This window comes from Canis lupus, chromosome 36 (genome assembly GCF_048164855.1).
Source record: "Canis lupus baileyi chromosome 36, mCanLup2.hap1, whole genome shotgun sequence".
Taxonomy (NCBI): domain Eukaryota; kingdom Metazoa; phylum Chordata; class Mammalia; order Carnivora; family Canidae; genus Canis; species Canis lupus.
The window spans coordinates 20,429,871-20,574,049 of record NC_132873.1 but is presented as its reverse complement, the minus strand read 5'-3'; the positions used below and the strand labels follow the sequence as shown (position 1 = coordinate 20,574,049).

The 144,179-nt window shown below is 41.2% G+C and overlaps 3 protein-coding genes, 1 long non-coding RNA gene and 1 pseudogene across 7 annotated transcripts; 2 read left to right on the top strand and 3 right to left on the bottom strand.

Moving 5' to 3' along the window:
- Positions 1–6,335: 6,335 nt before the first annotated feature.
- Positions 6,336–37,065, top strand: CASP10 (caspase 10). The gene is made up of 8 exons (XM_072812783.1): positions 6,336–6,505; positions 7,939–8,292; positions 10,382–10,475; positions 16,861–16,996; positions 20,506–20,615; positions 29,327–29,435; positions 31,220–31,712; positions 35,131–37,065. The coding sequence occupies exons 2-8, from the start codon at positions 7,946–7,948 to the stop codon at positions 35,282–35,284; spliced, it is 1,443 nt and encodes a 480-aa protein (XP_072668884.1). The 5' UTR covers positions 6,336–6,505; positions 7,939–7,945; the 3' UTR covers positions 35,285–37,065.
- Positions 21,001–22,793, bottom strand: LOC140625502 (c-Myc-binding protein pseudogene; annotated as a pseudogene).
- Positions 37,066–44,785: 7,720 nt separating the features above from the next.
- On the bottom strand, positions 44,786–47,946 carry LOC140625324 (uncharacterized). The gene is made up of 3 exons (XR_012024682.1): positions 47,414–47,946; positions 45,386–45,532; positions 44,786–45,044 (listed from the first exon to the last, which is right to left on the bottom strand). It is a non-coding gene; the product is annotated as an uncharacterized lncRNA (long non-coding RNA).
- Positions 47,947–70,911: 22,965 nt separating this feature from the next.
- Positions 70,912–93,879, top strand: CASP8 (caspase 8). 4 transcript variants are annotated; one of them, XR_012025084.1, is made up of 12 exons: positions 70,912–71,079; positions 72,548–72,594; positions 73,363–73,447; positions 81,147–81,485; positions 84,030–84,135; positions 85,112–85,250; positions 85,353–85,397; positions 85,775–85,860; positions 87,434–87,575; positions 90,132–90,633; positions 91,122–91,289; positions 91,769–91,851. XR_012025084.1 is itself a non-coding variant. In XM_072813315.1 (11 exons), exons 4-11 carry the CDS (start codon positions 81,181–81,183, stop codon positions 91,902–91,904), a joined length of 1,461 nt encoding a protein of 486 aa, XP_072669416.1. In that variant the 5' UTR covers positions 70,914–71,079; positions 72,548–72,594; positions 73,363–73,447; positions 81,147–81,180; the 3' UTR covers positions 91,905–93,879. The 4 variants fall into 4 exon arrangements, 3 of the variants coding, with proteins under 3 accessions (XP_072669416.1, XP_072669417.1, XP_072669418.1); XM_072813315.1 differs by lacking the exon at positions 91,122–91,289 and having other exon boundaries at positions 70,914–71,079; positions 91,769–93,879; XM_072813316.1 differs by lacking the exons at positions 73,363–73,447; positions 91,122–91,289 and having other exon boundaries at positions 70,914–71,079; positions 91,769–93,879.
- Positions 93,880–94,609: 730 nt separating this feature from the next.
- Positions 94,610–128,187, bottom strand: FLACC1 (flagellum associated containing coiled-coil domains 1). The gene is made up of 16 exons (XM_072813318.1): positions 127,814–128,187; positions 122,412–122,497; positions 120,927–121,086; positions 120,339–120,413; positions 114,566–114,614; positions 112,905–113,038; positions 111,420–111,513; positions 109,660–109,721; positions 107,837–107,934; positions 106,746–106,798; positions 104,746–104,845; positions 102,809–102,912; positions 99,562–99,624; positions 96,573–96,662; positions 96,331–96,440; positions 94,610–94,948 (listed from the first exon to the last, which is right to left on the bottom strand). Exons 3-16 carry the CDS (start codon positions 121,037–121,039, stop codon positions 94,837–94,839), a joined length of 1,257 nt encoding a protein of 418 aa, XP_072669419.1. The 5' UTR covers positions 121,040–121,086; positions 122,412–122,497; positions 127,814–128,187; the 3' UTR covers positions 94,610–94,836.
- Between the last annotated feature and the right edge of the window lie 15,992 nt (positions 128,188–144,179).

The window sequence follows — 144,179 nt, the reverse complement described above, 5'->3', positions numbered from 1 at the left end:
AGTAACTTATTTCTTACTGGTGAAGGTTTTTATTTTTATTATTATTATTTTTTTAAAGATTTAGTTGAGAGAGAGAGAAAGAGTGAGCAGGGGGCGGGGCATAGGGAAATGGAGAAGATCTTTAAGCAGACTCCCTACTGAGGGAGGAGAGTCTTGTTTGATCTCATGACCCTGAAATCATGACCTGAACCAAAACCAAGAGTCAGACACTTAACCAACTGAGCTACTCAGACATCCCTCTTACTGGTGAGTTTTAAAGAGTTCTTTGTATATTACAGATGTAAGTCTTTTATCAGATATTTTACAAATATTTTCTTCCAAATGTGGTAGAAGTTTGTAATTTTAATGAAATTCAACTTACAGATGTTTTTTTTTCCCCCTGGATTGTGCTTTTAGTGTGTATCTAAGAAATCATCAGCAAACTGAGGATCACCTACACTTTCTCCTATGTTATTTTCCTTAAATATTTTATTTATTTATTTGTGAGAGAGAGAGAGCCCATCAGGGGCAGAGGCAGAGGGGCAAGCACACTCCCTACTGAGCATGGAGCCCAACATGGGGCCAGATCCCAGGACCCTGAGATTATGACCTGAGCCAAAGGCAGATACATAACCAACTGAACCACCCAGGCGCCCCTCTTGCATGTTATTATACAGAAGTTGTAGAGTTTTGCATTTAAGTCTGTCATCATTTTGAGTTACTTTTTCTGAAAGATGTAGGGTCTATGTATTAGTATACACTCAATATTAGTACCATATTGGGAGTTTTAGATAAATGTAATTGTATTATTTGTTTCCTTGTATACAAAGCACATATTGTAACTTAAAAATAAAATAAAAATTACATATTATAAAAAGGTCCAGTTTGTTTAATATATAAACACACTTAATGATTTATTTTAAACATAAATGGCATAATATTTAACATTGTTCTATCTTTTCCTTCAAGTAGTCATGTCTATATCTATGTTTTGCGCTATATTTAAGTCATTCACAATTTTTCACTGCTTCAATGATGATAAACATCTTTTCTTCCTTATTTGGTAAGGACTTCCTGCGTCAAACCTAGGATTCCCATCCTCTTCTTACTGCCTTTTCTGGCATAGCTCAGTCTTCTGTCAGGACTAAGCATTATTTCAACTGTCTTGCATCTTTAAACTCTCCCTCTGTCTTTGATCCTTCAGTCTAAAACCAAGCTCTGACGCCCCCATCAAATTAAGTCCCTCTCTTTCTTTCTTTCTTTTTTTTTTTTAAAGATTTTATTTATTTATTCTTAGAGAGACAGAGACAGAGACACAGGCAGAGAGAAGCAGGCTCCATGCAGGGAGTCTGACGCAGAACTTGATCCCAGGACTCCAGGATCCCACCCTGGGCTGAAGGTGGCGCTAAACCACTGAGCCACCGGGGCTGCCCGCTTTCAAGTCTTATGATGGTTTAGACTACTCTGTACTCTCTCTTATTCCACCCACTTGCTCCATACTTCCTTGCTATCTGGATTCTACCTTAATCATTCAGCCAAATCTGTAAAATCGAAGGGTGACCAAACTAGTAGTCTTTAGGTTCTTTGGGGGTCACTGTCTCCTCCCTACTTCTCCCTCCCTACTGTATTCCCCCCTAGAAGTTCTGTCAAGGACTTCTTTGACCAAGTCTTCTTAGAATCTTTCGCCTCCATATCTGTGACTGTGTATATTCACAAGGAACACTCCTTTGTTTTCTCTCTTTATATGTTCTTGTTCAACAATCTTGTAGCTTCAATTACTACTCCTATGCTGCTAACAAGTTGGATATTTCTAGTCCAGACTCTTCAAGTTCAAAGCTCACCCTGCAACCTCCTGGCTAATGCTTCCACTTCATTTCCTTTTGGCATCTCCAACTCAATGTAATAATATAATATAATATAATATAATATAATATAACATAACATAATATAATATAATATATATAATATAATATAAAAACCTCCATTACAAATCTGCTTTTCTGCCTGTGTCTCCCAATTTCAGTTAACGGCACCTCATTTTCACTGTGATCTACTCTTTCCTCTATTTCTTTATTCAGCCAGTTTCCAAATTGGTTGGTCCTGTATCTATAATGTCTTCTCCATCTATCTCTATCATTACAATTTCTCTTGCTTTCATTATCTCTCCATTGAACTATGATAACGGCTTTCTCTCTGATCTTGCCACTAGCCTCTTAATTCTTTTTTTAAATTTTATTTATTTATTCATTCATGAGAGACACACACAGAGAAAGGCAGAGACACAGGCAGAGGGAGAAACAGGCTCCATGCAGGGAGCCGACATGGGACTCGATCCCAGGTCTCCAGGATCATGCCCTAGGCGGAAGGTGGCACCAAACCGCTGAGCCACCGGGGCTGCCCTAGCCTCTTAATTCTATGATTACTTCATACGTGGCAAACTGAAGACTCTCCCTAGCTACAACTTTGTCACCTCCCTCCTTTGAAACTTTCAAGATTCTCCAGTGCATACACAATAAGAGTGTGGCTGGGGAGTGGGGTGAGAGATAGAGTGTGGAGTAGGGGCTGCTGGTGTAAGTTCTGGAGTCCAAAGGCCCAGGGAACCAGGAGCTTTAATGTCCAAAGGTAGAAGAAGATGACCAACCAGTTCAAAAAGAGAGAATTTGCCCTTCCTCCTTTCTATTGGACTGTTAATGGATTAGATGTTGCCCACCCACATTGGTTCTGGCAAGGTCTGGAATGTGTGAATAGGTGTGGAGTGAGGGAGGGAGGAGGACCTGGAAGTTGGGGATGGCATGGCTCCTCAAAAGAACCTACCATCTCAGGATCAGGGTTTGGGGCGAAAGTTTCAAGGAGTGGAGCTCTTCGGCAGGTGGCACACTCATCTTCCCATCTTCCCCATCACTTGTGTCCATTTTTTAGTTCATAAGTCTTTACACTTACACAGTTTCCCTTTATAAACTTTGAGGGTGGAGAACTTGGACCAAAGCCTGGACATAAAGGAAAGCCTACTACTGCCACCACTAGCCACTCTGAAGGTGGAACTAAAGAGAAACAATCCGGTATTTCCCCTTTGTCCCCAGGGCAGTAGCAGACTCCCAACACTTTATAAAAGGCTAAATAGGTTTTTTTTTTTAAATTTTTATTTATTTATGATAGTCACAGAGAGAGGCAGAGACACAGGCAGAGGGAGAAGCAGGCTCCATGCACCGGGAGCCTGATGTGGGATTCAATCCCGGGTCTCCAGGATCACACCCTGGGCCAAAGGCAGGTGCCAAACTGCTGTGCCACCCAGGGATCCCCGAGGCTAAATAGGTTTTGACTGGCTTTTCATGTAGACCCACTTGCCTGCAACCAATCAGGAAAGATGCCGTAAGAAATGTTTATTATTTCCACTGCTATCAACTTGCCATCAACATGTCCTCAGTTGCTGTGCCCTAAGTTGGAAGAAGTGTGAAATACTGAATATAAATAAAATGGCACACAATCTCACTGTAACTTGGTTCGAGTGTTTCCACTAAGTACTAAGACAAAAGTTTAAGTTTTACTTCACGTGTCTCTATTCTACTTCTGCTTTCCAAGCTTAGCTCAAATACTTCCTCCTCCAAGTCATCTTCATTAGGACTCATCCGTTGTTCCTGGAGCTCTTATAGTATTTAGGTGAAGCCCCATCACAGCATCAGCACACCCTGCCCAATGGTTACATATAGCATGGCATATGGAGACACAGGCAGCTGTAGCCTTGCGGTCAGGAGCATGGGATTTGGAATCTGAGAGACCTAGAATTCCCATCTGTTCCTGCCTTTGGGATAATGGCAAGATAATTTGCAACCATGAGCTTCAATTTCCTCATCTCCTGAATGTAGCTAATAACATTGATTTTAGACAGTTCATCAGAAAAGAAGGGGCCGGGGATCCCGGGGTGGCTCAGCGGTTTAGTGCCTGCCCCTTCAGCCCAGGGCCTGATCCTGGAGACCCGGGATCGAGTCCCACATCAGGCTCCCTGCATGGAGCCTGCTTCTCCCTCTGCCTGTGTCTCTGCCTCTTTCTCTCTCTCTCTCTCTCTCTCTGTGTGTCTCTCATAAATAAAATCTTAAAAAAAAAAAAAAAAAGGAACTGCTGTTGAGAACAAAAAAGCCTTTTTAAAAAAAAAAAAGAAGGGGCCAAGAAATGGTAGTAGTCATAATTATTATTATTATTATTATTTTTTTTTTTTTAGTAGTCATAATTATTTAAAGGTAAACGTGTTTTATTCACCTTTCCTTTCTAATTGTGCCCAGGTCAGTGCTTTATACATGGGGAGAGCTTGCTAAATATTTAATATTGTTGAATAGAAGTTGAAAAAGCTAGTGTACTTTATAAACAAGGTGAGAAGTGATAGTTTTACTAAACTACTTTCTGAAATGCTGCAAGGAATGAAATAGAAGACTAAGACTTAGGGCTTGTGTATCCTTATCTTTCAAAAAATTGTGGTAAAATGTACATAACATAAAATTTACAATTTTTAAGTGTATGATTCAGTGGCATTAAGTACATTTACACTGTTGTGCAACCATCACCACTAGGACTTATTTTGTTTTTTCTTTTTTTCTCTGAACCATTTATTTATTATTAGTAATAGTAAAGAACATTTCCAAATGGCATACATTCCAATAATAAATGGAACTCCCTATACCAGTGCTCATGCCTGTCTGGCTATGTTTAGGGGTTTTGTAGGAGTCATAAACACACCATCATTTCCTCATCACTCAAAGCCACATTCAGGTTTTTCACACTTGTTTCCAGGACCAAGGGGGTGTATCTTTTGACTGGTTTATTAAACAGATTAAATTGCTTTGCCCATTGCACACTTTAAGTTGTAAGTTTTTGAAAACTGAAGTACAATCGACATACAATATCCTATTAGTTTCAAGTGTACATAATACTGATTTGTTATTTTTGTACATTATGAAATGATCCTCATGTTAAGTCTAGTTACCATCTGTCACCATGCAGTTATTACGAAATTATTGACCCTCTTTGCTATGTTATATGTCACATTCCCCTCATTTATTTTATAATTGGAAGTTTGTACCTCTTTTTTTAAAAAAGTTTGTATCTCTTAATCATCTTCACCTTTTTTTACCTGTGCTCCAAACCCCATCTAGTAACCAACAGTTTCCAATATCCATGAGTCTGTTACCGTTTTGTTTGTTCATTTGTTTTGTTTTTTTTATATTCCACATATAAGTAAAATCACATGGTATTTGCCTTTCTCTGTCTGACTTATTTCACTTAGCATACTACCCTCTAGGTTCATCCATGGTTTTGTAAATGGTGAGATTTCATTCATCTTTATGGCTGAGTAATTGGGCTCGTCTTTCTTAAACATAGAAGTTCTCTGGATGATGCCAAGGATATGAAAATAGCACTTTAATATATTTGCTAGTAAAGCATCATTAATCTTACTTTTTTTCAGAAATAAAATATCTTTTCTAAGAATCTGTACTTCTTCCCAGAGCTCTGCACACCTGAATGTGCTGAATTATAGTGCAGTGACTAAGAGTCAAATTTGCTGATTTAAATTTTGGCTTTCCCACTAGCTTACCATGTGACCTTGGACAAATTAGTTAACCTTTCTGTGTTCTAGTTTTCACATCTAAAGGAGGAGTCATAAAAAAAATAAATAAAGGAGGAGTCATGCTAATAGTATTTATCTTAGAGACTTGGGATGGTTCAATGAAAAAATAGTGCCTCATACAATTACAATTGCCATGTAAGTGTTAGGTATTGTTTTTATCCTTATAAATAATGTCTTCAAAGTCTCTTTCTTGGTGCACTGAATGTGCTGTGAGACCAAAGACTGCATCAATTTTGTCTGCTATTGAGTTTCCTGCAAATACCTCCAAATGGGCTTATAGTCCAGCTCTCCCTCCCTTTTTTTCTACCTTAAACTTTTAAAAAATTTGCACATGCAACTTTTTGAGAAAGAGTTAAGATGGCTGACCTCTATTTCTTGAACTTCTTGGGTTTTATTTTAAAGGTTAAGTGAGTTTGGGGAAGGAGATGGTTAGGAAAAGTCTCCTTTCTTTGTTCTTCCTTGCTTCCTTCTCTCCTCTCTCTCCCTCTCTCTCTCTCTCTCTCCTTCCTTCTCTGATTCATCAACCTTCGTGACCCAAAGGAAAAGTTCATTTGTAAAGAGTCCTTGGTTTAACCAGAGAAAATCCCGGGCGTCCAGTGGAAAAATTGTGACTCTTGCCTTTAGGAGGCGCTGTTTGTTAGCGTTTTCCAAAACCTGGAAAGGGGAGGGGAGAAGGCAGCCAAGGCAGCTATGACGTGGGCAGGAAATTAATTATCAAGTTACCCAAACCAGAAGGTCCAGTTTTTGCTCGCTGAAGCAGAAAAGTCTTGAGTTCTCTTCCCGCGTAAATGGGAGCTTCCCTGGAACTTGGATTACGCAGAGGATTCTAATTTCTTCAAAACTTTGTTTTCAGGTAGTTTCTCCCAGGAACCATTTGCCTCCAGAGGATCAACGGAATTTGATCTGAAGGTACGTGGTTAGCACCTTTCCCCTGCTGAGCTCTTCCACAATAGGCTTCAGTCACAGAGACTTGCAAAAGCCCTTGTTGGCCAAGGCATGTTTCTGCCTGGATTGATTAGCTGTGCCAGGGAAAATGAAGGCCTCAAAAGCCCCAGGAAAGCTCCAACACAGACTTTTAGAGGCGGAAATAAATGCTAGTCCACAAATGGAGCACACAGTCATCAAAGCTACAGATTGGAATCTTCGGGAAGCTGCAAGGCAAATTTAAGATATCTTAGAATTGCAAACTCTCTCCAAGAAGCCATTCATTTGGTTTCTAGTATCACAGGCTACTACTAGAAGGGAAGACCCCATGGATAAGCACAAAAAAATACCCCTTTCTGTTCTCTTTCTCTCTCTCTCTCTCTCTCTCTCTCTCTCTCTCCCCCTCTCCCTCTCTAAGTAAGCTGTACACCCAATGTGGGGCTTGAACACACAACCCTGAGATCAAGAGTTATATGCTCTACCTACCGAGTCAGTCAGACACCCCTCAGTTTTCTTTTTCTAACAGTAAAAGTAATGTGTGTTCGTTGCATAAAATCTGAGAAACTCAGACAGTGGCCCAGAAAAGAATTTATAGTATTTGTAATTATACCAATTAGATACAACCACTCTTTGTTACTGATGTTGTTTTTTGTTATGTTCTCCTTCCTTTAGAAAGTGGTTTCTTGTTTCTAAATAGCCAAATCTGACAAAGAATCTATACCTTGAGGCCTTATGGAATGAATAATATCACACTGAAAATTTTTTATCAGTTCGTTGTTCCTCTAATTAGAATGAAATTTAGTGTAGAAAATACCGTATTAAAAAAAAAAAGAAAATACTGTATGAACTTTATGAACAGATCAGGTGGAAATATAATTTAGGTAATTTGTGACTTCCTTCAGTGATCTAGCAACTCTTGTCCAAAACCTCCCTTTCGTTTGAGGTCTAGGATTATGGCTTCTCTTTTTTGTGAGATATAGACCTGTCCTGTTATGGTTGTTCTTGGATTAGTGGACACTTCTGAAGTATAAACTCCCAGACTGCTGTATTTCCAAAATGAAAGGCATAAATCTAAACTCGATTTCTGCTATTTGATTGGAATGAATTAAGAGCTCTAACACGGAGAGATTGTGCTTTGTCAGCCTCCCTTTTGACCAGCTCTACCCAGGGACACTTTGATTTGGGAGAAATGAAGGTAAATTGGATTCCAAAAAAGCTCCCTCCAGACCTCCAAAACGGTTGCCATGCAAGTGTTGGGCTCATTTTTTGGGGCTACTGGTTTTTGAAGTAAGCTTATAGGAATTTTTATTTTTTAGCACTTTTGGGAAATTCTCATGCCTGAACGGAGGAGGCCTGGGAAGTTGGGGTTCTCCGTATCCTTGCTTTCTCATGTGCTGCCCACCTCTTCTCTCTTTCAGGCTGGCCATGACATCTCAAGCTCAAAGTTTGACTTTCCGTTCTGATGATAATTGTCAGTCGAGCTTCCGTGGGAAGCTTCTGACTATTGATTCAAAACTGGAGATCCAAGATGTGGAGGGCTTGAAGTTTCTCTGCCGAGACTTCGTCTCCCACAAGAAGCTGGAGAAGTCCAACTCAGCCTCAGATATTTTTGATCATCTGTTGGCCGAGGAGCTGCTGAGTGAGGAGGACCCCTTCTTCCTAGCGGAACTCCTCTATATAATCAAGCAAAATTCGCTGCTGCGGTACCTCAATCAAAGCAAAGAGCAAGTGGAGAGTTTGCTGCCAACTCGAAGGAGGGTCTCTCTGTTCAGGTGGGGAGGAGTCTGTGATCAGGAGAGGGGGTTTCCATCTATTTGGTGTTCATTCAGGCCACTGGGCTCTGAAAGGAGGCGAGGATTAGGATTTTCTTCTTACCCACCTCCTTTGATGACATAGTGCTTCAAAACCAGGAGATCTCTTCCCTTCAGGTACTAATGAGATGAGAGGTTGGGAGGTCAGCAAGGCTTCAGAGCCCAGCTCGGGGGCCTGGCAGTGCCTTCTTTTGGTTTGCCTCTCCCTGCCAATGGAAGTTGGCTTCAGCATAGCGGGACTTGCACTTTCCTTTTACCCTCTGCATTCCGAGATAGCCCTTCCTCCTGTGACTCACTGTGAGGATTTGAGAAGAGGGAATGCCTACTTGGGGCCAAATCAGCAAATGAAAAAGGAGATGTATCTCTGGGGTAGAGAAAGACATCATTTGTGCCATGTCCAATTTCAAATTTTCACACATTTTTGGGTGAAACCCAGAGAGGTAAAATACAGATGTTTTACCCATGGGGTGAAATACAGCCATCAGGTTATCACAGGTCAGACCTTAGATAACGCTATTTTATTTATTTAAAATTTTTTATTTTTACTTGCGATACAGTTGATCCATAACATTGTACAGTTTTAGGTGTATACCATAGTGGTTTGATACATGAGTGTATTGTGAAATGATCGCCACAATACGTTTGACATCCATCACTATGTATAGTTACCAATTTTTCTTTTCTTGTGATGAGAACTTTTAAAATCCACTCTTTGACAGCTTTCAAATATATAACACAGTATAGTTGATCCTTGAACAATGTGGGGGTTAAAGTGCCAGTTCCCACACAGTCAAAAATCCATGCATAACCTTTGGCTCCCCCAGAACTTAACTACTAATAGCCTACTGTTGACCATAAAGTTGATTAATACATATTTTGCATGTTACATGTATGATATAGTGTATTCTTGGGATAGAGTAAGTCAGAGTAAAGGAAATGTTAATAAGAAAGTCCTAAGGAAGAGAAAATACATTCACTATCCTGTACTCTTGTTTATTGAAAAAAATCAGAACTCAGGAAGACCTTCACAGGTCAAACCCATGTTGTTCAAGGGTCAACGGTATTGCTAACTACAGTCACCAAGTTGTACAGCACATCACCAGGACTTAACTTGATCAACACAGTTTTAAATTGTCCACTGACATAGCTTCATCAGAGAATCCCATGAGAAAGAACCTTTTATGGCCTAGGTGACTAGAATCCTTCAGGTCTTAGTGCTTGAAGTGGCTGAGAATCTGAGCTACACTTGAGTCAGTGGGGGAGTTCTGCAAGTCATTATTTCCACAACGCTGGTTCAATGACCCAGGGTGGGTCTCTGGCATACAGAGGTGTTAGTATGTGAATGAAATGTTCAGCTTTTCTGGTTGTCAATTACACGATTCTCCAGAAGCTGGGATATTTCCTTCTTTGTTCAACAGTTGACCTCATACAGACTGGCATCAAGTCCTCTTTGATGAGGGCCTGTAAAGTAAGTCTGAATTCCTGGAATGGAGTCAGGAGGTGGGAGGGTGTGCCAACATGGAGTTTTACATCTTCCTAGTGGGATGGAAAATGGTATTGGACTTGGAATCAGAAGGCCTGCCTCACCTGCTTATTGTGTTATCTTTTAAAATTTTATTTTATTTTTAATCTTATTTTGTTTTTTTCAGAGAGAGAGAGAGAGCGAGAGTGTGGGCATGAGGGGGGGAGCGAGAGGGACAGAGGGAGAAGGAGACAGAGTCTCAAGCAGACTCCCCAACCAGTGCAGAGCCCGACACAGGGCTTGATCTCACAGCCCTGAGGTCATGACCTGAGCTGAAATCAAGAGTCGGGCACTCAACTTAGCCACTAAGGTGCACCCCCTTATTGTATTATTTTAATATAATAGGCCTCTTAAAGCTCCGAGTTTTAGTTTTGAATCTGTACAGTGGGATTCAGAATTCAGTAGAGATTTATCTACTCACAGGGTTGGGATCATCCACATGAGAATGTTTGTAAAAAGTGCACTTGATTTATTGTGCTGTCCTCCACACATGTGAGGTTTTATTTGTCTCTCTGATATATGTCTTAGAAACCTGCTCTACGAACTGTCAGAAAGCATTGGCTCAGAGAACTTAAAGGACATGATCTTCCTTCAGAGGGATTCAATGCCCAAAACCCAACTGGTAAGTGGGTCCGTACAGAGTGGGGTATTTGTGAGCACTGACTTCATCAGTGTTGGGAATATGCTGGACAGGGTTTTCAGGAAGGGTTTGTATTTGTAGGAATTGATGCCCATACAGTGCTTAAGACTCTGGTGTTGGATGAGCCTGGAGCCTAGTCCTGGTTCTGTGACTAACCCCGGGATGTGGGGCGAGTGATTGAAGCTTTCTGAGTCTTCATTTTCTCATGTGTCATATTGTGGACAATCACACTACTTGTTTCCCAGACTGTTGGGAGAATTAGACAACATGACGTGGGTAAATGTTAGGGGCCTATATTTGGCGTCTAGTAGTCAGGTTACTAGTAAGTGGTTAACTGCTATTGGCACCCAGTGTGTTTTACCAGAGAGAAGTGTGTGGAAATGAGGAGGTGGGAAATAGTGGCAGAGTGGGAATGAGTCGTTCATCATCTACATTAGATGTGCTTTCTGAAGGATGCTGCGTGCCCTTTTGAGGAACTTTGCATTATCTCTTAGGTAGGGTTTTCGTGAAAATCAAATAAGACATACATTTGAGGATGTGCTTTGTAGAGGGATGTATAGGTGTTTCGAACTAATGGTAGTATTTTAAATAATAATATAATTGCTGTATATTAATAGTATTGCCATATGGGTCGCATTTAAGAGTAGGAAAGAAAGTGGCAGCAGGTCTCTCTTCCAGGCCTCAAAACTTTATATGTTTTCCTTTGATTCTAATGTCAACTTATAACAAGCAAGTTAGTTAATTTTAGAAGGGGCCACTTTCATATTTTACCCTATAACATTACTTTATAATTATGCTAGTCAATTGCTGTTTTTATTAGATTTTAACTTAATGGAACATCTGATAACAAAAAAATACATGTAACATGTATGGAAGTTATGAAATTTAGTACTAAATGAACAGCCGTGGACCACCCCCTTCCATGCAACTTAGAAATGTGAATATCCCCCATGCTCTCGAGCCTTCATTCCATATGTAGCCCTCCCACATCACATTCTCCTGAGATCAGCTGATATTATTGACAAATAACTTTTGTTTTTAGAAAAATCATTGAGGAGTGGGAGGCTGTTTTACATGGGGTAGATCAAACGAGGACTCTGACTCTGACTCCGTAAGTCATTCATTAAATGTTTCCTTGTGTCAGACCTAAAACCTGAGTAGGTTTATTTTGTTTGCATTGCTGACAATCTTTGAGATCTTTTTTCCTCTTTTAGAGCCCTCAGGGATTTTAGACTGTGTCTTTTGATTAGTCACCTCTTGAGACTCCTTTCTTCCAAAGGTTGGTTGTGGGTTCCTTGGGGTTGAGGACTGAGTGTTAGTTATCATTATAGCTCCAGAACCTTGGAGAATCTGTTACAAAGTGATGCTCTGAATGAAAGCAGGAATGAATGGGATGATACAGTCTTACCCTTTTCATTCTGAGAAAAGAGCCTGAACCCTTTCTGTTTCTGTGCTTTTACGACAAATAACTGGAGAGATTAGCAGGATGAACTAAGTCACCTTGATAGGATGCGCAGAAATATACTGATAACTTTCTTATACTTACTGCCACTTGTTGGAATCTACTAATTTTCTTCCTTAAATAGCCCCTGGAAGTTCTCATGGCTTTCTGCCTTTTTAAAATACTTTTTCCTCTTCTTTTTCTCTTTTTATTCTTACGGAAAAAAAAATACCCAACAAAACACAATTGTAGAAAAAAGACATAAGACAAACATATAGTTTAATGAATGATTATAAGGCTAATCCTCTTGAAACCATCACCTAGGTCAAGAATTTGAATTTTGCCAGCCACTCTAGAAACTGCTCCACTTACCCCCATTCCAATCACAGCCCCTTCCTACCCCCTAGAAGTAACCACTGTCCTGGCTTTTATGGTAACAACATTTTGATGTTTCTTTATGGTTTTATCATTTACCTGTGCATCTCTGGGTGTCAAAGTTAGTCTTGGCCAGTTTTTTTCTTTTGAGTGTTTTTAAACCTACAGGTTAAACTCCTCTCCCTTTAATCCCTCCCTTTCTTTTTCTTAAAATTTATCTGTTGAAAAAAATTTCTGTTGAAGAACCCCGGGATGATTGGCAGATAGAATTTTCCGCAGTTTGACTTTTGCTGATTATGTGTGCTCCGTACATTTCAACACACTCCTCAGGCTCCCAAATTTCCTGCAAACTGGCAGCTCGATTCAGATGCCAAATGACTCAACCTTAGAAGAGATTTCCTGTCATTTGAAAAGCTCTCCAGATTATTCTAATAATATTCTCTCTCAGTGTGAAGCATCCTCTCACAATTTCTCTGGTCTCTGGGTTTATAAATAAAATGAAACTACTCTCTGTGGTTATACCTTTATGCCCCTCCCTATGTCATGAGCAGAAGTTCTCACTCCCCACCATAGGGTGGAGGATGAGGAGATGGCCAGGGGTCCCTGATATGCTCCACACGTCACGATTTTCTACTAGGAAAAACTGGGAAATGTGTTTCTTCCTATACTTTTCCTCCATGGGTCTTAGACCTTAACCTGCAGGCATCCACGGTTTGTGGCCAGAAGCATTGTGGCCAGAAACATTTTGCCCCCTGCTAAATTAGCTTTTAGGTCATCGAAGGCCCATGCTCAGGTAGCCAAACGATTGTATGCTTTTTCTCATTCAGCAATGTAAAGGGAGCTATCGCTATATTTCACTGTGGCATAAAAACTGTGGGATTCAGAAAAAGCACACTACTTCTTGGGTTCCAAATGATCTCAGCTTTTGATTCTGAAGGAGATCTATTTCTTCGTGTGAGAATTGTGGCTGAGTTTATACTTTAGATAATCCAGATAATCTCTACTGGATCTTGTGATCAGGCTAGCCTTCTCGAAATGTGTAAAGGAGCATCTCTAAGCAACGCAGATGAGTTTCCATGCCAGGGCTTAATAAGGCTGCATTATCTGCTATTGTAATTGCAAAAGATTTTGTCGCAGAAATAAATTATATAGCAGCCAGGTGGGGAGGGCCTGAACTTCCCTCAGTCAAAAACAAAAGGTTCTAAATTCACATGGTCTCTCTTGAGTTAAAAAAAAAAAAATGAACTTGGGGGATTCTTCGATGGCTCAGAAGTTTAGCGCCTGCCTTCGGCCCAGGGCGTGGTCCTGGAGTGTCTGGATGCAGTCCCACATCGGGCTCCCTGCATGGAGCCTGCCTCTCTCTCTCTGCCTGTGTCTCTGCCTCTCTGTCTCTGTGTCTCTCATGAATAAATAAATAAAATCTTAAAAAAAAAAAAAGATCTTTGTAGGGTGTTCTAAGATTCCTTTTTGATAACTTTCATACAAGTTCATAGCAATATAGCCGCCTTCACACATCCTGAGAGACCCAACAATAGTCCGGAAATCTGTTCTCAGGGTAGCAAATGAACGTTGAATGTAAAGGAAACCACACCCAGATCTACTAGCTTAGCATAGAAGCAGAACAAGCGCTTTCATACACTTCCTGCTAGTATTGACTGAGTGGCGTTCTTAAAGTACAGACTCCATTTCGAGTGTGTGTGTGTGTGTGTGTGTGTGTGTGTGTGTGTAGAGGTGTTATTTACCAAACATCTCATAAACTTTCTTCAAAGTATGAAGAATTTGCACCATTGCTTCTAGAATTTTCTTCCTCCTGGTAGGATGCTGTCAAAAATAGTGTTTCTGTTTTAAGGTTCAGAGATAGCTCATTTGCTTGTGACCTACAGCAGAACTTTGTGTGGTGGACCCCTTTGCCCAGCTGATCAGCTCTGGATGAATTTTTCTGCACCCCCCCTTCTCTCCTGCCTTTATTCCCTGGCCAAGCTATTGGTGTGCTAGGGCTGCACTTGGAGACACACAGTTTTCTTTGCCTTTTTGGTTCTCCTCCCTGTCTCTGGAATTTCTTAAAAAATTATAATATCTTAAGAGTGCCTGGCTGGCTTAGTTGGTGGAACATGTGACTCTTGATCTTCAGGTTTTGAGTTCAAGCCCCATGTTGGGTGTAGAGGTTACTTAAAAATAAAAATCTTGGGATCCCTGGGTGGCGCAGCGGTTTGGCACCTGCCTTTGGCCCAGGGCACGATCCTGGAGACCCAGGATCGAATCCCACATCGGGCTCCCGGTGCATGGAGCCTGCTTCTCCCTCTGCCTGTGTCTCTGCCTCTCTCTCTCTCTCTCTGTGACTATCATAAATAAATAAAAATAAAAAATAAAAAAATATTAAAAAAAAATCTTTAAAAAAATTATAATTTCTCTTTGACCAGATGAGAACAGAAATCAGGTAAGATTTTGTAACTCTGGCCTTTCCCTTGGTTGCTGCCATCTTGAGAGAGACATAATGAGAGAGCGCACAAACAGAGGGGAGAAGGAGAAGCAGGTTCTCCACTGAGCAGAGAGCCCGACACGGGGCTCCATCCCAGGACCCCAGGATCATGATCTGAGCTGAAGGGAGACACTTAACTGGCTGATCCACCAAGGCACGCCAGTTGTTGCCATCTTTAGTACCTTGTTTGAAAATACACACATGCACATACACTAACCCTTCCTCATCCTAATGTTATTGCTGTCTCCCTCCTCCCTCTACTGCCAAACTTCTTGAAAGAATAGTTTGTGTACAGTCTTTCTCCACTAACTCAAATCTGGGTCACATTTCAATGCATTTCGATATGACTTCAACTTCCATCATTTCAATGAAACTTTTTTTTATATTTTTATATTTTATTTTATATTTTTATATATTTTTTAAATATATTTTTATATTTGTTTATTTGAGAGAAAGAGCGAGCAAGAGAGCACAAGCAGGGGGAGCAGCAGAGGGAGAGGGAGAAGCAGACACCCCACTGAACAGGGAGCCCAATGCCAGGGCTCAATCCCAGGACCCTGGGATCATGACCTGAGCTGAAGGCAGACGCTTAACTGGCTGAGCCATCTAGGCGTCCCCAGTGAAACTTCTTACTGAAGCCAGCATGAACATCCTCATAACCAGATTTTTAGTTTCACATCATTTCTCCATGTGGCTTGTCCTTTTCCATGTTGGCAATGAGACCTAGTCATCCTTCAAGAATCCCCTCCCATGTGCAGCTTGTGTGAAGCCAGCTATGTGCCATAGATGAATGATGAATAATTGAGTGGTATCACCATTGAAAGTCATTTTTGATTCTTCCTTCATTTTTTCATTGCCAGTTGATCTCTCCAAGTCACCAAATTCTATTTCAAAAATGTTTCTCAAATCCAGTGCCACCTCTGTGTTTCCACCACTGGCTTTAGACCAGGTCTTGATCATCTCTTTGCCAGAGTATTTAATCTTACTGCCAATATTTTCTCTCTAATCTGCTTCCTCCCCCAATTTGAAGACTTCTACTCAAAACCGCATGTGTTTATGTTACTGTTCTCCTTAAAAACTTCTGCGGACACTCCTTATGCATGGGAGACATGCTCAAACTCCTCACATACCGTGCGTTCCTGCACATCTGATACCAGCCCACTGTTCTAGCCATGACCTGGCTCTTATTCATGATTTGTACTCAAGCCTCTTTCTCAGTGTTTCTGAACACACTTTCCCTTTTTATCTATCTGTTCAGCCTTTCAATATGTCTGGAGAACTCGCCCCAGGTCCCACCTAGCTGATGCTTATGTGTGCAATGAGATAGTAGTGTTCAGAAGTTCACTATTGATGAGTTACTCTTTTCTGTGGGCTCTGATGTAAGTTTGTTCGTATATATTTTCTCATAACCAGCTTAATACACTGAGAAGTGCTATTCACTGAAAAGATTATGGTGCCTTCCACCCTGCATGTAATTCAATATTAAAATAATACTAGCCAATTTGCTATTTTTCCCAGCAGCATTTAAGAATTTTTTTCTTTAAAAAAAAAAAAAAAGAATTTTTTTCTTTTAAAATACTAAATATTTACCCTTTGTATCTTTGGTGTCTCTGTTTTGCTGCTGCCCTAATCTAATGTCATTTACATATGTGAGTGACAGCGCATATAGCTCAATAATTAATAAGAGAGCCTTTGACATCAGACTGCCAGGGTTCAAATACCAGCTCTGCCACTTATTGGCTCTGTGAGTTTGGACAAGTTGTTGAACTCCAGTAATTTCATCTTTAAAATGGGGGTTATAATAGTATCTAGCTTTATTGGCTTGTTTTTGAGGTAATATATAGCAAGTAATGCCTGGTATATAGTGAGTTATGTATATTTGGTATTTGTTATTAATATAGATAATTTACTTGGCAATGCCTCTTCCCCCATATATTGAACTTCTCAGGGACAAACACTGTACCTTTTTCGTCATTGTGAGACTTGGTGACTAGAGACCATGCAAGTAATGTTTAAAGAATGAATGGATCATCAGAAGGCAAGTAAATGTGACTCCATTGATTCTCTTGCAGACCCCTCTAAGTTTCCTGGCATATTTGGAGAAACAAGCTCTAATAGATGAGGATAATCTGGGGTTACTGGAGGATCTCTGTAGAAAAGTTGTACCTAACCTTATAAGAAAGATTGAAAGATACAAAAGAGAGAAAGGTAAGTAGCTTACACTTATTTGCTTGCACAAGACCATGAAATTCTTAAACTAATTGGTGGTATATGATGTTTACTCATCACTCTGATAATATTCCCTTGGGAAAGCCAGAACTCTCTCCCTGTCTATTCATTCAAGACCTATTTATGAATGCATACTCGGAACTAGGCACAGTTTTAGAAGGTGCCTAGAAGATGTATAGAGCAAAGCTCCTGCTATCTTGGAGCTTATATTCTAGTGAAGAAAAGTAGTTTTAAATAAATGTCTTAAAAAAAAAGATAAATGTCTTTTTTTTTCATTTTTATAGGAGGGGAGAGATAGAAAATTGTTTTGAGTGAAATAATGAAGGAGGTGGGGTAGCATGGGGATTAAGAATGAGGTCTAGCGAGTCAGATTACCAGGACTCCACTTATTAATGGGGCAGTGGTTCTTTTCTTAGCCTTTCTGTTTCACTTTCCTCACCCATAAAATGGAGATAATAATAGTACATAGTACACCCTCGTGGGTGTTTTGAGGGTCAAATGAAGTAATTCCTAAAAAAATACATGTCTAGCATAGAATAAAACATGTTGCTATAAATATGTTTGTCAGAAAGTCATGAAAACTTTCATATTCTTAGAATTAGTATGAGGAAGAAGAATTTTATTTCCTTGTTTGTTTTTTTAATTGTGTTTTGTAAATATAGTAATGCTAGAGGTATAGCAGAGGATGGAAATAACACCTGGATGATTTGCTTACTATTTATCAATAGACTAAGTTTGTGTTTTTCCAGGTTATTTTTCTCCACATTTCTTTTTCTCCAGAAATAGAAATGCATGAGTATATTCATGAAACTTTATGCCACACCCATATTTTAATTCAGGGAGTCAATCTGGTGTGCAAATGTCTTTGGTTAAAAACGAAACTATCTAAAAGGAAACTTCTCTCTAAGAATTCTATAAATACAAAATGTGTTGAGGAACAAAATACACTGTTGTTAAATTGCTAAAATCCCCCAAAATAACTAAAGTAATGAATAAATGCATAATTTAAGTAGAAGTTATGAAGAATAAAATGTTTCTTCTAACCTAAGTTATCAAATGAGAAATAAAAAGCTGGGAGTTGATATCAAAAGTACTTTTGGAATCCTCACTGAGCTCTGAATGCTAAGATTTTTTTTTCTGATTACATTCCCATTTTCCTGTAGTTAGTACCCCACACAAAATAAACAGGCAGGTGGTCAGATTGTTCTGGGTAGTTGAACTCTGGAGAAGATACTCTAATGTTTATGTAGTAAATGGCTCAGTGAGTCTTAAGATGTGAGCTTTATATCAGAAGATTTCTAATTTTGATTTTTCTTTTTTTACAACCTACCTGCTGGTTGATCTCTTTTGGATGTCAAAAGAAAACAAACAAACAAACTTGTCCTCTGCTCCTATCACACCAACACTTCTGGGACATTTCTGACATAGATGGGTAGGATTTTTCCATACCAAGTAATTCTCTAATTCTCTACAGATACCATCGGGGTGTCTAACGATTTAATTCAATTCTGACACTAACCAGAGTTAGCACAGACCTTAACTCAATTAGGTTAAGGGCTCAATGCCCTAAGAGTGCCCCCTACTTCAGACACCAGTTGCAAATTAATGGGTCCCCAGAATACCCATGGCTTCTGTCCCATTTGGCTATAAACTGAGGGTTCCCATGACCCTGTCCTCAGTTCAGTAATTTGCTAGAACTCATAGAACTCAGGAAAACAGTTTACTTACTAGATTACTTTTTTATTATAAAAAGATTTGACTCAGCAACAGCCAAATATAAGAAATGCATAGGGCAAGGTATGAGGGAAGGGGCATAAGGCTTCCAGGCCCTCTCCAGGCAGCTCACCTCCCCAGCACCTTCACATATAGATAATTTACTTGGCAATGCCTCTTCCCCCATATATTGAACTTCTCAGGGACAAACACTGTACCTTTTTCGTCAGTTACCAACCGGGAAGCTCTCCAAGCCCCTTCAGTTAGAGTTCTATATGGAAGCTTCATATATAGGCACGATTGATTTAAATCATTGGCCATCATGATTAATTCAAGCTCTGGCTCTTCTTCCCTTCCCAGAGGTCTGAGTATGGGGTTGAAAGTTCCAACTTTCTGACCACAGGTTTATTCCTCTGGCACACTGCCTCCCTCCAGAGGCTACCCAGGAGCCCCAATTACCAGTCAACTCATTAACATCTTATTAGCAAGAGACAATCTAGCAGTTCAGAGATTCCAAGAGTTTTAGGAGCTCTGTGCCAGGAAAAAGAGGGCAAGACCAAATATATATATATGCATATATATATATTTATCAGATATCAATATTTCAGTATTAACTTTAGTATAGGTTTAAGAGCTTGTGTATATTTCTCCCATTTAGGATGAAGGACTAAAAGACTGAAAAGATAGTAGGTAGGCAGATTTTGGACTTTTCTGCAAGTGAATGTGATGCAAAGTCAAAGTCCATTGTATCTGATTAGGACACAAGCTGTATTTGGGGACCACTAGGATAGCTTTCTGAATTTTCTTGAGCCTTGATGTTTGCTTTACTATTTTAAATTTCTTATTAAAGATAATGTATCTTAATTAAAAATAAATTTTTAAAAATATTTTATTTATTTATTCATGAGAGACACAGAGAAAGATGCAGAGACATAGGCAGAGGGAGAAGCAGGCTCCGTGCAGGAGCCTGATGTGGGACTTGATTCTAGGACCCTGGGATCACACTCTGAGCCAAAGGCAGACGCTCAACCACTGAGCCACCCAGGTGCCCCAAAAATAAAAATTCAAAGAAGGTTTATTTACTGCCAGCCCATTCCCTAGAGATAATCACTGTTTGCACTGTTTGGAGAATATATAAAGAGACAATTTGTATGTATATGTGTGTAGATAGCTAGATAAATATATATTTAACTAAAATCCTGCTAATCATATTCTATAACTTGCTTTAGTCCCACTTAATGCATCTCACATTTCTCCATGTACATAATACAGACATAGCTCTTTTTATTAATGGTTCTATAGAAATGTGTCTTATGTACATAAAATATTTATTTAATCACCACTTTTGAATGTTTTCTTCTTGAATGGTTTTTTCTTTTCTTTCTTCTTTCCTTTATCTTTTTTGCTATAGTCTGAGTTCTGATTTGTTTTTGGAGGTAATGCTTTTGTAATTTCTACTTGGCCGTTACCTGACACGTTTAAATACCATAAGTTCTGAAATAGTATTTAGGAAAGTATATAATAATCTTAAAGAACTAACGAAATGACAAAAATAATAAAAACATAAACAATCAGCAATAACATATAATAATAAAAGGAATGAGAATAGAATGATAAAGAAAAACAATTTATAAGTTCACATTTTTTTTCTTTAAGCAAATGGCACTATAAATCTACAGGTCCTTGTAAAATAATTTCTTTTGATGATTGGTTATCTTGGATTGCTACTAGTTAGAAGATGATTTTTGTTTTACTATCCATGGTTCTATTTGCAGCCTCCGAGGTAGTGACACCTCCTGTAGATACGGAAACAGAGTCATTGCATCAAAAAGAGGAAGAACTATTTTCCCCTTCAGACATTAATCAGTTCCATGGAGCCTTATCGGTAGGTTCATTGATGGGTTGGTAAATGTTTCACCACCAGCTCTTCTCTCCACCCTCAACACTCCACCCCAAAGAAAAAGAGAGAGAGACCCTGATGTGTAGTGTTTGGTATAAATGTTCCCACCATAGCTGATTTCATGTACCAACATGACATCAATTTAATTATAGAATTTCTGGAAATCTGACAAATGGCTCTCACTAGCTGGTTCGAGTTGACTCCAGTACACCACTGGGTTGCTTTGAAGTGGTTCTGTTCTTATGCGATCTGATCAAGGCCAACTTCCTAAGCATAATAGCCTGTGTAGTCCTACCTGACCCATGCTTTTTTTAATGCTTAGCTGTCACTTTTTTTTTTTTTTTTACTTTTTTTTTTTTTTTTAAACAAACAAGAATATAGTGCTTTACCATTGACAGATCTTTCACATACATTCCATTTGACCCTCACAACAACCCTGTGAGGTAGGCAGCACTGATATTATTCTTCTCATTTAACAGATGAGGAAAGTGACTCTCAGAGCAGTTAACTGAAGTGCCCAAGGTTCTATAGTTAGTGAAGAATTTGTATTAATATCAGTCTTTGGCCTAAAAATTCAGCACCCAACCTCCCCTCATACCTGCCCTACCTACTTCACAGGGATAATGAAGATAAAATGAATTCAAGGCTAGAAAAATACTTTGAGGGAAAAAAAACACTATATAATTATACCCGCAAACTATAATTCTCCACGATATATGGCTCATTCCCCTTCTTATCCCAGCTTGTGCGTGAACCCAGAAATTTATATTACCTCAGTTCTCTGCTCAATCAATTAAGGAACTAAGTAAGACAGGGGAACAGTGTGATCCTGTTTGAAGGTATATAAATTACAATCAGGGTAACTGCTAGTATAGCAAATTGAAAAACAACATAGGCCAATGTGCAGCTGGAACCCACTGAAGCACAGAGCAAAGCAAGGCAACATTATCAGATAGGGCATGATTGCATAGAAGGAAATGTGGTGTCAGAGTTCAAACTGGCACACACACGGTTATCTAAGGCAAAGTGGTGGCAAAGAAGAGTTATTTGTTCCACATTATATAAACAAGAGTACAATATTCATGGGAACCCGTGCAAAAGCATCTTCTGTCACACAGATCTCTCCAGCTGCCTACAGAGGATATAAACAACAGTGTCCTCTTCATTTTAAAGAATGACTGTACCTGTGCTCACATCCTGCACTAAACCAAGGAACAGCTCCATGCTGAACTTCTTGGCCTACATACAACCAGTACCATCATTCCTAGTCAGACTAATAAACAATGTCCTTTAAGGTAATGAATTAGATGGCTGTGTTTAGATTTTTTTTCAGGATTCACTTTGGATTCTCCTGCTTTTAAGACCCAAAGAAAGTTATATTGAGTTTTTATTGGTGATTCTAAGTATATGTGTTTATAACAGTTAAAGTGTGATAGGTGAATTCAACATATTAAAAGAGTTCTAGAGCATCTGTTCAGAAAAGATTATACTCTATACAAACTATTCAAGTCATACAAAACCATTTTTTCAGTGTCTTTTCAATAGGAGTGAGAAGACTCCTATTCAGCACGCTTCTCCTCCTGAGGTGGTTCATACTGAGCAAGCTTTGTTTTCAGTTTTTTATTTTCTTCTACAATAGCTTCATATTTTTCTTTCATTTCTGCCAATTCTAGGCGAAGCAGCTCTATTTCTGGATTTTCTGGGGTAGCAGCTCCTAAGTGATGCTTTAAGAAATCCAAAGCACTATTAGGTTTCTCTGGTTCTTCATATAAGGCTACCAATACCTTGGTCAGCGTGTCCAGCACCCCCGACTTCTCCAAGTACCTCCGGAACTGCTCGCGCTTGGAGTCGGCGGCATTGTAATGGGCCATAGTGACAGCGGCAGCGGCGTAGCTGGCGCCCGGGACCGTGGCTGGCGGGCTCCGAGCAGCACTGCTTAGCTGTCACTTTTAAAAAATTCTTAATAATGTTTGAACAGGGGGCCTCACATCTTGTATGTAGCCTGTCCTTTCCAGAGGACAAGATTTGGGTTCCTGTAGTGCCCAGCAGTAGAAGGGTGGGTACAGGGGAAACACTGGGAGATTTGCAATCTGTTTCTTACAACATGATCAGGATCTTTGAGAGATACATGTGACATTCTTCTCTGGGATTTATGTGTCTTCCCAGCAAATTTGGGCAGTTTTAGCCTGCTAACAGCTATCAGTATCAATGAAGTTATCTTGGCCTTGGAATTTTTTGGTTTTTGTTTTTAATTGTGGTAAAAGCCAACATAAAATTTATCATCTTAATTATTTTTAAATGTACATTGTTGTGTAACCAATGTCCAGAACTTTTTATCTTGCAAAACTGAAATGTTATATCTATTAAACAGTAACTACCTATTCCCCCCTCCCACCAGCCCCTGGTGAACACCATTCTACTTTATATCTCTATAAATTTGACTACTCTAGTTACCTCGTATTAGTGGATTCATAGAGTATTTGTATTTTTGTGACTGGCTTATTGTACTTAATATAATGTCCTCAAGGTTTATCTGTGTCAGAATTTTCTATCTTAAGGCTGAATAGTATTTCATTGTGTGTATATACCATATTTTGTTTATACATTTGTCCTTCAGTGGGCATGTGAGTTGCTTCCATCTTTGGCTATTGTGAATAATACTGCTATGAACATGGGCATACAAATATCTCTTTGAGGTAGTGCTTTCAATTCTTGTGGGTATATGTACCCAGAAGTGGAATTGCTGGATCATATGGTAATTCTGTATTTCATTTTTTGAGGAACTTCCATACTGGTTTTCATAGCAGCTGCATCTTTGCATTTCTGCCAGTAATGCATGAGAATTCCAGTTTCTCTACATCCTTGTCAACACTTGCTATTTTCTTGTTTTTTGATAGTAGCCATCCTAATCGGTGTGAGATGGTATTTCATGGTAGTTTTGATATGCCTTTCCTTAATGATTAGTGATATTGAGCATTTTTACATGTGTTTGTTGGCCATTTGTATTATCTTTCTTGGAGAATTGTCTATTCAAGTCCTTTGCCAATTTTTTAATTGGGTTGTTGTGGAAGTTTTATTTTTTATTCTTAAAAAATTCTTTGATAGCTTCTTTACTACTTTCATGATTTCATATTTTTTACATTTACCATTTTTTAATCTTTACATTGGAAATAATTTCAATCTATAGAAAAGTTGAAAGAATGTGAATAATACTAAGAACACTGTATACTATTTTATTAGATTCACCTACCTGTTGTTTACTTTTACCCCATTTGTGTTAACCTTCGTGTGCTTTCTCTATCTTTCTCTATCATCTATTTATGTAAACACAATTTTTTTTTCTGAACTTTTTGAGAGTAGCTTGCACACATCATGGCTCTTTACTGCTGAATACTTTACTGTGTATTTCCTAAGGATTAAGACATTGTTTTACACAACTATATATAGTACAGTTATTGATGCTAGTCAAGTTTACTTAGTACAATACTTTCACCAAGTTGAAGTTCTAACATTTCAATTTTGTCTGTTGATCTAGTAATATTCTGTATAGCTTTTTTCCCCCTCCAATACATAATTCATCTGGGATCATTATTGTATTATCATGTCTCTTTAGTTTCTCCTAATTTTAAACATTTATATAACTTTTCTTTTTGACATTGACATTTTTGAAGAATACAATCACCCTCACTACCATCTTTTATTTTAAAAAACCAGAATTTTCCTCATTTTTGGTATCTGGTGTTGCTTAGGATTTATTTCAAGCAATGTGTTCTCACTAGAATATTACCTAAATTATGTACCCTTCTCAGGGCATCACATCTGGAGGAAGTGGTGTCCATCTGTCCCCCATTTGTGATGCTGATTTTATTTGATGAAGATGTCTCATTTCTTCACTATACAGTTAGTTTTGTATAGTTACTATTTTTCCCTTGCAACTAATAAGCAAGAGGTGGGGAGATATTTTAAGACCATACAAATATCCCACTCTGTGTCAAGAATTTCCCCTAGATCGATGGGTATGCACTGATGATTCTAATGTGATTCAATATTTACTATGTTCGTTGAAAATCAATGATTTTCAAACTCCAGGATTTTCTCCACATTTGTAAGTCAGCACTCAGCATTCCGCTCTATACAAGAGCCCTCCTTCCTCCCCCCAGAGTTTTTTTTTTGTCCACTATTCCTAATTCTTCTCCATACTCACTTTTTAAACTAGTTTTTTATATGCTCAGATACTTATGTGCATGTAGAAAATGCACACACACACACACAGACACACAGAGGACTTTACTCTTTGCCGTAGAAATTCAATAGTTTCTAAGGGGTGTGGCTCAACCTTGGTATCTGAAATGCAGTTGTTTTGCTGACTTTGGACTCTGGCCATGGCCTGATGAAGATGGGGGTAGCTGAGAGTGTAGGAGGCTCTGGGAGGCAGCACCTCAGATTATATACCTTCTCCTAGACTCTCAGGGTTGAAAGGTGTCTTTCTTAATAGTAATCTAAGCAATCCTGTCCCTGAATAAAATGAAACTTGGTAAATCATACCATCTTTCATTTGCACCTGACAAGTTTTCTTATGTAAAAGAGTGCTGCCAACCATTGCATTTATGAGAAGAAACTCTTTTTCAGGTATTATCCCCTAATTATTTGATTTAACATTAAAAACCAAATCAATGTTTCTGAGTGTGGCATAGGATTTTCTTAAGGAGAGGCACGTCTATTGAGGAGATGTAACAACAGCTTCCTTTTAAAGCTTTGTTGGACACTTGGCCTGGGGCAGAGCCTGCATCTGTGTTACCTTTAATACCCTTTAAATTTTGACTACTTTCAGAACTAACTGGACAAACCCAGAAAACAGCTTGCCTGGCCCTTGGATGTTGCCAAAAGAAACTAGCATTTTCCAGGAAGGAAAATGTAGCTTGGGGAAAGAATAGCCGGAAGTGTTCTGGAGAGTGAAACTGAAATTCTTTTGCATTTGTTTCTTCAAAGTTGGGGAATTCGTATATTGTGCAGCCTGGGAGTGAGGCGCTGCAGCTTTGGTCTGGCTTGAAGATAGGTCCCCTCATGCCACCAGAAGCCCGGAGTGCTCTAGCAGGGAGGCATCCCTAGAGACTTGGGAACTTACCAGTCACCTCAAACAGGTCTCCTGGTGCTCTCCACCACGTAGACAGTGGCAGGGTTAGCCCCTGACCAGAACACCTTTGGGGCTTTCTGTTGCAGGCTGAGGGCAAGGGGTGTGGGGGTGGAGTGAATGGCGGGGGGGGGAATCATGCACAAAAGATGAGGCCCTAGGCTAGGTTTTAATTTTTAATGGTATAGAATGTTCATGTAGGACTGAAGTAAAAACTATCAAGAGAGTATACTCAGAGGAGACTACTTTACATTCCTGCCTCTCTTTCCCTCCCCCACCATAGACTGCAGTTTTTATGAGTTTATTTTTTATTTATCCTGTTGTTACTTTTGAAAAAAAAACCCCAACCATGTCCCCCCTTTATTATCAAAGAGGCAGCCCATTAAAATACTATTCTTCACTTTACTTCCTTCATGTAACAGTATAATGCAGAGAAGTGTACAGAAATTGTCCTCTGCATCCTGTGGCCCTGCATGGGTGTACCACAGCTCTTTCATGCACTTCCTATCGGTGGACATCAGGATGATTTCTAGTCTTTAGTTATTCCAAATAATGCAATGAATGGATATCCTTGTGCATGTGTCATATTATATTTTTGTCACTGTGTCTTTGTGAACTTACTCCTTTGAAAGGAGAGAGTTGATTCTCTTTTAGTCACCCACTGTTGGCCTTTTGTGTGGCTGGGGATAAAGTGTCACTCCTTCTCTGCATCAAGTCCACCTTTTTGGGCCTCATCCTAACTCTGTGAATTCCTTGCATTTCATTCATTTCCTGTTTCCTCAACAGAAGGGTGCCTGGCAAGATCAGCCCGTAAGGGGTAGTGGTAGATGCTTCTAATACATACACTTTATTACCTAACTTGGATCAGTATGGCAGGAATAGAAACATCTGACATATACTAAGCAATTTGAGGTGACTTGGGAGAAGGTTAACAAATTAGTGGAGAATTCATCTCTTTTCTCAATTCAGGCTTGGATTATACCAGGCTTTTCTCTGGGAGGATATAGAGGGCTGAGTGGTTTCTACTCAGACGCTGTGCACAACAGCGTCTGGGGAATGCAGGCAACTTCTCTCCCCCCCCTTCAGACTTAGATCCTGCTCTGTAAGGAGTGATGGGAACCCTTGGTAGGGCCAAAATCCATAGGCCAGCATGACAGAGCCGAATGCTGACTCTGTGGGAACATCTGGTGTGGTGTGGCTCCAGATGGTGCTTGTATTTTTCAGAGTGGGGGAGGCCAGAGGGAGGGACTTGGCATTGGTATGTTTAGTGCCCAGAATCCTTGCCCCAAAACCATGACTTGAGGAAAATATTCCAGAGTCTGTTACAGGGCTGAGTGGCTTATGGACAGGTTTTTGGTATAGTCTCTCTGTGAAACATAGTTTAGCAGAGGCCAGTCTTACTGTTTTTTTTCCCCTGGAAATTTATACTTCGGAGTCCAAACACTTTGCTTTCCGGAATCTCTGCTTTCTGCCTAAGTAGGGGATAGCACGATACAACGTTGATGAGAGTTACCGTTACTGAGCAGTTGTGTGCCAGGCACTGTTCTATGAGCTTTCTAGGGCTTATCTCATTGAACCCTTCAGTCACCAGGAGATAGGTGATTAGCCTCACTTAATGATGAGGAAGTGGAGACTCAAGAGGTCAAGTACTTTCCTGAAGGGTCACGTGACTAGAAAGGAGTGAAGCTGTGATCTGAACCCAGCAGTCTGACTCCAAGCTCCCCCCTCCAAAGACCCTTGCTCTACCACTGTATAGCTCCAGGAGCTCAGGCAATGGTTTCACTTCTCTGAACAGTAAGTTTCTTTTAGTTTTGCAATTCTGTGGTTTGGAAGTTTGGAGATGACTTCCCTGGAACATTATCGTCTCCTAAAGAGAGGAGGAATTTACAGGGGCTCTGTAGAACTGCGGTTTGGCTCCCTTTTGGTGTTTTCTGTGGTCTGGGGATACTGGATTCACTCAGCCTGAGCTATGCACCCAGGGCTCACCCTTAACTATAGTTAATAATTGACTCTGGCCTCAGAGACAAGGGCAGAGCTTGTTGGATTCTACTGAAAACTTGCTGGGTGTGGGAGAAGAAAAGCTTCAAGTTTCATTTTCCTGTACTGTCATGTGACAACCCATCAGTGGCTTCATCTCTGTGGTGGATTCTTATTTAGAGGAACCAAGGAGTTCATAAACCGAACATGTCAGAGCAGTGCAACCCTTAGCCAGGGCCAGAGATGTGACTGGGGCTGGGGACTGATTTTTGCCCTGCCCAGATTGGGTCTCTGGGCTTTCCTTTTTTCCCCTCTTTCTGTTTCTTGGTATTCACCCGGCCACTCTATATCCAGTAACAGATAAATGCTGCCAAAGCCCACCCAAGCTCTCTGCCAGAAACACTTGAGCGGTCTCATGGGATCTTGACTTGCAAACCATCCTCTGTAAGGAAATAAGAATTTGGGGGACAGATATTGGAAGAGTCTGAGAACTTCTCTTTCTAAGCGATGGAGCAACCCTGGTCTCTGTGGAGATGCTGGAAGCATCCACTGGCCCTCTAACTTCTGAAACCAGCACAAAAGTTTAGACAGTTTCTTCAGATCTTCTCCAGCTAAGGTCCATCCCTGAATGACTTTGAGGGTTCAGAGCAATTTGTTTCTGTGATTCTTCTTCCTCTCTCTGGGATTATCTCAGTCCTTCCCACCTTTTTCTGAAACAATCAGAAGTATGTTGACCTTTGGCTGTGGAGGCAGTGCTGGCATCATTATAGCCACACAGAGCCTTTAAATTATTTCTGGGTACAGTTTTCTTTTCTATTGACTGAAGCCACTTCTTTTCTACTTGAATCAAAGATATATCGTGTTTTTAAGAGATCATGTAGGGGATCCCTGGGTGGCGCAGCGGTTTGGCGCCTGCCTTTGGCCCAGGGCACGATCCTGGAGACCCGGGATCGAATCCCATGTTGGGCTCCCGGTGCATGGAGCCTGCTTCTCCCTCTGCCTGTGTCTCTGCCTCCCCCTCTCTCTTTCTGTGTGACTATCATAAAAAAAAAAAAAAAAAAAAAGATCATGTAGCCACACAGAAGCCCCACTGAAGCCAACTCAGCTTATTTGTAATCACATGCTGTTTACAGTAGCCTTCAAAAATAATTGCATGTATTTTAATATTCTCACTGTGATTTCTACAAAAGAGATTTCTGTTTTTAGGGGAGTCAGATCACTCCAGGACCTTACCATCTGAAAAGTGATAAGCATTTGATATATTTGTCTCATTAGATCCTTACTTAATGCTTTCTTCACCTTGCTAATCCAAAAAAGATACTTTTGCATAAGCTCTTGATTTGCCAAAGTCAAAATACATACTTTGTTACTTGGCACTGCTAATCGACAGTCTGCAGTCAAACCAAATGAAGTCTGATATTTAATCAGTACCTGGCATTCCACATTAGACTTAATTAATTCCAGGCCAGTACCTGAATCTTAAGAAGTCTCAGCCATTGGTACTGATAAATGGAGTGGTTGGTTACAAACATTAGACCCTTAAAATGAGGATTCCCTAATAAGTGGTTCTATCTTTTCTTCTTTCAAGGAGGCAAATGTGTACAGGATGGATCGGAAACACAGAGGCCATTGTGTTATTGTCAATAACCATACATTTGCCAAAATGCCAGATAGACCGGGGACTGATAAAGATGCTGGTAAGAAAATCTGGAATAGTATATCAAATGCAAGTTGGAGATCTTAAAATCACTTTTTTATTTTTACATTTTCTTTCTATAATTTTAATCTTCCATTTAAATGTAAGAATGATGTCATAAATGCTTCTGGCCTCTTGGGAGTCCCTGGTGTCTTAGTCCACCTGGGCTGCTATAATGAAATACCATAAATTAGATGGCTTATAAATGACAAACACTTATTTCTGATGGTTCTGGAGGCTGGGAAGTCCAAGATCTAGGCTCTGACATTCTGATGCCTGGTGAGAACCTACTTCCTAGATGGCAGCCTTTGTGCTGCAACCTCACTTGGCAGAGGGGGTGAGGGAGGTTTCTGGGGTCTCCCTATAGGCTCTGCCTCACAACTTAATCACCCCACATAGGTCCCACTTCCTCATCCTCTAACCTTGGGTGTTAGGATTTCAACATATGAATTTTGAGGGGACACAGCCTTTTTTTTAATTTAAATTTTAGGTGGTTAACATACAGTGCAATATTGGTTTCTGGAGTAGGATTTAGTGGTTCACCACTTGCATACAACATCCAGTGCTCATCACAAGTGCCCTCTTTAATATGCATCACTCATCTGGCCCATCCCCCACCCATTTTCCTCCATCAACTCGTAGTTTGCTGTCTAGCATTTTTTGTGTGTTTTTTTTTTTTTTTTTTGCTCTCTAGCATTAAAAGTGTCTTATGACTTGTTTCCCTCTCCCCTTTTTTCTTTCTCCCCTTCCCATATGTTCATCTGTTTTCTTAAATTCCACATATGAAAAAAATTCCACATATGAGTAAGATCTTATGGTATTTGTCTTTCTCTGACTTATTTCACTTAGCATAATACACTCCAACTCCATCCATGTTGTTGCAAATGGTAATATTTCATTGTTTTCGTTGGATAAATAATATTCCATTGTGTGTGTGTGTACACACCCCACTCCATCTTCTTTATCTGTTCATTAGTCAGCAGACATTTGGGTCCTCTCCATAGTTGGCTAATATTGATAATGCTGCTATAAACATTGGGTACATGTATCCCTTCGGATCTGTATTTTTGTATCCTTTGGGTAAATACCTGGTAATGCAATTCTTGGACCATTAGGTAGCTCTATTTTTAACATTTTGAGGAACCTCCATACTCTCTCTGTAGAGAGTGGCTGCACTGATTTGCATTCCCACCAACAGTGTAAGAGGGTTCCCCATTTTCCCCATCCCTCTTGTTTTTGTGTTGTTAATTTTAGCCATCCTGACAGGTATGAGGTGGTATCTCATTGTGGTTTTGATTTGTATTTCCCTGATGACAAATGATGTTGAACATCTTTTCATGGGACACAAACATTTAGACCATAGAAGAGGTGTCACCAACCTGTTGAGTGACAAGAGTCCCTGACCATTTACAACTCCATGGTTTTGGGGGAAAGCATAGCACATCAGCTAGAGAAAAACTACATTTGAGCTCTGGTTCTACCGCTGATTACTTTGTGACTGCGGGAGAGTTCTGGGGCTTTGGCTTCCTTATCTGTGAAATAGGATGAAACTCAGGCTTCTGCTGACTCTTCTGCTGACACAATGTAACCATTGTGATAGCACTATAGGTAACTATAAGAAGGCAGGTAAATTGTAAAATTTTGTGGTTTTGAAAGTAAAAAAATCAGCTTCAGGCTCTTTGCTGTGCAAATAGCATTACATGTTTCATCCCTTCATTTTATTTCATTCCACTCAATTTCATTTCATTTTATTGTTTCCCCTTTCTTTCCTTTTTTTTTTTACAGAGTGCTTGAGCCGTGTGTTTCAGTGGCTTGGGTTCAGTGTACATGTATATAAAAATGTGACAAAAGGACATCTGGACGAGGTTCTGCAGGAATTTAAGTGTCATCCAGACCATGTTGATGGAGATTGCTTTGTGTTTTGTGTTTTGACCCATGGGAAATTTGGAGCTGTCTACTCTTCAGATGGGACCCTTGTTCCCATTCGGGAGATCATGTCTCATTTCACAGCTCAGAAATGCCCTGGTCTGGCTCATAAACCCAAACTCTTTTTTATCCAGGCCTGTCAAGGTAAAGGGATACAAACTCCTGTATCCATTGAAGCAGATGCTGTAAATCCTGAGCATGTATCCCCTTCCCTTAAGGATAGTATTCCTGATGCTGCAGATTTCCTTCTTGGCCTGGCCACTGTCCCTGGCTATGTATCCTTTCGGCATGTGGAGAAAGGCAGCTGGTATATTCAGTCTCTGTGTAATCGTCTGAAGAGCTTGGTCCCAAGGTGAGAGTTTTGAGTTGTCCCATCCACCTACCTGTTTATCTGTCCATCTGTCTACCTGTCTGTTTAGTTATTCATGCACCCACTCATGCATTCATGTATCTCCCATCCATCCATTCATCCATCATCCATCCAAACATCTATCCATCCAACAAACCTGTATTGAACACCAGCATATAACTGGAAAGAAAGATACAGAATTTAAAGAAAAACACAGTCCCTGACCTCAAATTGCTCACAATCTAGAGGGATAGAGAAACTAGATGGGGGAAGAACATCCCTTGCGGCAAACACACATGCCAAAGCATAGGTGTATGGGAGCACATAGAACTAGTACCTCCCCCAGATTTGAAGGATCAGGGGAAGCTTCTAGAGATGACAGATAGATGTTGGGTAAATAATTGGGGTGAAAGACATGCTGGACAGAGGGAACAGTATGAATAAAGGTAGGAGGGCCTTTTATTTGTGGCTTTATCGGTGACTCATATTTACTGATTACTTGTGTCGTCTTTGGCATTATAATGTCTTTGATCTGCCATTACTCTGACAACTTTTCCTTCTGTGTCTGCCACATGCTTCTTACCTGGTACTCTGGAAATGGGCCTTCACCATGGTTTAGCCCTGGACCCTATTTTCTGTCCTCTATAGCTCTTGGCAACGGTAGCTATCCCTGGAAGCCACTGGATCTCTGTGAAAATGTCTCCCAAATTGGCATCTCTGGTCCATTAATCTCTGAGTTTTTGGAGAGCAGAGTTGTTTCATTCAGCTTTATATACTCACACCTGACATGGACCTTATCTCTTATTAGCTTGATAAATATTTGTTAGGCCAGTGACTGACTGGGTGTATCTCATTCTTTGGGTCAGTCCTATATGTTTCTTGCAGCTTGTTGGAATCCCACCTTTGTGTTGCCCTTGGAGCCTGGTCCTGAATTCATCTACTTAGTTCTCTCCAGCAGCCTCCTACTCCTGAATCTCCATCTCTAGGAATGGTCCCAGTGCTCTTCTGGGATTTCAGAATTGGAAACTCAGGATTGGAATCTTGAATCAACTTTAGCTTTTCCCTCTTCTTCACTAATCCCTCCATCCCCCCCCGCCCCCCATAGCCATTAAAGACCAATGTCCTGTGACTTCGGGGACAAGGCAGTATTTATCAAGGACTTATTACTATGTGCCTGCTCTACTGGGTACTGAGCTAGGGATTCAGGGTACAGTTGTGAATGAGAGAGAATCTTTTCTCCATAGAGCTTATCATCCAGTGAGAGGAAGAGAGGTAATGAAAATGTAAGTGAGGGGCCTTTGGGTGGCACATTCGGTTAAGTGTCTGACCCTTGGTTTCAGCTCAGGTCATGCATAATCTTAGGGTCATGGGATTGAGCCCCGAGTCGGGCTCTGTACTCAGTGTGGAGTGTACTTAAGACTCCCTCTCCTTTTTCCCCTCACCCCCTTCAAATAAATAAATCTTTAAAAGACATGTAAGTGAATATTTAAATCAGTAAGATACTTTCAGGAAGTGATACCTGCTATGAAGAAAGCAAAGGAAGATAATACAGAGAATGGGGCAGGGAGCTACTTGAGAAGACTTCTTAGGGGATCCCTGGGTGGCGCAGCGGTTTGGCGCCTGCCTTTGGCCCAGGGCGCGATCCTGGAGACCCGGGATCGAGTCCCACATCGGGCTCCCGGTGCATGGAGCCTGCTTCTCCCTCTGCCTGTGTCTCTGCCTCTCTCTCTCTTTGACTGTCATGAATAAATAAATAAAATCTTAAAAAAAAAAAAAAAAAAAAAGAAGACTTCTTAGTAGAGGTGATATTTCAAGTGAGACTGAGGGATAGGAAGGAGTCAGTGTTGGGAAGAGCCAGTGGCAGAGGGAATAGCTGGTATGAGACAGGGTGCAAGGACAAAGAAACAGATAGGGCCTGCATTCCCACCTGAAAATAGCAATCATGATGAGGATAAGTAGTAGTAATACTAAGGAGATTAAAAATGATGGTCAGGGGAATATGATAACCAGTGTTATGTGTTTTCCATAAAGCATCTCATTTACTTCTCATGCAGTCCCTAAAATGGGTACTCTTATAGTCCTTATTTTAGGGCTTAGAAAATTGAGGCACAGTGAATTGTGCCTGTGGCGCACAATCATCAAGGGATGTAGCCAGGCATGATTCACAATTGAGTTCCATCTCCAGAGAGCCTGTGCTTTGCTCTCAAGTATATGAATGGCCTACTCCTGGAACATTTTGATAAATGCTAAATATCACTCAAGCCCAGGCTTCTCATAGAGAAGACTCCTCTATGGAATCATCTCCCAGCAGGAAGTGCTCTTTTTCCTCTGAACTTACAATGGAACTTTGTCCACTTTTTTTTTTTTAAAGATTTTATTTATTTATTAGAGAGAGTGATGAGAGAGAGCATAAATAGGGGGAGGGGTAGAGAAAGGGGGAGAGAGAAACCTAAGTAGACTCCTCACCAGTCAGGGAGCTTCATGTGGGACTCCATCCCAGGACCCTGGGATCATGACTTGAGCCAATGGCAGATGCTTAACTGACTGAGCCTTCTGGGGGCCACAAAAGAAGGGGATTTGTCCACTTTTTATATGGTGTTGATCTTCTGCCTTGTATTAGTGAATTTTGTGTATATGCCATACTTGGTATATGCTTCATATCTGCATTTGAAGTGTTTAAGCTCAGGAACTGTGCCATGTGTATCTTTGTATCCCTCCTCAAACCAAGAATGGAGAGGGAATTATTAATAGTAGTGTCCCTCTCCATCTTCATCACCTACTTATCTATCTATCTATCATCTATCATCTATCCACCAGTTTGGACGAGAAACTTGAAAAAATAATTAAATGCAAACATCCTTTGTGGATCAAGTGCCTTAGAATGTAATATGTGAGGTCAGAAGAGCATGAGACTCTTTTAATTTACTTATTTTTTAGATTATTTATTTATTCATGAGAGACACAGGGAGAAGGGCAGAGACATAGGCAGAGGGAGAAGCAGGCTCCTTGCAGGAAACCTGATGTGGGACTCGATCCCAGGACCCCAGGATCATGACCTGAGCCAAAGGCAGATGCTCAACCATTAAGCCACTCAGGCGCCCCAAGTGTGAAGCTCTTGATCTCAGGATCATGAGTTCAAGCCCCACATTCAGTGTAGATTGCTTAACAAAAAGAAAAAAAAATTAAAATGCAAGATGTGGCTGGTATAGTGTTCTTAAATGCTAAATATAGAACTGAACAGCTTCATTTGATTTTGCATCTCTTGTTTTAATTTTGACATAAGCATTTCTTTATATTTGGCAGAATTCCAGGGGGAATCTTGGCCTATTAAACTGGGAAGAAGCCACATGGTTTAGGGTTCCTTGCTATGATGTGCTTTCTGTCTCCTGATTGAACATGTTTTTTTCTTATCTGCCTGCAGACATGAAGATATCTTATCCATCCTCACTGCCGTCAACAATGATGTGAGTCAACAAGCAGACAAACAAGGAACGATGAAACAAATGCCCCAACCTGCGTACACACTACGGAAGAAACTAGTATTCCCTGTGCCACAGAAAGAACTTTTATTGTAGTAGACAGTTTGACTCTTTGACTTGAAAGGAAGCTTGGTTCATCATTCCATTCTCCCGCCCGTCATAGGAATCAGAGATAGATGGGGAGCTGGCCTCTGTCTGTCCTCCTAACAATAGGAAATTCCCTATTTACTGACACAGGAAATTCTTTTTTTTTCTTCTTTTTGACAAGTCTGAATGTTAGAACACTTTCTTTATTGAAGCCTTGGACTGTCGTCTTAGCTGGAGTTGTGTACCCTGAGAAATGCAACTGGTCTTGGTTTGTGAATCCCTGAAGTAAAGGGTGGAAGCAGGTACACTTTAAGATTAATTTGAGCTCTAAGAACCACTGTTTTTAGCCTCAACTGGGCTTCGACTTCTTTTCTACATGAACACCCCTTGTTGTCATTCTGTGTCTCCTCTGCACGACTTTGTTTTGGACATTGGATGATGATAGAGATCATGCATGGTTCATTGACCTCTGCTCTCCCCTTCCTAAGGCTTCTCTTCTGCACATCTGCTTAGGTGAGAATTTGCTCTATACGACACGCACTTACCACTTGAGTGTAAGGAAGATATTCCTGCAGGAACTGTTTCTCTTGGGCCGAGAACATCCTTGCTCTAGGATGACTGTATGAAAAGAGACGCACTGAGCCACTATGAGAGCAGAGACTTTACCACCTGAGGTTAAATCCTGTGTCGGTCAGAACCTTTCAGATGCCGATGACGGAACACCCACGTCAAACCAACTAAAGCAGAGAAGGGAATATCTTGTTTCCTTCATCTGAAAAGGAAACACAGATGGGTAGTGCTGGCTGCACATGAGGTTCGAATCAGGATTCAGTCTGCACCGTATAGCATGTCTCTCTTGGCCAAGGGTTCTCTTGGTGGTTGCACTGTGCTGACAATGGTCAACAGCCCCTGCCTTGTGGCCCAACACACTTGCTCCTCTGGCCCAAAGGATTGAGGAGAGAGGCAGCCAGAGAGTCTAAAGCTGTTCACAGGGAATGTTGTTCAGTCCTTAATCAGACGGTTGTCGGGCTGTGCCTTAGAGGGTGTGGTTCGATATGGAAGCCTTGATACTTTTTACATTAAGGTTTTGAATATCTTTATTTATGTGAACTTACTATTTTTTTCAATTTCAAGAGGAATTTTTTTCAGTTCCTGAAAGAGGGAGGTTGAAAGCCCTGAACTTAAAGCCTTAATTTATAGATGCAGATTTTTTTTTTTGAAAACAGGGAACTTTAGTATAAATAAGAGGTCCTGGGGGACAAGGAGGGTCCTGAGGGGCTTCCATAATTTAACACTCTTCAAAGGCACAAACAACAGCAGGGGCAGGGTGGGGGCCAGGGCGGGGATGGACCACTCCCACCCTGCCCACAGGATGAGGGGCACATTGCAGAGCTTGTGGGTGGGGAGCTTTTCCCCCAGGAGTGACCAGTCACATGCTGGGGACAGAGAAGAGGTGAACACTGATGTTTCAGAGGAAGGGGTCATTGTATTTGGCAGTGGGTGGGGACAAGGCTGAGGCCACATGGGCCACTACATTCCCCCAAGTGTCTGGGCCAGTCTGGAGGCAAACTGATTTGCTGTAGTCCTCCAGACAGTTATTGTTTACAGGATTTTATTTCCCCACTTGAGTAAACCGGAATGTCAGAGGACATAACAGGGGTTTAGGAACATTTCCTGGTATCTGCTGGTGCTCATGAAAGATCTAGGGAATGAAGAAAAATAACTCTCAGTGATGCCTGATTTTGTAATTATTAATGTGAAAGTTAAATTAATTTATGGTATATTTGCTATGAGAAATATTCAGAAGTTTTTTTTTTTTTTTTTTAAATATAGTAGTTACGTGGAATTGAATGTAGTTTGAGGAGAGGAGTCTAATACATGTCAGGGTGATCTTCCAAAACCATTGTTTATACAATCAAAGCTAATAGCTCATGATTACAGTCTTTGCCCAATTAAATATCACAGATCACCTCTGGCCATTTCATAGTGCTTCTCTGCAAGTGAAGGATGACGTAGTATAAAGCAAAGAGCAAAGAATCTGGAGGTAGAGGCCTAGGGTTTCCTTTTTGCCTGTGACTCACTTACTCTGAGACATTAAATCAAGAAGGTTGTTTCTTGAGCCTATCTATAAAGTAGGAAAATATTACCTATTTAAGGTAAGGATTTAAGGGAATGTAAGATATATATCATAATGTAATACACTTTTAGGTGGCAGATGCCTCTGGCAGTAACCAAAATGGAAATTGTAGAGTTTGAGTTCCTTTGCATCTAATTCCAGCTGAATTTTGGCCACAAATCAATCCTAGAAATTCCCACTGATGTCCTGTGAGTGAAAGGCTGCTGCTTCCCTGACTGATCCAGAGAAGCAGGCTGGCTCTTGGCTCTAAATCCTGCTGGACAAAACATTGCTAAGGAACCCTCCTTCATCAGCAGCATTTGGGGTTTGATGTTTAAGTCCTGGTCCTGTGGTCTGTTTCACACTTCTGTTGTACGGGAATTTGGTGCTTGTGCAAGGGTAAATTCTAGAATCAGGGAACTTGCCACGAGCTTTCTTTTCAGGGTTCTCCGGCAAGCACTTTAAGACTCACTGGACATTGATGACTATAAGTCATGGGCCTGTGCGGACACCAGGAGTACACCCAGCATTCAGTCATTTCTCTTAAATGAAGTGTGTAAATGTGTGTCACTTGTCTCTCTCTCTCTCTCTCTCTCTCTCTCTCTCTCTGTGTGTGTGTGTATGTATGAAAATTTTGAGTGAAACACAGGAGGTGGTTTGATCACAGCTATTTGGCGGGTGGCTACAGCCATTGTCTGTCCAGACATTTATGAAAGAAATGTGTGGGCTGAGTGAGGTTTCTATATATTTTGCCTAGTTTTGCTCAACCTACAAGAACCGTAGTTAATTGTTTCTTTTCTGTTTTTTTTTTTTCCCCTCAAAAGTTTGGTTTCTGCCAAACAAAATGAGGGCATGGAATTTTTTTAAACCATACTATGCAAATGTTAGCAGTTATGATGAAATTACTGGTGGCGATTATTATTAGACATAATAGTTACCACAGATCCTATTGGCCTCTGCCGCAAGGCCTTACCACGCTAGTGGGCAGTTTTGATATTACCAGGGTTCCTCTTAGAGCCAGTGCTCAGGTAATGCAAACATACAAGCAGCTGGCACAATGTGGTTGTTGATCAATCAGAATGGAGTGCTACTGAACTGCAGCCCTTTATCAATGATCACAGGTCTCCACAGAGGTAGACCAAAAGAGAAGTTTACCTCATTTTATAGATAACTTTTGAGCCAGAATTGTGTCATAACATCTTCCAGGTCAGATACTCTGAGTGATTTAGTCAAGTCAACTCAAGTTGATTTAGTCAACTCTTAACCTAGAGTTCTTGGGTCCTTGGATACTTATGGATTTATTCTCAGGATCTGTGAGTCCTCCACCTTTAGTCTGAAATGCTTTAATTCTTTTTTAGTGATAATCTTAAACATTAATAGAGGTGGGTCCTCGCTCGTCTGCATGATCATTTCATATTTGAGTACTGCCAAACAACTTTTGTGCTCCTATCCTGGTGCCCACAAGAAGGGATGAACTTTTTTTTAAAAGATTTTATTTATTTATTCATGAGAGACACACAGAGACATAGGCAGAGGGAGAATCAGGCTCCCTGCAGGGAGCCCAATGTGGGACTCCATCCCAGGATCCTGGGATCATGATCTGAGCTGAAGGCAGACGGTCAACTACTGAGCCACCCAAGTGCTCCAAGAAGTGATGACCTTTATATTGAACTTTTTAATGTAGCATGGATTAGGGTTCATGGCCTGAGGTCCTCAGATCTGTTGTCAGGTACCAGTGGTTAATCTATTTGAAACTTGTTTCAGTCCATCCTCTTAAGCCATGACAGACTTCTAGTCCACCATCACTCAACCCTTGCTTAACTCTCCGTGGAGGGAACTCACACTCGCCAAAGGTCATGGATTTGGAGCTTGGAAGGACCCTAGAGAACCCATGATCCAGCCTTCAGAATGTCAGCTGGCTCACTAAAGTTCAATAGCTGTTAGTGGAGGATTTGCAATCCTGTATATCTCCTGCTTTGCAGCTTGGCCACCTGGTTTCACTGAGACAGCTTTAATTGTCCCTTTCCCTGTTGTGATTTGAACCTGCTTAGCTCTTACTGAAACCCATGGCCCCTCATTCTAAACTCTGGAGCCATACGAAACAATTGTAGCTGTCGTCCAGGGAAGCACCTGTTGCCTGTGACAAGTTATTTAACTTTCTTTCTGGTAGGGTCTGGCTCTCCTCAGAAGCCTGCAGTTTGCTTTTAACTATGTGTTAAGAATATCACATTTGTGGTAGCACAAATTTGTATCTTTAAACAGCAGCTAAATTTCTGAAAATGGAACCCTTTTTAAAAAGTACTAGGGGAGGGCAGCCCAGGTGGCTCATCAGTTTAGTGCTGCCTTCAGCCCAGGGTGTGATCCTGGAGACCCGGGATCGAGTCCCATGTCAGGCTCCCTGCATGGAGCCTGCTTGTGTCTCTGCCTCTCTCTCTCTCTCTCTGTGTCTCTCATGAATAAATAAATAAAATCTTTAAAAAAAGTGCCAGGGAAATTCCTTGTTTAAACACTGATTTGCCTATGTAAACAACGATTTTTTTTAAAAAAAGATTTTATTTATTTATTCATGAGAGAGAGAGGCAGAGAAACAGGCAGAGGGAGAAGCAGACTCCCTGTAGGGAACCCGATGTGGGACTCGATCCCAGGACCCAGTATCACGACCTGAGTCAAAGGCAGACGCTCAACTGCTGAGCCACCCAGGCGTCCGTAAACAACTATTTTGTGATGTAAGTTTTGCATATATGAAGTTTTAAAACAGGATTTTTTTATTACAAATTTTAAATTGTATGAATTTTTACTTTTTAACACTATTTTTGTACAGGTAATCTCTTTACATTGCTCAAAGAGAAGAAAATACAAAAAGGTATTCAGATCTTGCCTGCACTTCTGTCCATCAAATGCTTGGTCTTCCCACCTCCGCACCCCAGAGATAATTTCAGAATTTCTTTTTTTTTTTTTTTTTAAAGATTTTATTTATTTTTTCATGAGAGACAGAGAGAGAGGCAGGGTCATAGGTAGAGGGAGAAGCAGGCTCCCTACAGGGAGCCTGATGTGGGACTCGATCCCAGGACCTGGGATCATGACCTGAGCCAAAGGCAAACCACTCAACCACTGATGCCTTGGGGCATCCCAGGTGCCCCAAGGATTTCTTAATACAAATGCAAATACAGCAAATACAAATATATATGTGTTTTAAAGTAAGTGTTTCTTGAAACAAAGTGTGTGCATGTGAAACTTGTGTGTCTCATTTGGTCTCATTTTAAATGATTCTGGAAGATGCCTGAAAATTCCTGAGAATAACTTTATGAGCTTTGTGGACTGGGTAGTTGTAAATAATAGTAACTGACCAATAAATAAAGGGATTTTTTTTTTTCCTTTTAACCTTTGTGCAAGATCTTGGATCTCTGGTTACATAGTAATATATGCACATTGTGGAATATTTAGGAAACAGAAGAACAAAGAAGAAAGTGAATTAATTTATGATTCCATTTTGGCATACACTTTCCCATTTTTTCACTCTACATTTGCCCCTGAGCTTTTCCCACCACCTTTACATCAGCCTAACCACCACGTCCTCCCCGTGTTGCATCCAGTGACCTCTGTCATTACCAATGTCTGTACCTCCACCCGCATCTCAGTTTCAGACGTGCCTCTCTCTGACAGCTGCCTCCTGCCATTCCATCTCACTTTCTCTAGGACTCTGCCCCCCACAGCCTTCAGTGCCACTGAAGTGTCAATCGTCCATTGACCCAGTCAGCCATCTTTGCAATGTCAACACCACCTCTCACTTCTTCCCTCCCTCTTTATCCAGCTGGAGTCCACCTATCATTAAACTCAACTCACTCTCTGCACCTCCCCTTGACACCCTTGCCTTTCCCTCAGTCCTCCTCTTGGGGCAGAGTCCAAGCTCTGGTTGGACACCCATATGCCTACTTACCCCCACGTTTGTCCTAGAATTCCTGGTGAAGGCTGGTGTACAAATACACAGTGTTGCAGACCGGTCTCATTTAAAACCAATAACCATAAACTTCAAATAGGCTTTCATGGTTCTCGGAATCCTGTAACATTTCCCTAGTTACATCACCTTCTGCTTTCTCAGGCTATTTTACACTTTCTTTTAACTCTGCAGACCTCTATTATCATCCTCCACTCTCCTCACTTTAAGTTGATGGTCTCAGTGGCTTCACTAAGGGAAGAAATCAGGAAAGATTTCCACCTTCCACCACTGAGTCTCCTGAGCCACCTGCACCCTAACCCTATTTACTACTTTCTGTCCTGTCAACAGTCGGTGCACCATCCGGTCTGTGCTTTTCCCAAGAGCCGCCTTTCCTCTTGTGCAGGCCGGTCCCATCCTGCCCTCCTATGAGGACACCACTCTCAGCACACAAAACATGCTGCAATTTCTCCTCCTTCAAAACAAACACTAAAACCGACCTGAAAGCCCTGAATGCAGATCCCCTGTCACCCATCCCGAATCAGACCGGCAGAGGACTCACGTGCAGGTGATCTTGGGGAGCTGCTCTCTGGAGGAGCCTGCAGGTGCTGGGAAGCGGCTGGGGAAGGGGGCCTGGCCTGGAGGGCGCGCGCTAGAGCGGGGAGTTGACCTCTTGAGTTCTCCACTCGACAGGGAATAAGAAAGCTGAGCTTCCATCCTCCCTCACCCCTCCCCTCAGCTAAGAGTGGCCACAGGTGGGAGAACTTAAACTTCCAGGTGCTTCCCCCTCACACACAAGTGTGAATCTTTACAAGCAAAACCCCCTACAATCTGGCAAGCTAGCCAAACTGGCTGGAGGATGGGGATGGAGTCTGGGTGGGCAGAGGGGATTCAGATGGATCAGAAGAGATCTGCCTGGACGCTGACAACAACCCTCCACCCCTCTTAACTCCATATCCTAACTCATCCTCCCATGCTCAGCCTTATCCAACATTTGCAAGGCCTGGGCCACAGTGAAATCTGAGGCCCATAACTTATATGTAGAACTAAAAATCCCAACAAACTCATCTCCTCTCCTACTGTTGCTTTGGAATGACTTGAAAGATAAATGGTTTGGGATTTATCATTTTTATGGTGTGCAGAGTATCTGCCTCTGGGCCACAGCCTGAGACTTTCTCTTCCCGCCCCTCGCTCTTTCTAGATTACCCAAAGCCCTAACATATGCAAAAGAACATGAAAAATGTCACACAGAGTTGGATCAGTGTACCTTAAGCCCAGAATTTTGTGAAAGAATTTTCTATGATCTCAAACTAAGTGGTTAGAGCTATTTCTTGGATAGACTCGCCTTTTTCTTTACTAATCCCCTACAGATGTGTCACTTGTGAATTTAAGTAGAAACACCCCTCCTCCATTAAACAATTTAAAAACATCAAAAACAACATTGAAAAACTAAAGAGCAAGCTACAAACTGGGGAATGGTACGTGCCCACATACCATATAACTGACAAGGGCTATATAAATATATATAAATGTACATAAATATATATACCCTACAATTTATGAAATCATCAAACAGTCCAGTTGGATGGGCAAAAAAAAAAAAAAATACGAACCACTGGTAAAAAGAAAGGGAATACAAATGAGCAGTAAACAAATGGGAACATTATCTGCTGAAGAATCAGAGAATTGCAAAACTAAAGCCACTATGAGTTACCATTTCACACTCATCATACCGACATTTAAAAACCTATCAGTAGCAAGTATGGGTGAGGACATGGAGCAAAGGGACGTCTCTTACGCTGCTCAGAGAAGTGTAAATCAATACAATCATCTTAGAGGGCAACTTGGTGATATCTATAAACATTGAATATGTCCACACAGTATGAACCAGCAATTCCGTTTCTGGGTCTCTGCCCCAAAAGAAACTCTTGTACATGCATCGGGAGATGAGGAGGAGCATTTTCAGAGCAGCAATGTGTGTGTGTGTGGTGGGGGGGGGGGGAGAGAAACAATTAAAGCAACCTAAATATCCATCGATAGGAGGTTAGATGAATTGGGATATAGTCACATAAAGGAATACTACCAAACAGTGAAAGGAAGTGAACTGGGATTGTTAGGTTGAGCCATAGGAAAATGCCATTTTCTAGGTCAGAAACAAATATCAGCAATTTTGTATGGGTGGGTCGTCCACATGCACTGCAAGAGGATGCTTACTAAAACTGGGTAGTGGTGAATGGGAACATTGTTACATTGAATGTACTAAATGCCACTGAACTATTCACTTTAAACTATTACAGTGAAAAAAAAAATAAACTATTACAGTGATAAATGAAAAGTCTTAAAAAAAGGAAAAATTCTGAACAAATAAAAGAGCAAGTGCAATATAACTTACACAATGTTAAAAACCCACATAAAAGTCCTGTAGGTTGCTTGTGCGTTCATATCCATGTTGCACAAATACAACAATATGCACTGGGGGATAGATTTTGGGTGTTACCTGAGATGTGGCTGGGATTTGGGGAAAGAGGGGGAATGATGCAGGAGCTTCAGCTGCACTGGTCATGTTTATTTCTTCAGCAGGGTGCTGGATCTGTGGGTCTTCTTTCTTCTAAAATCTTTTTGTGGTCAGTGCTGATTAATGTAATTTGGCCACCAGACAGGCTGCTCTCTCAGCTTGTCGCACTGTGAATATTTGGCCAGGTACACAGGGTGGCTTTGCCCTCTTGGTTGGGCAAAGTTTTTTCCACCCTGTACCTGTCTGTATTTTTGGTGGTAGTTATTTCTGTGGCGGTGATATAACCATGTTGCCAAGACAGGGATAAGGGGCGTTGGCTCACTTTTTAGAGTTGTTTCTAGTCTGGATCAGGAAGCAAGCCTGCAGATGGGAAACCCAGTTGTGATGCCTCTGAATATCCCAAACCTGTTCTCATGAATCAGGTTGAAACACAGACCCAGCTTCTTCATCTGTGACCCCCATTCCTATCCCAATTGCTGCTGACATTTTTCCATTCCCAGAATGCACAATCAGAAGCTCAGTACTACATCTGATTATCCTACATTTCTGCTTATTTTACCACTTGAAGGCATCCTTGTCCCTCTACTCAAGTCTGCCTGGATCACCAGGCTCCGGCCACCCTGCAAGGAGACAGCGAACCAGTTTGGGCTAGGTGCTTCTTGCTGCTGCCAAATTAGCAACTTCAGCCCTTGGGTCTGGTCGCTTACCAATGCTGAAAATGATGACTCTGTGAGAATGACAGAGAGGTGTAATTGTGCCTATTTTATGGATCAGAAAGTCAAGGCTCAGAAAAGCTGAATAATAAACAAGATCACACTACTAGAAAATGGGAAGAACCAAACTTGAATTCTATTTGGCTGACTGCCACATCCAGGGGCCTGTGCTTCCTGTCTGTACCTCATTGCTCTTGTGAAAACATTTCCTGAGACACAGAAGGCAGGCCTATTTTTTTTTAAAGATTTTATTTATTTATTCATGAGAGACATACAGAGAGAGAGAGGCAGAGACACAGGCAGAGGGAGAAGCGGGCTCCATGCAAGGAGCCCGATGTGGGACTCGATCCTGGGTCTCCAGGATCACAGCTTGGGCTGAAGGCAGGTGCTAAACCGCTGAGCCACCTGGGCAGGCAGGCCTGTCTCAGTAGTTTGCACCCCATTTTGGGTCTTGGAGATGGGAGCCTGCCCACTCTGCTTGAGTTATGACCCTGAAATGTCAGGGGAAGCCAATTTTATCAATAGGTTTTTAATTTAAAAGAATTTTTTTCTAAAGATTTAATTTATTTATTTGAGAGAGAAAAGAGTGAGCAAGAGAGCACGCACATGAGCAGGGGGGAGGGGCAGAGGGCGAAGCAGACACCCCGCTGAGCAGGGAGCCCAGTGTGAGGTTCCATCCCAGGACCCTGGGATCAGGATCTGAGCCGAAGGCAGACGCTTAACTCACTGAGTCACCCAAGTGCCCCTTTATCAATAGTTTCAGGCCTGTAAAAACTGGGCTTGGCCTAAGTTAAATATCCTGATAAAATATTAAAATAGTTCTATGACTTACAAGAAAGATGATTCATTCTGCCAGTAACTGAAAGCAGGTCCAACCTCCTCAGGCTCCTGGCTCTTCACCCATAGGTCTGGGATGTGACAAGTCCATCCAGCCAGGTGCTCCTGTTTTTGCTCTGTGTTCAGTCGGAGGCTGTGATTTCTGGGAAGGACAAGGAAGTGAATTCAGTGGCAGTCAGAGAACACATGCGGGGACCTGAGCAGACAGGTCTCAACAACTCCTCTCCTAGGCCTGCCTTCGCCCAGGTGTCCCGACCCTGCACAAGCAGGGCAGCTTGCTCCTCGGTCCACCTACCAGCGGTGGTCCCCGGGAGCAGACGCCCCCCCAGCATCATCTTTCCATTCTGGAACCATGGAGTTTAGAATTCTGAATTTGTCACCCTTCTTCCCTCTTACTGCTCATGCTTTCATTTCGTGTATACATGTGTCTATCTCATTTCATTTTTTTAAGAATCCCTATTTTCTTTATTTGGGAATATAATCCAAGCATCTAGAAAATCATTTAAATGGTACAAAAAGGTACACAGGGAAAAGTAAATTTCACCCTGATCTCTACCCCCCCAAACCCCCCATTCTTTCCACAGAGGTAATTATTGTTTTTGTTATTAAATTTTATTTATTTAAGTAATCTTATACCTAATGTGGGGCTCCATCTCACAGTGCCAAGATCAGAGTCGCATGCTCTTCCAACTGAGCCAGACGGGTGCTCCCAGAGGTAATTATTGTTTCTAGTATTTTTAGTATCCCCTTTTTTAAAAAAAATATTTTATTTATATATTCATGAGAGACACAGAGAGAGAGATGCATAGACACAGGCAGAGGGAGAAGCAGCCTCCACGCAGGGCGGCCAACGTGGGACTCCATCCCGGGTCTCCAGGATCACACTCCAGGCCACAGGTGGCGCTAAACCGCTGCACCAACGGGGCTGCCCTATTTTGAGTATCCTTCAGAGATACTTTATTCTTATATAAACACATTGGTGTCTGTGTCTTTTTCTCATTTCCTCCTTCCCAAATGCTAGCACACTGTTCCGCATTTGGATTTTTTTTTAAATTTAAGATATCTCAGAGTCTATTCTGTATCCAAACACATAGGTCTCCTTGAGACTTTTCATGGCTGCAGGGCTCCAGTGGAGGGATGTATCAGCAGTGATCTAACTAACCCCCTTGTGACAGGCATTTAGGGATTGCAGACTTCATGAGGGTAGGAACCAGATCTTACCCATCCTTTGCTTCCTACACCCCAAAACAGTGCTCTTCCAGAATTGCTTAGTAAGCAAAACACAAACACATTCATCCATGAAAATTGGGGGCAACATCTCTTCTTTATTCTTAGCCCCAAGTTTTACATCTGCTGCTTTGTTGCACTAGAAATGTGCTAGCTCTCATTCAGCTTTCTCATCAGCGACATCAACCGACAGGTACTTGTTCTGCTGGGTATCAGGTGGCTAGAAAACTTCTGGATGCAAAAAAATGTCCTTGCCCTCCAGGGAATTATGATCTGGTTGGGGAGAGAAGAAAGGTACTTTTTGGCAACACATAGAAGCTAGAAGTCACAAAGGAAAAGATGGACCACCGTCTTGACTACATAAAAATGTAGATCTTGGGACATCTGGGTAGCTCAGCGGTTGAGTGTCTACCTTTGGCTCAGGTTATAATCCTGGAGTCCCAGGATCGAGTCCTGCTTCCGGCTCCCTGTGAGGAGCCTGTCTCTCCCTCTGCCTGTGTCTCTGCCTCTCCCTCTCTGTCTCCCGTGAATAAATAAATAAGATCTTTAAAAAAATGTAAATCTGTGTAATCAAAGACACAAAAACCACATTGAAAGATAAACAAATTATGTTTGGGAAGACGAAAAAGATGCCCAGTGTATCTTGATAACGAAAGGGAAAGCGGACTGTAGGCCATATATATATGTTGATATAGATATTCAGTTAGGATCCAGTCAGAGACGGAAACCACACCTGCAATCTGAAATGGAAAGTTTAATAGGAAGAATTATTAACTAGTCAAAGAAAGTTACTTACTAGAAGTAAAATACCTTTAGGGCTGAGGGAGAGTATCCGTGGAAGGAAGACATTTGGAAGGCTCCTCCCCATCCCTCCAAGGTTGGGAGTCAGAACTGGTCGAAGATGCGGCTGTGCCCACTGATGGTGGAGAAGTTCACTGCAGTGTCACGGGTCAGGGCCCATCTGCAGTCTGCCAACGGCTGGGGGGCAGGAGGCTTCCTGCTGGCACGCTGACAAAGCCCTCTGGGGTGTGAGCACCACTAGGTCTTCTGCAAGCTGCTGGCAGCTGTGCCTTAGAAGCAGGATTAATAGAGCCCTGAACTTGGAAGAGAAGCCCTTCCTCTTCTCTGCCTTGTGCTGTCTCTCCAGTGTCCTCTAGGAACAAAACGTGAAACTGTACCAGCTGGTGAAGGAGCCATTTCCATAGGTGTAGCTACAGTGTCATCCAGCAGGTGGTAGGAGTGGATTTGGAGCTGAGAGCCAGTGCGCAGATCCATCCTGGCATCGTATCCTGACCCTGCTTTTGCAAACAAACTAGCATAGGTGGTGTATGTGCATACTCCCGCTCCTTAGGCATTTACTCTGTACACCAGGAGCTGGTCTAAGTCTTTGCATGTATTAACTCATTTGACTGTCACAAAAACCCTCAAATTCCTCAAAGGAATGATTAATACCTGCACTCAGTGAATAAGGATGCTGAAGCGCCAAGCTGGGAAGTGACTTGCCCAAGGTCACGCAACCAGTAACCGTCGGAGCAAGAATCATGATGGCTTTGTAGGCTTTATAGGCACAAAAATAGATTGAAAGAATTAAGGTAATAGTCTGATCTCTCTCAAGTCAGTATTGGGAGGGGTCATGGAAGAGGCTTTTATTTATTGATTTCATCAGCGCTTTAATGCGTAAACACAAAGATAAATTCTTGCTTCTTATTTTGTTTCTGTAAGTATGGCTGGGCTTTTCCAGGGAGGGGGCTATTTTCCAAAGAAACAAAAATAATTGATAAATGACAATTGTCTGTGTCGGTGGTAAGAACCAGGTGTCCTGTAAGCAGGTGTGAAACCCTGGTGAGGGATTCCTGGAGGGAGGGGCAGGGCCTGGGCACAGGTTTGGAAGAGGGTGAGTCGCACAGTCCCAGGCACATGGTGTCAGGTCTGATCCGTGGCCGGTTATCCGCCCTGTGCTGCCTGCCCTCCTCGGCTGGACAGACAGTTTCGGGGGGGAAAGCGGCTCTGGCCTGAGGGGTGCCAGAGGCCGGAGGGATCAGCGCACCTGGAGCACCTGCTATCTGCGCTGCAATACATGCAAACACCACCCACACCACTCTGCACACCGCCCCCCACGACCCCCCACCTCATCCAGCAGTCCTAATATTCCAGTCCTAATATTCCTATTGCCCCCATGAAAAGATCGAGGCTGAGCGAAGTAAGGAGACGTATGCGGATCCTCAGCAAGAGGCAGAGTCAGGTTTTGAATCCAGATTTTACTAGCTTGTTAATTACCTATTCCTTTGGTTTTCTTTTAGTGATGCTTTCTATCTGCACTGGCTAATATTGTAGCCACTATCCGCATGTTTGGCTTTTTTTTTTTTTTTAAGATTTTATTTATTTGAGAGAGAGAGAGAGAGAGCATGAGCAAGGGAAAGGGGTAGAGCGAGAACAGACTCCCCACTGAGCAGGGAGCCCAACTTGAGGCTTGATCCTGGGATCATGACCTGAACCAAAACCTAAGCTGAGCTACCCAGACACCCCAATTTTTTAAAAAGATTTTATTTATTTGAGAGAGAGAGAGAGAGGGACAGAGAGAGAGGGAGGGGGGAGAGAGAGCAGGGGGAGGGGCAAAGGGAAAAGGAGAGAGAATCTCAAACAGACTCTGCACCAAGGGCTCTATCCATTGACCCTGAGATCATGACCTGAGCTGAAATCAAGAGTCAGGTGCTCAAGCAACTGAGCCATCCAGGTGCCCTCCCTGCCACTTGTCTGTTTAAAACGGTTTTACTTGGGGATCCCTGGGTGGCTCAGTGGGTTAGCACCTGCCTTCGGCCCAGGGCGTGATCCTGGAGTCCCAGGATCGAGTCCCACGTTGGGCTCCCTGCATGGGGCCTCCTTCTCCCTCTGCCTGTGTCTCTACTTCTCTCTCTCTGTGTGTCTCTCATGAATAAATAAATAAAATCTTAAAAAAATAAAACAGTTTTACTAAGATGTAATGATAAACAACAAATAGCACAAACTTGAAGTGTATTATTTGATAAATTTTAACATATCTATGTTTGTGAGATTACCTCAGCCAAGATAGTGAACATATCACCTCCAAGATACTCCATCTGCCCCTTTTCATCCTGCCCTGCTATTTTTCCCCACCCCTGCTTTTTATATGCATTTGGTGCTATAAATTTCTCCCACAGTACTGCTTTAGGTGACCCCACAAATTTTGATACATTTTGTTTTCATTTTAATTCAATTTAGAAATACTACCTAATTTCTTTTTGATTTCTTTATTAACCCATGGATTATTTAGAAATATGTTACTTAAGTTTCCAAATATTGGGGAATTTTCCAGATATTTTTCTGTTGTGCAGGCCAAAAACAAATTTGAAGTCAGAGGTTCTATTCCTTGGAGGGAGAATTATACCCAAAAACCACAGGTATCTCCTGTTAGTGGTCATTGTCAGAGTAAATTTCAGTGTTTGTGAGGAATGCTTTAATAAACTCACCAGAGGGCAGCAAGTTAACACAAGAATTCCATTCAGAAATTGTAATCCAGTCAAGCAGATGGGGACCTAGCATGTGAGAAGGGAAGGATGAAACTTGCAGAATGGACCTGCTCAGGGCAAGCCTTTCAAAGAGAACAGAGGAAAGGGAGATGGAGTGGGGGGGGGGGTGCTGGTGGGGGGGGGGGCGGTGAAATTCAGGAAGGAAGTTGACCAGAAACTCTATACTCGTTATGACCCACTAGATTTCACATCTACACATCTACACAAAGTTGATACCTATGGGTAAAGGGGTGGTTGCTGAACTTTATATTTTTAATTTTTTTAACATTTCAAAATCATCTATGGTGGTGTATATACTTTTATGATCAGAAAAGAAACCTTTACTGATCAGAATTTTGAATGAAGTCCTTAAGATTTAAGTGTCTACTGTGGGTGGGAAAGGGGCAGGAATCTGGACACAGTTCTCAGTCAGGAATAGTGATTGTGTTTGGTTCGACTGGAGCATCAGCCATGGGGTAGGCACATGGATGGGGAGCTGAGGTCCAGGGAAAGTGAGGGAGAACCCCCCTCCGCCTTATTTGGTAAGGGGGCCAGAGAAGATGTAGATACTGTAGCCAAAAGGCCCCAGACACAAATGGCAGATTTTTTTCTGAGTTAGTCAGCCATTTTGAATTTTATTTTGAACTGACATATTTGGTTCATAAATATAAGCAATTTGAAGTAAAATAAAGACACTTGCGACAAAATAACCTCGAGTTTTAATTACTTGACAACATGAAGGAATTCAGTGAGCCCCTGGGTGGAAAGGGAGAAATGCCTGTTTACAATTAGCCTAAATTACACTGATGGGCCCTGGCAACTCCCAAGCTTTTTCACATACCAAAAATACCAAAAACAATTGATGAACTTCTGGGGCACCTGGGTGGCTCAGTGGTTGAGTGTCTGCCTTTGGCTCAGGTTGTGATCCCCGGGTCCTGGGATAGAGTCTTGCATCAGATTCCCTGCAGGGAGCCTGCTTCTCCCTCTGCCTGTGTCTCTGCCTCTCTCTTTGTGTCTCTCATGAATAAATAAATAAAATCTTAAAAAAAAAAACACAAAAAACTAATGAACTACTTTGTAAGACATGTCTATCATGAAGTGAACAGTGACGTTAACTAGACTTATTGTGATCATTTCACAAAATATGCAGATATTGAATCACTATTGTACATCTAAAACTAATGTAATATTATAAGTCAATTATATCTCAGTTGAAAAAAAAAGAAGTGAATGGTGAAATGAGGGAGAATAGAGGTAAGGAAATGAAGAAAACAAATAAAGGCTAAATGGTCACCTACATCTCGTTCAGGGCACATTCTAGCCTCTGAATGGAAACACAAAAACAACATAAACCAAATAAGAAGAATGGTGTGACATGATTTTTTAATGAAAGAATGAATTTAGTTGAAAAAGTGTCAGTTATTTCTAGTCTCCACTTAAATATTGATAGCCTTTGACTTTCAGATTCTTAACTATTTAGAGTCTTTTCAATGCATCTAATTTCTTTTCTTTGTCAGAATCCCCTTCTCTATCTTTATGAAAATAGCTAGCAAGGCCTAGGAGCAAAAACAGAGAATCAGGAGACTAGAAATGAATCATGTTGGCTTTTTAAAATGGAGCTTTTCATTGAAATATTCTTTTTTTTTTTTGGAAATATTCTATAAATACCAAAGATGCACAAAAGTCATCAATGTACAGCTTAAATAATTTTGATTTTTAGGCAGTTTTTTTTTTCACTTACTTTTTTCTTTTCCAAACCTAGAGTCTTACTTTTTCCACCAAGTACATTGTTCCCATGTTTTGTTTTGGGGACAAATTAATGCTCAGAGACTGATGTTGTCTTTGCCAATAGTTCATTTAACACAGGTTCACTGTGGGAGTTTTATAAGCCAATAGAGCATAAAAGATAGTATCTTTTAATAAGCCCATAAAGAAATGACATACTCCAAATTAATGATAGCTTAGTCAACTATTGTTTCAGGCAAGAGGAGTTGAAAAAGAGAAAGTCCAAATTTAGTTGGAGTATACCTTTATGCAAGTTGGTAATGAGGAGAGTTGGGTTAGCCAATTGAAGGCTGACGTCTGCCTGCCAGGGCAAAGGTGAAAGTCCCCTGTTGCTGGAGCACACTGCTCCAGAATGTCGGCCTCAGTACTGACGGGCAAGACTGCTGCATGGTCACCACTGCTGGTAAGAGTTCCCTTTACTACAGCAGAAGCTAATGCCCCAAGGTCTTTAGAGCACTATCTAGATGAGCAGAATTGCCTTGCCCAGACTGAAATGCTCAGTCCCCACAAACTCTAACTGTTTAATTATGTAAGATTTTATTTATTTATTTGAGAGAGAGAGGGAGCATAAGCAGGGGGGAGCAGCAGAGAGAGAGGGAGAAGCAGAGCAGGGAGCCTGATGTGGGGCTCGATCCCAGGACCCCAGGATCATGACCTGAGCCAAAGGTAGATGCTTAACTGGCTGAGCCACCCAGGTGCCCCAACTCTCAGTATTTAAAGTCTAAATGTCCCTTGGCCATAGTTGATTCTTCAACTTTTTTTTTTTTTTTTTTTTCTGAGAGAGAGAGAGCAGAGCAGGGCAGGGAGGGACAGGAGGAGAGGGAGAGGGTGAGAGAGAATCTTAAGCAGGCTCCAAGCTCAGTGCAGAGCCCGACTTGGGGCTCAATCTCACTATGACTATGGAATCATGAGCTGAGCTGAAATCAAGAGTCAGTTGTTTAACCAACTGAGCCACCCGAGTGCACCACCTCTAATGTTTTTATTGATAAGTCCCCAGCAGCACTCCTGAGGAGCTGAGCTATTGAGTGCTTATTAACAACAGATAAGATGAGGATCTCCTGATACAGCTTACTTCTCTGCCATTTTTTTTCAATCTTTGCCATAAACAAGTAGATTTGAAGTCCATGCCACATGTGGGCCAACTTTGTATGATGATGAAGCAACAGCCTTAGACGTCAGGCATGACAAGGGTCAACAGGCTCATCTGGGGAACAAGGAGAAGAGGCATTTTGCGTTCTCTTCAAGCAGCCTGTGGGGTCCTGAATAAACACGGGAGCAGAACTTGGACAAAGAGACATCCTAGGCTGGAGTAGTCAGAGAGGGCTTCCTGGAGGAAGTGAACGGTGTTGTGTAGATTCTCAATTTGAAGTACCAGATGGAGAGTATTCCAAGCTGGGACAACAAATAACGGAGTCAATTGAGAGAAAGGTGAGTGGACTAGGATGATATTATCAAGGAACCAATGCTGAGCTAGAGTTGAAATGCTATAGGAAAGAGCCCTGAGAAGACTTGTGGTATCTTTTGGGACAAGTAGAGAACTTTCTCTCTTTGAAAACTATGCCTTGAATATGTGGGATATCACTGAAAGTTTCCCTGGGTTATTTATGAGGTAATTTCAGGGAATAGTTGTTCCCACTCCCATACAAGGGCACTTAAACTTTTATTCTCTTTTGTCTTCTGAAATGCATTTCTCCTCAACTGTTAGGTAACTGCATCTAATTTCTTTATTTTGTTTTGACTGAATTGCTTTTTACTTTTTGATTAATAACAAACCTTTTTAGAAGTTCGTCAACACCTATCAGCTTACTTTTCTATCATGTTTTCTCCTTAAATTTCAGGTATCTTGGGCTGATTATCTTTGGGCTCATTTGCTTTCCCTTAGTGATCATGTCTTTCTGTTTCACTTCCCTTCTGGGTTGGCAATTTTTGCCCTTTTCAAGCAAGAGACTCCTCCCAGTTCAGATGTCACTGGCCACAGGCAATCATCTCACCATGGTCTCTGAGCTTGGTCTTGAGAAGCTTCCACTGCAGCAGAATTGTGAAGATTTTGACTTGTCCCTAGTGGTTTCAGGGACAATCTGGTAGAGTATTTGCCTGTTGATAAGTGAAAACAAGCTCATGACCGGGCTGTCTTCTGCCTTTCTAATACCAGCAAGCCCCTACTCTCAGAGCATTAGGGAGACTTTTGATCCTTTTTAGTCTGTTTATTTGTCTTTCTTCCTTCCTAAGAGGTGAGTCTGTAAATAAATGATCTCAAATTTTTGCATAGATAATCCTGAAATCACCATGTTACTGAAGCCAGGCCTGTTTCTAGCCTGTGGGAGGTAAGGCCTAGACCTGCAATGTCTCTCTTAGGCCAAACAGACCCAATTCCATGCAGGGATAGAGACTTGAGCCAGAGGTACTCTTTTTTTTCAGGCCCATCGACTTCAAGAACAGAGAAGAATTTTAGGGCCTATTTGCCATCTCACTTTTTCTGCTTCTTCCTTTTCCCCTTTACCCCCAGAGAAACATCAAAGTCATTCTCCCTGAGAAGAAGAGAAAAATGATGATGCCTCCTGTCCTTAGTCTTATTTGACCCCGTGAAACAGCTTCTGTTGGCCATGTAAGAGGAAAAAAAAAAGGACATAGGGAAAAAATTAAACTTTGCTGTCCATTGACTGGATAAAATATAGACTTATAGTAATTAGAAGGCTAGGAGAAGAACTATAGGAACAGAAAAATGGAACAGAGTAGATAGCCCAGAAATAGTCCCTGAAATATGCAAAGGTATCATAAAGGCAAAAGGGTAGCACAAATCAGCAGTGAATATGGGAATATTAAGTAGGTGGTGCTGGACAACTAGTTAACTACTTGGACAAAAAGTCACTTTCCATTGTACATCAAAATCAAATCATTGAATTGGATATTTAAATTTAAAATACAAAAAATCAATGAAAAATTTGAGTGAATTTCTTATCTCTATGTAGGTAAGATCTATCTAGGTTTAAAAGGGAGAACCTGACAAAGGAATATACTGAGGGGAGTGGAATATACCATTCCAAAATGTGCCACTTTGGTATGTGGATTATTTCTAGCTGAAGACAACTGGGGCTCAGCAGACTCAGGAGGAGTTGGTTGTGTGTGTGTGTGTGTGTGTGTGTGTGTGTGTGTCTGTGTGTGTGGTTTTTTAACCTCTCCCTTAACTGCCTAAAAGAAGTTAGATGGGGAGCTTGTACCAGGAAGAAAGATAATACTGGAAATAGCTTTTTATATCAGAAAGACTTATGTGCCTGGCATGGCAAACATTTCTTTACCGAACATTTGCTCTGCTCGCCTTCTTGTGAATTGTCTTCCTCCACTTTGAAGCTTAGCACAGGATGATATATAAACTTCAATTACCTGATTGTGGAGGAGTCTTATATTTTTATGGGGCTCCCATATGTAAGAAGTTTGCTCTTCTACTTTTTATCTGTCTAATGTCAATTTAATTATTAGGCCAACCAAAGAACCTAGAAGGGAAGAAAGGAAAAGTTTTCTGCACCTACAATAGAAAGATATAATTTCATAAACACAAAGCATTTTGGTATACCTAAAAGTCCTCATTAGTGATCAATGAGAGATTAATACCAGAGATAAAATAAATAAGTTTCAATATCCAAAAATTTAGACTCTCCCTCTCCCACAAATAAATCAAAAGAAAACAATAAGATTGGAAAAATATATATGATAAAGAAAAGAACACCTTAAGAAATCTATATTAAGAATTCATATGCTTAGCGAAGCCCAAACCTCACATCTACTTAATAAGTGACAAAATAGAAACAATTTACATACAAGAAAATTTCTGTTATTGAAGCAATTACAGGAGATAGAAAAAGTAAAGTTTTTCAACTCATTTTGTGAGATACACATAGCCCCAATCTATAAACACAATGGAAGCAATGAATTTTTAGGAAACTGAGGATTTTTAGGAAAAATCCTATAATCAACATCAAACCTCCTGAAAAATTTTTTTCTTGATAATTTAACACCCTTTCCTGATTAAAAAAATAAAAATGCTCAGGAGCTTAAGTTGGAAGGAAGAGTCCCTAACTTGAAAAATAACTATCAAATCCAGATGGCCAATAGACACATGAAAAGATGCTCAACATCACTCATCATCAGGGAAATGCATATCCAAACTACGAGATATTGCCTCACACCTGTCAGAATGGCTAAAATCAACAACACAAGAAACAACAGGTGTTGGCGAGGATGTGGAGAAAGGGGAGCCCTTTTGCACTGTTGGTGGGAATGCAAACTGGTGCAACCACTCTGGAGAACAGTATGGAGTTTCCTCAGAAAGTTAAAAATAGAACTACCATATGATCCAGTAATTGCACTACCGAGTACATACCCCAAAGATACAAAAATATTTATTCAAAGGGATACACACACCTCCATTTTTACAGCAGCATTATTTACAATAGCTACCTTATGGAAGCAGCCCAAGTATCCATTGATTGATCAATGGGTAAAGAAGATGTAGTATATATACAATGGAATATTCATAAAAACAATGAAGTCTTGGGGCACCTGGGTGGCTCAGTGGTTGAGCATTTGCCTTTGGCTCAGGTCTGTGATCCCAGGGTCCTGGGATTGAGTCCTGCATCACAGGGAGCCTGCTTCTTCCTCTGCCTATGTCTCTGCCTCTCTCTGTGTCTCTCATGAATAAATAAATAAAATCTTAAAAAAAATGAAACCTTGCCATTTGCAACATGAATCTATTATACTCTAGAGAATATAATCCTAAGTGAAATAAGTCAGTCAGAGAAAGACAAGTACCATGTGATTTTATTCATGTGTGGACTTGAGGAACAAGGAACAAAACAAATGAGCAAAGGAAAAAGAGAGAGAAAGGGAAACCAAGTAATAAACTCTTAACTGTAGAGAACTGATGGTTACCAGGGGAGAGGTGGGGGGATGAATCTTGGAAGAAAATTAAGACACTGAATGAAAAAAAAAACCCCACATACCATCATATACTCATTAAATGTTTGGACTGAAAGTATTCTTAAAGATTGTCTGGTCCCTGACTCCATTATTTGGGAAAGTTAGACATTGCACTCAGAGCTGAATTGTGTCATTTGGGAACCTCACTATCTGACCTGTGCTCTCACCCCTCTGCAACACAGCCTGTCCTGCTGCCATGACATGGAAAAAGGTGTGTCTGACTTCCTTCTTAGATCCTCACTCTCTCACATTGATTTGCTGGGTCTGTTCTGCCTGCAGAAATTCCAGAAGTCGTGCTCACCGGGGACACTAGCCAAATGTTCTTTATTAGGCTTTCATTACATTTTTGGAGGCGTTCCTTGGAACATATCCCAGAAAGAAGCACCTGTCTTTGCCCCCTGGTAAGATTTATTGGGGATTTTATGGAGGAACCAATTTATTCTCAAATTTTCTAGGCTGGGAGCCACTGGGACGTCCAGATGATACTTTCTTTTCAACGGAACATATGTAAATTACGAGTTCCTGTGGCAATCATCCGAGAACCCAGTGAGTCCTGTACTTCTCAGGTTGGAGGTCCTTCCTCCTGGCTACATCCCTTACTCTCAGTTCTACTTTCCTCCAGGGGTTGCTGGATTTCTCAGAATTCCCTTGCACAATCGATTGAGGACTAACAACAGCCTCAATTTTTGAGGCCCAAATAGCCTACTTCCTTAATCATGGTAATTAATTCTCTTTCTTTCCCCACTACTTAAATAATTAAGATAAAGACAGAACAAGTGAATTCAATTAATTTGCTAGGCTGGTGCGCACACTTAGGGAAACAGTTACGTTTACCAGTATATGAAAGGATATGATAAAGGATACAGATGAACAGACAGATAAAGAGATATAGAGTGAGGTCTGGGAGGGTCCCAAGTAAGGAGCTTCTGTCCTCATGGCACTGAGGTATGTCACCCTCCTGGTGTGGATGTGTTTGCCAGCCTGGAAGTTCCCAGAACCCCCTCAAAATTGGGATTTTTGTGGAGGCTTCCTCATGGCTTGATCAATTATTGCTCCATTTCCAGCCCCTCTCCCCTTTCTGGAGGGTGGGGGAGGGGGTTAGGTGGAAAACTCCAAAATTCTAATCACAGTTTGGTCTTTCTGGTCACCAGCCCTCCTCCAGCAGCCCACCTAATATCACTTCATTTGAACAAAAGATGCTCCTGGTGCTCATAGCACTTAGGAATCTCTAGAGGTTGTAGGGGCTCTGTGCCAAGGAAGCGGGGTAGACACCAACATGTATAATTTCTATTATCTCACAGATGGGGACATGGCTGACTGAGGTGGCTGTGACAAGGATCACAAGTGGCAACATGATCAGTTTAGGTTTTTAGCTTGAGTGAATCTGTCAGTTAACCCTCACCTCATGGCAAGATGCAAATTTCCCCTCAGAAAAATCACTTGACGTGTTTTCACCTTAGAACTCTGACATCAAAGGGGCTGGGATGCAGAGGAGATGCCATTCTGTGTTATCTGGCGACCGCCCTGTCTGTAAATATTCATTGTTCCAGTCACTCTGCTCTGCAACACCTTCCTCTCATCAACGCCTCAGGAGATCGCTCCCTGTCTGAACGTTTCCCCCCCTCAGTCTCCCTCCTGCCTTCATGCTTCTGAGCAGAAGCTCTGATAATTCTAAAACACTCTGGCTTATCAGGTTTCCCCTTATGGTGGGGACTTATTGTGTCTTTTATTTAAAAGCTTTCATTTACTTCTTCAATATCATGAAGACCTTCTCTTAGGGTGTCTTATAGAAGATTTATTGCTTTCCCTTTCATATTTAGATTTATGATCCATATGGATGTGAGTTTTCTGTAGGTAGGAGATAAAGGCTCATTTTATTTTTATAAAATAAAAATTGACTTGGTCCAATTGATTTGTCCTTATTTATTACAAAGACTATCCTTTTTTCGCTCCACTGCAGTGTCATCTTTATCCATTAATCAGGGGATCATGAATCTGTGAGACCTTTTTTTTTTAAAGTAATAGACTTAATTTTTTAGCTTTTATTTTTTTTTCAAGTAGGCTCCACACTGGCAGAGCTTGAACTCATGACCCTGAGATTAAGACTTGAGGTAAGATTGAGAGTTGGACGCTTAACTGACTGAGCTACCCAGGCGCCCCAAGACTTTATTTAAAAAATAGTTTTAGGTTTACAGAAGAATTGAGTGAAATATGGAGTTTTTATGGCTCTCCCCCCAGTCTTTCTCTCTCCACACACTTTCCTCTATTACTAATATCGTGTATTAGAGTGGTACATTTGTTATGATTGATAAACCAATACTGACACATTATTATTATTATTATTATTATTATTATTACTATTATCAACTAAATTCCATACTTTACATTAGGGTTCAGTCTTTTCATTAATTGTACACTTCTAGTGAATTGTACACTTCTAGTTTTGTCAAATGCAAAATTTCGTGTATCCACCATCACAATACCATACAGTTTCATTCCCCTAAAAATCCCCTATGGCCTACCTACTTGCCCTCCGCCCCTAAGCTCTAGCAGCCATTGACCTTTTTACACCAGTCCCTGCTTGCCAAAAGTATTGTATTGATTGGCCTGAACTCACTGGCCTACCAAGAGGAACTGCCTTTTTCTCCCATCACTTTATTTGCTTTTAATTGAAGCATAGTTGACACATAGTATCACACCTCCCATCATTACTTCCAGTGATGGTGTAAGATTTCTGTGATAGCCCTGACTAGACATTGGGCAGATCTTACAGCTTTTGGTTCTCTTGTAGTTATAAGAAGGATTATAAGCAGATATTATTTAGCAATCATGACTCATTTTCAGCTATGAAACACTTAGTTCAGATATTTCAAGATTTCCATCTGATCAGAAATCAAAGGATCTCCATTTCCCTCAGTTCAGGGGTGAATCCTAGCTAGGGGAACTTCAGTTGGGTTGGGGACTGTTTTCTTTGTCATTTCACTCTCCACCCACACCATGGTCTCTGGCACCTCCAGAGTGGTGCAGGGAGAAAAGATAAAGAGGCAAAAGTCCCTCTGCTTAGCTAGAGGTCTGTCTTTCAGTCGATGTCTACCGTCACGACAGATATCCAAATTCTGACAACGTCACAGAGAGAGTCCAACTTTCCATAGGTACAATGGAATTTTTGAGAGTTTTAAGGCCCTGGAAAGCAGTTGTTCTGGGTGGGATCCAACCAGAGGTTTTGAACCAGGCTACTTTTGTCCCATAAGAAAATCCTGAATCATACCTCATTTCCTTCCTGGTTTTCTTTTGCTGAGTAATGGTAATGTCAATAATTTCTTACCTTCTTCATGTTCCAAGTGGGATACAGACACCAGTCTGCATGTTCACATTGCCCCAAATACCAGGGATTGTAAGTGAGGGTCTCCCAAGAACCTCCTTAAAGCATTCTATTTCAGTTGACTTACTATAATGGTCCTCTGAGCTTCTGTGATCCATCAAGCCTCCTGCTAGTGAGTGAGGTACAAGTCTTTTCTTCTTTGGAGCATCCTGAACAATTTAAGTATGTACGAAAGAATTGAATTTTGCCCAAGAGAGGGCTGACTTTTGCCTTTGGCGTCTGGGAGGTAATCTCTGTGACTTGGAATGTCCTGCTTGATAAGGTGTCCTTGCTGCCTAGAGGATTTAGACTAAGCCAGAACAATTAAAAATGTGATTTTTGGTAGGGGCTTTGGGTATCAGCTCAACCTCTGAGAGGGACTGGAGACCGAGGTCAGCCATGCAGGCTGATGGCCACAGATCCCCGTAAAGACTCTGGACACTAAGGCTCAGATGAGCTTCCTTTAGTGGCAGTACTCAGTGTAAGTTGTCATACCTCATTGCTGAGAGGAGTTAGTGCTCTCCATGACTCCACAGGGAGGGGACAACAGGAAGCTCAGATTTTATGATCTTTCTGGACTCTGCCCCATCTCTTTCCTTGGCTAATTTTAATCTCTTTCATAAGATACACACAACCACAACCATGAGAATAACAGCTTTCAATGATCAAAACAAAGAGTGTCTTAGGGAACCCTCTGAACTTCAATTGGTGTCAGAAGTGAGGGTAGTTTGTGGACATTTCCTTAACTGTTGGGGGTGTGTGTGTGTGTGTTTTGCCCAAACCATCAAGCCATTAACTCAACTTATTATTTTTTTTTAAAAAGATTTTATTTGCTTGAGAGAGCATGAGCAAGAGAGCGCACAAGCAGGGTCAGGGGCAGAGGGAGAGGGAGAAGCAGGCTCCCCACTGAGTAGGGAGCCAGATATGAGGGCTGTATCCTCATGACCTGAACCAAAAACAGATGCTTAGCTTAACCGATTGAGTTACCCAGGTGCCCCTTAACTCAACTTTCTGTGGATACTGACTGGATGTCCCACAAATTTAACTCAATTCTGACACTATCTGCCTGGAGATAGGGTCAGATCCCACAGGTTAAGGATTCAGTTTAACAAGATTGCTACCTTCACCCCCCACTTCAGATGCCAATAGCAAGTTTAGGTTGTAACCTGTGCTTCTGACTGGTTATAAACTGGTGGTTCCTATAATGCCTTCTTTAGGTTCAGCTGACTTATTAGAGTGGCTTATGAAACTCAAGGAAACACTTTTGCTCACTAGATTGCCAGTTTGTTACAGAGGATATTAAAGGAAATAAATGAACAGCCTGATAATGAGATACACGGGGTCTCCTAAACATCAGAGCTTCTGTTTCTGTGGTGTTTGAGGCCTGGCATATGGATGCATTCTAGTTCATCAGCCTGGCAGCTCTTCAAGCCCTCCTTTTGTTTTTTTTATGGAGGCTCCATTACACAAGTATAAGTGATTAGATCATTGACCATTGGTCATTGATCCAAACTCCAGCCCCTCTCCTCTCCTCAGAGATCAGTGGGTGGGTCTCAAAATTCCAACCCTCTATTCATGGTTGGTTCCCCTGCCAACCAGCTCCCCCACCCTTAGGGGATTTCCAAAAGTCACCTGATTAACATAAACTCAGTTGTGGTTGAAAGGGCTTGTTATGAATGACAAGACACTCATTTCATCTTTATGGCTCTGAAGTAATTTCAGAGCAGATGACAAAAGACCAACTATTATAACAAAATAAGCTCTTATTGCTCTTTTTAGAACTTCCAGGTGTTTCAGGAGCTGTGAGCCAGGAACAGTGACTGAAGACCAAACTATATATTTATTATAAATCATAACATCACATTAACTTTACACTAAGTATTTTTCCCCATCTCTCTCATCACTAGGACACTGTGGACAAGTGCAAGTCCATTCTCTTTCACTGGACTCCTTCTTACCTACACTTCAGTTGTTTTTTGTTAACCTTAAAAACAAAACTGCCAGGTACCTAGGTGGCTCAGTCAGCTAATCATCTGCCTTTGGCAAAGGTCATGAACCTAGAGTCCCAGGATAGAGCCCCACCTTGGGCTCCCTGCTTTGTGAGGAGTCTGCTTCTCCCTCTCCCCTGTTCCTTCTCTCTCTCTCAAATAAATATATAAAATCTTAAAAAAAAAAAAAAAACACAACCCTGCCAGTTATTTTACCAGTAAAAGATGGGTTTATTTGGGATTAGCAGAGAATCAAACCAGAATAACTGCTGTGGAAAAATCATAAGCAAGTCTATAGAACGAAAGAAACACTGTTTTATAGAGAAAGGGGGGGAAGTTGGGAGGGCCATTATGAACAAAAAGTCCATTGGAGTAAATTGGGAGTTTGAAGTATAGTGGCTTCTCATTGGCTGAGTTGTGCCAGTCTCTCATTGGCTGGGCTGTTGCTAGGGGAGGAGGAAAACCTTCCTTCCTCTTGCTGGGATAGTAAAGTAAAATCCAAGTGCAAGATCTTTCTCTTTCTGTTGGATTTGCAATTGACAAGGAGTGGTAAGGCTGAGAGCGTTTCCTTCCAGCCCCCTGCCTCCATTCTAAATGGGGTTTCCTTTGATTAATTTTCACACCTTCTACCATAATTCTCTCTCAAGAAATTTTATTTTATGCTCCTGTAGACTATACAGAATGGGGTTGAAACGTTAAAAAACCAGTGTGGCTGTTTTTTTTTTTTTTTTTTTTAATTTTTATTTATTTATGGTAGTCACGGAGAGAGAGAGAGAGAGAGAGAGAGAGGCAGAGACATAGGCAGAGGGAGAAGCAGGCTCCATGCACTGGGAGCCCGACGTGGGATTCGATCCCAGGTCTCCAGGATCGCACCCTGGGCCAAAGGCAGGTGCTAAACCGCTGTGCCACCCAGGGATCCCCAGTGTGGCTGTTTTAAGGGTGCCTGGGATTTGTTTTAATCAGGTATGGTAAGACATGCAGAAATGGAAATGAGCAGATATGGAAATGACTGTCTTGAGGAAAGAGTTTATAGTCACAGATCCAAAGATGAGGTGCACACCATGCAGGTCCACATGGGAAAGCACCAGCATGGGCAGGAGGCAGAGGCAATGCAGGGAAAATGTGGGCAAGAGCTTTTTTGGTGATTTCTTTGGGAAGAAGGGGGTAAAGCAGGGTAATCAGGCTTAGGATGAATTAGTGTGCATAATTTCAGTGAGCTGAAAGGGGATGCAGATGCTGGATGTAGGGGCTGTTGTGTAGGCTGTCCCTTCAGGATGTAGGGGCCATCCCTAGTCATCTGGTACCTGGCCTGGAGTGAGTAGGGCAGACAAATAGTGGCCTGGAGAAAGAGATCTCATAAAAGAGGTAATTGGGGATATGGACTCCAGATTAGTTGATGTGCAGATGAAAGACATGCTCAGAGGCAAGTTATTTGCTCTCTCTAGGAATAAGCTAACTCTGGGAAGTGTTGTCTCTCCAGGATCATCAAAGCCTCAAAAGTACAAAATAAAAGACATGACTAATACACTGTCTTTTATTGTTATTATGAGGTTGTGTCTAGCATATCCTCTACTATTTGGGGATATAATCGTCCTTACCTGTGGATATTTAGCTGAAAGTCTGAGCCAGGAAAATTTCATTTACTGCCCTTGCACAAAAGAGAGAAACAAGATGGAGAGACAACAGGCCTGGCTATGACACTTTGCCTCTCCTCTGCTCTGCTGTTGGGATGATTCTTGATACTGTAGAGAAAGAAAAACTTTTCCCCTCTACCCTACAAGGTTCTCTATCTGGGGCCCTGAAAACAAGACCAACAAAAGACAGAGGACCAAGAGAAAAACAGTTTATTAATCCATCAGAGCACATCAAGTAGGAGAAACCCCAGTGAGAGATAACTCAAAGGGTGGTTAAAACTTGGGCTTTTATAGCACCTTAACAAAGAACAATATGTACAGAAATGATGAGATAAAGGCAAAGGCTTTTAGGCTTTCAAGAACAGCAAACTATAAGAAGGTAGCTATATGGGACAAGCTAAGTTGGTGCCAACTCCTTTCTTCTTCTTCTCCTCCTCCTCCTCCTCCTCCTCCTCCTCCTTCTCCTCCTCCTCCTCCTCCTCCTCCTCCTCCTCCTCCTCCTCCTCCTCCTCCTCCTCCTCCTCCTTCTTCTTCTTCTTCTTCTTCTTCTTCTTCTTCTTCTTCTTCTTCTTCTTCTTCTTCTTCTCCTTCTTCTTCTTTTTTTGCCATGAAAATGCCCTACAAGAGAGATTTATGGAAGTTATCATTTCTCAGAAGTTTCTACTTTTAGTCAGATTAGGTATGCTCCAGAAGACTTCTTCTTTATCTGTTGATTCTCATTTGCCTCTAGTTCAAAATAATCCTTATGCCAACCTGGCATATGTTGAGGTGGTATATTCTAACCCTCTATATGTTGTGTCAGGTGACAGATGATTCGTTTTGTCATAAATGGGAAGTTTGTAAAACAATATGGTAAATCACAAAAGAGTTAATTTTATAACCTAGCTGCTACATCTAATCACGACCTTTTCTTTCCATTTTGTGAAACAATAAACAATTACTGAGCGTTTAATCAATGTTTGTTTAATAATGAGTGAATATTAATTTTATCAACACCTCTAATATGTTATTTGGAATAACTATCATCAGGACTCTTTCATTTAATCTCCTTCTGAATACCTTTAGAGAAAAGAAAAAGTCTAATTTGGAGAGTTCATAACCTGCCCAACCGCGGTGGCAGAAGGGCCCATTTCTCAAAACTGGCCCTTTTGCCACTAACCACTGTCACTGACTGTGAGTGAATCAAACAGCCAAGGCTCTCAGGGTCAGCCAAAATGGCATTTTTACCAGCACTGTTGTTCTAAGGAGCCCAAGTGGGCTCACAGAGACTCTGACTTAAATGCATGTTATCCCAAAGCAATGTTAAACTCTAGCCCAGAAGCACAGAGTGGTAATAAGGGATTGAAATGTTTCATAAGTACTGGTGTGAGAAGAGCTGCAAGATGGAATTAGATGAAAAAATTGTAGAACACACATCTTTACAAAAATCATTTGCACAGAAATTGAAGTTAATGCAAATATATGTTTACTTTTAGTTTTGTACAGAATATCTCAAGAAAGATAAATAAGAAACTGCATTAACTCTCCTAATACAGCAGGCGAGTCGTCATTTTAGTGGACTTACTGTAAGAGCATGATTTGGTAGGAACAGGATATAGAGTGTGAGCCTGAGAGGACAACTCTGAGAGAAGAAAAATGTTCTGTGTGGTCAAAGACTCCAAATACACATTTTGCCTTCTTGGCAGTCTCACCTGGGGCTTGCCTGTGCCTGCATATGGGCTGCCCTACTCTTTTAAAATAGAGAAAATATCTGTTTTGGAGAATAATCCACCCATCTTTTTTTTAAGAAGCGATCACTAATGCTGTATGTAGATAGAGTAGCTGTGTAGCTCAGTCACTGCACTTTTCTGAGCTTTGGTTTCCTAAATGTCTTTGTAAAAACACCTGCCCTGTCTGCCTTAGACTAAGAAATGTGGTTACTGACAAGGATCAAATGAAATAAAGTAAGAAAAGTGCAGGATCCCTGGGTGGCGCAGCGGTTTGGCGCCTGCTTTAAGCCCACGGCGCGATCCTGGAGACCTGGGATCGAATCCCACTTCAGGCTCCCTGTGCATGGAGCCTGCTTCTCCCTCTGCCTGTGTCCCTGCCTCTCTCTCTCTGTGTGACTTTCATAAATAAATAAGAATTTTTTTAAAAAGTAAGAAAAATGCTTTAAATGAAAAGAATGTAAATGTAAATATAAAAGAAATGACATTGGAGCATATGAGTGGTTCAGTTGATTAAGCATCCAACTTTTGGTTTTGGCTCAGGTCATGATCTTAGGGTCACAAGACTGAACCCTACATTGTGCTATGCGCTTGGCAGGACTCTGCTGGAAGATTCTCTTCCTCTCCCCCTTCTTCCAACTCGTACATGTATTTTTTTTCTCTCTCTCAAATAAATAAGTAAAACTGTTTTAAAAAATAAAGGAAACTGCTTTGTGCCTAATGAATATATTGTTATATTATTATTTTTTAAAGATTTTATTTATTTATTCATGAGAGACACAGAGAAAGAGATGCATAGACACAGGCAGAGGGAGAAGCAGCCTCCACACAGGGCGGCCAACGTGGGACTCGATCCTGGGTCTCCAGGATCATGCCCTGGGCCAAAAACAGGCACTAAACCGCTGAGCCATCCAGGGATACCACGTTGTTATATTATTAAAAGTGGCTCTTAATTATGGTGATGGTTGTATAGCCATGTGAATGTACTTACTGCCACTGAAACATACACTTAAAAATCTTTAGAATGGTAAATTGTATGTTATGCCTATTTTACTATAATAAAACAATTTTTAAAATGACTTTTGGGGCAGCCCGGGTGGCTCAGCTGTTTAGTGTCTCCTTCAGCCCAGGGCCTGATCCTGGAGACCCGGGATCGAGTCCCACGTTGGGCTCCCTGCATGGAGCCTGCTTCTCCCTCTGCCTGTGTCTCTGCCTCTCTCTCTCTCTCTCTATGTGTGTGTGTCTTTCATGAATAAATAAATAAAATCTTAAAAAAGAATAAAATGACTCTTGACGTTTGTCAACAGTAGGGTTTGAGGTGCCCCATTTCTTGGATATGGGCATATAGTGAAACATGAACGTGGAGGACTCTTACCTCGTTTATGTTCAGGTCTCCATGAAAATAGGGAAAAAAATGTTGGTGACATGGATATTGGCAACACAGCCCAACAATTACCTCAGTTTCCTCCTTTCTAGATCAGTGGTATGTGTTCTTGTATGTAGTAGTTTCTTTTAGAAAGCAGAGGGGGGAGGCATTGACAACCAGCAAGTTACAGAATATATGTATTGAAATCAGTGACTCTAAACTCTTCTATCTGCCCCTGATTGTCTGTCTGATTATCTTGATATAAAAAAAATCAAAAGACTTAAAATTTCAACTAGATAAATAATCAAGTCTCTCCTTACAAGGCTCAGGAGGCAATGAAATAGACAGATTGGAATTCAATCTCTTTTCTTTTCCCTTAACACTCCCTAAAAGGAGTCTAGGACCAGAGCCAAGGCCTGCTGCCAGGGTTAATGAAGGACTAAGAAGGGTCCAACTGAATCACAAACCAGACTACCTGGCCCATGGATCAAGTATATACAACTTAAAGAAGCAGCAAACAGAAGAATATGCATGGTCTGGGGATTTTTGTTTCATGGTCAATTTTTGTCTTTGACTAATACCCTCTGGTACAAATCTAGATCAATGGGAAGGGCGTGCCACAGTTGGTTGAAAGGTGTAATCCTTTTGGGCTTTCCTAGGGAGATTTATAGATCCAAATTTTCTTTTAGCAGATTAGTAAACATTCATCTGTGGAACAGGCCTTCAGGTGGGAGCTGAGATTCAGGATGGTGGAAAGCACTTGGCAAACCAGGCTGGCCTTACTCTGCACTGGGCGAGGACCAGTTTGCCCAAGTCCTGCTTCTATGGCAACATCTCCAGGTCTGCTAGCTCCCTTGGCACAGGGGACCATGTACACTATTCATTTTGATATAGATAATCACACACATATATCTCAAGATGGAAGCAAGAAACTAGTTAAAGCAGGTGAATTAATAATGATCCTTGCTCATCTCAGTAAGAGTTTAACCAGCTTGAGGTTCACATTTCACTTGTTAATTATTCGTCTTCTTTTTTATTTATTTTTTATTTTTTTATTTTTTTATTTTTCGTCTTCTTTTTTAGAAAGAGTTAAGACTGGGAGAGCCTAGGGTCAATACCTTACAAATGACACAAATTGAAGGACTTGAGACCCCTCCGTTCATTCTCAGTACAGCCCCCTGGATGCCTCCAGCAGCTCATCCATTTCTGCTAGGCTGGGCCTAGATGTAGACAGGAGAATGAGTATAAACTCTCAAGTGAAACCTTCCTGGGTCTCTGCCATTTATCAGTGGATTGACACTGAACTATTTATCTCCACAGCATGTCTAATAATTTATAATCATCGTACAGATGTTGTGAACATCAGTAACCATGGCAGTGAATGTCTACTGACAACTGTTGAAGGCCTAGGCACTACTCTGAAGTGCTCCATCTATTTCATCTCTTGTAATTCTGCTCTGGTTGGAATTCCCAAGCTGAGGTCTGAAGATTGGTATTTTTTTTTAAACCTCCCCAGTTAATTCTCAGATCAGTCAAGTTGAGAACCATGGATGTGTAATAATGTGTACACAATGATTAATGGCTCGGGATCTAAGAGAGATTGAGAGAGAGAGAGGGAGAGAGAGAGAGAGAGGCTTCATGCTATCATGCACTAGCTGAATGCACTTGGCCAAATCTTTCGACTTGTCCAAGCCTCCCTCTCCTCATTTATAAGATGGGAACAAAAATTAGCATCCACCTCTAAGAGTTGTTCAGAAGGTAAAATGGACCTGTTTAGGTGACTATGCCTGGCATACACAAAATGGTATGTGCTATCTGGTGCCATTGGGCCAAATCCTTTTTCTTTTCTTTTCTTTTCTTTCTTTCTTTCTTTCTTTCTTTCTTTCTTTCTTTCTTTCTTTCTTTCTTTCTTCCTTCCTTCCTTCCTTCCTTCCTTCCTTCCTTCCTTTCTGAAAGACAGAGAGAGAGAGAGAGAGAGAGAAGTAGAGACATAGGCAGAGGGAGAAGCAGGCTCCATGCAGGGACCCCGATGTGGGACTCGATCCCGGATCCCGAGATCACGCCCTGAGCCGAAGGCAGATGCTCAACTGCTGAGCCACCCAGGCGTCCCCCAACTCCTTTTTCTTAAGTGACTAAGAGTCCAAAGACCTGATCTTTGTGCACAGGTCACGTTGTCTTAGTTGAAATTTGTGCTTTTCCAACCACATTGTTCATTTCAAATTCTAAGTGTTAGGGAAGAGAGACTAGTGTGTTACAGTGGAAAAATCCTTGTGTTTGATCCAACAGGATTGAGTTTGAATTTGTATGTCTGCTTGACCCTCAGTTTCCTCATTCATAGCATAGGGGAACAATCCTCCGCACCATGGTGTGAATTGAAGATAATTCAGTAAGGGGTGTGACATACAGGAATTGTATTATTGCCAGTGTTGTGGTTCTAAAATGTGCAAGATGTGAAAGCAAAAGGGTGGAAAGCCCTTAAAAAATTCAAACAGGAAACAGAGGCAGAGGGTCAGAAGGAGTTAGAGGATGAGGAAAAACTGAGGAGGGCTCAGAGTCCTGGGGATAAGTGTCCATGTTACCACCACTCCAGGCTTAGTGATGGAGGAGGCGTTGATTACTACTACACCTAACAGCATGGCCTAGGAGCAAACAGTGTTGTTACCCCCACTTAGGACTGGGCCAGAGCCAACCATTTTCTTTTGCAGGCTCTCCCATTTCAGCTAGAGGCCCACTCTGACCCCAGAAGAGGCCTGCCATATGAACCCATGCATGGCGTGGTCCATGGCTTCAGCACTGAGATCTGAGAACAGAGGGACAATTCCTCTCCCCAGACCTCTTTCAAAGGAGAATGGCATTTTACTAGCTACCCTAAATTATAAGGGTCTGAAAATTACAGGAGTTATTAACACTAAATTTTGTTAATGTAAATGCTTTCCTACAAAGCGTTTTCCTACAGCTTCCAGGTGTAGCAGGGGGGAACTGTTCTCTTCTTCTAGGTTCCTTCTTTGACCGGTTTAATAATTAAATTGACATAAGACAGAGTAACAAGAGAATAATAAATTCCATTTCATACGTATAGGAGCTCGTAGAGTATCAGACTCAAAAAAACGACTAAAGCAGGCAGCTTTATTTTTAAAGATTTATTATTTATTAGAGAATAAGCATGTGTGAATGAGTGGGGGGTGGGTAGAGGGAGAGGGAGAGAATCTCAAGCAGGCTCCTTGATGAGTGCAGAGCTCTGCATGGGCTCCATCTCGTGACCCTGACATCATGACCTGAGCTGAAATCAAGAGTCAGACAGTTCACTGACTGAGCCACCCAGGTGTCCTCAAAGCAGGCAACTTTTATACCTTTTAGAGAAATAGCAAATTTGTGAAAAATTGACAAAAGAAAGATGTTTGGGCTTGAAGTAGTAAATCAGTGAGGCAGTAACAAGCTTTGCTCACGTCTTCTCAGCTCTAACTTCCCTGTCTAGGTCCCTGACACAGGGAGGGTACCTTTCACATCAGAGACTTACTTTCTGCCTTCAAGGAGGAAAAGGAGGTTCAAGCTGTCCTCCTTGCACTGGTTATTTCTTAAGAAACTCAAATTAAAAATAACCCTTAGGTGAAGTGGTGTATTTTAGGGTGCCATATTATGCCCCTTTCAGGAACCAGTTAGTTTACAGGGTGACACACTGCCTACACCCCTCCTCTGATGGTTGGAAATTGGGCAGCTGTTGCTTTAAGAAGCACTCCTTGTTTGAGTGAGTCATCTCTGTCTTCTTGCTTTGGAAATCGAATTTATTTTCTAGATCTTTCAGTCGAGGAATTTTCTTTCTTGCTTGCTTGCTGCTCTTGTCTTTTGTGATTTTCTTTCAAGCCCTGCTGAACTCCCTAATAAATTCTGAACGTGGAGAATAGGAAGTGAGTCCCCTGGGGGAGGAAGAAAGTGCAGTTATCGAAAGTAAAAGAAAACTTCTTCCTGGAGGTGTTTCCATCTGCACCCTTCTCATCCCCGCCCTCTTTCAAGGGATTTTTCTCGTTGTGTGGACAAGCCCTAAGAGTTTGTGGGAAATTAGGCAGTTCAGGGGTGCAGTGGGCACTTGGTGACTGTGATGTGGCTGGGACAAGGTGGAGCAGGTGAGTGCCTGGAGCAGAAGGAGGCTCCTGAACCCCAGGTTCCTGGGACTGGTTCAGGGGGCACAGTGGAGACTCCTCAGGGTCCCGCCAGGGCCCCAGGTCTCTGCTTTCTCTCCTGGCCACAGCCCCGGGCCTTGCTCCTTTTTAACTCCGGGATCTCCACTCCTCTGCTCGGTTTCCCCTAGTGTGTCCTTATACATACAGACACAGTGTCTCTCCTGCTGGATCAGTTTGGAGAGTCCATGAGGCGCTGTTTACCGATTTCATTTGTTTTCTTTTCCATTCAGGCAGAGGGTTGGTGCTTTCTTCCATCTCCCTCTGCCACCCCGCTTCCTATCCCCTCTGCTGCCTCTCAAAATACAGCTCTCTAAATCTTTTGATACTATCCCTGAACAGATCTGTATCTTTGCAAAATGTATCATTGTTTGTGTGTGTGTGTGTGTGTGTGTACACTGTTTTTTAAAAGATTTTATTTATTTATTCATGAGAGACACAGGGAGAGAGAGAGAGGCAGAGACACAGGCAGAAGGAGAAGCAGGCTCCATGCAGGGAGCCTGATGCGGGACTCGATCCCAGGACCCAGGATCACACCCTGAGCTGAAGGCAGGCCCTAAACCGCTGAGCCACCCAGGGATCCCCTATACACTATTTTTTAGCTGTGAACTGGAATGAGTAAGTAATTTCTCTGTGCTTCTGTTTTCTCACCATTAAATGGAATTCATACTACCTCATGAGGTGGTCCTGAGGATTTAATGAGATAATACACGTTAACCACTTCCAACAGTGACTAGTGCTACAGAAGCTCTCAAGTACTAGCAATTATTACTATGTATTGGTATTATTTGGTTTGTATCTTGCTCATTCCGCTTCTTTTTAAAAAAGGAAGCATTCTGGGATTTGAAGTTCCATGTTTTGCCAGGTCCCACTTTCTAACCCCGGGACAGTCTTTACAGTCCTATATAAAGAACTTGCCCAACAATCCTTAGTCTGATCCAACTTGACCAATCTGATAGGTATAAAATGGGTATTGTGTTGCTTTATTTTGCATTTCTGAGGTTGTTAAAATGTTTGAGCATCACTTTGAACATTTTGGCTTTTTAAAGCATCCCTGTGAAGGAACTCCATGTTCAAACCCATTGTCCCTCTACAGGGTTTCTTCTTCTCACTGATTGGCAGGAAATGTTTGTAGGTTATAGATATTGCTACTCCCGTGGCAGGTTCTGGGAACACAGACATGAAAGATATGATTCCTGCCCTTGTGAAGCTCACAGCTTGTCATAAAACAGTGGAATAAACGCTGGGGTGGATGCTTAGGAAGCATCAAGAATCAGGGAATCCCTCCTGGGCTAGGATTGAACTCCTAACAGGATTTCCTTCTGTTGCTGTGTCCTTACTCAATGGACAGATCAAGTGGTAGTGAAGGGCATTGGTAGTACTTACCCTGGCACCTTTATCCCGCCCTCTACAGGTGAAGAGGCACCTTCAGACACCTCATTTAATCGTCTCAGCTCTAAGGTGAGTCTCTGCCCTCAGAAAGCTAATATTCTATTTGGGGAAAGAAAAAGGACAGTTTCAAAGAAGAGAGGTGTTCAATTGTTTTTCTTTCTACTTTTAACATCGGAACACATCTCAGCTGATTCACAGCAAAGAGGCTAGGCTGATGTGTGTTTTGTTCAGTTATATCTCCAGGGTCCAGACTACACTGAGGACCCTAGGATTTGTCTGTCCCTTTGGTGAGGTCATCTGGGCCTTTCAGGAGAAAGGGCCTTGACTCTAGAGTTGTCTAGGCTGCTGAGGCTGGGATCTGGTGGGCTCAGGGCCCATGGAGGTGATCCTGGGAAACCATGAGAGTTAGCTGTGGGGGTTAGCAGATCCTCCTAGAACCATGCTGAGGGCCTCACACTTTTCAGATCTCTCGGAAGTGCTCAATGAATATTTGCTGAATGAAAACATTTAAGTCTTCATAACGAACCCAGAAAAATCTGTAAATTCCTGAAATATGAAAAGAAGGGGTTCTTAGTTACCATCCAGACCACCTTTCTTATTTTGGAATGTGGTAATGAGGCCCTAAAGGCAGAACGACCGTCCAAACACACAGCCAAAGCCAAAAGCTCAGGTGGCCCAGCTCCCCACCTGTAACCTGTCCCCTGTTTCTCTCACACTCTTGAATTCTGGGAGGAGATACAGCTCTGGGGCAAGCTAGCCTTACTCAGCCTAAATGAGTCACTATTTCACAAACAGGAAGTAGAGCGGAGCTAGCTTAGTTCTGTACTCTTGTTTTAGTCGTGTGTCGTGTGCCCGGGAGAAAACAGGCCTCTGGAGAAGCTGCTGCTGCTGCTTGAGGGTCCTAGGATTATCGGCTTCTTTGGTAAGGTTGGATGGGCCTCCGGGAAGAAAGACCTTTGATTCTAGACGTTTCTAGGCTATTGAGGGTGAGAAAACGGTAAGAATTAGTAGTCCCTCTGAGAGCCATGGGGAGAGCCCCACAGATTCCAGATCTCAAGGCGCCCTCCAGCTTAGGTTAGGTTTTTCTGGAATGTTCCAAGTATTACTATCTTTACAGAGAGCTCATCCTTAATTAAATCATGGCCAAAGCAGGGGTAGAGTTGGGACTCTGGAAGGAGATAAGGTCTGATTTCTCAGATTCTGACCTTTCTGCCGCAGTAGACTTATTAAAGATTCCTGGTTTTGTGTTTTGAGACTATCTTTGTTTTTCAATTTTAAAAATATTTTAATCTTTGAAAAAATTATGATTACATGTCTTTTTTTGGTTAAATTCTTTCACTGGCTTCCAACTGCAAGTAGAATAAAATTAAATCTTTGCAGAGCCTGTCGTTGAAACTCTCCAGTAAGATGTTCAAATTTGAGCCCGACGCCTCTCCTACAAGCTTATTTCTAAACTGATTTTCACAATCGTAACATGAAGATGATAATACCAAATTTTCAAAGGCTTGTAGTAAAATAAGTAAAAACATATTTTTAAGTTTATATGGATGTATGTTATAAATGCTTGTGTATCATAATAGAAACATTTATGTATATCAAATACTTTTGGGAATAAATTTATTATTAAAATATTAAAGATACTTATATTTATATAATACAAATCTTTTAAAAATATTTTATTTATTTATTCATGAGAGACACACAGAGAGAGGCAGAGACATAGGCAGGAGAAGTAGGCTCTCTAAGGGGAGCCTGATGCAGGACTTGATCATGACCTGAGCCGAAGGCAGATGCTCAACCACTTAGCCACCAAGTGCCCCTACAAATCTATTTATATGGATTTATTATTTAACAGATATTGTATAACTGAAAGTGAAAGAAAATTTCCTCGAGGCGTTGCATCCCCATCCCTTTCTTCTACAGTGTATGCATTATGTATGAAAATATGAAAATATTCAAATTTATAAGTTTTATGTATGTATATAAACACACAGATATATGTATAAATATATATATGTATTTACACACACACACACACACACACACACACACACACACGACTATAGATGGAAGGAAACCACCGAATATAACCAAAGAATTATTTCTAAATGGTGAGTTTCTAAGTGATTTTTCTTTTTCTCTTTATACTTTTCTGTTCGTTCTCTAAGGAATACGTTTGACTTTTACTATTTTAGGATCAGAAAAATTCAAGAATAAGTTTTCTTTAAAAGTTGTTACTGTGACAAAATTTCTAGCCCATTATGCAGGAAACCTAGGTCGCATAAAACAATATCCATTCCACGATCCTTGTACTTGTGGATCTTTGTGCCTAGAGGCGGCCCGTCATCAACGGTGTAAAATTCTGTTACAGCGAATTGCTTTTCAGGCACTATGACTAGAGAGATGTGTGGTCTAAACAAAGACTGAAGATGATGCCATAGTGTGTCCTGTAAAACCTGGACCAGAAAAGAAGCCCTGCCAGCATTTTCCCTACTAACCCTCCATTTTGATATGATGCAAAAATCATTTAGAAAGCATTGTGTAATTATTGCAAAGATAATAAAATGAACGAGATGAAGCAGCGACAGAGGACAGGAGCCAAGTGCCGATCATGTTATAACCAAACGTTGTATCATCCTGGCCTTGGATTGTAGTATTATTATTATAATATACTGTCATAAAATGCTCTTGAATATGTAGTAACAAAAGCCTTAAAGAAGGTTTATTCCTTTGGATCCAATAGTTATTACTTCTAGGAAATTATTCTAAGAAAATAATCAGAGGTGTACACAGAAACTTCCATTTTAAGAGCTTATTCTAAATATAAGCAGAGACTGGTTACATAAATTATGGTCCAATCCTGCGATTTTGTACTTTACAAATTTTAAAATCCATGCTGTAGAAGAAAAGATGAAGATATCAAGATGTATTTACAATATTACCAGTGAAAAGTCCACTTATACCTCAGAAATATGGTATAATAAAATATGAGGGGAAATATAAATATATATAAAATGCTTGGTAGGAAAGATGGTAAAATATTATTAAGTGATTATCTTTGGATGGTGGAATTAGTAGGTAATTTTTATTTTCCCTTTTATCTTTTCTGTGCCTTCTAAAATGAATACAATAAGCATTGTTATCAGAAAAAATTATGGAGGAAAAAAAGAAATTCTGCTTTTATTTGATTCTTTGGTTCATTTGATTCTGTAAAATGAGATTTTATTTTATTTTTTTTTATAAATTTATTTTTTATTGGTGTTCAATTTGCCAACATATAGAATAACACCCAGTGCTCATCCCATCAAGTGCCCCCCTCAGTGCCTGTCACCCAGTCACCCCCACTCCCCGCCCACCTCCCCTTCCACCACCCCTAGATCGTTTCCCAGAGTTAGGAGTCTCTCATGTTCTGTCTCCCTTTCTGATATATCCCACTCATTTTTTCTCCTTTTCCCTTTATTCCCTTTCACTATTTTTTTTTATATTCCCCAAATGAATGAGACCATATAATGTTTGTCCTTCTCTGATTGACTTATTTCACTCAGTATAATACCCAAAATGAGATTTTAATAGAGGTTAGAACTGATTTAAAACTGTAAGGACATTGGAGCTAATGGTGCTAAACAGAGCTGGACCTAATTTAGGTCCTTTCCAGCTTATGAATGAAATTGGGCCTTTAAGTAGTGATTTTCATTTAAATGTAAGTCCATGTAGGATAAATAATGCATGAACCTGGTAAAAATTCAAGGTGTCACCTTGAATTTTCTGCCACCTTTTTGGCCTCATCCACTCCAGCACTGGGCCTCTAGATCCTCTCTGAAGCAGCCGCTGAAGCAGCTGCCTGTGTATTGGTTCTATTCAAAGATCTGTGAATACATAAATCCATGCACCACTTATTAGATCACACAAATCCAATCATGACGATCTTCCTATGCTTTTTAAATATATCAGTAAAGTTTCTTTGAACTTCTCATACTGATAAACAGTTGTTTCTGCCCTTTTGTTCTTTCAAGCAATGCTGCCATGAAAAGCTGTGTACATGTTTTTAAGTACATGGCGCTTAACCTAATGTAGCAAAAACTCCTGGAAGTCAAATTGTGGGGTCATTTTATATTTTAACCCACAAGGCCAAATTGCCCAACTGCCTGTTTTTATTTCCACCACCTCAAAACACTGTATTGCAAGTTTTGTACTTCACCAATCTGATAGTTGGAAAATGGTCTTTTGTAATTTCAAGTTGCTTAAATTTTTTTTTTTTTTTTTTTTTGTGAATGAGGTTGAATATCTTTTCAAATCTTTAAAAGCCATTGGTTTCAAGAAATAAAGCCACTGGTACTTAACTTTTCTCTGAACTGTGTGCTTATGATCTTTACCTGTTTATGCATTGGATTATTGGTCTTTATCTCTTTCAAAAAAAATTAACTTACAAGAGTCTTTTTTTAAGAAAATCAGTCCTTTTTCTACTTTTTCCTAGTCCAAGATTTATTTATTTTTAATGTTTGTTTGGCTTATTTTTGCAGAATATTTTAGTATTATTTAAGGGCATTTATGAACCTTTCTGTAATGGCTTCCAGGTTTTCTGTTGTACTTAGAAAGATTCTTTACCACAGCATGATTACTTTAAACAATTCTCCAATATTTCTTTCTTTAGTATTTTAATTTTTCAGGTTTGAATCTCTGATCCATCTGCAGCTTATTTTAACGCAGAGTTCAGTTATGATCCATTGCAGTTTGTTCTAGAAGTTTGCCCAATTGTTCTAACATGGTGTGTTGAAAAATGAGGATAGCTCTTTTTTGCAGTGCATTCAGTTTGACTATTTTTCATTGCTAACTTCTAATTACACATTAGTTTCTAATTTCACTGTTAAATTCTAAAGGAGAATATGGACTGGTACTATTTCTGTTGTTTGGAAATCTTGTATTAAGATTTTCTTTGTGGACAACTTTTGTGACTACTTGGTATGTGTTTGAAAGGACAAGTATTTGCTACTGGGAGGAAATTCTGTTAGAGTTTGTCACTTGTGCCACTTCGATCTTTCAGTTTTCTACTCGGTCTACTAGATTTTTTATTTTCGAAGAAAGGCGTGTGGAAGTTTCCTGTTATTTTCAGGGCAGATAGATTTTCTGAGTTCTCTTAAATTCTTTTTTAAAGTTTAAATTCTTCTAATACTTTATTTTCTTTGAAGAACACAAATGTGGGGGCGCCCAGGTAGCTCATTCGGCTAAGTGACCGACTCTTGATACCAGCTCAGGTCTTGATCTCAGGGTTGTGAGTTCCACATTCAGCTACACACTGGGAGTCGGGCATGGAGCCTACTTAAAAAACAAAACAAAACAACACAAACAGTGTTGTGTTGCTTCTCTGATTTGGTTTCTTTTCCTGGTTGATGTGCCTGTGGTGTGTCATTTCCTGTTCCTCCTTCACTCACTCTCTTACACTAACCTTAAACCCAAGAACAAACTGATGTATTTTAACAGTAGTTTCATTTACACAGAGAATATCTGCATACATCCTTCTTACCATATTACAGGGAAAGGGCAACTCTCTTTCCTCACTCCTTTACCCCCTGGTTCTAGTTTTCTCCTTTATTCCTCGGAAGAAACTTTTGAATTTGGTATGTCTCTTCCCAGAACCTTGTTACCTTTTTATTTTCTGCTTTTGCATATGTATCTGCAACCACTGAAAATCTCGTATTGCTTTGAGTAATTTTTAAAAATAAACATATTTTAAAAAAATATTGTAATGTGGGGGTCCCTGGGTGGCTCAGTGGTTTAGCGCCTGCCTTTGGCCCAGGGTGCGATCCTGGAGTCCCGGGATCGAGTCCCATGTGGGCTCCTGCATGGAGCCTGCTTCTCCCTCCTCCTCCTCTCTCTCTCTCTCTCATAAATAAATAAATCTTAAAAAAAAATATTGTAATGACTTTTTCTACTTTTTTTTTTACTGTCATAATAACACATCATGGATAGCTATCATTTTTATTTCAGAAGATGGAGTGGATTTTCTTAACTGCTGCACAATATTCTGTAGTACGACTATACCTTAGTTTAATCAGCCATTTCTATATTGACGGACATTTGGGATGTTTCCAGTTGTTCAGGGTTGCACATTGTGTGGTGACAGTCCATGCGCATAGTCTGTTTAGTACATGTGTGTTTCTATGAAATGTGATTTAAGGAATGAACCTGCTAGTTTGCCCCCTTTGATGTCCAGTAGGTTTTGCTTGCTACATTTTGAACATATGCCGTTAGGTGATAGCCACATATTTAAGATGCCTTTTCTAAATAAAAGTATTTTCATGATAATTGGTTGCTTTTGTGAAAGATGTAGGCTCTACAGCCTTTGAGAACCCCATACAAAGTGTATCTTTCAAGATATTTCCTTCTAGTTTCCTAAAGCAAGAAAACGTGTCTAAACAATGATGTATGCTCTAGATTAAAAGGGGAAAAAAAGGTTTTGTTCCATAATTTGGCTTCTAAGAGGGAAATAATCAGAGATATGCAAAGGATATGTGAAAAAGCTTCTCAATATTATATTATTTTTAAGAGTAAAGGAATTAAAAATCCCTTAAAATAAATTTTGCTATATTTGCATGCTGGAGATCAAGAAATATTAAAAATGTCCCAAAGAATATTTAATGGTAGGGGTAAATGTTTGTTCTAAATATTAAGTGGGGAAAAATAGGTGTACACAGCTGGATATGCAGCCTGATTCTAATTTTTATATGAATGCATCTTTGCATGCACATGCATGTGTGTGTGGTGTATGATAATGATAACTGAGACCATGTTATGATTTACTGTATTTTCAATTTTCATACACACAAAAAAACACTGCTTCTATAATCAGAGTGGGCAAGGGAGAGGGAAGGTGTTTTTTTGTTTGTCTTTTTAAAAGGTTTTATTTATTTATTCATGAGAGACACAGAGGCAGAAATAAAGGCAGAGGGAAAAGCAAGCTCTCTGTGGGGAGCTCAATGCAGGACTCCATCCCAGGACCCCCAGATCTTGTCCTGAGCCACAGGCAGATGCTCAACCACTGAGTCACCCAGGTGCCCAGGAAGGTGTTTTAAAAGGGAAAACTACAAATTTTAAAGTCTTTCAGGGTACTTTTTGAAAATATTAAAATTTAACCTTTATGTGCAAATCAAAAATATTTCTATTTATTTATTTATTTATTTATTTACTTACTTATTTGTTTGTTTAGAGAGATAGAGCCATGTGTGCAGGGGAGGGTCGGGGTGGGGAGGGACAGAGGGAGAGGGAGAGAGAATCTTAAGCAGGCTCCACTTCCAGCACGGAGTTTGACGCAGGGCTCAGTCTTGTGACCCTGAGATCATCACCTCAGCTGAAATCAAGAGTCAAACTCTTAACTGACTGAGCCAACCGGGTGCCCCTCAAATATTTCTATTTTAACATTGGATATAGAAAATACATAAGTCCTGGTTCACTTGATCATTACCTCAAGTAATAGAATCAGGACTTGTGTTTTCATCCAAAAAATGTTAGCCAGTGCAGGGAACTGCCTCTAGAGGCAGGTGATCCTGAGGCCTTTGGGGTATAGCACTGCGGCGTGTCTTCCCAGCACCATTGTTTCAGTCAGATCCCATTCTTTCTCTGGCCTCTAGTCCTTTTGGCCTATCCTCCACACATATTTTTAAATTTTAATTTAAATTTTTTAAAAAATATTTTACTTATTTGAGAGAGAGAGAGCAGGGAGAGGGAGAGCGAGTGAGCACGTGTGCGGTGGGGAGGAGCTGAGGGAGAGGGAGAAACAGGCTCCATGCTGGGCAGGAAGCCTGATGGGGGGCTCTACCCCAGACCCTGAGGTCATGACCTGAGCGACAGGCAGATGCTCAACTGACTGAGTCACCCAGGCATCCACTTTTTTTTTTAAAGGGGTTTATGTATTTATTTGAGAGAGCCAGGTCACACAAGAGAGAGCATGAGTGGGGGGAGAGGCAGAAGGAACTGGAGAAGCAGGCTTCCTGCTGAGCAGGGAGACAGACCAGGACCCCAGGATCATGACCTGAGTGGAAGGCAGATGCTTAACCCACTGAGCCACCAGGCGCCCCTGTCCTCCACACTTTTCATGTTAATCCCAAACTGGATGACATTACAGTCCTTTCTGAGTTCCCCATCACCTCTAGGGTAAAGCCTGAGCCTTTGCCCTACAGCATGAGGCCCTTTGTAATGGTTCCTGGCCACAGCTTCATCCCTATTGCCACCACTTCCCCTCCCAGACACTCATGGTTACTTTGTTGGGCAAATTGTGCCTGCCTGAGTTGACTTGAACATTCTCGCCTCCATCTTCCACATACATTTTTTCCCACCTCCTTCCCACAGGTGCCTGCCATCCAGGAGGCCCTTTCCCCTGGCTATATTCCTACTGTGCCCTGGTTAACTCTCGAACCATTGGCTAATTTGTATATCTACCTTCCAAAATAGTGAGCTACTCAAGAGCAGAAACCTGTCCTATTTGTTTAGTTTTTTGTTTTGTTTCTTCCCTGTGTCCTCAGTAAGACATCTGGTGTGTAGTAGAGATAACAGCACTTGATGAAGGAATAGACCAGTAAATGGTACTTCTCTTCCTCATCTGAACATAATATTGTGTTTTGACCTAGGTTAACAACTACCTCGTCCTGACACTTGACCAACATGGATTTCAGCAAATGCCTCTACAATATTGGGGAACAGCTGGACAGTGACGAACTGGCCTCCCTCAAATTCCTGAGCTTGGACTACATCCCACAGAAGAAGCAGGAGCCCATCAAGGATCCCTTGATGTTATTCCAGAGACTCCAGGAAAAGAGAATGTTGGAGGAAAGCAACCTGTTCTTTTTGAAGGAGCTGCTTTTCCGAATTAATAGACTGGATCTGCTGATGACCTACCTGGACACCAGCAAGGAAGACATGCAGCAGGAGCTTCAGATACCAGGCAGAGCCCAGATCTCTGCCTACAGGTGGGGAGGATCTCCACGGTTCAGGCACTGGGAGGCGTGGGTGCAGTGGATGCGTGTCTGTGGGCAGGGCTGCTTGCGGCTGTCTGTGTGGTATGACTTTGGAAGTTCCTTGAAGATGTCCCACCAGGGCCAGATAGAGAAATTTAGAGAACTTGTATATAATTCAGTAAAAAAGTGAAGGCAGAAAATTAAAAAAAAAAAAAAAAAAGTGTTTCCAAAGTGCAACGTTACCTGTAGGTGTGCTAAAATTAGAACAGTCGTCTGCTGGGTGTTCTCTCTGTCTACCCTTCTGTTGCCTCTGCTCGGTTGATGTCTACATCGCGCGCTTACTTTGCTTATTTCTGGATGAAGCATCGCCCCTGCTTACCTGAAATCCCCCTCCACCTGCTTGTGGATGACTATGGAAACGCTCAGTGGGGTTTTAGGTTTTTATTTCACACTGAAAAACTTGCATCACAGTGTCCTCCAGAGAGAGGGATGTGCGGCCAGTATCCTGGACCAGCCAGGCTGTACCCCACAAGGACTGCCGAGTCCCTGGGGGCCCAGCTGCTGCCAGGAGAATGGTGGTAACTTCAGTCATCTGTCCTGCCCAACACCTTGCAGCTGGGTCTCTCCCTGCCTGTGGGATAGCGGGTACCCAGGGGTGATAACAAGCCATGTTCTGTTACGTTTTTATGAATTGGTAACAGATTTCTTTGTGTGTGTGTGTGTGTGTGTGTGCAAAAAGGTGATTTTATTAAAATATGGGCAGAAGGGGCTGCATGGGGTGAGTGATCATATATATAGGTAATAGACTTTAAAAACAGAAACACACTACCAACTTCTGTCTTTTAACATGCCCTGTTATCAGATACTCCCTAAAGTTATTTTTAGCTTCCCTTCTGAAAACTTCTACTCAAGCCTTAGCTGTGGCCCATTTCACCGGTCTCTTCTTTCTTGTCAATAATGATGGCATGTGTGTGACAGTAAGTCCTCACAGCCAGGGCTGTGAAAGCCACTATCCTCTACTTTTGTGGCCTATTTTTAAAAAAGATTTTATTTATTTATTCATGAGAGACAGAGAGAGAGAGAGAGAGAGAGAGAGGCAGAGACACAGGCAGAGGGAGAAGCAGGCTCCATGCAGGGAGCCCGATGTGGGACTCCATCCTGGGTCTCCAGGATCAGGCCCTGGGCTGAAGGCAGCGCCAAACTGCTGAGCCACCCAGGCTACACTAGCGTGGCCTATTTGTGAATATAAATGCCTCTACCATGTTAAGCTGCCCAGTTTGTGGGACATTGTTACGGCAGCCTTAGGAAACTCATACACCCAGGACATCTCTTTTGCCACTTAAAATCAAAATTCTCAAGAAGCTCTAAGTAGAGAAACATATGATAAGGAACATGCCAAGTCTTGGGTCTCTGAGACTATGGGCCAGGACATTCACGAATGTTTTTGTGTTGTTATTTTCCTTTACATAATAGTGGAAGGTTTGCTAACTTATTGAACTTTCCTTTGCTCCTTCAACAAATGTATCTCAAGAACTTATCATAGATGAAAAAATAATAATGCCTGTTGTGTATTGAACACTTAGCGTGTTGCCAGTTGGCTTCAACACGTCAGATAAACTTGTTCGTATTATTCTTAATATGTCCCAGTGGTATATAGTATTATCTACAAGTTTACAGATGAGGGAAAAGAGCGCATAACACGTCCAAAGTCACACGGCTCTGAGATGATGGAACCAGAGTTCCGAAATCAGTAGTCTAGGCCCCCTGCACTTACATACTTCACCTCGTGACCCCCTGGGCTTATGGAAACAAAAAGGGCACGAACCCTCCTCTCAAGGGGCTCAGAGGGCTTCCAAAGCAGACAATTACAACATGTATGTAAACTTTCTGGGGATACAAGGCACCGTGGGGTGAATGCATTCTCAAGCATACTCGGGCGGGACTCAAGCTTAGTGGGTGACTCTGTGTCTGCGGATGGACAAGGGAATGGGGATGTGAAAGCATAGATAAAGGTGGGGACAGGACAGCTGGGTGTGTTTGGGGGGTGGAGGGGGACTGGTGGTGAGGAGTCGCTAGAGAAGCTGAGGGGGTAGGCTGGACTCGCTGCACAGAGGTCTGTATTCCGGAACTGAGTGTTGAGCCTTCCTGTGGAAGTTGACAGCTAGGAGAGCGCTAACAAGTTTTAATCAAGGAAGTGATGATCCAGTTTGCATGTTGAAAAGCATAATTTCCAAAATAAAACTTTCATTTTTTTCTACTGCAATAAGTGACTTTATAGTGGAGGACCAAGGAAAAACAAAATTCATCTCACTGAAATTAACTGTGTGGCATAGTCAGTGGAACTGCAAATTCTGTTAAGGGTGGAGCATTGGGGCATGAGTCAGTAGTCTGTTATGTCCCTGCAGCAGCCTCTTTCCAAAGATTCAACTCATAAAGTATGTCATTAGCTGTCTTTAAGGAGTGGTGACCAGAATCAAGTTTCCACTGCAACTCCTTTTGTCAAATGGGAAATTATCTGAGAAGCCATTTCTAAAGTGTCTCCATTTCCCACCACAGGGTCATGCTTTTTCAGATTTCAGAAGATGTAAGCAAATTGGAATTGAAATCCTTTAAGTTTCTCTTGAGCCGGGAGATCTCCAGATGTAAATTGGATGATGATTTGGTAAGCCCTGGTGATGTTTCACCAAGATCTGGTCCTGAGGTTGGGCCAGTCAGTGGGGACTGCTGCGACTGGAGAGAGGGCTGGTCCAGTAAAAGCAACCTGGACTCTCACTTTTTAACTAGGGGAAAGGAAAATGTTGTTGGGCCCCAGTGTTGCAGATACAATTCCTTTGTATACTGTGAAGTACTGCTCACATTAATTATCAGGAGCAGGGCAGAGTCAGTAGCTCGGAAAGAAGACTGGTGGTGGAAGCATAGCCCAATGTGGGGAAGGACTGTGGTGAGCTGGAGACATCTTCCCACTTCTGCAGTCTCTGAAACCACCTGGGACCTGAAACTCTGTATATGTGCATGTGCGTGTGCATGCGTGTGTGTACGTGTGTGTGTGTGTGTGAGTGTGTGTGTGTGAACGTGGGACTGGAGGTGGATCAGGGACCAGAGGCAGTGTCAGGAGAGACGCAGCTCCCAGGGCTGTCACTATGGGGACCAGGCTACCTTGTCTCAGCCATGCACCTCAAGCTGTTTCACAACTTCACCTAATGGTGTCCATGGCTGATTTCAGCACAGGGCTTGGGGCCTGGGTGACACCTGATGTCACTTTTCCTCTACCTTCTCATTTCTGTCTTCTTGGGCCATACAACACAGAATTGCTTCACTAGTGCTCTACTGGCTTTATAAGACTGGGATGTCCTGTCAGGAGGGTTAGTTTGGGAAACTAGAGTAGGCCCTCTGTTTGGAGAAAGTGGAATGAATGAATGAAAGAAAGAAAGAAAGAAAGAAAGAAAGAAAGAAAGAAAGAAAGAAAGAAAGAAAGAAAGAAAGAAAGAGAGAGAAAGAAAGAAAGAAAGAGAGAGAGAGAAAGAAAGAAAGAAAAAGAAAGAAAGAAAGAAAGAAAGAAAGAAAGAAAGAAAGAAAATCTAATCTAAAAACCAGTATGTCTCAATCCAGTCTTCCAACTTTACTTCTCTTCCTTCTAGAACTTGCTTGATATTTTCATAGAGATGGAGAAGAGGGTCATTCTAGGGGAAAGAAATTTGGACACCCTGAAAAGAATCTGTGACCAAATCAACAAAAGCCTGCTGAAGAAAATCACAGATTACGAAGAATTAAACAGAGGTAGAAATAACTTGACTACTGTGAATTAGCAAAATGTATTCTTAAATTGACAGATCCCTCTGTCACAATTATTTCTAATCAAATGTTTCTTTTTTAATTCAGAGCAAACAATGAACCTTCAAAGAAGTCTAGATGAAATTTCAAATGGTAATATGAAATATGTTAAGACTTATTCAGTTAATTTATTATCAGATACCCCTATTGCTTCCTCTCCCCACAACCTTCTATCACGTCCACATCTTAATGGACGTGATACCTACTACCAAGTAGGCGGCTTGGTGCCTACTTGTCACTCTCTACATGTTGAAAGATACACAACTATTGTCAAAAGACATAGGCCTTCAGCCCCAGGCTGACAAGTTTAAAATAGGTGAAGAGTTAGTAAAACAATTTTTATTCTGTGGACTGCAAGGATATTATGTTCAAGGTAGTCCATGAATTTTCATTTTAAAGGGGACCTTATGGTATCCTTGGTGCTATGTGTTTCTTTACCAAAATACCCTCCCTTCTATGTCTCATTCCAGATATGTCTCAGTTGCCTATAAGGGAGGGATCCGTGAAGATATTGCCAATGTCGGACTCTCTAGGAGAACAGGACTATGAATCAGAGGTGTGTAGAAATTCAGACTCCTTTTTCTCTTTGGATTGCAGATTCTAGTTCTTGTATTCCTTAGCTTTCAAGTTTCCAGATAAACTAGTAAGAGGCAGATGCTTCCTGGAAATTTTGAGAAGTATAGAAAATTTTCACAAACAGACAAATTTAACATGTGATTTTCTTAAGTTTTAAAAGTAACAAGCATTAAAATTTTATTTTTAAATCCAAAGACAAAGGCATTGGAATAGTTGGAGGGCTGAGGAATCGAGAAGCCTCCTGGCAACCCTTTCAGCATCTGCCCTGCTGAAGCGGGAGAAGGCTTTGGGAGAAAAGTGTAGTGGGACTGGGAAAAGCAAAGCCTTTTCTTTTAGGGTGACATTTCAAAACTGTTTCTCTGTGCTGATTTAGGGGTAAGCAACAAATACTCATGATCTAGCCGTCTCTATGTTCTCATCTCAATGAGCTGGGAAAGAATCGCCTTTCTAGACATAATCATTTGGGTTTATTAACCGTCAAAGATTCACCAACCACATTTTGATTCATTAGCCCTTTTTACTTCCTCTCTGTGGCAGGAAGCAGAGGAAAACCTGAATGCTACCTGTCCAGGGGGAGACTTGAAATTAAACTGAGAGAGACCAGTTATGAGTGGGCTCCTGAGCAAATCACCAGACCTACCTAGCCCTGAAAATCGAGGATTGACCAAAGTCATGTCGCACTTTGCAAATAGTAAAGCACTCTACTGAGTGTTCATGTCCCCACTGAACAGCTAACCGTCCTGAGTGCCAGAAAGATTAGGTAATTGCACAAAGTCTTAAGATTATTAAGTAGTAGAACCAGGAATTTGAGCCTTTAGTGTGGAGCCCTTTTCTCTACCTCGAGGAGTTGCATGGGTTTCCCAGTAAATGCTGAGTATCTCAGCATTGAAACAACCCTGGGAAAGTCAGGACACAGGATACTGTAACCTGCAGTTAGGCAAGACCTGCCTGGCTAGTACATCTCTCTCTTTCAGTCCCTGTGGTCCTGAGAGCCAAATTAAGTCATTGGCTTTCAAAATCCTCAGACCGTACGATGTCATGTGTGAAGGGCAGGCCCTGGGCTGTTAGCCTAGAAACATAGATGAGTTGACTAGATGGCCAGTGGAAGCATGAGGTGACAATAGGCAGCCCAGAGACAGCATTAAGACATTCATCCACTCAGCATTTTCCTGATTGAATGCTCACAAATTAATACAGTCTAGTTCCTGGCACAGCTGTTAGTTGTCTTGAGCAGAAACAAGAACAAATGGTGAAAATATGTTATGATGACAACAGTGTTAATATATGTGCAAAGTGCTCAAGAGGCCCAAGTACTGGGACACTGATTTTACACACAACTGTGGGGCAGAAATGTGGGGATTCCGTGTCAAAGGAACAGGTGGAAACTAATTCACCAGAGAAATAATGTCAAGTTGGGGTAGGGCCATGGAAAGTGCACTTGTGTCCCCGTTTGGCTAAGAGGACAGCCTCACTTCTTACTAGGGAGTTATTTGTTCACATCCCAAGTGTTTGACTCACAGAGTCAGCTCTTGGGCTGGATTTTTGTTTTCCAGACATCGGACAAAGTTTACCGAATGAAAAGCAAACCTCGAGGATATTGTTTGATCTTCAACAATTATGATTTTAGTGTAGCACGGAGGGAAGTGCCCAAACTTCAGAGCATTAAGGATAGGAATGGAACAGACTTGGATGCAGGTACAGTAGAACCCTGAAAAGAAGTGAAATATTTCTAATATATAAGTTTTTTTAATCAAAAGGTGAGAACAAAAATTGTACCAACAGGGCCTCATGTTTCAGAAAAAAAATGAATGTAATCATATTTCCTTGTGGAAATGAAGAACATTTTTATATATTTTCTGCTTTTGTTTTATTAACTACTTTTTAAACCAAAGTAATGTATATAAGACAAAATATCAAGTCTTATTAAAAGGCTTATAATAAAAAGCAGCAATAATAAGCTTTGCTTTTAATTCAACTTAATGAATAGTGCTTCTGTAGAATGTATTAAGTATTAGGAGAAAACATTGCCTTGGGACCAAGACCACATATAGAAGTTGCATTTACAAAGTTGGATAGATGAAATTGCGAATCTTTAATAGAAATAGCATTTCCAAATATTAAACTGCCAGATATTCTTTTGCTCAGCCTATTTAGGAGGAACAACTTATAAGAGAACTTTTAAGAACTTACAAGTTAAATGAAAACTTATGAGAACATAAATGAGAAAAGAATTTGCAACAGGTGAACATGGAAATGGCTACTACTAAAAGTAATAAATAGAAATAATCCAACCCAACAAATGGATTTTTGAAAATGGTGTTTATGAGTCATAACATTAAGAAATGATTTATTTTTTTAACTGAATAAAACTTAGAAAATTAGTGTAGGTTGATTTTAATCACCAAGACTCTGCTAATGGTCTCTGTTAACAGTTTATTCAAGCAAATTTATTCTAAGATTTCCAAAGCCACAGAGCTTAAGTCCATTTACTATATCAGTCCTTATTATACACCTTGGTATTGAAGAAAAGATTTCAGACCTTTGATTTCCATTCATTTACTATTAAAACAATTTTTTTTGAGAGAGACAGAGAGAAAGAGAGGCATGCAAGCTGTGTGTGTGTGTGTGTGTGTGTGTGTGTGTGTGTGAGGGGTCAAAGGGAGAGGGACAGAGAGAATCTTGAGCAGACTCCACATCCAGTGTGGAAACCAATGCAGGGCTCCATGTCATGACTCTGGGATCATGACCTGAACTGAAATCAAGAGTTGGACACTTAACCGACTGAGCCACCCAAGCTTCTCACTATCAAAATTCTTATTAAAATAATATTTGATTGTATTTCTGGCCTTTTGGTCAAAGGGTAGGTACAGAGTTGCAGAAAAATCTAGACATCTAATGTGCAACATTATTATAGTTAATAATACTGTATTGAATACTAGAAATATGCTAAGTGTTCTCATCAACATACACACACACACACACACAAAGGGTAATTAAGTATGTGAGGAGATGTTATTAGCTTGACTGTGGTAATCACTTCACTGTGTATATACAATTTTTAGGTAAAGAAATGAGTCAGGCACCTTGAAAATGTTGAAAGACTTTGACTAGATCTTAGAGAACTTGGGCAAAAATAAGCTTATGCATATAGAAAACAAACCAATGAAAAAATACAGCAATTACTAATTCCAGGAAAGACAAAACATTTAATAAGGAAGGAAACATAATTAAAGAATATTGTATTTACATAGTACTATTGATTCAACTAAAATTTGTGAACAATATAAGAGCATCAAATGCTCATCCTCCATAATAGAAACTCAATACAAGTCTAAAATTTCACATGATGAGATGAGCACTGGGCGTTATATTTTGGCAAATTCAATTTAAATAAAATTAAATCTGAAACACATGGGTGGCTCAGTGGTTGAGCGTCTATCTTTGGCTGAAGTCATGATCCTGGAATCCTGAGATGAAGTCCCATATCAGGGTCCCACAGGGAGCCTGCTTCTCCCTCTGCCTATGTCTCTGCCTCTGTGTGTGTGTGTCTCATGAATAAATAAATAAAATCTTTTAAAAAATTAAATTAAATCCTCTATGAAAAAAAGTCTAAAATGTATAAATAAATACCTGATTTTTCAAACGTTCATATCTTGTATTTTTTTATTTAAAGATTTATTTATTTGAGAGAGGGAGAGAGAGCACGAGTGAGGGAAAGAGCAGAGGGAGAAGGACAAGCAGACTCCATGCTAAGTAGGGAGCCTGATCTCAGGACCCTGAGATCATGACCTGAGCTGAAATCAAGTCAGATTCTCAACCAAGTTAGCCACCCAGGTGCCCCGCATATCTTGTATTTTGATAAACAATTTTGAGAGAGTTCAAGATAAAATAAGTATGAATCTTCTATTATTTTTTTTTTGTTTTTTGCTCTGATTATGTAATACAATCATTATTTAGATTGGTTTGGTAGTAAGCCTAAATAATAGCTTACCCATCTTATATAGACTAGTCAAAAAAGACAGAAAGCTAACAATAGCACTCTCTCCCCTTTATCATTTGCCTCAGGACTGGAAATGTTTTCAACTGGGGACAGTAAGTATCAGAAAACTATGAAATTCAGCCAGGAATATAAAGGGTCTTATTCTTCAGTTCTGGTTCAAATTCTTAATCTGATCATTGCTCTCTCTAGCTCCGGACTATGGTTTGGGATTTACTTTGGTGTGATATGACTTTTCTTATTTCATTTTTCAGATGCGTTGAGTAAGACCTTTAGTGAGCTTCATTTTGAGATAGTGCATTTCAAAGATGCTACAGCAAAGAAAATCTGTGAAGTTCTGCAATCCTACCAAAGCATGGACCACAGTAGCAAGGATTGCTTCATCTGCTGCATCCTCTCCCATGGAGACAAGGGCATCATCTATGGCTCTGATGGGCAGGAAGCCCCTATCTATGAGCTGACCTCTTACTTCACTGGTTCAAAGTGCCCTTCCCTTGCAGGCAAGCCCAAAATCTTTTTTATTCAGGCTTGTCAAGGGGATAAATACCAGAAAGGAATAGCTGTTGAGACTGACTCTGAACAGAAGGAAGCCTATTTAGAAATGGACTCATCATATCAGAAGAGATATATCCCAGAGGATGCTGACTTTCTGCTGGGGATGGCCACTGTGAACAACTGTGTTTCCTACCGAAACCCCATGGAGGGGACATGGTATATACAATCACTTTGCCAGAGCCTAAGAGAAAGATGTCCTAGGTAATTTTTGGCTACTCTGCCCTTTACTCATTTCAAATATCTAGTTATGGATTACATAGTTGTGCTTCCCAGGTCAGTTGCAAAGTGGGAGAGGGGGTAAGTGCTCACATCTTTAGTTCATAGATGGAAAAAAACTGAGATACTTACTGCAGAGTTTCTTTTATTTAGTGCCCGAAAGGACAGTCAGAGTGTCACAAAACAGGGAATGATGTAAAATCAGTGCAGCTCTGTTCTTAGGCAGAAACATAACTGAGCCAACGCAACTAGTTTTGGAAGTCTTCCAAGAAGGTAATAATCCATTTCAATGTTTAACATCCTCCAACTCTGTTAAAGTTCTATAATAGCTAACCGACCCTCTTGGTGTGTTGTGAGAGAAAAGTACCAAAGAATAGTAATTCTTTATATTCCCACTAATTTGGTCTGATGTGAAACCACAATATGTGGGAAAACATCCTTCCTTCATTTATTATACTGTATGTTTCCTTTAGCTAAAGGATGGTTTTGTAGTCACAGTTCACCCAAGCGCACACCTGACAGATGAATAGCAAGAAGTCTTCTAGCTCTATATCTCATCATGCTTTAAGCGTATGAAGAGTAAGAATTTCCCATGGCAGATAAAGGAATGAGTCATAACATCAACATCATGTCTTTCTCTTGTAAGTTAAACCACCAATCCTACAGAGGTGGATGAACAGGTTGCCCAGCTCACCTGATAAAGATAGGCTGGGGAGAAAGGGGGGAGTAGCTGCAGGAGACATTGGATTTTTCCTTGCCCAAAGAAATCATAGATGATCACAGAAACAGAGGATATTTGGGGACATTGAGGTGATTATGGGGGCAAATGACATAGTAGGAGGAAGAGTAAGGTACAAACAAGTCAGGGGGGAAAGAACCCAAATGTGATCCTGACCCTGAGGTTTCTGATGTTCGATAGAGATGTTGAGTAAACCAAAGATAAGTTTTTAAGCTCTAACGCTACTCCTTTACTGAAAAGCTTTGACACATCTTAGTTTAGCAACTTATGATTTCAAATGCCTGATGTTTTGAGGGAAGGAACAGTCACTAAGTACAGTGAATGAAAGGGTTTGCCAGTATTGTTCCCCAACAGATGGTCACGGTATTGTTGTTTTTTCAGGGGTGAAGATATTCTCACCATCCTTACCGAGGTGAACTTTGAAGTGAGCAATAAAGATGACAGGAAAAACATGGGAAAACAAATGCCACAACCAACTTTCACACTGAGAAAAAAACTCTTCTTCCCTCCTAATTGATGTTATTGTTCAGTTGCATAACACTATGCATAATTTATTTGTTTGTAAAATGCTGCTTTTTTTTTCTCTTTTTTTTTTGGATGGCAGGAAGGAGAGAGGATGAGAATCTGGACAACCTAATTCCTAGGCAAATTTAAGCCTAAATCTCTGGCTTTGCAGTAATAGCTAGAGATTTATAACCATAGGTATGATTTTAATTTTGATTCAATGAAGACGTTTTTTAAAAAACTCAGAGTAGATAAAAAAAAAAAAGGTTAAAGGTGTCATTCCAAAGCTTTAACCTGGAACACAGAATTAATGGCAGTGCAGAGATTTTATAAGGCATAAGAAGAGGGAGAATGGAGAAAGCAATTTCCCACTTGAGGCCTCAGAATAAGTGAATGCTGTTCAAGTACTGGGAGACAAAGTCAAGAAAACCATAATCTTCCCCCTTTCTGTGAAAGGGCTGATTCTTCATTCTGGGTTCCTATGAGAATTTGTCAGATTTAAACTTGCACTAATTGGATGTAATTCTATGGAGCAGAATGTGAGGTACAATTGTTAAGGGGTATTTTTGGGACTTTTTTTTTTTTTAAGTAAACTCTATCCCTCTCATCCCCCCAACCCCCAATCCCATGACATGGGGCTAGAACTCACAACCCCAAGGTCAAGAGTCACACACTCTACCAAGTGAGCCAGCCAGGCACTCCTAAAAGGTATTGTTTAAAAGGAGACAGCAAGGGCACCTGGGTGGCTCAGTGATTGAGCGTCTGCCTTTGACTCAGGTTGTGATCTCGGGGTCCTGGGATCAAGTCCCACATCTGGATCCCTGAAGGAAGCCTGCTTCTCTCTTTGCCTATGTTTCTGCTTCTCTCTGTGTGTCTCTTATGAATAAAGAAATAAAATTTTAAAATAAAAGAGAGAGAGACAGCAGGCCCCAAATGGAGTCACTTGTGCTAAATAAACCCCACGTCAGCAAACCAAGACTTAAATCCTAACTGAAATGAAGTTTCAGTTCCCCAGGAAGTAATCTTTAAGCAGTCAGCATGGAATTACCTACCTGGTCAGCACTGGTGAAATAATCCACTGGACAAACTCCTTCCATTCCCCTTAGGAAAGTGACTTAATGCAATTTGATCCTATTTGGTCTTTAAATTTACTCAGTTGAATTTCTATGCCTTGACAGTATGCTGGGGGATGCCAGTGACCCCCTCTCAAAGGACACTAAAGGAGATTTTTGTTATCTGACCTAGCTAGTAAAAAACCTCATGTGTAACGCTCCCACATCCAACCTGATCTCTTCTGACTTGTGTGATCTGCCATCCCAGAAACACATGAGCCTCCTCTCCTGAGCTATCAGGAAACCCTGCTTCAGTGGCAAAAGGCACCATATCTCTGTTTAGATTTAGATTTCACAAAATCTAGGAATTATTTTCCTTGTTCTTATTATTTATAAGTACCATTAAATCCACTTTTGAGGGGCACGAGGGTGATTCGGTTTAGCATCTGCCTCTGGGCTCAGGTCATGATCCCGGGGTCCTGGGATTGAGTCCCACATAGGGCTCCCCACAGGGAATCTGCTTCTCCCTTTGCCTATGTCTCTGCCTCTCTCTGTGTGTCTCATGAATAAATAAATAAAATCTTAAAGAAAAATCCACTTTTGAAAGGACTGATGTTAAGAGCACATTAACTTTATGTTTTTGTACTTCCAGTCCCTCTCTTTCCAAGCCACCCTCTACACTAATTTAAAGGTTTTTTAAAATATAAATTTTTTATGTTTTGTTAGAGGCTGTTTCTAAGATATATACATGTTAGAATATATATCATGCTTCTGTATCACTTGATACTTGCTTTTTTGCTGATAGTATTGTACATTAATGTATTTGCATTAGCTCTTTCTTTATAACTTCATTTTATACAAAGTTGCCTTTTTTTAAAGAAATTTTTAATAATTTTTTCAATAATATTTTTAACAATAAAATAGAATTTTAACTTACTGGTGGTTGGAGATTGTTCTGTTTGTTTGTTTTGGCTTTGTTTTTTGCCATTGGCATCTCACAGGTGGAAAACATTTGGATCACAGATAGGTTTCATTTTAGCCTCCCAATGTTGGCTCACACAGTTGTATTTTTTTAAAAAACTGTTGCCTGTATTTAAAAATTGGGACATGTCACTTAAAAACCACAATACTTTCTTTTGAAAAATCAGAACATCCAATCAGAATATCTGATCCTATGCTTTTGTGTGCAACAATGGAATGGGTTCACCCAGTCCCCCATACCACCCTGCTCAATCCCCTATATTAAGGCTGCTGCCAATGGCCATTTATCACTGTGCGTGTTTGTGCGATTGTTTTTCCTTATGTCCAGTCCACTTCACTAATTTGCGTTGCTTGCCCTGTGGGCATTTGAATTCTGGTGATTATTTAGAGAAGGTGGCAAGAATTATCAGACACTTTCCCCAAATCATAGCATAAGGAATATGACTGAGAAGTAGAGCAGTGGGGACACATGTAAAAGAAAAGTTTTTTGGAATTGAATTAATAAATTATCATCTTGCTAGCTCAATGTCCCAGGGGCACAAAAGTTAAACTTCAAAATATAGTCAACATTTAACAGGGAGAAGCTCCTTAGATCAGTGTTTTCATAATGAAATACACAAACGTGGAAGAGAAAATAGTACAATGGCACAGAAAAAACTCAGATCCAGATATAGAGAACATCGCCTTTCAATGAAGTCTTGAAACTCTGTATAATTGAGATGAGAATTCAAACATTCCCAACCACTTAGAAGAAAGCAAATTGTGAAAAGACAAAAGTAGAACCAAGGCAACCCCGGAACTAAACCCATAATACACATTTATCAAGAAAATCTCACAAGAATTCTCTAAGCCTACAGAGATGGTGTTCCTACCATCTTTTGCCCTGGCTAACAATTTTTCTGCTCATAATTCTTATTTTTCATTGCTATAATCTTCTAAAGTATTAGAATAATCTTCATAACTAAAGGTTGACCTCCCAGATCGTTCTTCATAAATTTCTTCATTTTTGGCAATTATTTTCCTCCTATAAAAAAAAAAAAGAGAAGATGTATCACTATAGACTCAAAGGGTAGAAGGGGATGTAAGATATCTGGCGGGGAGAGAAATATGATTTTCATTCCTTCACTGGGGGCAGTTGGACACATTACTTGCAGTGGTTTTAAATTTAGTGAGATATGATATTTATTTATCAAAATCCCAGATGAGGAATATTTTGTTTAGGGGAAACAAAGTATGCCATCCCAAAATATATCACCTTGCAGATTGATTAGTTTGAATTAAAGTTATTTTAGCAATAACCAGTACAAGAAAGATACTCTGACCCTCCTTTGTCCCCCTGAAAGCCAGAAATAAAAGTACCGTCCCTATAGCAGGAGGTAAAGAGACATCCTTATCACCAGAAATAGGGAACTTAGGACTGAGAAGGCTGTATAAACAAACCTTGTTACTTCCTCATTAATTTACTACCCCAAGCCCAAATTTCCTTGTCTTGTCAATTCTTTACAGATTTATTGACTCTTGTCCAAAGGGTATGAAAGCAGCCTGCTTTGGTCACTTCTTTGAGTTTCATATTTTTATGAGCTCCTGTACATACAAAATTAAATTTGTTTTTCCCCTGTTAATCTGTCTCATGTCAGTTTAACTATTAGATTAGTCAAAAAACTTACAAGGGAAGAAAGGAAAACTTTACTCTCTTATACTACCAAATTAATGCAATGAATAGCTTCCCTTTATTAAAATATTGACCAAAATATATCTCAATGATTTAAAATTCATCTTCAGTATAATTTCTGACCTAAAGTTGATTTCCACAGGAACTAAATGCAGCTGTATCTAAGAGTAAACTACGGACATCTAAACCCCTAAACTCTCAGGGTACATGGTAAAAACTCAGAGCTCACATGGGTTGTCACAACAGTTTCCAATCATTTATTCATTAAACAAGTATTTATTAAATATGTACTACAGATTCCAACAATATGACATTCTGGAAAGGGCAAGACTACAGTAATGGTGAAAAGATCAGTAATTTACAGGAGATGGGAAGGGAAACAAAGAATGAATAGGTTGGAGGGCAGAGGACTTTAGGGATTTAAAATGCATTGACAGGACTGAATAAACCCAGAGACCCTTAGATAAATTTCACGTGCTTTTTTGCACTAAAGTTAAGAGTAGGTAAGGGAGAGGAGTCGAGACACATTCCCAGCTCCACTTCAGAGGAACTGTCTGACCTTAGCATGTGACTTCTGTGGCCAGGCTCTGAGTGAATATTTCCCTCCTGGAAGTAGCTGTGCCTTGACTTTATCAGGGAATACCTGGGTTCATCTTCATCTATTTTTCACCCAAACTCCCTCCCACTTTCTAAAGATAACTCAGCCATGTCTTTTTCAACAGTGTCATTCATACCTTAGATGAATGTTTTCTTCTGTCAGAAGCTGTATGGTATATTTAAACTTTTCTTCAGCTTCAGAAATCTTGATCTGGAGCATTTTCTCCAGATTTCCCACTGTAGCTTTCTGAAAGACATATGCATTTTAATAGCTATCCTTCCCGAATCAGAGTCATCTGGAGCAGAGCTATATTGTAGAGCTGTACAGAAACCTGGATTCCTCTGCACAACCCCCATCCCCACTCCAGCTGGGACTTGCCTCTCTCTGGAGTTCCATCTGGGTTTGGTAGAGGGTCGTGTTAAGTGTTTCTAGGATAACAGCTTGTGTATTCAATTCTTCCTCCATGACCTGTGTAAGAAGAAACTGTTTCAGGACAACATGACAATGTCTACATGGCACCTGGACTAGAAGGTGAAGCATCAACTTTAGCTACTCCTTCTCTTACACTGTTCAGTCACTTCACCCTGTTAAGTCTATCTCCTCTGTGTCTTGCCCATCAATACTCCTCTCTTCAAACTCACTATTACTGTCTCAAAGCCAGCCCTCATTAGAGCTCTCATGGGTTGTCATGACAGCTATCAATCATTCATTCATTAAACCAAATATTTATTAACGGAAAGGCAAAACTATAGAGACAGTAAAAAGATGAGTGATTGCCAGGGTATGCAAGGGATAAATAGGTGGAGGACAGAGGACTTTTAAGTGAGGAAACTACTCTGTATGATATGGTATTTGGCATGATGGATTTGATGCACTTGACAAAATCCATAGAATTGAATACACAGAGAGTGAACCCTAATGTAATCTATGGACTTTAGTTAAAAGGAATGTATTAATAATGGTTCATCAACTGTAACAAAAGTACCACACTAATGCAAGATGTTAATAATAGAGAAAATTGGGGACACCTGGGTGGCTCAGTCAGTTAAGCGTCTGCCTACAGCTCAGTTCATGATCTCAGGGTCCTGGGATCAAGCCCTGCATTGGGCTCTCTGCTCCGTGGGGAGTCTGCTTCTCCCTCTCCCTCTGCCTCTAGCTCTGCCTACTTGTGCTGCTCTCTCTCTCTTTCTGTCGAGTAAATAAATAAATAATTCTTTAAAAATAACAGAGAAAATTGTATGTTTGTGTTGGGAGAGAATATAGGGAATCTCTGCACTTTCTGCTTAATTTTTCAGTAAATCAAACATCGCTCTAAAAAACAGTGTTTTAATTAGGAAAAAATACTTTACTGCTGTAGGCACCAGGAATGTTATGATGAACAAGAAAAATAAAATTCCTACTATTAAGGATATACATTCTAGTGAGGGGATATAAAAATTAAATAGAAGTTAGTAAAATAATTGCATTAAAAATTTTAAAATAAACCAAGGATAAGATAGAAGATGAGTTTAAGTGCAGGGAAGGGATAAATGTGGGCTCTACATTAGATAGATGTTGGATAGACTATAAAGATGAACCATATGAGTCTCTGCTTTCAGGTGTCAGCCCCATTTAACTCTTATAATGTCCTCAGAGCTCTTCCCATGGAATAAGCATCCTCCTAAGATTTATAGACTAGAGAGGTACCATCACCTACTGCAATCACATTGTGCAAAGCAAAGTGCCAAGTGATTTAGCATTCTTTTATTCATTTATTCATTTATTCATTCAAAAAGTCAATTGGTATTTTCTGAATGTCTGTGATGTGCCAGGCACTATTCTAGAAACTGCAGATTAGTGGTAGAGAAGACGAACAAAAATCTCTGCCTTTGTTAAGTTTATCAAGTTAGACAGTTATAAATCTGTATAGAAAAATAAAACAGGGAAAGAAAGTGTTGGAGTGGGTTGTTAAGCCTTTTAAATAGAGTGGCCCCCCAAGAAGTGGCATCTAAGCAAAGACCAGAAAGAGGTAAGGAAGTTAGTCATGTGGCTATCTGGGAAAAAGCTTCCCAGGAAAAAAGAATGTCAAGTGCAAAGACCTCAAAGTAGAGGATCCTGGCATGTTAAAGAAACAGCAAGGAGTTCAGTGCCACTGGAGTGGCATGATGGAGGGTAAGAAATAGAAGGAGATGAAGTTAGGGGAAAGAACAACCAGCATGAAGCAGGTATAACAATCACTAGGGTCAACACAGGACTGGGAATAGTTATATTCCCACCAGCCAGCATACATAGAGTTTTGGGTAGACTACTCAGAAAGGTATTATCTCTGTAAGGGGAAAAATTAATTTTGCTTTAATTTTGCCTAATGAAGTTTAAAGGTAAGGCTTGAAAATATCAAACTGTTTCTATGTAACTTAATTGCATCCCAGAACAAAGTACCAACATATTTAAAGGAATACAAAAATATTCAGCACCCAATAAGGTAAACATATTCACATGTGAATATGTTTTTCATGTGAAAAATATTCACAATGGCAGATATCTAATAAAAAATTACCAGGCATGCAAGTAAGTGAGAAAATATGACCACAAATAAGCAAAATCAATTAATAGAAATGGATCCAAAAATGAATGATAGAATTAGTAGACAAGCTCAATAAAGCAGTTATTATAATACACTGAGTCTTCTTGTTCCAAAGCCTATCCCTCTACCAAGCAAGACATTGAGGTCTACCCAGCAATGATGAAGTCTTGCCTAAGCTCTAAGATATCATTCCATGATTTTATAATGTCTAGTCTTTTCCCAAACATGTCCGTTCTGGATTCAAGTTAAATTCTCTGCGAAAGAAGAACCACAAAGCAGCTCATGGGTTTGAACAGTTTCCCTTCAGGTGTCTCTCACATGGAAGTGCCATAATTTGTCCCGGAAGAACAGAATTCTTTGAAGAAACTGTTGGGGGTGAGGCACACTTAGAATTTTAAAGAGAGGCTTGAAGTTAGAATTCCCAGGGGCAGTACTGTATAATTTTAGAGCTTAAAGGAAGAATTTGATATTTCAGAAACGAAGACTCTTTTGTGGTTTAAGTCTTACTAGAAATGGAAGGCATTTGACACTTAAGATCACACAGCATATTGCTTATATATTTCTTCAAGTTGCTCTAGAAAGACACTAAGAGTTTTGTTTTACAGATGACTTTATATTATAGTTCTAAGGTTCTTTTTGACCTGTTGAATCCAGCAAATTCAGCTTTAGGTCTCCCCTCCCCCCCACTTTTTTTGTTTTGTTTTGTTTTGGAAAATTATCATAGATTACATTTTATTAAGAGCATATAATTTTACTGATGCATTTGTAAAATGTTAATTCCACAGGAAAAATGAAAAAGCTTACCTGTTTGGTCTTTTTCAGCTCCTCTAATTCTATGGTGTCTTTTTCATGTTGTTTCAATAGCTCCTAAAAAATAATTTTATTTGGAAAGGATCAGGACTGGGGTTTCTGGCACTTCTTTCAGAGAATTAAGAAAGCCAGAATAGTATTCTGGTATAATGAAGCAAACATTATAAACTAATGACATGACATCTTAAAGTTAAATCTTGAAAATCTTACTTATGTACAACCTTGGTAAGGTTACTTATTGTTGAATATTGTTAATATTGTTTAATATTATTGAACATTCTGTTCTCCACAGATTGATCTTTATGTTCACTACAATCTCAGTCAGAATACTTTCTTGACAAACTAATTCTGAAATTTATATAGAAATGTAAGTGATATAGAAGAGCCAAAATAACCTTGAAAAACAAGAGCAAGGGATCCCTGGGTGGCGCAGCGGTTTGGCGCCTGCCTTTGGCCCAGGGCGCGATCCTGGAGACCCGGGATGGAATCCCACCCACATCGGGCTCCCGGTGCATGGAGCCTGCTCCTCCCTCTGCCTGTGTCTCTGCCTCTCTCTCTCTCTCTCTCTCTGTGTGATTATCATAAATAAATAAAAAAATAAAAGTAAAAAAAAAAAAAAAAAAAAAACAAGAGCAAAACTAGATTATTACTCCCTGATCTCAAATTATAGTAATTGAGACAATGGTTGCTTTGGCCTCAGTATGAACTTATAGTTCATATGGAACTATAAGAACAACTAGATATTTAAACAGAAAAAAAATGACCTATGTATGACCTTTACCTCATTCCATACATAAAAATTACTCAAAATGGATAACAGAATAATAAAAACTAAAATTACAAAGCTTTTTAAAAAAGATTTTATTTATTTATTCATGAGAGACACAGAGAGAGAGAGAGGTAGAGACACAGGCCGAGGGAGAAGCAGGTTCCATGCAGGGAGCCTGATGTGGGACTCGATCCAGGGACTCCAGGATCATGCTCTGGGCCAAAGGCAGGCGCTAAACTGCCAAGCCACCCAGGTATCCCAAAGCTATTTAAAACATAGAATATCTTTGTATCCTTGGACTAGGCAACAATTTCATAGAAAGGACACAAAAAGCTGTAACTTTTTTATGAAAATGAAAAAATTAATAATTTGGCTTTCAACAAAATAAAAAACTTCTGCACATCAAAAGATAATACGAGCAAAATGAAAAAAGCAAACCATAGGCGAGGAGACAGTGTCTGTAACACATGTATCTGACAAGGAACTTGTACCCACATTATATAAAGTTTTCCTACATATCAATGATAAAAAGATGAACAAAAGGCAAAAGACTTGAACCAGCATTTTACAAAAGAAGACATATAAGATGTCTGATAAGTGTATGAAAAAATCATCCAACATAGTTAGTCACCAGGGAAATTAAAACTGTAATGAAATACCACTTCACACCCATTGGAAGGGTCAAATTTAAAAGGATGGCAATACTAGTTGTTGACAATGTCCAGCAACTGGAATTCTTGTATATTTAAAATACAAGAGTGAAATGGTATAACTACTATGGAAATTGGCTTTTCTTATAAAGTTGAACCTATTAATACCCTAGAAACCAGCAATAGCACTGCTAGGTATATACCCAAAGGAAATGAAAAATTGTGTCTACAGAAATACTTGTTCAAGCGTGTTTACAAAATCTTTATAAAATAGGGAGGACAACAAATGGAAACAACTCAAACCTCCAAAAACAGGAAAATGGTAAACATACTGCGTGATATTCCTACAAAGGAATATTATTGGGCAATAAAAGTAAGAAATCACTGAGATAAACAACAAATGGATAAACTTCACAGATGTTGTATTGAGGAAAAAGAAGCTATATACGAAAGAGCATGTACTGCATGATCCATTTATAGAAAGCAAACAGGTATAACCAATCTATGGTGGTGGAGAAACAGTGGTTGTCTTGGGGCAAGTTTTGAAGGAGATAGGACTTAAATGGAAAGGAATACAAGAGTGATTTGTGGGTTGATAAAATGCTCTAGATCTTTATTTGAATGTTGGTTACATGGATGTGTACATTTGTCAAAACTCATCAAACAGTATAATGATTTATGCATTTTGCTAAGTGTAAACTACGTTTTTATGAGAGAGAGAAGGAGCAGCATTTACAGATTTATAGTCAGTGTTACTGGAGAGAAAATAGGTGACAGGAATGGATGCATGCAGATGATCAAATCTCTAGATTTGAGGAAATACTTGTTCAAGTCTCTAGATTTGAGGAATTACTAGAGGAATTTGCTCCTTCTTATTCAGATGTCTGAGCTCTCCAGACCCCAGAAGCCCCAGACACACTGCGCAGCATGCCCCGTGTTCTCATTACTGTGTTGCTCAGTTGTAGTGAATGCCAGAAATGGGTTTTGATTGGTGAAATGAGTGGCTTTTTAATTGGCACGATAGTTGGAAATGGGCGTTAAAAGTGGAATATTCCAGGTAGATACTATCTGAGAGGCCCAGTCCACTTTGCAGGAAAAGAGGACAGGAATCGAACAAAACGTGTAGCCTACGCACTTGGGAATGGCATCTAAGACTTGATCCCTAGATGGTCCCATGTCTGCTTAGGAGGAGCTCTGGCTGCCTGATGCTCACCCCAGTGGTTACAGAATCCTACCTCAGTCATGCCTTTGCAAATACCTCTGATGAATCTTCCTCGTTCCTAAAAGCTCAGAGAGCCTGGGGCCTGCTTGCGAAAGCATGTTCACTTAGTAAATGTCCAACAATCTGAGACCCACTTTCACTATAACCTGGTAACAGTATGAAGGTGGTGGGGACCTGATGAACAGCAGTAGCTGCCTCTCCTACCCTCTAACTTTGGGATAGCTCCTCTTATTTACTAAGAACTGTATGTTAGTTTAGTTTGCTACACTGCCATTTCTCTTCAGCTCTAGTCAACAATGAGGAGGAACAATCAGAGATGGGGGTTTTAGCAAAATAGGGAATTTCAGGTTCTGTAGGTGTCTAGCACTCTATTATTTCCCATTAATTTAAATTTTCATCCCACAGTAACCCTGTGGTAAGACCATCTGGATAAGGACAGCAAGACTGCCAGTTTACTTGCATGTATTTCCAGGGAAGCTGGGAAAGAAGGAATACTCACATAGAGACAAAAAGCTCACCAACTTACAGAGGCACCCCTGGGAACCCAATGTCCCCCCAGGGCTGCACATTCAACCCCTGATGTGCTTTCAGCTAAGTTACCTCTTTCTCTCGACTGAAGTTCTCGAAGACGGCACTGTACGAGTCATTTATTTTCTTCTTTACTTCTATTGACTCTAACTCAAACTTTTTTGTTATATTCTGTTCTGCGGAGGTGAGAAGACATTACCTGTATGAGTAAATGCGGGGAAAGCAGGTGCAGAGAGAAACTCAGAATGTCTGAAGATAATAGAAATTACAGACTGGGTCAGATACAAGGTGCTTTCAGCCTGGTGTTCGGCGTCTGATGTGCACCTGGAGATGCTTGAAAGTCAGGTCAACACAGTGATGGTTTTCAGGGATATCGGCCACATGGGATTCACCCCAGTGTCTCCAATTTTTCTGTGTATGTATAGTTTATCTTAGATCTGTTGCTTATTATTTTGTCCATTCCCGCTGCTGAAGTAACCACTATGCTTTCTTCGATATCCTTACCTTAGAATACAGCTCTTGGCTCCTGTAACTTTTCCAGCAATAACATTTTCTGTACTTAGCCCTGGGGTAGAGGGAGGCTTAAACTGTTTCTGGTGTGAGGGGACTTGCCAACAGAGGCCCAATACCAAACAGGAGGAAGGAGGAGGTGAGGGACTGATAAAAATTTCTTCTGCGGCCTCATGGTGCTGGAGATATGGGTAGGGAGGCAATCCCGAGGTTCACAGGATGGGTCTGGGCTGAGCTACACTATGCACAGCTAAAATTTGTTTTTTCAAAACTGACTGTAACATCTTTTTTTAAAAGATTTTATTTGTTTGTTTGTTTGTTTGTTTGTTTATTTGAGAAAAAGAGAGAATATGAGAGTGGGGAAGGTCAGAGGGAGAAACCGGATCCCCACTTGATCCTGGGACTCTGGGATCATGACCTGAGCCAAACTTAAGACACCTAACTGACTAAGCCATCCAGGCACATCCTAAGTGTAACATCTTAACTTAGATTTTGACAACATGGGATGAGTGTAGTATGGGTAGCTAGAAGTCTGGAAGAAGATAGGCTCATACTACACCAGGATCCTAGGTAATGCCTCAAACAGGTACAACTCCTCATTTTGTCCTTCAGCCTTAATGCCAGGGTCTTCCAGCTACCTTCTGGCAGTCTGAGTCCCCACTGGGGTAGGAATGGCCTTTCCCAGGGGGTTTCTATATTTACACAAGTAATTTGTTGAAATCAACCAAACAAATTAGATTAAGGTAAGATGCGGTATAGGTTTGTAGAGGCCCCACTCCTACCTCAACCAATCCTCTAGGTCAAGGAGCAGAGTCTCCATAAATTCCTCTCTCTTTTCTCCATTTATGAAGATGCTTGGTGGGGGTACAAGGCTCATCTATAAATCACTTTCTAGGATCCAATCTCTGCACTAAGTGTTGGAAATATTAAAAATACATAGCAATATATAAATGTATCAAATCAACATGTTGTAGCTTTTAAACATATGCAATGCCAACCTCAAAAATTTAGATCTTTTGAGGAGGGGGGGATGTGGCAATACAGAGGCTCTCAGTATAATCGATTGTGTTGTCCCTCCTCCAACAACAAGTGAATATTTGAAACTCTAACTCAAGAACATTTTTCTGGAACTTTGGGGTCACTTCTATCCATGTAACTAGTCAACATTCCTACAGATGTCCCAGAGCTTGCTCCAGCCTGTGATGGCCAAACTTGGAATGAATGAGCTTTGGAAGGTACAGACTTAGACTCTCAGGTCGCTGAACTTTATAAAGACTCCATTCTTGTTGTCACCTTCTTGAAAATTCCATACCTTTGATTCAGGAGTTCAGCCATGTGAACATCACCCTTTGTGAATCCAAGGCTGCTTTTCTCAAGTCAAGACCAAACTTAATGGTGGGTTTGGTTTTTTCTTTCTTTCTGTTTCTTTTCTTTTCTTTTTTTTTTTTTTTGGGGGGGGGTGCATGTGCCATCAAAAAGACAGAAGTTTCTGTACTCACTTTGCTGTAGCAGGATCTTTTCCCGCTCCAACTTCTCCTCCTCCTCCCATTTTGCCTTCTTCTTTGACCACTTGTCCTCCATTTCATCATGAATGCTATCCTGCAGAGGCACAAAGGCACCATCAAGAAAAGGGTCCAGAAAAAGGCTGCACACTGACTCCAGGCACAGCACAGGGCCCTTTACAGCTTCCTTCACCCAGAATGCTTGTTAGGAGTCCCTCCATGGGTGGCTGCTGGGACTAAATTTTAGCTCAGCCCACCTATGAGCCTGCAGAACCCTCAAAGTCAAAGCAAGCTCTGCATGGTGTTTGTCCTACTGGAACTGGGTTTTCTTTGAAGACAGGTAGATTCTCCTGTGGAAGTTTCACATGTCCCCTCCCTCTGAGTCATGAGTCATTCATCAGTAGCCCATTAAGAAACAAAGGAAATGCCTAGAAGTTAATTTAAACACTTAAGAAAAAAGGTATGTTTTTCAGAGTGTGTCTATTTTTCCTCAGCAAATCTAACTTCCTCTGTGGTTGAGGTTAAATAAGCCTAACCCTATGCTAGTCATGTTGGTTGGCTCAGATTTTCATGGGAGTGGGACCTCAGGAGGAAGAAGGTCTAGGACCTGGATGCTTGCCAGTAAGGTCTCAGGACTCTGACCCCCTCCCCCCCCCTTTTTTTTTTCAGGCTAGTGGTACAATTCATACTGGGGCCAGGCATTACTCATTGGTAACCATTTGTGGACATTAGATAAAGGTTCTCTCTCATCATTTTCAAGACTGGTGGGCAGCTCAGTTTCCATAGAGGTCAAACTCTCTGGAGAGGTCCGACTAAAGCAAACATAAAGTATACCTAGGAAACTGGGGCAGCTTACCCACTCATCAACTTGATGCTTCTCTTAGGCTTTGCTCTAGGATGTTTTCCTCGACTGTATCAAGATGCATCTTAAAAAACAAGTTTTAGATAACAACTCAAAAGTGAAACTGTGAATGGTAAATAGAATTGCAGAGGTGGTACACTCATGCTTAACTTGGTTTCCTCCTTTTATATGGTGGTTAACTGTCCATGTCTGTTTGAGACTAAGTAATGTCCTAGGACCTTGCACTTTCAATGTTAAAACCTGGAAAGTCCCCAGCAAACCATGACCTGTTGGTCATGATAGGATGGGGGTTTGCTATCCTAGTCTGTCCCTGTCCACTTTTCACCACCACCACCCTGCTCTCTCATCCTCTTAGGAAGAAATCATGACCTGTGTCCCCAGGGCTCCATCAAATTAGCTGATTTAAATGAATGAGTTATATTCTGAGGTAGTCAGAGCACTCCATGCTCTGCTTGTAGGAGTGCAGTGATAGAGTCCTTTTGGATGGCAATTTGGCCAAGTGTATTAAAGGCCTTTAAAAGATTTATTCCAGGGGCACCTGGGTGGCTCAGTGGTTCAGCATCTGCCTTTGGCTTGGGTTGTGATCCTGGGGTCCTGGGATTAAGTCCTGCATCGGGCTCCCTGCAGGGAGCCTGCTTCTCCCTCTGCCTATGTCTCTGCCTCTTTCTCTGTGTCTCTCATGAAGAAATAAATATTTTAAAAATAAAAAATAAATATTTATTCATTTTGACCCAGCACTTTACTAAAGTCAAAGATGTTACAAAGTACACATACTAATAATGGTCGTTTTGGGGTGTTAATAATTCTTTCTCTTTTTTTGTTGTAGTTAGTTTTTGTATGTCCATTTTCTAAAAAAAAAAAAAAATTAGCAGATATTACTTTTGTGATTAAGAACATATTTTTCCATGGGCTTCTTCAGGGTCTGAGAGACTGACTTGTCATGCTTGGAAACCACGACAGTTCACAGTTCACTCTTCTCCTGGAGGCACTTAGTACCACCTAGGTCCTAGGATGCTGAGAATCTCAAGACATTATTTTCTGGGCAAAGAGCTCTAGATTTAGCCTGCTGTCATTAGCCAGGAATGAGCCTTACCTCTCTTACTCTCATAATCCACCAAGGAGCTCTGAATCTCACCTGATACATATGAAACATATTCTTCAGATACTTATATTCCTTTACCATCTCATCTGCACAAAAGGAAAACAACAGGGTCATCATTATTCCTCTGAAATGCAAGTTTTCAAATTCAAGTATGAGCTCTCCTTATACCCTCTCCACCTCAAACTGATCCTCAAGGTGTTAAAACTATCTTGTACCTAGGAATCACTCTGGAAGCGTATTAGAAACCCAGATGCCAGTCCCACTTCCCACCCTCGACCCTGGCCAAATCTACTGAATTGCAGTGTCAGGGGAGAAGCCTGGTATCTGTGGATAATATGCTTCTCAGGTGATTCTGAGGCATACCAGATGTGAAAAAACTAATCCTGGGGGTAAACCTACATCAGTGGAGGAAAGAGGAGCAAAGCTTTGTACTATAGATCTGCTTCTCTCTTTTTAAAATAATGTTTCATAGTGCACATTGATTTTGAAAATGATAAATGTTCTCTTTAGGAAATTGGAAAATCAACAAGCTATAAATATCGTCTTTTTAAAATGTAAGGCAAAAGAAAGAGAAGATCATAGGATATCTCCTTCTCCCTGTGGAGATCAGTCTATAACCTCAGAATTCTGAAGGATATACACCTTGCCCATCCCGAGGGGAGCATAAATAATGGGATAAATGACCAACACAACCCTTATTATAAGGCATACAAATCATAGTGTGTCCATTAGAATATAGTGAAACACCATCATTTTACAAGTGAAGTAACTTGCTGAATTATAATAGTATTGTATTTATAGAATTAAGAATTTATTTTAAAAAGGTGCTTTCACATTCTCATCCCTCTGATGAAGGCAGATATTATTATTGTCCTCAATTATTAGATGGGATAAGCGAAATTAAGGGACTTGCTCAGATCCTAACATTTGGTCACAGGCCAGTCTATCTCCTGGGTGTAGGAAGGACATTGGTGACATGGTTTCTCTCTTTACAGTTTCATTCTCAGTCACTACCCCTCCCTGAGCTTTAGGAGGACATCTGGAAAGCCTAGCCACAGCCCATCCATGGCCATGGTCAGCCTTTTGCCCTTTACCAGGGTCATTCTCCCCAGTTCAGACAGTACCTAGTTTTTCTTGAGCAGCCAGCTTCTCTGCCTTCAACACTGCTTTGTAGTTGTTTTCCAACTGACTGAGCTCTGCTTCGTGAGCCTCTTTGAGCTCCCTGTGAGACCCGGGGAAAAGGCCAAGATCATCAATCAACGAAAAGAAGTACAGAGCTGAGCTGTTATACTCAGCCAATCCTACCTCCCCTCTCTCACACAGGAAGCTGTGGGAAGCCTGCACGGCCCTCACCTCCTGACACATTCTCCTAGCATCCACCTAGAAAAAAGGTGAGAAGTTCAGTTTCCACCAACCATTGCTTTGAATGGAGCCAGTGGGGGCCATGGCTCCCTGCTAACAGCACAGTCTTTGCTTACAGCTGTGTTGGGAAACTGTGGGCTGCATTAGCATCCAGGATAATTTTAGACCCCAAGGCCTCAATCTCTCTCTCTTTCTTTTCTTTTTTTTTTTTTTAAGTAATTAATTTGAGGGGAGAGGGGCAGAGAGAGAGGGAAAGGAGAATCTCAGGTGGCTCTTCACTGATCACAGAGCCTGGCACAGGGCTTGATCCCACAACCCCAGGAGCTGAAACCAATAGTCAGTCACTTAACCAACTGAGCCACCCAGGTACTCGGAGCCCAAGGTCTCTTTAACCTCCATTCCAGGAGGCAGAAGCTGGCAGTGCTCAAGACAAGTGTCAAAGTGAAAGCCTATATGAGGTGTCAAGCCAAGAGAAGACATGGAGAAACAGTAAATGCGTAACAGTAAGTGACCAAGCCAATCCATAAAGCCTACATGCTGTACAATTCCAGCTATATGACATTCTGGAAAAAGCATAGCTATGGAGATAGTTAAAAGATCAGTGGTTGCCAGGGGCTAGTGGGGAGGGAGGGATGAATGGGCAATGCACAGAGGATTTTTAGGGCAGAGAAACTATTCTGTGTGATACAGTAGTGGTGGACACGTCATTATACACCTGTCAGAACCCACAGAGTGTACAAAACCTTGAGTGAACCCTAATGTAAACTCTAGACTTTGGGTGATAGTAATGTATCCCCATAGGCTCATCACTTGTAACAAATGCAGCACAGTGGTGCAGGATGTTAAGGATTACTCAGGTTTCAGGGATGTGGGGTCAGGCTGTATATGAGAATTCCTTGTACTTCATGTTCTATTCTATTATGAACTTCATATTCTAAAAAAATAATGAAATCTATTACAAAACAAATATGTTATTTTATTATTTTTTGAAAGCAAGTCTATGATTCAACTATGTGGATTTCTCTCCACCAGGACTTCTGAGGCTGCTCTGGTGCCCAGCACGTAGGGGCTCACCCCCACAGACGCTACACCTTCTTTTACTTTCTCTTGGCTTGTCTTTGTGGCTCTGGCTCCCGCCCCTCCCATACCTTCCCATTCTGCCCAGGTCCTGGGAGTAGCCAAAGAGGGTAGAGAGGACAGGACAAAAAAGAGGAAGAGGCAGAGAAAGATGGGGAGGAAGTAGAGAGGCAGGGGACATGGGAGGAGGAGCCTGGGCTGAAAACAACAGTTGTTTACCACAGAAATCTCATGGAGAACAAAAAATGGCTCTCCTCAGCAATCAACAAAAAGGGAGATTATAACTGAAATGAAGTAATTGGATGAGAAAGTGCAAAACCAGGAACAATCTTCGCTGTGCTACATTTTGGTGGTTTCAAATCAAACCATCTTGCCCATTTCCCCCACCTCTGCCCATCCAACTCCATTTGGCACTGTCTGAAATCCCAGTGAACTGAAATCGTGCAAGGAAGTAGCAGGAGTCTTAGGGCCTTCAGCACACGAAAGCTTGTGTCAGAAGCATACCTACCTGTTCTTGTTTTCAAAGTTCTGCTGCATCTCAGCACAGCGGAGAGCCATTTCATTGGAGAGCTGGAAACAAGGCCAGTATTAACAATATAGGATCAAGGGCCTCATTCCCTCTGCAATCTGCAGTTTCTGAGAAGCCTTCCCATTCATGGGGTATGTCCTACTCCTACACCTCTCCTTTTGTGTTCTGCAGTCCCAGAGAGTACATCATACTGAAGGAATGGAACAATCCTTGGCTTGCTCTACGTTGTTTGGTATGTAATCAGTTCATAATGTTGCTTCATGGAAACCATCTCTTTCACTAACTGGTTTTCTGGGCAGGTCTGGTCTCTCTGTTGGACAGTAATCTCTGAGCTTGGCCTTTGGATTTCTTCCATACATAATTCAATTGAGTAATCATCTATTCAGCAAAGAGCTTGGCCTGGAAGAGCCAAAGAGGCCTAAGACTCAGACCCTACCTTCGATGAACTTAAAATCCAGTGTTAATAAAACCTCTTTGTCAGAATGGTGTGTTCTGGTGGACCAAATGTGCTCATTTCCAGGTGACCTTCCAAATCTAACACATCAGATTCTCTGGTTGGTGTCTCAGGAGGAATGGACATGTCCAGACCAGTCAGCACCTGCTGCCAGCTGAGATAAGGGTTCAGGGCTCATCCTTGTCCCTCTCTGACTACACAGTGGCAGCCAGCCCTACAGCCTTCCACAGGGTCACACAACAATTTGGGGTGTTCACAGGTGGGAGAATTTTAAGGATCACAAATGAAGTCCCTCTATGGAAATAATCTCTAAATGTGTCTTCAGCAGGGCCTCAATGAGTGGAAATGTGCACTTTGCCCAATAACCCACCATTGATGAGCTGACTGACCTTATATAAATTATTTAACTTCCAGAGCCTTAATTCCCTACCTATAGAAGTAGACCACAAGCCTGGCAGGATTTTCAGATACATATAGTAATGGATCAACAGTAGGGGGGTCTCAGTGTGAGTCACAAGCTGGGTCACTGTAGTAGAATTGAGACACATCTGGGGCATGTCAGAGGGTGGGGCGGACCTGCTGGGAAGTCAACCTTCACATGTGGGTTTCAATAACAACAGACAAGTGGGGTGTGGGGGAGGCTATTTCCGAGCATTGCTGAGGTTCCTCACTCCAGCCCAGACCAGCAGGCACCTCTGGTTAAGGTAGGGAAGAAGAGACTGTGATATAACATATGATAAAATCTAAAGGAAATGTCCCCAAATCCCCAGGAAACACAGAGAGTGCAAGCTGAACACAACAGATTCCAAGGTGGGTTTTGACAATTTTAACAGCAATGGGATGTGGGTACTCAAGGCTTCTGAGAAGCTTTTGGACCAAAGCAGATGCACTGACCACACTGTGGCCACTAGGAAGAGCCTTAGCACCCTCTGAAGTTTAACCAGCCACAGCTAGCCTGAGGGGAAATGGCCAGCACCTCCTGGTGTGGCAAGGTTAGTGGCAATGAACACACTGGAGGCATTTGGGATAGACTTGGAAACTGAGTTAGGCTTTGAGGATAGACTTGAGTCCTTGCAATTATGGATGAGGATGGAGTCAGAGAAATCCTACTGTGTAGCCACAGTCCTATCTTCAGAGCTGTTACCTGGACAACATGGCTCCCATGAGTAAAGTCCTTGGCATCTTGCCAGGAACATAGCAGCTATTATGAAAAAAAAAAAAAAAAAAAAAAAAAACCTGGTCTTTCTCCTACCCCTAGAGATCAGCTAACTGAAGGATCACTCACCAATTTCTGGGCAGAATGATGGTCTCTGTTCATTTGCTCAATGATCACTGTCAGCTCTGAGATCTGATCTTCTAGGTCAGTAATGATATCAGTCCTACAGGACAAATAGGACAACAGGACATCACCCAGAGAGCTTCCATTCTATGCCAGTCAGGCATCTCCCTGTATGTGACGATCTCTGGCCTGGTGAGAGCCAGGCCATGTTCTGCACCTGCTGCATAGCCATGGGGGTGGGCATAGGGATGGAAGGGTAGTCTGGGAGAAGCATTTGGGCAGCAGGGTGATTGAGCCTCAGACCCAGTCCTTTTGGGTAAGCTAGCCTGAGTAGGGTGGGAGAGGTAGTAGGGTGGAGTAGTGGATTGGTTACCTATTGAATAGAAAGGAAAGAGGAGGGCAGCCCAGGTGGCTCAGTGGTTTAGTGCCACCTTCAGCCCAGGGCGTGATCCTGGAGACCCGGGATGGAGTCCCATGTCGGGCTCCCTGCTTGGAGCCTGCGTCTCCCTCGGCCTGTGTCTCTGCCTCTCTCTTTCTCTCTCTCTGTCTCTCGTGAGTAAATAAATAAAATCTTAAAAAAAAAGAAAGGAAAGAGGAATATTTTCAGAAATTGATGAGGGTTTGATCTTGATTCAGTAATGAATCGGAGGAGGAAGAATTCAGGATTAGGACATGGGAAGGTGGGGGATGGGACTGGTGCTGACAGTGAGTCACAGACAAGGAATGGTCCAGACACAGGAGGAAGAGGGGATTTCAGAGCATGGCTGGATTTTCTGTGTTTCTGGGTCTGAAGCCTCCATGATGTCTATTTGGTTGAGCTGGAGTAGACAGGGTGGCAGGCAGTGCTGTGTACAGTGCAGCCGAGATAAGGTCCTCCATTCAAGAGGGTGAGGAAATAAAAGAGAAGATATGAGAGGGAGGGGGAGACATGAGTGAGAAATCTAGGAGGTAGAATGGAAAGGATGTGGGTACTGACTTTCCATGGCATTGGAGGATAGAGTAGGTTGGGCCTGAATGAGAGAGGATGGCACTGCGCTCAACGGGGGTGGACTCAGCCAGAGTCTTCCACACCGTGACCACCAAAGTCATGAACTGTTATTTTTAGGCATAATGAGAAAGAGATGCATCTCAGCACCCCATGAACCCTGACTTTATTCTTACTTTTCACCCTACAAATTCAGACTATTTTAAAAATATTTCATCTGTTTATCACCTCTAGGAACAATTGCTTTCCTTTAGTACAAATTATACTACACTCACTCATTTTCCAGATTAGCTGCCTGACTTGACCTTCATCCTGTCTCCAGTGGGATTGGCAGAGATGTGGGTGTGGAGAGGAGCTCACAAGGATGAGAAGTGAAGTGACCTTGCAATGCCTTTAGAATAGGGACCCGGTGGACTGGGCATGGAAGTTAGGAGCTTCTCCTCGATGCCAGGCCAAGCCCAGCAGAAATATCTTTAAGGAGCTGGATATAGGTTCAAGGATATTACCTGGACACTTTGAATCTGTTCATGATGTCTGATTGTGACCGCTTTTTCTTATCAAACATTTCATCTCCCAAGGTGACGAAAATCTGCTCCCTATTTCGAATGAGGCGATAGCCAGGTGACACATTTATCACTTCCTGGGCATCAGGGTGGAAGGTGAGATAATATTGCAGACTTGGAGTGCTGCGACTCCTCCAAATCTTCCACTACAGTGCTACTCACTTCTTAAACACAGAAATATGAGGTGGGATTCCAGAGCCCACATCCCTCCTGCACCCTTCCCCAGTTACCACTCACTCTCATACATCAGCCCAGGTGTCTCTCCTTGCAATTATGGATGATGGGAGCCCATGATGTCTCTCCTGAGACCCAGTTGCAAGACTCAAGTTGTTCCTGGATGTCCCCCCAAATCTCTCAAGCCAACATGTGCAAACCTGACTGCTGACACCCCACTTAGCACTCTGCCTCAAGCCCTGTGCCTTGCCTGCATTTTCCACATGGCCAGAGGCCAGGAGGCAGTCAGGTGCCATGGAGATTGCTCAATTTTGGGAATTAGATAGGCCTGTGTTCAAATCCTGGCTCTGCCCTCAACCACAGTTATTCAACATCTGTGTGCCTCAGTTTCCTCATTAGAAAACGAGGATACTAACTCTTCCTCAAAGGGCTGCAGTAAGGGAAAACCAAAATAACATGAGAAAATGTCTAGTAGAGTCGTGAAAACGAACAAACACACCTATTTTAGTCAGTTCTTCCTCTGTTCCCCATTAGATCAAAGTCAGGAATCTGGCAGGGTTACCAGCCGGCAGAGACCAGGGTGAGACTGTACCTCCTAGAGTTGGGCAGAACACCCCTAGGTGCCACAAGCCCTGTTATTGTTATCTCCGAAATGTATCCCAACTTTCTCTTCTTCTCTCCACACTCCTGTCCAAGAGCCCAAGGCCACTTTCATCTTTCTCTTTGGCTTTGGCCATACCCTCCCATCTGGCCTCTCTGCCTTCAGTTTGGCTCCCCAAGGGCTCATCATCCTCTCCATCTGGAGGGTAATTACATTTTTGTTTGTTAATTTTTTTTCCTATTAAGGAACTGCATGATTTTTGTTTAAGGGGGAAAAAATAAAATAGATAAAAGCAGGAAGTAGTGAAAAAACACCAATAGTATCCTATCAGATAACGTTTTTTTCTAGAATGTAAATCTTACCTGGTGTTATGCCTGTGAAGGCTCCCAGACAGCAGAAGGAAGCCCAAACTCCTAGGCAGCTATCGAGATCCTTCTGGGTTTAGTCCCCATCTTTTTCTTCAGCGGAGTCCTGGCTCTGCTCCCCTCAAGTGCCCTGATGACCCCCCCATTTGTGGGCTCCCAAGTGTGGCAGTGGGATTCCAACATTTGGGCATGAGCTGTACTCTAGCCTGGACTGGCTGTCAATGTCTGGTTTCCCTGGAACACTCTCCTTGCCTGACACAAGGCAGTAGGGAGTAATAGTTAGATGCCCTCTCTTGGATCTGTGTTCAAATCATGCCCCTGCCGCCAACTATAGTGATTCAACATCTATGTGCCTCAGTTTCCTCATCAGAAACTGAGGAAGGTACATGTAAAAGGCCCGCACACAGCAGGCACTCAATAAATGGTAGTCCCACTGCCCTCTTGGTTTTTTTTTTTTTACTCACATAAGGTAATTTATTGCTCTCCTCTTGTTTTCCTAACTGGACTTTTACTCTGCAAGAGAAAGCAACCAGGGAGCAAAGAAAAGTTCAAAGCTTAGAAGCTACACCCTGATCCCACCACTCATCTGTGACATTAGTAGGATGATATCTGAGGCCCCTTTCAGCTCTCAAAATATTCTACTCGGGAACTAGGGAATGTTCAATGGTCAAGGGATCATTGGTATACAGATTGTGATAAAAAGGCAGGTAGTAAAAAAGTAGGCAGTTGACTAGTCATGCCTATTAGAACCATTCCTAAAATAGGAGCCAAGAGATTGGGATGAGAATCCAAAGGGCTCTCCCATGGTCCATAATCTCAAATGCACACACTAGGGACATTTACATTGTCTGCACAAAAACCTTTCTTATTTGCACCAGAAATTGGTGATATGGGACCTCAAACTGTCAGTGAAATGAATTCAGGATAAGCAAATGGTTACTATTCTGAGTTCTGGTGTTAATCCTGGTCATAACTAGTTGTTTTCTGTGCAGAAACATGAACATATCAGGTATCCAAATAGCAAGAGCATTTGTAAGGGAGCTCACCTGGAAGGTTGAAAGATTGTAATAAGAGTAACTAGCTTCTGGTGTGCTGACAAGAAGACTAGCTAGGCTGAGGTATATGAAGCTAGGGCCTCTTCCCTCTGCCTCACACACACTCGCACACATACTTTCTGGCAACTACTGTGAAAAGAGACAAATGAAACCTGTTCTAGGAGTTCCATTTCCTCCATGATCAAAATCACCACAAAGTCTTTAATGGTTGTGGAGTGGTTACCAGTATGAGACTGTTCCAAAGTCCGCTGGGTGTAGGGTGTGCGATTGGGAGGATTTTTCCAGGTGGAGGCACTTCTACCTTGGTTAATAAAGTCTGGTTTTGCTCCCACATTTCCTACCCCGAGAAGGGGCACTGAAAACTCTCTTGAGAAAACCAGCCCAAGGATTTGGCTACTCTAGATATGACCACCAATCTTTTAACTGGCAAAAACATATTCTTTGTGGCAAAAAAAAAAAAAAAAAAAATGGGCGCGAGTGCACAATATACATTGTTAATATAATGAAGCTCACATGCATTTTAAAAGGTTTAAAACTACTGGGGCACCTGGGTGGCTCAGTTGGTTAAGTATGTGACCTTGGTTTCAGATCAGGTCGTGATCTCAGGGTGGTGAGATCAAGCCCTGAGCTAAGCTACACGTTCAATGGAGAGTCTGCTTGGGATTCACTCTCTCCCTCTGCCCCTCCCTCCCACACACTCTCTTTCTAAAATAAATAAATAAATCCTTTTTAAGGAAAAAAGATTTTAAGGGCATCTAGGTGGCTTAGTTGGTTAAGCATCTGCTTTTGGCTCAGGTCATGATCCCAGGGTCCTGGGATTGGGCCCCATGGTGGGCTCGCTGCTCAGCAAGTAGTCTGCCTTTACCTCTCCCTCTGCCTCTCTCCCCCACTTGTGCTCTCTCTCTCTAATAAATAAATAAAATCTTTTAAAAAAGATTTTAAACCATTTAAAATACAACTCAACTCATATCAGCTATATGCTCCCATTCATAAATTGGAAACTCTTTACAATGTTAATTTTGTTTGCTTACTCTGAATTTAGGAAAGCCTTGGGATGATGGTGGTGGGGTGGTGGGGGAATTACTAAGTAGCCTGGGTCTCTTTAAAAAGCTGCCTCTGGGGGCACCTGGGTGGTTCAGTGGCTGAGCACCTGCCTTCTGCTCAGGGTGTGTTCCTGGGGTCCTGGGCTCGAGTCCTGAATTGGGCTCCCTGCATGGAGCTTGCTTTTCCCTCTGCCTGTGTCTCTGCCTCTCTCTCTGTATCTCTCCTGAATAAATAAGTAAAATCTTTAGAAAAAAAAAAAAGCTGACCATAGATTGAGTCTTTTTTTTTTTTTTTTTTTTTTCTGGTTCTTAGTAGTTCTCCTTGAGCAGACACCTTCCACAGCATTGCACTCACTTCAGAACTGCTCCAAGGGTCAGAATGTGGCTTCATAGGAACTTACTTTGTTGGGATTGAATTTCATGCTCTGAAAAGTAAAAGGTGTAGTGGATCCAGAATGACTCTCCCTGACTTTTTTTTCCTTGTCAGCCTACTCAGATTACTCAATTACACTATTTTGATACTTTATTGATGTCAGTCAAAGCACTTCACATTTTCTCATTTAATAAATTCAATGAGTGATTAATGTATGCAAACCAAAGTGCTCAATACCAAGAGAAATGGAATGACATGTGATACTTTTTAAGAAGACCAAAAAAGGCACATAAATATTGAAAATAGGAGCAAAAGTCAAGTGCTATAAAAAATTGCAGATAAAGCAATTTGCCAACCGTGTCTCCCAGAAATTGAGAGCACTCAGCCTACTGTCATTTTTAAGGCTCCTGATACATTAAAAAAAAATTGCCAAAACAAGGTTATTACAGTTGTGTTATAGTTCATATTTAAGAATTAAAACTTTTTAAATACAAAAAGTACATTGTATGTTTGCAAGAAAATTATAGGATTCATAAAAAGGATGTAATTCACAGAGATGTGTGTTTGAGGCCAGAGGCCCAAGTTAAAAGTTGACTGGTGAACAGATTCTTCATGTCCCCATTTGTAGGTTATGTCAATATCTACCTGAGCCCCTTCCTGAGAATGAGGCCAAGAGAAACTGGCCCTTCTCCTCCTGGCTGCTCCATTTCCTAGCCTCACTCAGTTCTGACTCAGTAGGACATGGAGACTGGTTGATGTGGAACCCCAGTAGGATCTCACCGAAAAGTTGTAAATATGATGAACAGGTCTTTGAATTTTAAAAGTAGCCACAAAGCAGCCCTTACCATATTTCAGAGCAGAATGAGGACAGTGTTAGTGGGGGCTAATTGATGGATAGAGTGGAGCCGTGGGAATGAGTGAGGTTGCTCCCAACAAGAGGTGCTAGGAAACTGAGACATTGAGCTTGACTATTAATAGGGGTCAGATAAAACTCACAGGTGTGATCATGCTGGGCGTGCTGGCACACAGAAGTCAGGCACTAGGAACCAACTCACTTATGCAGTCATTCAGTTGATCCCTTGTTATGAACATCCCCCTCCAATCAGGCTTTATCACCTGCACCATTGAAACAACCCTCTTCACTGTCACCAATGACCTTCAGGTCACTAAATCCAACTGTATTTCTCAGCCCTCATCTTAATTACTTATCAGCAGTATTTGACACAGATAATCAGACCCTCCCTGGAACATTTTTGTCATTTTGCTTCCAGGACACCAGGGAGATGAAGACTCATCTCCCTCACTAGCCATTCTTTGTCAGTCTTCTCTTTGGGATCTCTCCAATATCTCAACACTAGAGTGCTCTGGGTCTCTGTCTTCCCACCTCTTCCTACCTCTGGCTTCACTCCCTGCCTCAGAGATCTCATTTGGGGCTAGGGCTCTAAGTATCTCGTATACGTTGATGATTGTCAGATGTGTATCTGCAGCCCAGACCTCTCTCCCACACCCACTTATCCAACTGCTTACTTGACACTGCCACTTGGATAGTACGAGGCATCTTAAACCTCCTATGCTCAAACCCCTATGAATGTGCACCTCCTGCAGTCTTCCCCAATTGCAGAAAATGGTAACTCTGTCCTTCCTGTTGCTCAGCTCCAAATCTGGAAGTCATCCTTGACTACTCCTTTTGCTTTTTTCTCATAGTTAACCACAATTCCATTAGCGGATCCTACCAATTTCTACCTTCAGAATATTTCTCAAATACAACCACCATTCCCCACCTGTGCTGTTTCTACCAGGTCCAAGCACCATCTCTTACTCGGGTCCCTACAAGGACATCCCTTCTCTACTTCTACCCTTGGTCACTGTAGTCCATTCTCAGCACAGTAGCCAGAATAGTCCTTTCAAAATACAAGTTGGATCATGTCAACTGGAATCCTCTGATGGCTCCCCATCTGTAATGGACTAAATTGTGTCCACCCAAATTTCATATGTTGAAGCTCCAAACTTAGTACCTCAGAATGTGACAGTATTAAAGATAGGGCCTTTAAAGGGGGATTAAGTTAAATGAGGCCATTAAGGTAGGCACTAATCCAGCCCTACCAGTATCCTTGTAAGAGAGTTAGAGCACACAGACACACCAGGGATGTGCATCTACAAAGAAAAGACCATATGAAGAGACAGCAAGTAGTTGGCCATCTGCAAGTCAAGGGGAAAGTCCTGAGAGGAAACCACCCCAGTGGGCACGTTGGTCTTTGACATCCAGCATCTAGAATTGTGAGAAAATAAATTTATGTTGCTTAAGCTACACAGTCTGTGTTTTTTTGTGTGCTTGCTTTTTTTGTTTGTTTTGTTTTTTGTTTTTCGGTATGGCAGGCTTAGCAGCCAATACATAGTCCCTCTTGAAGTAAAAGCCAAAGTCCTTATACTGGCCAGTAAACTTTACGAATTTCCTATTGCTGCTGTAAAAAATTACTACAAGCTCAGTGGCTTAAAACAAAACCAACTCATTGTCTTAACAGTTCTAGAGGTCAAAATCTGGAATGGTTCTCACTGGGCCTAAAATCAAGGTGTTGACAGGGTTATATTCCTCCTGGAGGCTCCAGAGGAAACTTTGTTTCCTTGCCTTTTCCAGCTGCTAGAAACTCCCTGTGTTCCTAGTGGCCTTTTTCTCCATCAAAGCCAACAACTGCATCACTTTGCCTCAATGGTCACATCTCCTCTTTCATGCATAAGGACCATTGTGATGACACTGGGGTTGCTCAGATAATCCAGGATGATCTGTCCATCTCAAAGTCAGCAGATTAGCAAACAAAATCCATCTGCAACCTTAATTTCCCCTGATGAGTAACAGAACATAAACCTAGTTTCCAGGGATTAGGATGTGGACACCTTTGGGGAGTCCATTATTTTGCCAATGACATCCATCATCTCTCCTACCTCTCTGACCTCATCTCCCACCACTCTCTCCTTACACCCTCCACTCCTGCAACACGGGCCTCTTTGATTTCCTGGAAAAGACCAAATGGGCCAAATGGTTTCCCACTCAGGGCCTCCATACTTGCTGTTCCCTCTGCCAGGAGTGCTAGACCCGATGTCAGCAGGTTCCTGCTATCCTTTTTATGCAAGGATTGCCCTGAATTCCCTATACAAAATAACAACTCCACCCTCACCAACTTCTCCTTCCTTTGCCTGTGTTATTTTCTACATAGCACTTGGATGCATTGGGTATATTAACTTGTTTATATCTATTCTTCCCACTAGAATGTAAGCTCTAGGAGCAGAGACTCTGCTATGTTCACTGCTGTTTCCTTGCACTTCAAATAATGCCCAGCAAATAATAGGAGCTCAATAAATATTTTTTAAATAAATAAATAGAGTACAAGGATTCATGAAAAGGCCTAAAACTAAGTTATATTTCTAAGCTTACAAAATATGGATAAAAAATTAATTTGTGAGAAAAACCAGATCTGTAATCTACAGGAAACTTTAGATATAGAAAAGTAATCAGTTAAAGGGTGAGTCACCCCCATAAATGCCAGGGAGGCTCCCCAAGGTTCTTGCCTATGGCATGTATCACATATTGTTCCTTTTTAGGGCAGGAAGTAGTAGCTTTCAGGGGTGCCCTAACTGAGAGCTCCTTTTTTTATGACTTTGAAAGCTGTGAGTGAAGAAGGCCACACAATATACATGTAGGATCTGAGGTTTGGGGGAAATCATTGTAAGTTATGGAACTTTCTGCCCCCATGGACATGAAAATACTTACTTTGGGGCAACAACAGGTTTTGTTATTGGTTGGACATACTTTTGGTTTTTGGCAGCTGGAGGAAGAGGAGTTAGCCTGAAAGTGAAAAATGAAAGAGAGAAAATTAGAAATTCAGAAACTTGTCTTAGCACTCCCAGATTGTTTAGATGGCCATGATGACTCAAAATTGCAATACATTCTCTCACTGCTGAAATCTTAAAAGTCAGGAAGGTCTTGGGGAGTTTCTAGCAGGAGGAGGTTCACTTGAGGAACTTTGCTTCCCAGGGGATCCTGAGTTGGCAGCACAGCTTGTTCCCCAGCTCCCAAAGCTCTTTGTCCCCGATGGGGGGCTCTGGGGCCCTTTGGTTAGAAGCTACCCTTCCCTGCTGCACCCACTCTGAGATTTCCTCATTTAAAATGACAGTGGGCCGAGGCAGGACTGGCAAGAGTGATATGCTGCCAACAGGTTGGCTGGGAAAGTTGTATAAAGTTAGGCTTTCTGGCCTTCTTGGGGTTTTGTTGCCTAGTTGACTGGAAATATTGTAAGAGAAAGAAGACTGCAAATGGAAACCAAGTCCCCAGGTCCTACTCCTTCCTTATAATCCTTACTTGGGCTTCCCTGTTGGGGTCTTGCTTGGTCGCTGAGGTGTCTTGATTAACTTCCGTGGTCCCAAGTTCCAGGGGTCCCAGCAGGTGCAGTAGATGAGAGGGTTGGGGTACATGGTAAGAGGTCAGTGGCAGTCTTGGCCACTAGATCACGAGGCTCTTGCTGAAGTGGGAAAGTAACAGCAGAGAGTTACACCATTCAGAGTCAAAGCAAAACACTTAGAAAAAAATTAGAAAGAACCCAGAGAAGATCCAAAGCACAGATGGTAGATTCTGAAAGCTGTTGATCTGGTGCAAGGTCTTGACTTGCACCAGATAGATAGAATAATTCCTCACCCCTTGGCACCAGCAGACTTGACTTGAAAGCAATTAAAAATTTGCCACCATTGAGTACTTGCTGTGAGCCAGGTACACCATAAAGGATCAATTATTGTTATGGCAATTTTACCAATGAGGATACAGAGAATCCTCCATATGATCCCAGAAGTAGCAAGTTTCAGGGTTGAGAATAAACACAAGTTTCCTTGACTCCTAAGCCCTTGTCCTCTGGCCATACTAGCTGTCACTGAAATGAGAAGTCTAGAGTAGATCATGCACAGAACTTCCTGGAAGTAACTCTGTTACTTAAATTACAGTGCAAGTGAATGTTCCAGTTTCTCATTCCTGTTCATCTGCCCAAATTATAGATCAATTATAGACTCTTCCTTCTTGGCTCCATGAAAACAAAACCAAAAATCCCTATTATCAATGTCTTTGTGATAGACAACTATCAGATAAACACAGAAGCTTGACCATACTTGTTTATCTGTATTTTCCGGGACACCACTAAAATGATAGCATGGGATTGTGAGATAGACAAAATATATATTGGTTCTTGCCCTCAGTTCCTGACACAGGGCTCCTGAAATCCTTGTGAATCCCTAAGTGATAAGAGCACTAGGAGCATCATTGTTCTAATTGAGGCAACTCTGGGTGGGCTCCAGTTTGGGGGCTGGTCACCAGAAAAAACAAGGCATGATTAAAAACTTAAGAGTTTTCAGCCTCAGTCTCTGCCTCCATCCTCTGAGGAGGGGAGAGATGTTGGAAATGGAGTTAACAACTGATCATACTGTGAGGAAGTCTCCATAAAACTCCCAGAAGTATGGGATTCACAAACACATGGGTTGCGAACACATCCACATTGGGAGGGTGACACACCTGGACTCCATGACGACAGAAGCTCCTGCGCTTGGGACCTTCTCAAGCCTCACTGTGTGTATCGATACATCCTGCTATTCATCTGTATCCTTTATCATCTCCTTTAATACATTGATAGATCCAAGTAACTGTTTCCCTGAGTTCTGTGAGCTGTTCTAGTAAATTACATAATATTTGCTATGAACCTCTGATTTATAGCTGATGGGTCAGAAGCAGAGATGACAATGTGGATTTGCATTTGGCATCTCCGGGTGGGGTGCAGGGCACAGTCTTTCAGTACTGAGTCCTTACCTGTGGGATCTGGTAATATCTCCAGGTAGACAGTGTCAGAATTGAGGCAAATTATAGGACTCCCAACTGGTGTTGCAGAGAATTGCCTGGTGGGGGAAAATCCACATACGTATGGTGTTGTGAATATGGTAGTTGTGTGAGAGCAAAGGAGACACACAGGAGGAAGGACTGGCTTTTCTCCTAACTCGAGGATTAAAAGAGGTTTAATTTGACAAGAACAGGGAGAGTGGGAAAGGAGACAGAACTGCACAAGGGTTGTCCATGCAAGTTTGACCCAATAAACCCCCTCTCCCCACCCATGCCGCTCAGCACACCATAGGAAGCTGCAGCCTACATACCTGCAAAGTGGGTACAGAGCAGAAGGGGCCAATTCCCACATCAAAGGCGCCCAAAGACTCAGGACTTGGAATTAGTGGATTATTGGATAATATCGACAGGCCTCTGGCAGATCTGTTAGATCACATAGTAGGCCAGATGCTGTGCCCTCCCTGCAAACATGTCCAGGCCCCCATCCCTGGGACCTGTGCATATGTCACCGTATGTGCAAAAAGAAGATTTGCAGCTGTGATTAAATTGAGGAACTTGAGAAGGGAGATTATCCCAGATTATCTGTGTGGGCCCAGATAAACCTCCTTATAAGAGGGAGGGTCAGAGTCAGAGAAGAAAATGTGATGATGGAGGAAGAGATAGGAGTGATCAAGGAAGGGCCATAAGCCAAGGAATGTGGGTGCCTCTAGAGGCTGGGAAAGGCAAGGATGATTCTCCACTAAAGCCTTCAGAAGGAACCAAATCCTGTCAACATCTTGAATTTAGCCCAGTGCAACCCATTTCAGATATATGACCTGAGAACTATAGGAGAATAAATTGTTGTTGTTTTAAGCCACTAAATTTGTGGTAATTTGTTACAGAGCAGTTGTAATAGGAAACAGAGCAATTAGGGTGAAATTACTGATAGAAACATAAGAAAAACATGAAGACTCCTAACTCTGGGAAATGAACTAGGGGTGGTGGAAGGGGAGGAGGGTGGGGGGTGAGGGTGAATGGGTGACAGGCATTGAGGGGGGCACTTGACGGGATGAGCACTGGGTGTTATTCTGTATGTTGGCAAATTGAACACCAATAAAAAATAAATTTATTATTAAAAAAATAAAAATAATAAAATAACATGTAGAAAAAGAAAAAAAGAAACATAAGAAAATAAAAATTGCATAATGACTCTTACAAATATTATGTAAGAAAGGAAACATGGTTATAGTAAGGAACAACCATATATGTATATATATATGTTAACTATCACTATATATGTATATGAGTGTCAACACTTAATAGTGATTTAACCTAAAAGTTAATGGGGACTACATCGGAAGAGCTGGGAAGGGGAAGGGAGAGAGGGCATACAGGACCAAATCCTCATCTACCACACCAGTATGTCAAAAGATAATGGCTAAAATTGAAAAATTAACAAATGGGGTGGAGGCAAATTATTCAGAAGTATAAGTTAAATTCCAAAAGAAATAGCTATGGAGTACCTGGGACCTGGGTGGCTCAGTCGATTAAGCGTCTTCCTTTAGCTCAGGTCATGATCCCTGGATCTTGGGATGGAGCCCCACACCGGGCTCCCTGATCTGTGGGGAGCCTGCTTTTTTTCTCTCACCCTCTGCCACTCCTGCACTCCCCCTACTTGTGCTCTCTGTCTCTCAAATAAGTAAGTAAAATCTTTAAAAAGAAAGAAAGAGAAAGGGAGAGAAAGCAAGAAAGCAAGCTACAAGAGTTGAAAATAGTTGCCCCTAAGGAGCATGCTGAGGAGTAGAACTGAGAAATGAGGGTGGGGGTGGGAGCAGAAACTAACTTTTCATTAATCAGCTTGTAACACAATTTATTTTTTAAGTGATTTCAGTGGATTATTTGATAGAAAATAAAAACCAATGCCAAAAAATGTTAGGAGAACCAACTAAACAACAGAAGCATTACAATGATAGCAGATTTAACTCAAATTTCTAAGTCAGAGACTGGTTTCCCATAGTGCACGGGAATAAATTTGCTTAAGAATCAGCTGGAAAATGAAACAAACTCTTTTGTGTGACGTGACTGATGCTTGAGAAACCCAGCTGCATGGTCTGGTAACTTTTAGAGCTAAAGGTAACTGTAATATTGAGTCCATTTTACAGATGAGGAAACAGACTCAAAACGATGAAGCGACTCCTGGGCTGCCTGTAAATGCTCATTTAAAAGCAAAAATACTTATGGCTCTTGCCGCGAGGACGGTGCTAGCTGCTGGGGGAGAGGGAACACATGCACCTTGCCCTTGGGGAACTTGTGATGGGGAGGGTAACCATCAGAAAGGGAGCAGAGTGGGGGGCGGATGCGGTGCCAAGGCAAGAGACCAGGCCTTGGAAGAAAGGCAGGGTGTACAGGTGGAGGCAGGACAGGCTGGGCCAGAGGCATGGGCCCAAGGTGCCGGGCGGCCAACAGATGGGGGAAACAGCAAAGGCCTAAAGGCCAGGTAACAGGGCTGCTACCTTGGGCTGTCTGTGTTCTGTTGTGCTTGGGGGCCTAGCCAGGCGATCTCAGGGAGACAGGGCTGGGGCAGCAGGTGGCGTGGAGCACTATGGCTGAGAAGGTGAGGCCACAGGGGCTAGAAGGCAGGTGAGAGTCTGAAAGGAAGATGTAGCCATGGCTGATGGAATCTCTGTCATTGCTTCAGACCTTGTATCTACTTCCTATGGGGGCAGGGACCAGTCCTGAACTTGGGTACTGACGCAGGAAGTGAGAGGACAAGCAGTTCAGCTCCCAGCAACTGTCTTCTTTATTCCACTTCTCATCTGCCCAACCACATCGTAGGGTTCTTGAAGGGCAGGACTCCACCGTGTCATTGTCTGGGTCCCCGTGGAGCCTGGAATAGTGACTGTCCATAGCGGGTAACTGGATAAATATTTGTTGCCTAATAAGCCCAGTGGCTGAAACTAGAGGGACTGACTCACCAAGGAGGAAGGAGATCCACAGATAAGCCACGAAATGTAATCGTTGTTACAATGTTATAGAAAATGTTAAAAATTAGAATTAAAAAACCAAAATGATTGGTAAATTATTGTACAGTCACTCAATGGAGTTTTACATAGGTTTTAACTGATTATTTGAAACCCTGTGGGAACATGAAGAAATGGTTAAGAATGAAGATATAAAATGGTATCCATGCAATGCATACAATTATGCAAAAGTTTGTGCCTATATGCACAATAGTTAGAAAAGAATATGGTAAAAAATGAAAATTGGGCCAGAATATCAGAATTATGGGTATTTTTCTCCCCCCACGGCATTCTTTCCTAAAATTTTCTTTGGGTTTTGGAATCAGGTGGGCCTGACTTTGCCTAACAGCTCCTCTACTTAATAGCTGTGGGACCTCAAGACATTTACCTTTGCTTTTCGGAGTCTCAGTTTTTTATCTGCAAAATAGGGACATGGAAGTTCCACCTCATTGTATTGTCATGCACATGAGATGAGACCATGTCAGAAAAGCTCTTGGCACATGGCCTTGAACACATTAGGTTCTCAAAAACTGGTAACTGAGTTTAGGAATATTATAAACCCTAGTGATATTTTTGCATACCGAAGTTTTTATTTCTAATATTTGGAGAAAATGGATTTATTTGTATGTATGTGTTAAATTGAAATAGGCCCACTGTAAAGAAAATCATAATACATGAAAGCGTAAAAAAGTAAAAATTATCCAAAATACTAACATGATGACCACCGAAAATATTTTGGTTAATAACTTCTAGAATTCACCCTGGACAAAAGAAAGAGATTCATATAATTTTCCATAAATGGAAAGAAACCATACATATATTCTATATATATATTTTTTATCAACAATGTCATGAGTTTCTTTTAATGCCAGTAACTATAGGCATATCATCTTTTAAAAAAAAAGATTTTATTTATTTATTCATGAGAGACAGAGAGAGAGAGAGGCAGAAACACAGGCAGAGGGAGAAGCAGGCTCCATGCAGGGAGGCCCACATGGGACTTGATCCCAGGACTCCAGGATCACGTCCTGGGCCGAAGGCAGATGCTTAACCACTGAGTCACCCAGGCATCCCCGCATATCGTCATTTTTTAAACTTAAGTTTACTGTATTGAAAGTTTTTAAAAGTACAAAAGTATAATGAACTCACCTGTCATTCAGTTTCAATATTTAGTAATTTGTGGCCAATATCATTCATCTATACCCAGCCCACTCCTCTAATACCAGATTATTTTTAAAACAAATCCATCATTTAAGTTATACTCAAAGCAAATCTAGAAGTCTAAGATTTGTTTATTTGGCATCATAACTGTGTAAATTTCTATCCTACAACCATACCCATTTACATTTTTAGCCAGTTGAATATTGATGAACATTTGGTTGTTTCCTTTTTTTTTTTTTCTATTGTAAACAGTGCCTTGGTATATTTTCTTTTGCTTTTAAAAAGTAAAGCCCTCTTCATCTAAACACATATGGAGATAAATACTCAAAATACTTAACAACTAGTAAGACAAAGCTGTTGAAAAATCAGAATAGACATGGGTTATAGGGCTGGAACAGGGTCCTACAAAACTCTGCTCCTACTCTTGTGCTGGGCATTAAACCCATTATGCTTAATTATGAGGAGGTCTGGGAGTACCAAGGGAAGAGCTGGGGCAACCAAGGTGGCAAGGGCGATATCTGAGGGGCTTATACAACATATACAGTTGATCTTTGAACAGCATGGGTTTAAACTGCACAGGTCTATTGGATGGCTCAGCGGTTAGGCATCTGCCTTTGGCCCAGGGTGTAGTCCTGGAGTCCCGGGATCGAGTGCCGGGATCGAGTCCCATGTTGGGCTCCCTGCATGGAGCTTGCTTCTCTCTCTGCCTATGTCTCTGCCTCTCTCTCTCTCTCTGTGTCTCTCATGAATAAATAAATAAAATCTTTAAAAAAAAGAATATAGAGGTGTATGTATGTATGTGTATTTGTCTATGCGTACACAACCATGTATGATTTAGGATTCTTTTTCCCTACTCTTTTCCTTTCTGTATTTTTCTGTGATGATTTTACCCGAGGCTCAGTGGACTGAATATGTTAATTAGTGACACTGTAGTTACCTGTGAGCCAGCTGAGCCTTCAGAAAGATCACAGGTTAGTACTAATAACCAGACAAAAAAATTACATAAAACATCTTTCCAGGGATGCCTGGGTGGCTCAGCGTTTGAGCGCCTGCCTTCAGCTCAGGGCATGATCCTGGAGTCCCGGAATTGAGTCCCACATCAGGCTCCCTGCATGGAGACTGCTTCTCCCTCTGCCTATGTCTCTGCCTCTCTCTCATGAATAAATAAATAAAATCTTAAAAAAAAAAAAAAAAAAGGCTTTCCAAAGAGCTTACCTTGGACTGCTCAAAGATTTGTTTCTCCCGTGTAGTTCTTTTCCAAGTCAAGAGTCTTAAAGACACCCCAATTTTATAGAAAAACAGTTTCTCATCAACATAAAATAGCATTCATTTTAGATCAAATCTGGAGGTTCCAGAACTCGAGACTTTAGTGGTCATTCAAGTGACTGAAATGCCAAAGCAGAAAATCCACAGTATGTGTAGGGCAAATTTCCCTTCTAAGGTCAGTCTAGTTTGAGTCTTTCGATATTGCAGTGAAAGTCAAACTAAAAGAGAAAGTCAACCTTCCATTCAGACTCTCTTGACCTGGGCCTTGAGTTTGAGGTTTGTCGTTGGGAGATAGCAGGCAGAAGGTTTGTTTCTTTTATTGCCATGGAAACAGAATGGCAGCACCTCATTGGCTCAGGCACTCTTGCTCTTAAAGAGAGAAGGCTGGAGAAGCAGCCAGTTAACAAATTCTCCAAGACACAAACAAGACTAAATATGCTTAAGATATAATTTCAGAGGAAATAGAATTAAACAACCTTCTTAAGCTTAATTGGCCTATGGTAGTAGTTGCCAGACAGGATCTGTGGAGGATTTTAAATACTTTTGTCATTTGCTTACAGAAACCTAAAACTCTGAAGTAGGCAATTTCTTCCTTGAATTTCAGGCTTTGAAATCTGTAAAAGTACAAACCTCCTACGGCAGGAATCCTTTTCGGTTGTCAGTTCGACATTTTTTTTTCCTGTTTTCCTGAGCAGGAAAGCTGCTTTTTCCTCATTCTGGAAACAGTGCTTGCTTATAATAGACCAGTGGCTTTCATTTTTATTCTACTGCAACTCACTACACATTTTATAATAAAAAGTTGTGTGAAATAATATCTTTATTGCATACTATTCTTATCTATTTTTTTCTTCTATTTAGAATGAAAACTCATTATAAATCCACTTGGTTGATTTCATGATCCACTGATAGGTCAAAACCCATGGTTTACAAAACAATGTTATAGATTCATCCATTCATTTAACTTCATCTTTATTACCTACTCTATGCCAGGCACTGTTGTGAGGTATGGGGAAATATGTCAGTCCTGTGCTCCATAGAGCTTAGAGACTAGTGGGGAACAGACAATAAATTCAATAAAAGCACAATGAACCTTACATTAAGGGCCTCACCAGATGCATTGGGAATGGACAAGAGGGACTACTTATGAGTCACACAACAATTTTAATCAGAGAAGAGATTTGACTAGTTTTGAATATTAGAAAGGCCATTTTGACTGCAATGTAGAGAAACAGTTGGAGAAGCCAAGTCAGGAGGCAGGGTCAAATGAGACACAATGGTGGCCTTGGCTGGGGTAGCACGGTAGAGAGAAGAGGAGAAGACACTTGGTGATTGATCAGACATCACAAATGAGGAGGAGGCAATGATGATTCATGGGTTTCTATCCCAAGCAACTGAGGAGATGGCAGTGCCATTTTATTGAGATGATAAAGTCTGGAGGATAAACAGGCTCAAAGGAACAGATCATGACATCAAGACATACTGACATATTGAGTTTGAGGTGCCAGGGAGACACCCTAATGGTAATGTCCATTACAGAGTTTGTTCCATGATTTGGGAGTTCAAAAGAAGAGTCTGGGCTAGAAACATTTTAGGAATCTTTAGGGTAGGTAATATTTAAAAGCAAGGGAATGGATGAGATCACACAGGGGGGGAGTGTAAGAAGAGAATAGGGTCTAGAACAGAGCCCTGAGGAACACCACCAATATTTATGACAGTATTTCTTAAAGGGTGGACCATGTTATGGTTCAAATATGTACAAGCATCACTTGAACGAAAATGGCTTAAATAAAAAAGGTTCATTAGCTTCATGAAATACGAAGTCTGAAAGTAGTGCTACCAGATTGATGCAGACTCAGCAATGTCATTGGAGAATTGGTTTTTTTCTGTCTTTCTGTCATGCCCATTTCAGGGTGTTAACTGAGGGGAGCCTCATGGTTACACTCTGGCTGCCTTAACTCCAAGCACCATGGGCAGACCAGATGAAGACAAACTTCAAAAACTAAAAGGGAGGCAAAAAAGTTACAAAAAAAAAACAATGAATAGATCTGACAATCCTGTCGAATCCATCTCTGTCTAGAGACTGGATATTACTTCAGGTCTGCTTATGTGAAGTTTTATATTTAAATGCTTTCCTTTTCAAAAGGCTGTATGATTTCCCACTCATTCCCACTAACAATGTAGGAATGTTCCATTTGCTCAACACCCTTGTATACTTGCTATGGTCAGACACCTTTCTAATTTTAGACATTTTGATCAGCGTGTAGACATATTCGATTGTATGTTTTCATTTGCATTTCCCTAATGTCTTATGAGGTTGTGTGCCTCTCCATGTACTTATTTGTCATCTGAACATTTTATTTGGCAAAGTGTCTATTCCCATCTTTTGCTCAGTTTTTAAAATTGGGTTTTCTGTCTTATAATTAACTTGTAAAAACTTTTTATATATTCAAGATTAAAGTGTTTTGTTGTAAAAAAATGCTTTCTTATGATGATTATAAAAAGTGAATTTGGGTCTTCTGTGGAGAGTGGCTAACAGCAAATATACAAAGGAAGCAGGTGCAGAAGGAAGTCACTTGACTCGGCTACTAAGGCTTATCACTAATTACCACTACTTTAGGATTTTTGTTTCCTCCTTTACTCTATTTAGACATGAATACAACTTTGTCAGACCCAAAACAGCAGAGGGGAAAGAAATGAAGGCTTTTAGGGGCTAAGTGTTAACTGCTCTTCTCCTGATTAAGTTCAGGGAAACTTTGGCATTGTGCAGAAGGCTCTTCCCAAAGACGTGGGAAGGGGACTGATGTTACTAACATTCTCAGTAACTTTCCCCAAAACAATGTGCCTTAGTATTTGGAATGGAAGTGGAGGAGGCAAGAATACCAACAGTATAAGAAAGCAAAGGATGAATAAATAAATGAGAGAAACTGTGACTTAACAATCCAATTGTATCATCAAAATTAGCTTTCACACTGGGTGGAGAAATGGGCACCCCCTTGTGGGATGCTGTGGCTCTCAGGAAGTGACAAATGTGATCAGCCAGTTGAGTATTTAGGGGCTTTCCATTCGGGTAGCCCTATTTGTGGCTTCCTGAGAGTACTCCCAGTGTGGAAAAGACAGTGTTCTTCCAGGGAGTTTATCATTATCTCCAAGTTGCTCAATTTCCTTTGATCATTTCTTGTCTTTGAAGATCTCCCTTTAGGGTGCTATGCTAAGTCCCACTGATTGGTTCACTGTTCCAGAATGCCCCCAACCAGGGAGCCACAGGAATCATACGAGTACCGGCAGTGCCACTCTCGTGTCTAGAAAGTGGGGCCACTGCTTCAAAGGGTTCTGCACATCACGGGTATGTATGAAAAACTAAGTTTATTAATGAGCACATGGGCACTTAATCTGGAGCTCGACACTGGGACAGCAGGACCCATAATCCTAAACATCTGTTGTTCTCATCAGTAACATCGTTTCGGATCCACAGGAATGCTTCTTCATACCTCTTACCCTTTATCCTCAAAACAAAAGATGGCTGTGTCAAAATGCTATGAAGGTATTTGTCTTTCTCTGTCTGCCTTATTTCACTTAGTATATCTTCTAGGTCCATTCGTGTTGTCCCAAATGGCAAGATTTCATTCTTTATTTATGGCTAAATAATTTTTCATTGCAGATACACCATATCTTCTTTCTCCTTTCACCTGTGGATGGATACTTGAGTTGCTTCCATATCTTGGGTATTGTAAGCAACATTGCAATAAACATAGGAGTGCATGAATCTTTTCAAATTAGTGTTTTCATTTTCTTTGGATAAATACCCAATAATAGAATTACTGGATCATATGGCATTTCTATTTATTTTTTTAAATTTTATTTAAATTCAATTAATTAACATATAATGTATTATTGGTTTCAGAGGTAGAGATCAGTGATTCATCAACCTTATTTAAGTCTTATTTAATACCCAGTGCTCATTACATCACGTGCCCATCACCTGGTTACCCCATCCCCCCTTCTTCCCTCCTGTGACCCTCAATTTGTTTCCTATGATCAAGAGTCTCTTATGGTTTGTCTCCCTTTCTGATTTTGTCTTGTTTTACTTTTTAATGTCTTCCTCTATGATCCTCTGTTTTGTTTCTTAAATTCTATATATGAGTGAGATCATATGATTATTGTCTTTCTCTGATTGACTTATTTCAGCATAATATCCTCTAGTTCCATCTATATATATATTGCTATAAACAATGGGGTTCAGGTGCCCTTTCGGATCACTACATTTGTGTCTTAAATACCTAGTAGTGCCATGGCTGGGTCATAGGGTAGCTCTCTTTTCAACTTTTTGAGAAACTGCCATACTGTTTTCCTGAGTGGCTGCATCAGCTTGCATTCTCACCAACAGTGTAAGAGGGTTCCCTTTTTTCCACATCCTTGTCAACATCTCTTGTTTCCTGACTTTTTCATTTTGGCCATTCTGACTGGTATGAGGTGGTATGATGTATATTTCCCAGATGCCAAGTGATTTTGAGCATTTTTTCATGTGTCTCTTGGCCATTTATATGTCTTCTTTGGAGAAATGTCTGCTCCTGTCTTCTGCCCATTTCTTGATTAGATTGTTTGTTCTTTGGGTGTTGAGTTTGGTAAGTTCTTTATAGATTTTGGACACTAGCTCTTTACCTGATATATCATTTGCAAATATGTTCTCTCATTGTGTCGGTTGTCTTTTGATTTTATCTTTTCCTATGCAAAAGCTATTATCTTGATGAAGTCCCAATAGTTCATTTTTGTCGAGACGTGTCTAGCAAGAAGTTGTTGTGGCCAAGGTCAAAGAGGTTGCTGCCTTTGTTCTCCTCTAGGATTTTGACAGATTCCTGTCCTACATTTAGGTCTTTCATCCATTTTGAGTCTATTTTTGTGTATGGGGTGAGGAAAAAGTCCATTTTCATTCTTTTGCATGTGGCCGTCCAATTTTCCTAACACCATTTGTTGAAGAGACTATCTTTTTTCCAGTGGATATTCTTTCCTGCTTTGTTGAAGATTAGTTGACCATACAGTTGAGGGTCTATTTTTGGGTTCTGTATTTTGTTCTATTGATCTATGTGTTTTTGTGCCAGTACCATCCTGTCTTGATTACAGCTTTGTAATAGAGCTTGAATCCCAGAATTGTGATGCTCTCAGTTTTGATTTTCTTTTTCAACATTTCTTTGGCTATTCAGGGTCTTTTCTGGTTCCATACAAATTTTAGGATTATTTATTACAACTCTGTGAAATAAGTTGATGGTATTTTGATAGGGATTGTATTGAATGTATAGATTGCTCTAGGTAGCATAGATATTTTAACATTATTTGTTCTTCCAGCCCATGAGCATGGAATATTTTTCCATTTCGTTGTGTCTTCCTCAATGTCTTTCATGAATATTCTATAGTTTTCTGAATACAGATCATTTGCTTCTTTAGTTAGGTTTATTCCTAGGTATCTTATGATTTTTGGTGCAATTGTAAACGGGATTGACTCCCTTTAATTCATGATTTTATTTATTTGGATCTTTTCTCTTTTCTTTTTGATAAGTCTGGCCAGGGGTTTATCAATCTTATTAATTCTTTCAAAGAATCAGCTCTTAGTTTTGTTGATCTGTTATACTGTTCTTTTGGTTTCTGTTTCATTGATTTCTGCTCTAATATTTATTATTTCTCTTCTCCTGCTGGGTTTAGGCTTTATTTGCTGTCCTTTCTCCAGCTTCTTTAGGTGTAAGGTTAGGTTGTGTATTTGAGATCTTTCTTGTTTCTTGAGTTAGGCTTGTATTGATCTATATGTCCCTCTTAGGACTGCCTTTGCTGCATCCCAAAGGTTTTGAACAGTTGTGTTTTCATTTTCATTTGTTTCCATGAATTTTTTTAGTTCTTCTTTAATTTCCTGGTGGACCCATTCATTCTTTAGTAGGATGCTCTTTAGCCTCCATGTACTTGAGTTCTTTCCAAATTCCCTCTTATGACTGAGTTCTAGTTTCAAAACATTGTGGTCCAAAAATATGCAGGGAATGATATCAATCTCTTGGTATCAGTTGACACCTGATTTGTGACCTAGTCTGTGATCTATTCTGGAGAATGTTCCATGGACACTCAAGAAGAATGTGTATTTTGCTGCTTTAGGATGGAATGTTCTGAATATATCTGTGAAATCCATCTTGTCCAGTGTGTCATTCAAAGCTCTTGTTTCCTTGTTGATCTTCTGCTGAGATGATCTGTCCATTGCAGTGAGTGAGGTGTTGAAGTCCCCTACTATCATTGTATTATTATTATTTTCTTTCTCTTGTATATTTTTTTATTGGAGTTTGATTTGCCAACATATAGTATAACACCCAGTGCTCATCCCGCCAAGTGCCCCCCTCAGTGCCCATCATCCAGTCACCCCAACCCCTCGCCCACCTCCCCTTCCACTACCCCTTGTTTGTTTCCCAGAGTTAGGAGTCTCTCATGTTCTTTCACCCTCACTGATATTTCCTGCTCATTTTTTCTCCTTTCCCTTTTATTCCCTTTCACTATTTTTTTATATTCCCCAAATGAGTGAGACCATGTAATGTTTGTCCTTCTCCGATTGACTTACCTCACTCAGCATAAAACCCTCCAGTTCTAGCCACACTTAAGCAAATGGTGGGTATTCATCCTTTCTGATGGCTGAGTCATATTCCATTGTATATATAGATCACATCTTTATCCATTCATCTTTTGATGGACACCAACACTCCTTCCACAGTTTGGCTATTGTGGACATTGCTGCTATAAACATTGGGGCACAGGTGTCCTGCCGTTTCACTGCATCTGTATCTTTGGGGTAAATCCTCAGCAGTGCAATTGCTGGGTCATAGGGTAGCTCTATTTTTAACTCTTTGAGGAACCTCCACACAGTTTTCCAGAGTGGCTGCACCAGTTTACATTCCCACCAACAGTGCAAGAGGGTCCCCCTTTCTCCACATCCTCTGCAACATTGTTGTTTCCTGTCTTGTTAATTTTCACCATTCTGAACTGGTGTGAGGTGGTATCTCATTGTGGTTTTGATTTGTATTTCCCCGATGGCAAGTGATGCAGAACATTTTCTCATGTGCTTGTTGGCCATATGTAGGTCTTCTTTGGTGAAATTTTTGTTCATGTCTTTTGCCATTTCATGATTGGATTGTTTCTTTGCTGTTGAGTTTAATAAGTTCTTTATAAATCTTCGATACTAGCCCTTATCTGATATTCATTTACAAATATCTTCTCCCATTCTGTAGGTTAGTATCTTGTTGAGAATTTTTGCATTTGTGTTCATCAGGGATATTGGTCTATAATTCTCCTTTTTGGTGCGGTCTTTGTCTGGTTTTGGAATTAAGGTGATGCTGGTCTCATAAAATGAGTTTGGAAGTATTCTGTCCCTTTCTATCTTTCATAATAGCTTTAGTAGAATAGGTATTGTTTCTTCTTTAAACGTTTGCTAGAATTCCCCTGAGAAGCCATCTGGCCCTGGACTTTTGTGTCTTGGGAGGTTTTTGATGACTGCTTCAGTTTCCTCCCTGGTTATTGGCCTGTTCAGGTTTTCTATTTCTTCCTGTTCCAGTTTTGGTAGTTTGTGGTTTTCCAGAAATGCTTCCATTTCTTCTAGATTTCCTAATTTATTGGTGTATAGCTGCTCATAATATGTTTTTTAAATCGTTTGTATTTCCTTGGTATTGGTTGTGATCTCTCCTTTTTCATTCGTGATTTTATTAATTTGAGTCTTTTCTCTTGTTTTTAATAAGGCTGGCTAATGGTTTATCTATCTTATTAATTCTTTCAAAGAACCAATTCCTGGTTTTGTTGATCTGTTCTACAGTTTTTCTGGTCTCTATTTCATTGAGTTCTGCTCGAATCTTTATTAACTCTCTTCTTCTGCTTGGTGTAGGTTTTATTTGCTGTTCTTTCTCCAGTTCCTTTGGATGTGAGGTTAGCTTGTGTATTTGAGTTTTTTCCAATTTTTTGAGGGATGCTTGTATTGCGATGCATTTCCCTCTTAGAACTGCTTTTGCTGTATCCCAAAGATTTTTTTAAAGATCTTATTTATTTATTCATGAAAGAGATATATAGAGAGAGGCAGAGACAGAGGCAGAGGGAGAAGCAGGCTCCAAAATGAGGCAGAGAAAACAAAAAACAAAAACAACATATCTTGTATATCTCCCAAAATTAAGTTGAGTATGTTGGAGGGAATCTAGTAGAAGATATATCTAGGACCTGTTAATTGTAGAAATATGAAAGTCAAAAAGGAAGAATCTTAAACATGAAGAGGTGGTAAAATATTGTAGTTAGGGTGGGAAAAGAGAAAAACAATTGTAAATTTACAGTCTGATATAAAAATGAGTTGTACTGGAAAAAGGAAGGGGGGGAAAAAAAGGAAGGGTACCCTTTGGTTCTATATACTGTAAATCCCTCGACTTCCTTGGAGCTTCCCAGCACTGCTCGGTGAAGAACTTGCTCTTCCTCTGTCCTTCCAGCTGGTCTTCTGGGGGAGGGGCCTGCTGTGCTGACTCTCAGGTGTGTGCACCTGGGGGAGCTGCCCCACCTCTGCCGGGTGCCGGGCTCAGTGGGAGCTGTTGACCCTGTGAGGCCTCTGTCCCCTGGCGGCCCTGCCCCTCCCAGGCACAAGGTGACACCAGGAGGAACAACACTGACGGCGGCCAGGTCTCCAGCTCTGGGGTCAGCTCCCCCAGTAACTACCGCAGTTTCACAGTGCTCACTGGTCTGGATGCTCCAGGGGTGGGGGTGCTGACCTGCACAGCTTGGAGGTACCCCAGCAGGAGCGTCCCCACTGTCCTGTGACCTCCCTGTCTCTGCCTGTCCCGGGTGTGTGGGGGGGTGCTCAGGATCCTGGGCTGTGTCCCCCGGCGCCCTGGGCTCCAGGGCCTGTGCTTCTGGAATCGTGCTGCTGGGGCCTAGACTCCCAAAGGCCGCAGGGTGCAGCCCCCTCCACCGGGATCCCACCCCGCCCCCCCGCCCGGACTCGCTCCAGCCCTTTACTGAGCTCCGCCCACAGTCTGCAGCGCTCTCCCCCCGGCGCACCTCCTCTGTTAGTGACCCCGGGAACCTGGAGGCCCCACTCCAGTCCTGCCCGGTTTCTCTGCTAAGCGCCTTTCTGTCTGGGAAGAATCGGGGGAAGAGTTAAAGTTCCTACCTCTCCAGGGCTGGGCTTTGCTGTCTAGAGGCTCCCGCGCCCCCCTTTGCCCGGCTCCTCATGGAGGGCCCCTCCCCCACTGGATTCTTTTTAATTTTTTTCCGCCTTCCTACCTTGTTAGAAGCGAAAACCCTTCTCTGTAGCCTCTGGCTGTTCTGTCTTTAAATGTCAGGTGGGATTCATAGGTTTTCAGGATGGTTTGAAAGTTATCTAGGTAAGTTGGTGGGGCCGGGTGAGGTGAGGCCCCTACTCCCCCCTCAGCTTGCCCTACCCCAGGCTTTTTATCAGTGTGTTTCTTTACTTGTGTTATTAGTTGGCTTGTATAACTGGCTGTTTCCCATGTTAGGGGCATAACTATTTACTATTGTTAGATCTCCTTGTTGGATAGACTTTTTAATTATGATATAGTATTTTTCCTTATCTCTTTTTTTTCCCTTTTTTTCCCTTATCTCTTATTACAGCCTTTGTTATAAAATCTAACTTGTCTGGTATTAGGATTGCCATCCCAGTTTTTTTTTTTAAAGACTTTATTTACTCATGAGAGCCAGAGAGAGAGAGAGAGCCAGAGACATAGGCAGACTCCATGCAGGGAGCCTGATGTGGGACTTGATCCTGGGACTCCAGGATCACACCCTAAGCTGAAGGCAGACGCTCAATTGCTGAGCCACACAGGCATCCCAGCTTTCTTTTGATATCCAGTAGCATGATAAATGGTTTTCCACCCTCTCACTTTAAATCTGTGTCTTTGGCTCTAAAATGAGTCTCTTGCTGACAGCATATCAATGGGTCTTGCTTTTTTATCCAATCGGATACCCTGTGTCTTTTAACTGGGGCATTTAGCACATTTACATTCAGAGTAACTGTTGAAAGATATAAATTTAATGCCATTATATTACCTGTAGAGTCACTGTTTCTATATATTGTTTTTATCCTTTCTGATTTATGTTACTTTTAGGCTCTCTCTTTGCTTAAAGGACCCCTTTAAAATTTTTTTTAACTTTTATTTATTTATGATAGGCACGCAGTGAGAGAGAGAGAGGCAGAGACACAGGCAGAGGGAGCCTGACGTGGGATTCGATCCCGGATATCCAGGACCGCACCCTGGGCCAAAGGCAGGCGCCAAACTGCTGCGCCACCCAGAGATCCCAGGACCCCTTTTAATATTTACTGTAGGGCTGATTTGGTAATCACAGAGTCTTTTAGTTTGTTTTTCCTGAAGCTTTTTATCTCTTATTTTGAATGGCATCCTAGCTGGATAAAGTATTCTTGGCTGCATGTTTTTCTCATTTAGCACCCTGAATATATCATGCCAGTCTTTTATGACTTGCCAGATCTCTGTGGATAGGTCTGCTGCCAGTCTAATGTTTCTACCCTTGTAGGTTATGGACTTCTTGTCCTGAGCTGCTTTCAGGATTTTCTTTTTGTGATTTGGAAATTCCACTATTATATGTCAGGATGTTGACCTATTTTTATTGATTTTGAGGGTTCTCTGTGCCTCCTGGACTTGGATGCCTTTTCCTTCCGCAGATTAGAGAAGTTCTCCACCATAATTTGCTCCAGTATACCTTCTGCCCCCCTACTTTCCTCTTCTTCTGGGATCCAAATTATTCTAATATTGTTTCACTTTATGATATCACTTACCTCCTGAATTCTCCCTTCATGATCCAGTAGCTGTTTTTTCTTTTCTCAGCTTTTTTATGCTCCATCATTTTGTCTTCTATGTCACTATTTCTCTCTTCTGCCGCATTTATCCTAGCAGTTAGAGCCTCCATTTTTTATTGCATCTCATTAATAGCCTTTTTGATTTTGACTTCATTAGATTTTAGTTCTTTTATTTCTCTAGAAAGAAATTCTCTAGTGTATTCTATGCTTTTTTTTAAACCCAGCTAGTACCTTTATAATCATTATTCTGAACTCTATTCCCAACATCTTACTTATTTTCATACTGATTAGGTTCCTGGCAGTCAGTACTGCCTCTTGTTCTCTTTTTTGAGGTGAATTTTTCCATCTTGTCATTTTGTCCAGAGAAGAATAGATGAATGGGAGAACAAAATACTAAGATAGCAACAACTCCAGAGAAATATACGCTGAACAAATCAGAAGAGACCCAAAACTGAAAAAAAAAAGCAATATAATCAGACAGGTGAACAGAATAGAGCAATACACTGGATCTGTGTGTATTTTGGTGTGTTTGTTAGAAAACTAGATCCAAAAATTGGCAGAGTAAGATGTGTCTGCCTTTGGCTCAAGGCATGATCCTGGGATCTGGGATCGAGTCCTGTGTCAGGCTTCTTGCGGGAAGCCTGCTTCTCCCTCTGCCTGTGTCTCTGCCTCTATCTGTGTGTCTCTCATGAATAAATAAATAAAATCTTAAAAAAAGGACTTTAACAAAACAGAAAAAATAATAAAAAGAAGAAAAAAAAAGAAAAAAATGAATATAAACAGACAGGTGAGAACAGAGCCATACACTAGATTCCAGGTGTATTTTGGTATGTTAGAAGAAACTGCACCCCAAATGTGTAATGAAAAAAAATATATATATACACACAAAAATAAAATTAAATACAATGAAAGGATACAATCTAAGTGTTAAACTGAAAATTTAAAAAGATTTTTAAATAGAGTTGGTAAAATAAGAAATTGGTTGAAAAAGGAAAGAGAGGGATACCTGGGTGGCTCAGCAGTTGAGTGTCTGCCTTTGGCTCAGGGCCTGATCCTGGAGTCCCAGGACCGAGTCCCACATCAGGCTCCCTGCATGGAGCCTGCTTCTCCCTCTGCCTATGTCTCTGCCTCTCTCTGTGTCTCTCATGAATGAATAAATAAAATATTTGAAAGAAAAAAGAAAAAGGAAAGATAAAACAATTAAAATTGAAAGTTAAAGAATTGTAGGGAATGAAACATGAATTCTATACGCTGTATTCCCCTGGTGCTCCAGTTTTGCAGTTGTCAATGTTTGGTAGAGTTGATCTTGGCTGGATCTCCTTGCAGATCTTCTGGGGGAGGGCCTGCTGCATTGATTCTCAAGTGTCTTTGCCCTGGGTGGAATTACACTGCCTATGCCAGGGGGCCAGGCTGAGTCATCTCCATATTGCTCTATGTGGCTTTTGTCCTCTGAAAGTCATCTGCTGTATATTGTTCTATGTGGCTTTTGTCCTCTGAAGGCTTTCCCCCACTTTAGAAGATGTGAGATGGTGGCCTCCCAATCTCTAGCCCTGGAGCTGAAAGTTTGGGCCCCACTCCTCAGTGTGCCCTCAGGGAAAGGCAGTCAATCCCTCCTGTCACCCTGGTCCCCAACCACACTCCATGCTCACCCAGCCTGTGACTGAGCATTTTTATCTCAGGCACACAACCCCTTTTCGAGTCCCCAAACGCTGCAGACTCCTGTGATATGCTCCCCCAGTGCTCCTCCCAGGGGAGGAAGGGGGGTCTCGCTGGCTCTGCCATTTGCTGGGCCCCTGCTTAGAGAGCAGTGATGTCAACTGTGCGATGGGTCACAGCTTATGGCAACCCTGAAATGAGAGCCCAGTCTTGGGCTCGCTGATTGCAGCTGGCTTCCCCACTCAGACGCCTGGGAACTCTGCTGCCCTCAGGCACCCCCTGGTTTTCCTGAGACTCCGAGAATCCGGAGACCATACTGTCTCACCTAGGTTTCTGTCCTGCTTTGCCACCTAAATGCCATTCAGGGAAGGAGTCCCTCACGGGAGCAGACTTCTAAAAGTTCTGATTTTGCCCTCTGTTGCTCTATCACTTACTGGGAGCCAGCTGCTGGAGGCTCCGTCCTCCTGTCGTTTATCTTCCCATTATTGCCTCAGATACACTTCTCCACAGCTCCTATTTTGCAAAAAGGGGTCGCTTTTCTACTTGTAGAGTTGCAGCTATTCTTTCCTTAGATCTCTGGTTGAGTCCACAGGTGTTCTGAATGATTTAATAGCTATCTAGCTGAATTCCTGGGACCAACAAAACGAAGGTCTCCTACTCCCTCACCATCTTGCACTCTCTCCAGCATTTCTATTTTTAATTTGTTGAGGACCCTCTATACTGTTTTCCACAGTGGTTGTACCAATTTATATTCCAACCCACAAGAGGATTCCTTTTACTCCCCATCCTTGCCTGGACTTACTGTCTTTTTGATAATAGCCATTCTGACAAGTGTGAGGTGATATATCATTGTGATTTGCATTTCCTCTGAAATTGCATTGCATGGAGTGAAATAGTGGGAGAGGGGCAGAGGGAATATCATGTGGAATCTCAAGCAGGCCTAAGCAGGCATAGAGTCCCATAGGGGACTCAGTCTATGACCCTGAGATCATGACTTGAGTGGAAATCAGGAGTCATACACTTAACCTACTGAGCCCAGGCGCCACCTAATGTCTCAATTTGTAATTCCATGGGTACTTTGATTAGTGATGCTGAGAATCTTTTCAGAGTAAGAAAAATGCTAGATGATTTCACTTATATGTGGAATCCAAATAAACAAAACATGCAGAAACAGAAACAGATTCATAAATACAGAGAACAAACTGGTGTTTGCCAGATGGGTGGAGACAGGGTATGAGCGAAATAGAGGAGGGGGATTAAGAGGTACAAACTTCCAGTAATTAAACAAGTCATGGGATATAAAGTACAGCATAGGAAATATAGCCAGTAATATTGTGATAGCATTGTATGGTAACAGATGGTGACTACATTTCAGTGCTACACAGTGAGCACTGTGTAATGTATAGAATTGTGGAACCACTATATTGTGTATCTGAAACTAATATAACATTGTATGTCAGCTATAGCTCAATAATACATTTTTTTTAAATGCTAAGAATGCTTCTGGGTTGTGCTGCTGCTAAGGTCTGAGACAGAAACTGTTTTAGAATTCAGGAGGAATGAGGGAAGCCTCAGTGGGTTAGAACAAAGGTAACTCGTGGAAAGCTCTCAACATGGATGCAGATTCATACATAATGAAATACTGTTTTCCAGTGGTGCTGAGCATCCATTTTTCTGCTTCTTCTAATGTTTTAATTTTTTTATTTAAAGATTTTTAATTTATTTTTTAGAGAGAGAGAGGGCTTGAGTGGGGGAGGGAGCAGAGGGAATGTCATGTGGAATCTCAAGCAGACCTGAGCTGGGCATAGAGTCCTATGGGGGACTCAGTCTTATGACCCTGAGATCATGACTTGAGTGGAAATCAGGAGTCACACACTTAACCTACTGAGCCACCCAGGCGCCCCCTAATGTTTCAACTTGTAATTCCATGGGTACTTATATATTGGAGTGGCACTTGCAACACCTGCAATTTATGGCTGAAGAATATTTTGCCATATGAATCCTGATTACCTTAAAATTTTTACATATGTATGTTTAGGTCTAGATGGAACATGAATGAAACATTGTGTTAATTCTTCACATTATTGTATAGAACTGTGTGGATCTAGAGATTCCCTTGAAAGACGTTTGAAATAGCTTTTTAAGTGGTAGTGAATAATGCAAAATTAAAATATTTTGTAAAATTTTCTGGCCCTTTGCTGTAATGTTTAAATGTACTGTGAAAATCTTGCTTTTAAATAACTTAGTGATTTTGCTAGAAGGCAAGAAAAATAAATTTTATGGAACACTTTTAAAAAATTATTTGACTTTTGTAAATTTTTCTCTAGTATCTCACATCATCTTTGGTGTGCTTTACTCACATTTTTTTTTTTAAAAGAATAAAACACTTCATGCCTGCCAGTCAGCAGCTTTATTTTGTCATCTTTGCAAAACCTACACAGCAACATTTGTTCATTTGAAAATTCTGTGGCATTTTGGCCCTTATTTTATAAAAACTAATGAAAAATAAAACTTGAGACTAGCATAAGTCAAACTTAATATAGTAAAAACAGAGGTGGAAGTCCACAGAATGCCCCCAAATATTGCCCTTATCTCAAAGTTTTGGGACTTAAACACATCTATTGTTGTTCATCATTTGTGAAAGTAAACACAAAGATGTTGGGGATATCACTAAATCACTAAATTATCAAAGAAATTTAAAAAAATTATAAATCACCTTATATCAAAGAATTAGAGACGCATACTTCATTTCTAATAAAATGCTCATAATTTTAAATGGATATTGAATGGGGTTTTTAAAAAAATACAGTAATTAAATTGTAACAGGGAAAAGAGAACATCAAAGAACATTTTCTATTAGAATCCAACAATTTTCAAATTTAGTTTCTTAGAAATAGTTTCTCCCTCCCTCCCTCCCTCCCATTTTTATAAAGAGATGGAAGTTTACTGAATACACTGCAAGGGAGTGGCAGACAGGATAGTCAAGGAGTGACTGCCTGCAATGTGGTGAGAGGGTGGTGAGGGGCCACAGTTATAGGGCAGAGTGAGGGAGTATGGGGACTTAAAGAATTTTCTCTTTTTTGGTAATCTTAGGAATTGTGCCTGGTCACTTAGGGCCTATGGCTGTTTCAAGATGGGTTGCTTAATGAGCCTGTTTGCATTCAGCTAGGTGATCTCTGTGAGCCCTCTGCCTTGATCCAGTGTCCATTGCTCAACCTGTTGCTTAAAAGTGGCTTCTACATTCCCCCCCGACAGGTTGATAATGACATATCTTTGGCAACTGGGGGCATGTTCCTGCTGAATCAGGGGCCTAGGGATGTCTCTACCTATGCGTCAACACCGGTCAGTCAGGAATTTAGAGGTAGAAATTATGAAACGCAGAGGCAACTGAATCCAAGGTAGACAACATATGTGAATTTCCTTGAGTAGCAAGGATAGCTGTTGGTTTGGAGTTATGGCAGCGAAGGACTCTTGGCACCAAGTGAAGAGACATCAGAAAAGACAGAGAAATAAGATCATTATTATGAAAAAGAGAAGCCTGAATAAAAGAACTTTGATAGTTGACCAAAATCTTCCTCCAGTCCAGGATTTAACCAATTAAAGGAGAGACAGAGATCATTTAAAGTGCCAATTTGAATATTCATGTCTTCTGGTAACCCTGTCAGATTTTTGTGGTAATCTGGAGTAACATAACATTCTGTTGTAATAAAGCAGAAGTTCCTCCTTGAGCCCCAGTCAGGTTATCAAAGGCCAGTTTTGGAGGGCCACCTTTTTTTTTTTCCTAAAGATTTATTTATTTATATGAGAGAGAGAGAGAGAGAGAGAGAGAGAGAGAGA

What these genes read in the sequence shown, in the direction of transcription:
- CASP10 (XM_072812783.1), top strand. Translation starts at nt 7,946, where the DNA reads ATGACATCTCAAGCTCAAAGTTTGACTTTCCGTTCTGATGATAATTGT. An exon ending in AGTTCCATGGAGCCTTATCG is followed by an intron (nt 20,616 to 29,326) that starts GTAGGTTCATTG and finishes TCTTCTTTCAAG; the next exon opens with GAGGCAAATGTGTACAGGAT. An exon ending in GGGGACTGATAAAGATGCTG is followed by an intron (nt 29,436 to 31,219) that starts GTAAGAAAATCT and finishes TTTTTTTTACAG; the next exon opens with AGTGCTTGAGCCGTGTGTTT.
- CASP8 (XM_072813317.1), top strand. Translation starts at nt 81,181, where the DNA reads ATGGATTTCAGCAAATGCCTCTACAATATTGGGGAACAGCTGGACAGT. An exon ending in TCTAGATGAAATTTCAAATG is followed by an intron (nt 85,398 to 85,774) that starts GTAATATGAAAT and finishes GTCTCATTCCAG; the next exon opens with ATATGTCTCAGTTGCCTATA. An exon ending in TGGAACAGACTTGGATGCAG is followed by an intron (nt 87,576 to 90,131) that starts GTACAGTAGAAC and finishes TTCATTTTTCAG; the next exon opens with ATGCGTTGAGTAAGACCTTT.
- FLACC1 (XM_072813318.1), bottom strand. Translation starts at nt 121,039, where the DNA reads ATGTACCCCAACCCTCTCATCTACTGCACCTGCTGGGACCCCTGGAAC. An exon ending in AAACCTGTTGTTGCCCCAAA is followed by an intron (nt 114,615 to 120,338) that starts GTAAGTATTTTC and finishes TTTCTCTTGCAG; the next exon opens with AGTAAAAGTCCAGTTAGGAA. An exon ending in AACAGATTCAAAGTGTCCAG is followed by an intron (nt 111,514 to 112,904) that starts GTAATATCCTTG and finishes TTTGTCCTGTAG; the next exon opens with GACTGATATCATTACTGACC.